Here is a 144,179-nt window from a genome sequence, read left to right on the forward strand (position 1 = left end):
TCATTATAGATCAAGCGAAGACCCTCCGTAACATCGGGACTATCTCCCCTCCTCCGGCGACTCCTGTAGCAGGCCCTTCTCGCCTCGCTACATTCGCCCCGAAGATTTCCAATATGCGACGTCCACCAGTAGACAGCTCTTCTCCCCTTCGGCGGTCTCCATTTGGGCATCGCCGCATTCGACACCCTTCGGAGACTTTGACTCAGTCTACCGACCCCTTCGTCTACATCCCCAGTACCAGCAGGTGCACACCACCCCTCCACAATGGCCACCTCCTCCGCAACCTGGCGGTCAAGTCGCCGAATCGCCCAACGGGGGAAGCTGTTCTGGGAAGTCTGCCCCCGCACTGCCCACCTCATCGAGGTAGAGACCCACATCCGGATATATCGATGATCCGATAGGGTCTCCACTTCGTCCAGCACGCTCCACGCCGTCGTCGCACGGGCCGCTGCCGCCGAAGCTAGGGTCACGTCCACCCTTGAACTGCCCTGCGGACGGACACAGGTGGGCTCGGTTCCCTCATTTAGGAAAACGAGGCCCAGCTCCGCCGCCCACTCCTCCAAAACCGGACCCCTCCGACACGACACCCTATCACCCCAAGTGGAAGACCGCGCATTAAGGTCTCCCATGAGGATAAGGGGGCGCGGAAGAGCCCTCTGCACGGCCAGCCCCATGGCGTCCAGGAAGTCCTCGAAGTGGCTCAGACGCTCATTGGGCGAAAAATACGCTCCAACAAGCGTCCATTCCCCCCAATCAGCCAGGACAAAACCGGAACCCCTCTCTCTTAGAGAGAGAGGAGGTCCATGAGGCCGAGCAATGACAGCCGCATCACCTCGAAGGTCCCCCACCCACGAATTCTGCCGCGACACGTAATAGGGCTCTGTGACAACGGCCGCCATCACACCCCACTCCGCCATCGACTGCAGGAACAAGTCCTGAGCCGCAGCGGAGCGCCTTAGGTTCCCCTGGAGGAGGCTAGTGAGGTTGTCAGACATTTTATTTGTTTGACACCTCCACACCAACCTCCATGGGAACGTTCTCCACCACGGTGCCGGACGCTTTAGGGGCATGCGGGGCCCTCCCTTGCCTTGGAGGGTTGCAGGCCCTTCCCGCCATCTTGTGGTTCGCTGCCTTCCCGGCCGCCGCACAGACCAAACAATGCAGCTCTTTCGAGCTGCATTCATTAGCCTTATGGCCCGCAACCCCACATCGGTGGCAAGCCTCCGCCAGGTCCACCGCTGAGTCGCATGTTGCGCGCACATGACCCAGCTGTTGACACTTAAAGCACCTCAAAGGGCGGTGCTCCTGGATTTCCACTCGACAAGAACTCCACCCAATGAGGAGCCTCCCACTCTTGATCTTATTGGCGGAGGCAACCGGACATAGGAGGAACATCTCTCCCAAACCCCGGCCCCCATGCCTCATTATTTTCCCTGGTTTAATTGCCGCCACTGGGCACTCCCCCATGGCAGCCACCGCCTCCACAACATTCCCCTCGGTGATGCTGTCATCAAGGTCCCGGATGCGGAGGTCCGCGCACTTGACGGGCCTCCCCACCGAGGCCTCTTCCGACAGAACCACCCTCAGTTTTTCAGCTAGGCGGTTAGCCTTCTCCTCTCTACCTTCTCCGGGCACCTCCAGCATCCGAGCTCCGGTAGCCGTTACTCGGATGCTTATACGCTCGATCCCCAAGTCAGGCAGACTGATGGCCTGCCTTGCCTTGGACAGAGCAGAAGCGTAGGTAACCCCCCGCTCCACCGCTCCCTGCAGCAGTGTTAAAACCACTGCAGCAGTTGTCGGCGGAGCAAGGGAAGACCGCACCCCAACAGGCTTCTCCATAGCCGCCGGCTGCCTTGCCGGGAGACCTACCCCACCCTTGGTAGGAGGAGCCGGAGCAGCTGGAAGACTGTCCGACTTCTTCTTGCCCTTACTCTTCTTCTTCTTCTTGCCGGTCACTGTCGCCCAGCTGGGACCCGCTGGAGGCATCTCTGAAGAGACCCCTCCATTTCCCGGGACATTTCCTTCTGAGCTCTGGACCCCAACTCCTGCGGGACCACTGTGGGCTCTCTTGCCCTGTGGCCCCGGACAATTTGAGGCCACCTGGGCCTCACCCCCTAAGGAGCCCTTGGAGGCCCCATGGGGGCCTCGGGCTAATGCCATCAGCGGGGGGCGTAACACAGGCTCAGGGAGCAGCCTGTCCCCAATCCCCGCCAACTTCGCATCAAGCATGCCCCCCACAGCCCTCATCAACTCCCCCATCAGGCTCTCCTTGATCCCGTCTAAGAGACCCTCCATCATTTGACGGAGAGCATCCGGCGTGATGGGACTATCCACCGAGACGGGATCCCTGTTGTCCCCCTTTGATTGTGCAAATAGCGCAGTGCGCTCGTTGAACTCGCGTCTGAGGGCGGCAAGCTCCAGGCCCAGCTCCTTGACCTGGGCCCTCAGACGATTATTGTCTCTTTGAAGACGTCTGCCCTCTTCCCCCCCCAGACACCTATCAGCTAGATCCTCCACAATCTCTCCAATTTCCTTGGCCGCGACCTTCAGGTCGCGGACGTACGTCCCTTTTAGGTTTCCCGATTTCGCCGCAATCTCTAGGATTTTGCGGACTCGGGAAACCGACCTCTCCTTTATTTCAGGCACCCCCAGGAGGACCACATCGTCCTCGTAGTCCTCCCATGATGACGGGGGCCCGTCCGGGGCCCGACCTGCACTTGTCGAGGCCCCGTCTGGCTGGTGGCCTCCAGCACCACTATCTTCACCTCCATGAAGAGAGCGAGCCTCGAGAGCACGCAACTCTTCCTCCGCCTCCTTAATTCCTTCCTTATGGGCAGCCGCTTTCTTTGGCGGCTTACCTTTAGGAGGAGGAGACACATCCTCGTCCCCATCCCTAGTAGGGTTCTTAAAGAAGGACCGCTTCCTCCGCTCTTTTGAGCCAGCCCTGGACATTTCTTCTTCCTCGCTGTCCGAGGCCTGCGGCTTAACCCGCCTCTTTCGCATTTTGCGAAATATACAAAAAGTACTCCCACAAAATATATAAATAAATAATAAATATATTTATGAACAGAGATAATACTATAGTACAGTCTTAATTCTAACTTAAATCTAAACTTAAATTAAATTATATACAAAAATTAAAACTAAGAACAATATTGTCTCTATCCACTTCGGAAAACTTGAAACGCCCGCTCGATAAATCGTATGACGTCAGACCGCCGCCAGACGACCGGCGCCACACAATGCCGACCTTTGCACCTTACTTGTCAAACAAGATGGCGTCTTATGATATTATGTAGCTATAAATGATGCTTACATCAATAATTCCTTCCTCTTTCTCCAAATCTCAACTATGAGGTGTGAAATCGAACCGCCTGATCACGGCGGAGACGATGGTACTCCTCAATTTGTGATTAAACCTCCCGCCAAAATGTTGTGGTTAAAAAACCGCCTCCACTTTTTGAAAAATATTTCCGGCCAACTCTGTGAGCCGATTTTTAAATAAAAAGTACTCACATATGCAGAACAATCCACACAACACAAACACAATGAAAAATTAATATGTCGTCGCGACAAAAACAACATAAAAACACAAAAAACACCGGGTCAATTTCCCACACTTCTTTTCTATTATATATTAAAAAGTATTTAATATATAAATATCACATATATGTCAAAACACGCAGCACACTTGTGCGGTTGTTTTGATGCACCTCACAGTATTCTCCGACACCGGAAAGACCCTCAAAAGATTTTCAGGACGCGGAGCGCAAACAGTCACTGTTGTCGCTATGAAGGCTCAACGCGTACTAAAAAGAATGTTGAATTACTTGACCACTTGTAATTACCACTCTCGGCCTAGAACGTATTGCTACGTTCTAAACCTACACAGTTTCCTTTCCATAGTTGCCCACTGCATACTATAGAAATTCAACCGTGCCCACCATGTACGGTTTAAGCACTCGCCCGGTACCGTACAACCCTACCAAAGGCCGAGGATAAATTGAAAACTTATCCTCGAACCGGGAATCGAACCCAGTACCCCTCACCACAGCGGCCACATACAAAGACCGCTAGGCTATGAGGCCCTTAACCTAACCTAACCTAACCTAACCTAACCTAACCTAACCTAACCTAACCTAACCTAACCTAACCTAACCTAACCAGTCGCAGTCGAACCGCCGCTCAAAACGGTCACGGAACATATCGCTCCGTAGTTAAAAAATCTTAAAAATAGGTTTTTTGTCGCGGATCGGGCAGTGCCGTATATCATTGTACGCGTCTCGCGACGACGAATCCGAATATATAAACATTGTTGTATAAAAAGTGAGAAAAAGTGACAAAAAAGTGAAAAAACACAAAAAGTGCAAAAAATTTAGTGTAAAAGTGCGTGCGCCGCGCGATTTAGATCGATAACTGCAATATATTTTGGAACCACTAAATGCGCCTCATTAAGCCGCATTTAATAAGGTTAGTCCCAGATTTTTAACCCTACAAACAAGGGAGATATAAGGGAAAAACAAAAAAGGGGCGTGACAACTGGTGACCGAAATTGAGCTTTCCCCCATAAGTGCGATACACCAAAAAACGCAGCTTAAAAAGACGAAGAGATTGGTGTATCGTTCTAAAAAATTGGACTTGGGGAAAAATTTTAAAAGGGAAAAAACTAAAATAACCTATTTAAAAATCAATTAAGAGCATATTACACAAAAACTAAAGCGACGACCCCCAAATTAAAAATCATATATAGATAAAACTCAAGAAGACGAATCTTTTGAGGGGTCGATCGGATTTTTCCGGCTAAAAATAAAAAAGTTAAAGAGAAAAAACACCAAAACCACGTGTAACGTGGTTTGGGATCCCGAGGGATATTGAGGACGTGCTATACATCGTTGAGAAGCTCTCGTCGAGTGCAGCTAGCAGCCGTTTAAATCGTCGAGATCGAGTCAGCGGCTGCGGAGAAAAACCGACGGGAAGAACCACAACATAAAATAGGGAATAACTCGGGAACGGTAGGAGATAGGGCAATTTTAACGTCACCCCGGTATATGGATATACTATCCATATACCGGCTTTGACTGCACAGCCTCGACTCATATAAAGACATTTTTTAAATTTTAAAATTCGAAATTTGAAAAAATCCCGAAAATTTTACAAAATTTGTGAAAATCGGAAAAATTAAAAGGCCCGTATCTCAGGAACGGTGGATTTTTCGGGATTTTTAACAGCGGTCTTGTATACGAAGTATACAAGCCTTTTTCGGCGTAGAAAATTTTATATATATAAATAAAAAAAAAAAAAAAAAAAAAAAAAAAAAAAAAAAAAAAATTAAATTTGGATTCCCCCCTAACTCCCCCCTCTCCCTCCGCTCTCGAGTTTTCACTCAAAAAACGCTTTTTATTTTTAGAAATTTATAAATTATATCCCCGCAACGAAATTGTAGAGACGGCTCTACATAGAGTCGGAAAAAATTTTGTTTTTTAAAAAACCGACTGCGACTCTAGGATAAGTGACAGGGGTTCTCCTTTTGGAAACCCCTTTTAGATATAAGTGTTCTGACACGGCTACCACCCTTTTGGGGGTAGACCTTAGAATAAGTTAGGATATAAAAATTGACGGCTGCCACCCTTTTGGGACAGCCATTACAATAAGTTTAGGAATTTATAATAATTTAATTGACAATAATTCATAAAAAATTAATAATTAAGAATATTCATTGTTTGTAAATTATTTGTAAATTATTTATTGACTTGCCTACTACCCTATTGGGAGTAGGCCTTAGATTAAGTATAGATATAAGACAATTTATTGTAAATAAAAATATTATTAAAATTGACACGGCTACTACCCTATTGGGAGTAGCCTTAGAGTAAGTATAGTTTTAAGATTAATTATATTTTAAAACAAAATATTATTAAAATTGACACGGCTACTACCCTATTGGGAGTAGACCTTAGGCTAAGTCTTTTAACTTATTAAATTCATCTGACAATCCTAATAGGCAAAATGTTGGGTATACGCACTCCACCAAAAACGGCACCTGCCATCAGGCGCAGTATAGATAAGTGGGAGGAGGCCTCCAGCCAGGCCCCTAGGGCAGCACAAGAAGAACCTCTGGCAGGGGGAAGGGGAGCGGGTAAGTCTCCTGCTCCCGCTCAAGCCAGGGAAAAAGAGGCAAAAAATTGTTACCTAAAGGCAATGGCGCACTTGGCGGAGTCCCGAAACATAAAAACCGAAATAAAAACAGGGGTACAGTCAGCTGTAAAGCGGCTGTACCAAATGGTAAAAGAAGCCGAGGAGGAGTTGGCGGGAGGCCCAGCAAGAACAACAACTAAAACAAGAAACGAAAAAGACATGGAAGAAAATATATATGATAAGCTAAACAGACAAATTGAAAGATTGGAAGCAGAAAATAGTAGGCTGGAGAAATGTAGGAAAGGAATAGAGGATCTGGCAAAAAAGAAAGATGAATGGGTCCTGACCGAGATAAGGAAAGAGTTTGAGGAGAAGGAAAAGAAGGATATGGAGAGGCAGAACAACTGGGCTGCAAGTATGAAATCGTACGCCGAAGCGACGAAAGTAAATCTCGGTCAGGGCAAAAACGACATAGAAGGCCCGGGGCAAAAACCTGCACTGCACTCTGTCGTGGTGGCGCCGAAGAACGCGACCGACACGGCAGAGGAAACGGTGCAGAACATCCGGCACTTGCTAAACGCGAAGGAGGAAGGTTGGCAAGTGCAAAAAATAAGAAAAGCAAGAGATGGGAAGGTTGTGGTGGGTTGCAGGACAGAGGAAGAGAGAAGAAAACTTAAAGAAAAACTGGGCACAGAAATGGAGGTCAAGGAGACCTCCAACAAAAACCCTCTCGTAAAAATAAAAAATTTACTGACCTGCAACACCACCGAGGATATTGCCCGGGCCCTAAAGAACCAGAACAAACACGTGACTGCGCACCTAGAGGAAAGAGAGCTGACAATAGTAGAAAAGTATAGAAGGAAGGCAAGAAACCCTCTGGAGAGCCACGTGGTCCTGCAGGTCACGCCTAAACTCTGGCAAGCCCTGACATCGGCTGGCAGGATACACGTGGACCTGCAGAGGGTTTGGGTAGAGGACCAATCCCCTCTGGTCCAATGCACAATGTGTCTGGGGTATGGACATACCCGCAGGAACTGTAAAAAAGATACAGAGGTGTGCAGTCACTGTGGAGGAGCCCACATGAGGGCCGATTGCCAGATCCTCGGGGAAGGAAAGCCTCCCAGCTGCGTTAACTGTAAAGCAATGAAAGGAAGAGACGCAGAGCACGGAGCCTTCAGCCAGAGCTGCCCAACCCGGCAGGGATGGGACAGGGCAGCGAGGCTGAGTTACGCGTACTGTTAAAAAAGCCGAGGGCTCCAACATAAACACCGGCTTTCTCCTGGCACAGGCGAACCTTGGAAGAAAGAGAATCGCGAACCAGGAGTTTATAAAGGAAGCGGGGGGTAGGAAGGTAAAGATAGCACTACTCCAGGAACCGTACACAGGGGCCAATAAACAGATGGCAGAAAGCCCTATGTACAGAGTAGTGCAGTGCGTTCCCACAGGGAAGAAACCGGTGAAGGCGGCGGTACTTGTTTTCGATGAACACATCGAGGTCTCACAAGACAAATCACTCACCACCGAGAACATAGTGGCCGCCGTCCTGAGAACGGACAAGTGGGAACTAGGGGTAATATCAGTGTACTTCGAAGGCGATGAACCCATCGAACCATACCTCGTACAGTTAAGAGGCTTCACGAGAAAGTTAAAAACCAAGATGGTACTGATTGGAGGGGACGTGAACGCATGGAGTGAGTGGTGGGGGAGCCGGAACGAAGACACAAGAGGAAAGGAACTACGAGGGTTCCTTGATGAAGAGGGGCTGAGCATCTTAAATTGTGGAAACACACCCACCTTCGACACCGTTAGAGGGGGCCGTAGATACACGAGTACAGTCGACATCACAGTATGTACAACGGCTCTCCTCAGCAAGGTAACGAAATGGTGGGTTGACACATCAATTACCAGTTCGGATCACAACACAATATTTATGACTACAGCCCTTCAAAAACCCCAAACGCACACCCTACCGAAGACGACCCGCAAATACAAAACAAAAAACGCAGACTGGGAGGATTTTAAAGAGAAAATAAAAACGGAATTGACACAACAAGGATTAGACAAAGGGACGATAAAAGAACTGGACACCAAGGCCAGGGTCAACAACGCAGTAACGGAATACACAAATATAATAATAAAAGCCGCCGAGAAGCATATCCCCAAACTGAAACAAAGAAAGAAAAGCTTCGAACCACCCTGGTGGAACAAGGAAATAGAGGCCCTTAAGAAGGACATGGTAAGGAAAAAGAAAAGGATCTCATACGCAGCTCCAAGGAGGAGAGAGTGCGTAGTAACTGCCTACCTGGAGGCAAAAAAGATGTACGAAGAAGAGATCGAAAGGGCTCAAAAGGAAGGGTGGAAGAAATTGTGCACGAAGCAAGAAGGGGAGAGCTTATGGGACAGAATGTATAAAGTAATAAGAAAGGCGGAAGGGATCAGGGAAGACACCACGCTAATAGAGAAGGGCATTTCGTTGAACTCCGAAGAATCGGTGCAGCTGCTGGCACAGAAATTCTTCCCGCCTGACAATTGTGAGATGGATGATGACATCCACCAAAGAATAAGGAAAACGGTTGAGGAAATGACTAGCAGCCTACGGGGAAGCAGCGCTGATGAAGTGCCAATCACAATGGCGGAGCTCATCAGCACTGCTCGAAGCTTCAACCCGAGGAAGGCCCCGGGTGCCGACGGACTCACTGCGGATATCTGCTGCGCAGCTATCACGGCGAATCCGGAGGTTCCCCTGGCCATCTTTAATAAATGCCTCGAAGTGGGATGCTTCCCTGATCTATGGAAGGAATGCACGATAGTGGTACTGAGGAAGCCAGGGAAGGAGGACTATACGGCCGCCAAATCCTACCGTCCAATAGGCCTATTGCCAGTCATGGGGAAGATACTAGAGAAGGTAATGATCAACAGAATTAGACACAGCCTACTCCCCAAGATGAGCAGGAGACAGTATGGATTTATGCCAGGAAAGAGCACGGAGGATGCCCTTTACGATATCCTGACGAAAGCGAGAAGCCATATAGAAAACAAAGAGATAGTGTTGATGGTGTCGCTAGATATCGAGGGGGCTTTCGACAACGCATGGTGGCCAGCTATCAAGTACCAACTATCAAAAAAAGACTGTCCCAAGAAATTGAGACTAGTAGTGGAGGACTATTTTAAAGGCAGGAAGGTGGTGGTACGCTACGCAAACAGAGAGCATGTGAGGCGACCTGAAAAGGGATGCATTCAGGGCTCGATTAGCGGCCCCACCTTCTGGAACATCCTGCTCGACCCACTACTGGTCGAACTGGAAGAGGACGGGACTTATGCACAGGCATTCGCAGACGACGTGGTGCTGCTGTTCAGTGGAACAGACACGCACTCGATCGCGCAACGAGCAAACGTAGCCCTCGAGTACGTGAGAAAGTGGGGTATCGAGAACAAGCTCAACTTCGCGCCACAAAAAACCAAGGCAATGGTCCTGACGCGAAGATTGAAGTTCGATACCCCAATAATAAGGATGAACGGACAAGACATAGCCATAGAGAAAGAAATAAAACTGCTGGGACTGACAATAGACGGAGGGCTCACGTTCAACAAGCATGTGCATAATGTCACCAGAAAAGCGGCAGACATATATAAAAAAGTATCGAGAATGGCGAAGCTGGAATGGGGAATGACGGGAGACATGGTACTCCAGGTGTACCAAGCCGTCATTGAGCCGACGGTAACATACGCGTCGGCAGCCTGGGCACCGACAGTAAAGAAAATGTGCACAAAGAAAAAACTGGAGACGGTGCAACGGGCCTTCGGACAGAAGATCGCAAAAACATACAGGACGGCATCGCTAAATTCCGCGACGCTACTGGCGGGGATACTGCCCCTCGACCTCAGGGTGGAAGAAGCCGCCGCGATGTTTGAGGCCAGAAGGGGGTCATCCCCGTTTATACGCGAAGGAGACCGGATTGAGCGTGCCGTACCTGCGATAGAACAACCCCATCCTGCGGAAAGACCAGATATAAGCTTCGCCATCACAATTGACCCTGGCCAAATACAAAACGAAAACATAGCGGCCATATACACAGACGGGAGCAAGACAGAGAAGGGAGTCGGAGCGGCTTGGACGAAATGGGAGGGAGGTAGAGAACGAAAATGGAAGAAGATAAAGATGGCCCCTTACTGCACCGTGTATCAAGCAGAGCTAGCGGCTCTCGTCGGTGCAGTTAGGGAGGCGACGGCAGCGGGTACTGACGTGAACATCTGCAGCGACTCGAGGTCCTCGCTCGAGGCCATCGCGGGCGGACGCTCTCGGAACCCCCGAGTAGTCGAGATCCGCAGCCACCTGGTGGAGAGCCGAAAAAAGGGCCAAAACATAAGACTCCACTGGGTGAAAGCGCACGTCGGCACGGAGGGGAACGAGAGGGCGGACGAACTCGCGAGGGCCGCTGCGGAGACCTCTAAGGTCAAAGCAGTCCACGTAGAGTACCCGCTGTCGTACATAAGGAAAGAAGTAAGACGGAAAACAATAGAAGAATGGGACAAACGATACAGAGAAGGGACTACGGGCGGAATAACAAAGATTTTTCTAAAAGATGTTGCGAGCGCTCATAAGCAACTGAGAGTAGCGAGATTCAGTCCTGAGATGGCACAGATACTCACAGGCCACGGGCCTTTTGCCGAGTACCTGTGCCGTTTCAAATTAAAAGAGACAGCTGAATGCGAGTGTGACAGCGGGGTGCAACAAACCATCCCGCATCTACTTATAGAGTGCCCCATTTTTGCCTCCTCCAGATGCGACCTGGAACAGATGACAGGCATGGTGGTCAGTCTTGAAGGACTGCCCGGCATGCTAGCCTGTTACAGATCGCAACTGGAGGAATTTTGCTTAAAAATAATAAAAAGAACCGCCAAATTTAATGGAAGTAAGGGAGGGGCGGGGACCGCGAGGCGGCCGGCGCCCACTTGCTAATGGGTATCATAAGGATACTCACGGATAAGTGAAAGCTGCCCGCCTCGCGGGCCACGTCTCAGGATAGATATGGAAAGAAAATTAGATAAGTTGGAATATTGTAAAGTAATATTTTAAGAAAGTTGAAATTGAAATTATTTGTACAAAACCTAATAAAAATTAAAGCTGTGTTTTCAATTATTTAGAGGATGAATGTGAGAAAGGACGGATGGGTAGCTTAGACAACGCCCCCGGCGATAAAGTAGCCGGGGAAGGTAGGCCTATTAGGTGAAAAAAAAAAAAAAAAAAAAAAAAAAAAAAAAAAAAAAAAACCTAACCTAACCTAACCTAACCTAACCTAACCTAACCTAACCTAACCTAACCTAACCTAACCTAACCTAACCTAACCTAACCTAACCTAACCTAACCTTTTTTTTTTTTTTTTTTATAATGGAGGTTGAAATGCACAGATGCAGGCCCGCGCGCGTATGCAGTCGCTAACGCGGGGACTGTGGGGATGGTTAACTCTTATCCCTCTGCTAGTCAGAGGGGAGAAACCCGACCCACTAAAAACTCCTCCAGAACCCTCCATATCGCCTGCAGTGCCAGCCCCATCCATTCTGAATGAATGACGTCTGGCACCACATTAAATTCCCCGGGGGTCGCACTAGGCATTCAACCCAGGGAATTTAGGCAAATATGTCTGCATACGGGCTCAGCGACGACGCAGCGGGACGCTGTTGGGCAGACGGCTTCCGCGTCTAGCCCCCGCGCCCCCGCCCCGCCGCCGCCGAGCACAACCCCTCCGGCCATCGCCACGCACCTCCCGCTGACGCTCGGCAGCCTCCTTCTGCAGCAGAACGCGCTCGCAGAAGAAAGCCACCGCACGCCATGCCTCTTGGCTACCTAGCATCGCTGCAACAACGCTCGGTAGCGAGAGGTCCGTCCCGATGACCGACACCAGGTCGTGGCGTTGCCTCGACCAGGTGGCACATTCAGCCAGGGTGTGCTCCGCCGTGTCCTCTGGGGCGCCACAGTGGTGGCAGATAGGATAGATTTCCCGCCCTGCCACCCTGTGCAGAAACCGCCCAAAGCATCCATGCCCGGACAGAATCTGCGCCATCCGAAAGGACACAGCTCCACTCGGGCGATTCACCCATTCCCGTAAGCATGGGCGAATCGCCTCCACAGTGCGTACTCCCGCCCTCGGCGTGGCCAGATCATGGGCCCACCTATCAAGGATGACCTCCCTGGCCTGCCTCCTCGCCGGTCCGACCAGTTCGGCCCATCGGCCATCCGCCCTCGTCTCGCACTTGAGGCGATACAGGGACCCCAGGGCCACCGCCTCTAACTCCCAGGGAGGAGTCGCCGCCAACAGGCATGCCGCCTCGAACGAGACGGTCCGGTAGCAACGAGCCACCCGAACCGCCATCACTCGCTGCGGCCTCCTGAGAAGGGTGCGGTTCCTCGACCCCAACCGATTATCCCATATTGGGGCCCCATACAAGGCCATACTGCGTATAATTCCGCAGTAGAGCCTGCGCACACTCTGCTTTGGGCCCCCAATGTTCGGCAGGAGTTTTGCAAGCGCCCCCGCTGCCCCTACCAGCTTCCCCCCAAGAGCCTCAAAGTGGGCCTCAAAGTTCCAGCGCCCATCCAAGATGAGACCGAGATACTTCATCTTGGCCGCCACCGGTACCCTCACTCCTTCCACCATCAGGACCGCCCCAGGAGGTGGACCATTCCTAGGGCCATGGAACAATAGGGCGTCCGTCTTATCGAGAGACACCCTAAGGCCCAGGGCCCTTATCCGTCTCACAACAAGGGAGGTGCCGACCGTTGCGAGTCGAGACACCTCTCCAAAACTGGCCCCACTGGCCACCACGAGGGTGTCGTCTGCATAGCAGAAGACGCGCAATCCCGGAAGAAGTGCGCCCCGCAACACCCAATCGTAGGCCATGTCCCACAAAAGCGGCCCAAGTACTGAGCCCTGAGGAACTCCACACCGCACAGGGTGGTAGGAGACCGTGCCCTCCATATTGGAGTACACGATCCGTCTTTCCATAAAATAGTCCCCCACTATTTGGCGCAGATACAGAGGGACCTCGAAAAAAGCAAGGGCCTCTCTGATCACACCAAAGGGAAGACTATTGAAAGCATTTGCAATATCTAACGATACTGCCAATGCTCTCCCTCCCCCGTCTACCACTCCAGCGGTGTGAGACCTCAGGTCCCGAAGTGCGTCGAGCGTCGACCTTCCCGCTCGGAAGCCGTACTGTGCCTCGTTTAGATCCGGCCCCTCAACAGAGAGGTGCCGGCACAATCGAGAGGCCACTACCCACTCCAGCGCCTTGCCCGCTTCATCCAGGAGGACAATAGGGCGGTAAGCCGCCGAACTGTCCACCGGGCGCCCCTCCTTGCGCACGAGACACAGTCGTCCCGTCTTCCATGCCACCGGAAACCGTCCACCACGCAGACACGCAGTGTACAGCTCCCGGACGGAGACCTCCATATGAGGGAGGACCACTGCCAGTACACGTGCATGTACACCATCCGGGCCAGGAGCTTTCTTGCGGGCTTTGAGACGGGCTAGAATGGTCTCCATCTCTATATCAGAGACTTCCGGAGCCATCTCACCCTCCCCGTCAGCCACTTCTACCATAGACGCCGTCATACTTGGAGGGACAGTGTCGGGAGGCAAAGGAAACAGGTCCGCCACCACCCGCTCCAGGAAAGTCGGCTCCAGACTCTCCACGAGAGGCATCCCCGCACCCTTCAGTCTCTTACGAGCCGATCGATAGGGACGCCCCCATGGATCATCATCAAGCCCCCGAAGCACCTCCCGATGGGCCCTTTCCTTCGCCTCACAAATAGCCTGTCGGAGAGCCCTCTTGCGATCATTATAGATCAAGCGAAGACCCTCCGTAACATCGGGACTATCTCCCCTCCTCCGGCGACTCCTGTAGCAGGCCCTTCTCGCCTCGCTACATTCGCCCCGAAGATTTCCAATATGCGACGTCCACCAGTAGACAGCTCTTCTCCCCTTCGGCGGTCTCCATTTGGGCATCGCCGCATTCGACACCCTTCGGAGACTTTGACTCAGTCTACCGACCCCTTCGTCTACATCCCCAGCACCAGCAGGCGCACACCACCCCTCCACAATGGCCACCTCCTCCGCAACCTGACGGTCAAGTCGCCGAATCGCCCAACGGGGGAAGCTGTTCTGGGAAGTCTGCCCCCGCACAGCCCACCTCATCGAGGTAGAGACCCACATCCGGATATATCGATGATCCGATAGGGTCTCCACTTCGTCCAGCACGCTCCACGCCGTCGTCGCACGGGCCGCTGCCGCAGAAGCTAGGGTCACGTCCACCCTTGAACTGCCCTGCGGACGGACACAGGTGGGCTCGGTTCCCTCATTTAGGAAAACGAGGCCCAGCTCCGCCGCCCACTCCTCCAAAACCGGACCCCTCCGACACGACACCCTATCACCCCAAGTGGAAGACCGCGCATTAAGGTCTCCCATGAGGATAAGGGGGCGCGGAAGAGCCCTCTGCACGGCCAGCCCCATGGCGTCCAGGAAGTCCTCGAAGTGGCTCAGACGCTCATTGGGCGAAAAATACGCTCCAACAAGCGTCCATTCCCCCCAATCAGCCAGGACAAAACCGGAACCCCTCTCTCTTAGAGAGAGAGGAGGTCCATGAGGCCGAGCAATGACAGCCGCATCACCTCGAAGGTCCCCCACCCACGAATTCTGCCGCGACACGTAATAGGGCTCTGTGACAACGGCCGCCATCACACCCCACTCCGCCATCGACTGCAGGAACAAGTCCTGAGCCGCAGCGGAGCGCCTTAGGTTCCCCTGGAGGAGGCTAGTGAGGTTGTCAGACATTTTATTTGTTTGACACCTCCACACCAACCTCCATGGGAACGTTCTCCACCACGGTGCCGGACGCTTTAGGGGCATGCGGGGCCCTCCCTTGCCTTGGAGGGTTGCAGGCCCTTCCCGCCATCTTGTGGTTCGCTGCCTTCCCGGCCGCCGCACAGACCAAACAATGCAGCTCTTTCGAGCTGCATTCATTAGCCTTATGGCCCGCAACCCCACATCGGTGGCAAGCCTCCGCCAGGTCCACCGCTGAGTCGCATGTTGCGCGCACATGACCCAGCTGTTGACACTTAAAGCACCTCAAAGGGCGGTGCTCCTGGATTTCCACTCGACAAGAACTCCACCCAATGAGGAGCCTCCCACTCTTGATCTTATTGGCGGAGGCAACCGGACATAGGAGGAACATCTCTCCCAAACCCCGGCCCCCATGCCTCATTATTTTCCCTGGTTTAATTGCCGCCACTGGGCACTCCCCCATGGCAGCCACCGCCTCCACAACATTCCCCTCGGTGATGCTGTCATCAAGGTCCCGGATGCGGAGGTCCGCGCACTTGACGGGCCTCCCCACCGAGGCCTCTTCCGACAGAACCACCCTCAGTTTTTCAGCTAGGCGGTTAGCCTTCTCCTCTCTACCTTCTCCGGGCACCTCCAGCATCCGAGCTCCGGTAGCCGTTACTCGGATGCTTATACGCTCGATCCCCAAGTCAGGCAGACTGATGGCCTGCCTTGCCTTGGACAGAGCAGAAGCGTAGGTAACCCCCCGCTCCACCGCTCCCTGCAGCAGTGTTAAAACCACTGCAGCAGTTGTCGGCGGAGCAAGGGAAGACCGCACCCCAACAGGCTTCTCCATAGCCGCCGGCTGCCTTGCCGGGAGACCTGCCCCACCCTTGGTAGGAGGAGCCGGAGCAGCTGGAAGACTGTCCGACTTCTTCTTGCCCTTACTCTTCTTCTTCTTCTTGCCGGTCACTGTCGCCCAGCTGGGACCCGCTGGAGGCATCTCTGAAGAGACCCCTCCATTTCCCGGGACATTTCCTTCTGAGCTCTGGACCCCAACTCCTGCGGGACCACTGTGGGCTCTCTTGCCCTGTGGCCCCGGACAATTTGAGGCCACCTGGGCCTCACCCCCTAAGGAGCCCTTGGAGGCCCCATGGGGGCCTCGGTCTAATGCCATCAGCGGGGGGCGTAACACAGGCTCAGGGAGCAGCCTGGCCCCAATCCCCGCCAACTTCGCATCAAGCATGCCCCCCACAGCCCTCATCAACTCCCCCATCAGGCTCTCCTTGATCCCGTCTAAGAGACCCTCCATCATTTGACGGAGAGCATCCGGCGTGATGGGACTATCCACCGAGACGGGATCCCTGTTGTCCCCCTTTGATTGTGCAAATAGCGCAGTGCGCTCGTTGAACTCGCGCCTGAGGGCGGCAAGCTCCAGGCCCAGCTCCTTGACCTGGGCCCTCAGACGATTATTGTCTCTTTGAAGACGTCTGCCCTCTTCCCCCCCCAGACACCTATCAGCTAGATCCTCCACAATCTCTCCAATTTCCTTGGCCGCGACCTTCAGGTCGCGGACGTACGTCCCTTTTAGGTTTCCCGATTTCGCCGCAATCTCTAGGATTTTGCGGACTCGGGAAACCGACCTCTCCTTTATTTCAGGCACCCCCAGGAGGACCACATCGTCCTCGTAGTCCTCCCATGATGACGGGGGCCCGTCCGGGGCCCGACCTGTACTTGTCGAGGCCCCGTCTGGCTGGTGGCCTCCAGCACCACTATCTTCACCTCCATGAAGAGAGCGAGCCTCGAGAGCACGCAACTCTTCCTCCGCCTCCTTAATTCCTTCCTTATGGGCAGCCGCTTTCTTTGGCGGCTTACCTTTAGGAGGAGGAGACACATCCTCGTCCCCATCCCTAGTAGGGTTCTTAAAGAAGGACCGCTTCCTCCGCTCTTTTGAGCCAGCCCTGGACATTTCTTCTTCCTCGCTGTCCGAGGCCTGCGGCTTAACCCGCCTCTTTCGCATTTTGCGAAATATACAAAAAGTACTCCCACAAAATATATAAATAAATAATAAATATATTTATGAACAGAGATAATACTATAGTACAGTCTTAATTCTAACTTAAATCTAAACTTAAATTAAATTATATACAAAAATTAAAACTAAGAACAATATTGTCTCTATCCACTTCGGAAAACTTGAAACGCCCGCTCGATAAATCGTATGACGTCAGACCGCCGCCAGACGACCGGCGCCACACAATGCCGCCCTTTGCACATATGCAGGACAATCCACGCAACACAAACACAATGAAAAATTAATATGTCGTCGCGACAAAAACAACATAAAAACACAAAAAACACCGGGTCAATTTCCCACACTTCTTTTCTATTATATATTAAAAAGTATTTAATATATAAATATCACATATATGTCAAAACACGCAGCACACTTGTGCGGTTGTTTTGATGCACCTCACAGTATTCTCCGACACCGGAAAGACCCTCAAAAGATTTTCAGGACGCGGAGCGCAAACAGTCACTGTTGTCGCTATGAAGGCTCAACGCGTACTATAAAAGAATGTTGAATTACTTGACCACTTGTAATTACCACTCTCGGCCTAGAACGTATTGCTACGTTCTAAACCTACACAGTTTCCTTTCCATAGTTGCCCACTGCATACTATAGAAATTCAACCGTGCCCACCATGTACGGTTTAAGCACTCGCCCGGTACCGTACAACCCTACCAAAGGCCGAGGATAAATTGAAAACTTATCCTCGAACCGGGAATCGAACCCAGTACCCCTCACCACAGCGGCCACATACAAAGACCGCTAGGCTATGAGGCCCTTTAAAAGAATGTTGAATTACTTGACCACTTGTAATTACCACTCTCGGCCTAGAACGTATTGCTACGTTCTAAACCTACACAGTTTCCTTTCCATAGTTGCCCACTGCATACTAGAGAAATTCAACCGTGCCCACCATGTACGGTTTAAGCACTCGCCCGGTACCGTACAACCCTACCAAAGGCCGAGGATAAATTGAAAACTTATCCTCGAACCGGGAATCGAACCCAGTACCCCTCACCACAGCAGCCACATACAAAGACCGCTAGGCTATGAGGCCCTTAAAAAGGAATGTTGAATTACTGACCACTGTAATTACCATCCTCGGCCTAGAACGTATTGCTACTTTCTAAACCTACACAGTATCCTTTCTATAGTTCCATGCCCTCTGCATACTATAGAAATTCAACCGTGCCCACCATGTACGGTTTAAGCACTCGCCCGGTACCGTACAACCCTACCAAAGGCCGAGGATAAATTGAAAACTTATCCTCGAACCGGGAATCGAACCCAGTACCCCTCACCACAGCGGCCACATACAAAGACCGCTAGGCTATGAGGCCCCTAACCTAACCTAACCTAACCTAACCTAACCTAACCTAACCTAACCTAACCTAACCTAACCTAACCTAACCTAACCTAACCTAACCTAACCTAACCTAACCTAACCTAACCTAACCTAACCTAACCTAACCTAACCTAACCTAACCTAACCTAACCTAACCTAACCTAACCTAACCTAACCTAACCTAACCTAACCTAACCTAACCTAACCTAACCTAACCTAACCTTTTTTTTTTTTTTTTTTTTTTTATAATGGAGGTTGAAATGCACAGATGCAGGCCCGCGCGCGTATGCAGTCGCTAACGCGGGGACTGTGGGGATGGTTAACTCTTATCCCTCTGCTAGTCAGAGGGGAGAAACCCGACCCACTAAAAACTCCTCCAGAACCCTCCATATCGCCTGCAGTGCCAGCCTCATCCATTCTGAATGAATGACGTCTGGCACCACATTAAATTCCCCGGGGGTCGCACTAGGCATTCAACCCAGGGAATTTAGGCAAATATGTCTGCATACGGGCTCAGCGACGACGCAGCGGGACGCTGTTGGGCAGACGGCTTCCGCGTCTAGCCCCCGCGCCCCCGCCCCGCCGCCGCCGAGCACAACCCCTCCGGCCATCGCCACGCACCTCCCGCTGACGCTCGGCAGCCTAACCTAACCTAACCTAACCTAACCTAACCTAACCTAACCTAACCTAACCTAACCTAACCTAACCTAACCTAACCTAACCTAACCTAACCTAACCTAACCTAACCTAACCTAACCTAACCTAACCTAACCTAACCTAACCTAACCTAACCTAACCTAACCTAACCTTTTTTTTTTTTTTTTTTTTTTTTTTTACCTGGGGAAACCCGATTACGGGCGCCCGCGCCTGGGCAAGTTGTTAAGTGGCGCGGGGAGTGTGGGGGTCAAGGCCGTAAAATACGATGACCCCATACCCACTAAAACCACCAGGGCCCACTGTTCGCTATTAGACGAGGGCGGGTAACAGCTAGGCCTTTTCACCGCGCCCCGTCTAGCGACTGCCGCTTTCGCGACTCTCTGTTACTCTCTCGACACCACACTAGTAATAAGCCCTTTTTTTTTTTTTTTTTTTTTTTTTTTTTTTTTTTTTTTTTTTTTTTTTTTTTTTTTTTTATTATTACTTTTTTTTTTTTTTTTTTTTATTGATTTTTTTTTTTTTTTTTTTTTTTTTTTTTTTTAACATTCTCGGGCTCTCTCCGCTTCCTCCTTCAGCCGCATCACCACGCCACAGAATCTTGTTAGGACGGTCCACTTGTCAAGGTCGTCCACCGCCTTCTTAATAACTTCAGGCAAGCCCAGGTCCGTCCCGAAGGCCGCAACCAGGTGGCGCCTCTCCTCCGCCCACGCCGGACAAGCCGCTAGAGTGTGCGCGGCATCATCGTTATCCCCTTGGCAGTGGTGGCACGCAGGGGTCGGTTCCCGTCTGATGCGGTGGAGGTATTTGCCAAAACAGCCATGGCCTGTTATGACCTGCACCAGACGAAAGGATAACGGGCCGCGCTTCTTCTCCAGCCACTTGGTTAGGACGGGCAATATGGCACTTATTGTATATCCGCCCATCTCTGCCCTGTCTAAGTTGGTTCTCCAGTCTTGTATCACGCGCTGGCAGGCATCCAGGCGCCAGGAGCGTATGGTCTCTGTGTCCGGTTCTCTCCCTGCTTCACGCGTATCAGCCCTGCGCCAATAGACGTCTGCCAGAGCGGTAGCCTCGAGGTGCCAGGGCGCGGAACCTGCGATCAAACACACGGCATCGTATGACACCGTGCGGTACGCTCGCGCAACCTTAATCGTCATTAGTTTTTGATAACGCCTCAGAAGCTGCTTGTTCTTGCGGGACAGCTTATCAGCCCATATTGGGCACCCGTACATAGCTTGCGACTTGACGACGCCGGAGTAGAGTCGACGACACCCCTCGCTCGGCCCGCCTAGATTTGGCATAATCCGGCTAAGAGCCATTGCAGTGGCGGTGAGCTTCGGGGCAAGTGCCGCAAAATGTGCTCTAAACGTCCACCGGGAATCTAGTACTAGGCCCAGATATTTCAGGGATTTTCCTACCTCGATGGACACTCCCGCAACGACGATGTGCGCACCCGCTGGAGGCGCTCGCCCCGGGCCGTGAAAACAGATCGCTTCGGACTTCTCCAGCGCGACACGCAGCCCGAGGTGTCTTATCTGCGCTACGACTTGAGCTACCCCAGCAGTTACGCGACGGCTCGCCTCGACGTAGGAACTGCCAGATGCCACAACCAAGGTATCGTCGGCGTAACAAATGACCCTAACACCTATAGACAGAGATGTCTTAATGATGCAATTGTAGCCTATATTCCAAAGCAGGGGCCCCAGAACGGACCCTTGAGGTACACCACATGTGACTCGGTAGCTTCTCCAAGAATCCCTACCCGGGAACACAATTTTACGATCGCACAAGTACGATTCTACTAGCCTCTGGAGATATAACGGTATCCCATGATGTACTAAGCCTCGCAGAACAGCCTCGTGAGGAATGGTGTTGAAGGCGTTGGCGATGTCCAGGGACACCGCCAGTACAACTCCACCCTGCTCCGTGGTCTCCTCGCTGATTTCTCGCACCTCTGCGATTGCGTCCACAGTAGACCGCGACCGCCGGAAGCCAAACTGAGCACTGTGCAGATCTGGTCCGATGGTTTCTAGATGTCTATTTATTCTTTTAGCCATGATCCGCTCCAAAATTTTGCCACCCTCATCCAACAATACGATTGGGCGGTAAGCAGAAGGGGATGTTTCGATTTTTCCGGGCTTCTTTAGCAGCACTAATTTCCCAGTCTTCCAGGCGGAGGGAAACTCTCCCTTCTGCATGATTTGCGTCAACAAACTGCAGAACCTCCACGCCAATTCTTCGTCCTTAAGGGCGAGAGCCCACACCTTGCCATGAATGCCATCAGGGCCTGGAGCTGTGTTTTTAGCGGCGACCTTTGCCAATGCTGCTTCTAATTCTTCAGGCGTCACGCGTATTGACTCTTCGCTTGGAATCGAGTACGGATGCGCTGGGGTAGGTGTACGCCCATTCCCACGTGGAAACAGGGTGGATACCACCGAGTCAAGAAGCGAAGGTTGCATGGTGGACGTCAGTGGCGGCGCCCGGGGTCGCAATTTGCTCATTACAAGTCGAAAGGGGCGACCCCAGGGATCTTGTTGCAACGTGTTAAGAAACTCATTCCAAGCATTTTCTTTGGACCTTGCTATTGCTACCCTTAGATCCTTTTTTGCAGCTTGATAGTCTACGTATAGCCGTTCCTCTTCATCTTGACTGCGACGTGCTAGCGGTCGGCGCCTGTACCGCGTAAACATCCTCCGCGATCTCACACAGATTGATCGAAGACCAGCTAGTTCGTCAGACCACCAGTAAACTTTATCCCTCGGCCTCAAAATTCGTACGCGTCTCATTGACGCCTCTGATAGGTCTGCTAACGCTTTTGCATGCCACCGAACTTCACTTTCTATATCAGCATTAGTGCGGCTGGAACACCAGGACTTAACTATTGTCGCCTCTTCGAACACGACTCTATCCAACGACCTCAGCGACCATTTAGGGCCGATTTCAGACGGAATGAGACTCTGCTCAGCCGATCTAGCAGACGACAATGGAGGGATACGGAATTGGATGTATCTATGGTCCGACAGTGTTTCTACCTTTGTCATAACCTCCCAATCTTCAACGCGACGAGCAAGACAGGAACTCGCAAAAGTGACATCAACGATAGAGCCTCCCGCTCTGCGTACGCACGTGTGCTCGGAGCCTTTATTTAATACTGTCAAATTGTACATTGCGGCCCATCGTAACAAGGCCTGTCCTCGTCCACGGTCATCCAGCGTCCCCCACGCAGTCGACTTTGCGTTGAAGTCACCGGCGACAATTACCTCGTGGGGTCGGGCCCAATCTACCAGTGAGCCTATCTCGACTAAAAACCGCTCGAACTCGGCGAGTGTCTTGTTGGGTGAAAAGTAGGCGCTTATTACTACCAGATTCTCCGAGACTCGGACGGCGACACACCCGCGACCCTTTAGGTGCGGTCCCGCAAGTGCCATCTGGTCCCCGTCGAGTATAACGGCTGCGAGGCCTTCCGTATCCACAATCCAATTTGAAGCGGTCCTCAGCTCTGAGATATATGGTTCTGACACCATTGCAACATTAATGGACCACTGTGCCATGCTTTGTGTCAGAAGATCCTGGGCATTGGCACAGTGGTTGAGGTTACATTGGAGGAACCGTACCGTGCTAGGCATTTACGATTTTATCTGTAAGCATTGCTGCCCCGTCCGGTGGGGCGGACCCGGTCGGAACCATGTTGTGCCGCGGCGTCTCTCTTCTAGCAACTTTGGCGCTAGGGGCCGGACATTTAGCGCTCCCTAGCCGATGGTCTGCCTTTCGGCCCGCTTCCGTGCAAAGGACGCACACGGGTTTGCCCTCGCAAGTCGCGGCCCGGTGGCCTGGTTGTGCGCAGCGGTAGCAGAGATTGCTACGATCAGCGCCAAACGTGCACCGGCTGGCTACGTGCCCACTTTGAAGGCACCGGTAGCACCTAATTTCCTTGCGTTCCAGTAAGGTTACCCTTGCTGCGACCCAGCCTATGAGTAGTCGTCCCTCGGTGATTTTCTTGGCCGCAAGAATTGGACACCGAACCCAGGCTCCAAACAATCCAGTTCTGTCTGGCCGAACCTCACTCACTATTACTTGTTCGCGGTTGCAGCCCCCAATCTCCGCTATCGCCTTTTTGATATCGTCCGACGTTACAGAGTCATCGAGGCCGGCCACTCGTACCTCGGCATACTTCTCCGGCCTCGACACGCTCACCCCGCTAGCATAGATTTCTTTCAGTTTACTAGCAAGGGCATCGGCCTTGTCTCCACTGCGTGATCCGGGTAGCTCTAGTATCACCGCTCCCGTCGCCGCCCGCTTAAATTTGACGGCTTCTATGCCCAAATCACTTAGTTTAATTTTTTCCTTTGCCTCCCGTAATACAGAGGCGTAGGTCTGTTCTTTTTCGGTGATTGTAAGCACAACGGCCGTGGATCTCGGGGCTCTCAGCTTTGCTCGTGGCCGTTGAGTAGTCGTAGCCGCGGGCTTTACGATGGCAGCGGTTGGGGTATTCTTGGCCTGTTTACGCTTACTTTGCACTGTTATCCACTCTTGCTCGCAGTTTGCCTCTGGGTTGCTCTGGGTTGGTGGGATCTGCGCACTTACTGCATCGGGTGCATTGTTAGCATCAGGTGCCCGCAGCTTCTTTCCTTTCCTAGATTTTCTCTTCTCCCCTATCGAGTGTTCTTCTATGCTCTTTGTCGTAGAGTCCTCAATTGGAATCGGATCCGCGGCTAATGGTGGCCGAATTTTCGGTTCCGCATTTAATCGAGGCTCCAGGTTTGCGAGTCTCGCGCTAAGACATTCGCCCATTTGCCTCATTAAACGACCTTCCAGCTCGGCTAAGAGTTGTGGTAGCTGCGAAGATGGTGAAGAAGTCCGTAATGGCTCTTTATGCACCGGTTTCCTTGAGCACTCTTGTATCAGGGTTCTCAACTCAGCCATTTCTTTTTGAAGTGCTTCCACCTGTCCACGAAGTCTCTCATTTTCGTTCCGGAGCGCCCTCGTTTCCTCGCTGACTGTACGGTCAGCTAGCTCTTCGGCGTCTCTACGGATCGAGGTTACCGCCTGTTTTAGCGCTGAGACAAAAGTGCCCTTCAGGTTACTCGAGTGTCGGGCGACTTTTTCCACTGCAGCGAGACTGGCCTCAATCCTCACCTTTGGATCAGCGTGACGTTCGGTTTGCGCTGTGCTTCCAGTTTTTGTTGGGGGACTGGGGGTCGCCTCTAGTAGTTCTGCTTCAACCCTCTTCTCCCGTTCTACTCGTTGGAGTTTACTTAATGTAGCCCGCGACTTTCTCGTCGAGTGAGGGGTTCCAGCGTCGCTAGAGCTGCATTCTTCCTTCCTTCTTTTCCGACGAAAAAATCGCGCCGGTCGCCCTTGTACATGTGGTGAGTTGATGGAGGTAAACGATACGTCAGCGCTGAGCATCTCACAGCTCGTCTCCAGGCTGGCCTCCATCACTTGTCGTCCGACATTTTTTCCTATGGCAGTAATGGCCTCAACTTCCCGGTCTCCTGTGCTGTTATTTGGACTCAATATGGGTAGTGGAGTTCGCACCAGCATAACTCTACAATCTTTGAGTGGGACGGGCGTACTCCGGTTAGACATCTCGCCTCCGTCCCTTGTATTCTCCTTCACATCACCACATCCTACCACTCTTCTCTCCTCATCCTTCTCTTCCTCATGAGTTTTGCCCCCCCCCAGAGTACGGTGGGGCTGAGCCATGGCATCGCCATGGGTGGGATTTAACCCACCTGGGGTAGTTAAACGTGTATTCGAACTCATGCTTGCTTTTATTTGACCAGGGGCCGCTCCCCTGTGGCCCTCTTTAAGACCCATGTACCGCAGCCGAGTGCCCGAGCTGTAGCGAGTCCTCGCCGTCACTCCGGAGGGAACCGGGGACGCGTTTTTTTTTTTTTTTTTTTGTTTTTTGGCGCTAGGCATTGACCTGCCCGTCAACGACCTCAATTCCTCATAGAGGGGATTAGGTGTCCGACGCCACGCTCATCAGCGCCGAACGTTAGGGGATTTTTGTATCAAGGTTTCCTTCCTCTTGTTGCCCAATAAGGCCTCTCCTTCAATTGAACACAGAACAATCACAAGCTGAAGAGTATTCGAGCGTTCGCCGCTATACGCTGACTATATCGCCAAAAGGTATATCCAATAATTGCCGGTTCCGCTGGCTATCCATCGTTCCACTGCACTTTGGCCCAAGAAGACAACAACAACACCAGATTTAATATTGGTTCTCCCGAGATTATTGTTTGCACCCCGCAAGTTCGCGTGGCATGTAGCTACACCGCATCTAGCACGTTTCTTAGAAAAGAAAGAGTCGAGAGCAGATGAGGCCCAGAGTCAAGTACGCAGTAGCGCTATGAAGCAGACCCCCTCCCTGGCCGCCTCCGGCACACTCCAAAGAACACCAATCGGGAACGTCGAATAAGTAAAAGTCCCTCAGTTTCACCTTTGAGATCAAATGATCTCTCCAGCTTGCTAAGGGCTCACGGAAATCTTTTCCGCTGGGCGCTGATGCCCTCTCCAGAGACTAGCCTTCGAAGTGAAGGCCAGCCTATACCTCCTTATTTGCTTCCCCTTTACGACGGCATTGCTGCAATCGTTCCAGGTACTAAGCCCCCCCGGCACGACAAGCCTAGGAGCCGCGGGTAAATTCGTCCGCGGAGGGGGGGAACCTAACCTAACCTAACCTAACCTAACCTAACCTAACCTAACCTAACCTAACCTAACCTAACCTAACCTAACCTAACCTAACCTAACCTAACCTAACCTAACCTAACCTAACCTAACCTAACCTAACCTAACCTAACCTAACCTAACCTAACCTAACCTAACCTAACCTAACCTAACCTAACCTAACCTAACCTAACCTAACCTAACCTAACCTAACCTAACCTAACCTAACCTAACCTAACCTAACCTAACCTAACCTAACCTAACCTAACCTAACCTAACCTAACCTAACCTAACCTAACCTAACCTAACCTAACCAACAGTCGCAGTCGAACCGCCGCCCTGATCGGTCAGAAAGCGTGCCGCTCCGCCTTTGAAAAATCGTAAAAATAGGTTTTTCGAAGTGAATTAAGCAGTGAAATACGTCATCTGACGCGTCTCGCGACGGTGAATTTAGTGATATATTACACGTGTTTCAAAAATTTCAAAACAGTGCCAAAAAGTGCAAAAAACATTAAAAATAATAAAATTTCTACACAAAAGTGCGTGCGGCAAGAAATTTAAAGCGACGACCTACCGTTATTTTTACACGGTCAGAAAGAGGCTGTCAAGCCGCTTCTTTTGACATATCACTCAGATTTTTGCGTTTTAAAAATCTCGAGAAATCTTGAAAAGAAGAAAATACCACGTGGCACGTGGTCACAGAAAGAAGCAAAAATTGAAGAAACAAAAACCACCATCGGAAGCGCCGCAAAAATCTGCATAAGGCGGAGGCTTTGGTCTTCCACTTTCTCAAGGGGAAAATTTTTTATTGACGTTTAACCACACTTTGCAAAGGTTATACACCTTTGAGGAAGAATATCTCAAGATCAAGATCGAGGACCCCAGCCGTTCTGCACATCATCAGAAGCGCCGCGCGGAGCTCTATTTAAAGGTACCAATCTCAGATTTTTCCCTCAAAAACTGAGGCCCCTGGAAAATTTTTTCTCCGGACCACGTGGCACGTGGTCGGAGATCCCGCCAATATTTTGCACCGCGGATAAGCTCATCGGATAGATCTCGACGAGCCTGTCATTTTGATATATTCGTATAAAAAATTTGATCAATATTGGCGGCTCCAGAGGCCCGGGAATAAAAAGGGGGAAAAGTGCGGGATAACTCGGGAACGGTGCATTTTAGCGCGTTTTTAAGGTCAGATCCAGTATACATAGTATACTGGGTTTTGACCGCCGGTTCGAACTCTACCGGAAACTATATTCAAAAAATTTTTAAAATAATTTTTCAAAATTTAATTAATAAAATATTTAATAAATTACAGTAGTATCAAATTTAGATAAAACGGTGCACGCTAGGTTAAAAATAATATCATTTTCGGCCTAATTAGGGTAAAAAAGGGTTATAGGGACGTATCGCGTGCACTGTACCTTGGACCCCCCCCCTCGCCCTACTACCTCACCCCCTGGGGTTGAAAAATTGCAACCTCACGGAACATACACGTGTGACGGCTCTTTCGACTCCCCGCAAAAAGCAGAGTCGACTGAGTACGTTTACAGCGCACTCAATCACACGTACACACAGTTATCACACACAAACACACTAAGACACAATTCACACATAAATACACAAGTGTGACGGCTCGTTCAACTCCTCGTGACTCGGGGAGAAGATTGCCGCTGTCCATTTCTACATTCGAGTAAACACACACACACACCGGCATACACACATACAAATACACGTTCAGGAACTCAAGTGTAGCACCTTATTCGACTCCGCTGATTGCAGCGGATCCTCCGAACAGGTGCACACGTGCTACGGCTCCCAAACACACACACACACACATACACACACATACAAACAAGGCAAGGTCAGGCGGTCCTTTCGCGCGTTTTTATTAGAACAAGTGATACACCGCTCCCGAAGGTACCAGGACTGTGATATTAGGTTAAGTGACAGGGGTTCTCCTTTTGGAAACCCCTCTTAGATATAAGTGTTTTGACACGGCTACCACCCTTTTGGGGGTAGACCTTAGAATAAGTTTAGGATATAAAAATTGACGGCTGCCACCCTTTTGGGACAGCCACTAGAATAAGTTTTAAAAAATTATAATAATTAATTTGACAATAATCTATAAAAAATTAATAATTAAGAATATTCCATTGTTTGTAAATTATTTATTGACCTGTCTACTACCCTATTGGGAGTAGGCCTTAGGTTAAGTACAGATATAAGACAATTATTGTAAATAAAAATATTATTATAATTGACACGGTTACTACCCTATTGGGAGTAGCCTTAGATTAAGTATAGTTTAAGATAATTATAGTTTAAAAGAATATTACTAAAATTGACACGGCTACTACCCTATTGGGAGTAGACCTTAGGTTAAATTATTTAATTTCACGTGACAATCCTAATAGGCGAAATGTTGGGCATTCGCACTCCACCCAAATGCAAACAAACGGCACCTGCTATCAGGCGCAGTATTGATAAGTGGGAGGCGGCCTCCAGCCGGGCCCCTGAGGCAGCAAAAGAAGATCCTCTGGCTGGGGCGGGAGGAGCAGGTAAGTCTCCTGCTCCCGCTCAAGCCAGGGAAAGAGAAGCAAAAAATTGCTACCTCAAGGCAATGGCCCACTTGGCGGAGTCCCGCAATATCAAAACAGAAATAAAGATAGGGGTACAGTCAGCTGTGAAGCGGCTGTACCAACTCATAAAGGAAGCCGAAGTGGAGCTGGCGGGAGGCCCAACAAAAACTTCAACAAAAACTTCAACAAAAACGACAGAAGGAAAAGACAAAGAAACCGAAATATACAACAGATTAGAAACGCAAATTGAAAGACTGGAGGCAGAAAATAGTAAGTTGGAGAAATGTAGGAAAGACATAGAGGATCTGGCAAAAAAGAAAGATGAAGGTATCCTGACTGAGATTAGAAAAGAGTTCGAGGAGAAAGAGATGAAAGAAAAAGAAAGGCAAAACATATGGGAAATGCAAATGAAGTCATACGCAGAAGCGACAAAAGAAAATCTCAGTCAGGGAAAAAACAGCACAGAGGGCCCGGGTCACAAACCTGCACTGCACTCTGTCGTGGTGGCGCCGAAAAACGCGACCGACACGGCAGAGGAAACGGTGCAGAACATCCGGCACTTGCTCAACGCGAAGGAGGAAGGTTGGCAAGTGCAAAAAATAAGAAAAGCGAGAGATGGAAAGGTAGTGGTGGGTTGCAGGACAGAGGAAGAGAGAAGAAAACTTAAAGAAAAACTGAGTAGAGAGATGGAGGTAAAAGACACATCAAACAAAAACCCTCTCGTGAAAATAACAAATTTACTGACCTGCAACACCACCGAGGATATTGCCCGGGCCCTAAAGAACCAGAACAAACACGTGACTGCGCACCTCGAGGAACGAGAACTAAATATAGTGGAAAAGTACAGAAGGAAGGCAAGAAACCCTCTGGAGAGCCACGTGGTCCTGCAGGTCACGCCTAAACTCTGGCAAGCTCTGACATCGGCTGGCAGAATACACGTGGACCTGCAGAGGGTTTGGGTAGAGGACCAATCCCCTCTGGTCCAATGTACGATGTGCCTGGGGTATGGGCATACCCGCAGACTCTGTAAAAAAGAGACAGAGGTGTGCAGTCACTGTGGAGGAGCCCACATGAGGGCCGATTGCCAGATCCTCGGGGAAGGGAAGCCTCCCAGCTGCGTTAACTGCAAAGATATCAAGGGAAGAGACGCAGAGCACGGAGCCTTCAGCCAGAGCTGCCCAACCCGACAGGGGTGGGACAAAGCGGCGAGGCTGAGCTACGCGTATTGTTAAAAAGCCGAGGGCGCAAACAATATCAGAGACGACAAAGCGACCCGCAAAACAAAAAACGCAGACTGGGAGGAATCCACGCGTACAGAAAAGGGCAGTGCATGGAACTTCAAAGAACCGGTGCAGCTGCTGACACAGAAATTCCTCCCGCCTAAAAATCTTGAGTTCGATGATGACATCAACCAAATATTAAGGAGAGCGGAAGAGGAAAAGACTTGCAGCTCACGGGGTAAAAGCCCTGATGAAGTGCCAATAACAAGGGCGGAGCTCATCAGTGCCGCTGGAAGATCCAAACCGAGGAAGGTCCCGGGTGCCGAAGGACTCGCCGTGAATACCTGCTGCGTAGCTATTACGGCGAACCCAGAGGTTGCCCTGGCCATCTATACACACCTAATTAGAGAATGCCTCATCTTTGCCTCCTCCAGGTGCGACCTGGAGCGGATTACAGGCGTGGCAATCAATCTTGGGGGACTGCCCGACACGCTGACTTGCAACGGATCGCAGCTGGAGGACTGTAGTTCAAAAATTACAGAAAGGAAATTAATGAAAGAAAGGCCGGGGCGGGGACCGCGAGGCGGCCGGCGCCCACTTGCTAATGGGTATTATGATGATACTTACGGAGAAGTAAAGGCCGCCCGCCTCGCGGGCCACGTCTCAGGATAGAAATGAGAAGAAAATTAGATAAGTTGAAATATTGTAAAGAAATAAAGTTGTAATTGAATCTTGATCTGTGCAAAACCTAATAAAAATTACTACTGTGTTGTAAATTATTAAGAGGACGGATGCGAGAAAGGAAGGAAGTTTAGCTTAGCCAACGGCCCCGGCGATAAATTAGCCGGGGGAGGTAGGCCTATTAGGTGCATTTAAAAAAAAAAAAAAAAAAAAAAAAAAAAAAAAAAAAAAAAAAAAAAACCTAACCTAACCTAACCTAACCTAACCGTCGAAGACGTAATAGATAATCAACGACGTCTTATGTCGTTTGTTCCATGTAACAATATCGCGTTTGGACACAATTTACTTCTCAGCTGGCGCCATCTATTATCAAGACTCTTAAATATTAGAACAATATCAAATTTTGTTATATTAGTTAGTTTTTTTTTTTTTTTTTTTTTTTTTTTCAGTAATACAAGCAAACCTACAGTGGGCCACAATTGCCACCGAAGAGCTGATAATGGAAGCCCGGAAGCGCCAAACAGCAGGCTCTTATTCAAGAACCATACGTCGGATCAAAAGGCAAAATGAAGGAATAAAAGGGTGCCGATGTGTACCAGAATGCAGACACGGTGGGAGCCCCCAATAACGCGGCAATTGTAGTGTTCGATGATTCCATCGAGGTACTGCAATATTCAGAAGTCACAACAAGAAACGTGGTGCCCATCGGTCTAAAAACAGCCAGAGGCGTGGTGCACCTGTTATCCTTTTACATCGAACCCAAACCGAAACCGATAAGACCGGTCCTGGAAGAAATAGAAAAAGAGGTTAAGACACTCCAAGATAAAGGAGTAATAGAAGGGGATGTAAATGCGAGCAGCCCATGGTGGGGCAGCAATGCCACCAACGACAGAGGTGAGGAAGTCGAGGCGAGTCTCGATGGTATGAGTGTGGAAGTCGTGAACCAGGGCGGAGAATACACATTCGACACTATCAGAGGAAACACTAGGTATACCAGTTGTGTTGACATCACCGCCGTCACTCATGACCTTCTCGCACATATTGAGGAGTGGAGAGTGGATCATGATGTGACGGGCTCTGATCACTACGCCATTACATTCACTATAAAAATAGATCTCACATATAAAGCACGCGTTGCCAGCACAACAAGGGTATGCAACGTGAGGAAGGCGAACTGGACCCATTTTCGTGAGAAAATCAGCCAGTTGCTTTCCGAACGCAATCTCTCTTTTTTAATATTTTTTTTTTCCAAAATAAAAATATAAAATATAAAGGAAGCGCTTCTCGTTAAATTAAGTAATTACTGTTGACCAACTAAATCATGTTTATTAACTTACAGTTGAACATATTTTATCCGTCAATTATTATAAGCTAACATTCATAATGAATTGTATGAAAGAACGAAGGATCAATTACAACGTACTTATTAGATACGTACAGGTGTTTGTTTCACAAATTTTTCGTTTAACTACATTCAGTCTGTGGAAAGGTGCAATATATAAGGTATATAAATATATGTAATCGCAATGGATGAAAAAAATATTTTATTATTATTTATTACTTAAGGTGTCATGTGGAACATGGTGTAATGGTTGCAGCTCCTTACAAACGTTGCGTAAAATAAAAAAACTTGGCGATTAAAAAGAGTGGCGGAAAGTTTATTGCCAGTTTTCTACTCTTCCGTTCTACCCCCTTGATTTGAGAACTGGCAGTAAATGTAAAATTAGTATTCAATGTATATTTCTTTTTTGAAGTTCATAAGTGTATGTCGACGCGAAGCGCCTGTAAATAACGAATCCAGATTAATTAAAGCTGTCATTAAATTATTGAAGATAATGACGTCAGTTATACTGGTGTCATAGATTAGTTTGTTGGCATCTGCCATTTAATTTCGACATTAGAGTCTACACTTTAAAGGCTTCTGCTTGGTTCGACCGCTCAATCGAACTGAGGCTCGCACCAATCAGTTCCTGTATTTATAACAACCAGAATTTGTAATAAACAAGCTTCGTAACATTTCGGGTACTCGTTCCACGACCGAACCCGAATAGACCACAGAGTCAAACAGAGTCATAAGAACGAGTGTCAAAGATTACTTTAATATTTATTGTTATCTAGTCTCCAATATTTAAAATTATGATAAATAACTTTCCATAATAATAATTATGACTATGGAGTCAGAATTATTATCGATCATTGAATAGTGATTAATTATAAGATCTAGCAACATTGACAAGTTAAATGAACTAGTCATATTAACGGTTTTAAAGAGATTTGACTTCGATGTCATTAAATGATAATGACAGTGGCAGCTGACACTAACACGCCATTGCTGTAACATAAATAATAAAGAATATAAAATTACTACAGACTATCATAAAATATGAATCCCAAACATTATTAATATTTTTCGTAACAATATATAAATTTGCGCCGATATGTACATTGTGTTACCAACATGAATAAATAATTTTTGACTTTTGACTTTTAAAATTATTGGTTATCTTAAATGGTGCCGGGGATTTGAAAATTTATATATACATATTATTCATTATAACAAAATATTTAATTTACTTTGGTTAAGTTTTCATTTTAAGCGTTTTAAATAAAACACTCTTTTATGGTAAATATATTTTTTATAGCTGGTAAATCTCCAATCCACTTTTATATGGACTCACTTGGATGTGTTTATCCACATGATAAACACATCCAAGAGAGAGTGTTGCGATATATTTATCGAATTTATTCAGAGATATAAACAAAATTATATCTGTACAAGTTGCTCAAGTAAGTGTTGTCTACGTTAATGAGGTTTTTTGATTCTATATTATGCAATATTTAAAAAATAATAAAAAAATAATACCTACTTGCGTTCAGATCCTGGATCCACCAATTTTCCCATATATCTACGCATTCATGGAGTAGTGTTACCCTAGTGGATTCAACGTAAGACTCTCATCCCTGGGGACGTAGGTTTGATCCACGGTTGAGGACCAATAGACTTTGTGTCTATGTGTCGGGCATTTAACATTCACTCGGAATGTTAAGGAAATATTAACTTAATAAAAAGGAATTCGGAAAAATAAATATTCACTTGTTTATCAAAAACATGTCTTTTTGTTAATAATTTAAAGTCTAATCTGCCCACTGAATTATTTTAAAGGGATGCAGTATATTGACTGTACAAGGGTAGCATAGTCTTTTAATTGAAGACTTGTATGAATGATTTGATGAATTATAAACTGTCTCTTTATTAAAAATAGAATTTAATTTTTTAGTCAAAAAGCTAAAATAAATTTAAAAGATGAGAAAACCCTATAGAGTTTTATATTCAAAATAATATTAATTTTATATAGAATTTTTATTTAATATTTTTTTGTATATTTTGTTGGGGTGATAGAAAAACTTAAGGCTTGAACAGTATTCAAATCGGTCAACTAGCCCTAGTTTAAATTAAATTGTTGGAAGAACTGTCGCTCATATGCATTTGAAAAAAATATATATTGTGGTTTGAAGCCTACTGTATCGATTGATTCGAGCGCTGCACACGCGCAAACGCCGACCAGGCTGTAGCTGATGGAGTATTGATGTATGTCGTGGCTCGATAGCTCAGGCATTTCATCTATGTTGCTCTTCATGCTTATTATTTGGGATTCTAAGCCCTCTATAGAGCTGTTCAGTATATCGATATATTGATAATGTTATATTGATAATGTGGTTGATGTCTGTAACCTCTGGTGTAAGGATGTTCGGTGCCGTTTGTATAGTATTGAATTGTTGCCCGCTTGCCAGTAATGTGAAATCCTTGCCTTTAATTTCGCACTTATCTTGCAGAGTTATTACTCCAGATGTCTTTATATCGCGACTGTGTACAGCATTGTCACATATGATCCGCAAATTGTATGTATCGCAACAGAAGTACAGATACTGGAGAGGATTGTTTAGTTTTATCCTGGTTGCGGCGGGTTGTGGTAGCTACTTTGCAACTGTTATTGATGTGATTAAAAACACAAAACTTCTCGTCAGTGCTTAGATGATAAATTGTGCTCTTCAATTCACACAAGTAATGTCCCTCGTGTAATATGCATCCTTGTAACTCGTCGATTGATAATATGATATATGCGTCCTTGTTCAGATTTAATTACACGTATTGTGATAAGGCGACTATTTCAGTCATTAATTTGCCCAATTGATGATAAAGTTAGTTCATGTGCTTCTGCTATCAGTAAGATCGTGAGACGCCCTTCGTGGGGTATGATTGCTGGATGCTTCATCTCAGGATCTATGTTTGCCTTTGATAATCTTCCGCCAACTCTCAGGATTCCTGTCTTGTCCAGGTGCGGTATCAAAGTAATAATTTGCTTTTACTTTGCACACGTTTATTTTCGCGGTAATGCTCTATGTCGCTTGCGAATGCGGATCTTTGTTCATTGATAATGATCAATCGACTTGCATTTTGAAGCTCGTGCGGCGTTAAATAACTCGGTAGTTTCTTTGCTTTTAAAGACAAAATAATTTTAGTTGCCCGTAATATCCAAGCTAACACCCGTCTGGCCTTTGTTATAGAGCTGTGTTTTGCTAGTAAATCTGTTATGATGTTTTGTTTATTTGTGCTTTTTTGCTCGTTGTCGGCCTGTATGACGTTGGTGTGCATTTTATTACGTAACTCCTCTTCCGTAGTATATGTTTTGATTTCAGATTCTTCATCTTCATTAATTGGCGGTCCGTTCCACCATAATTTATGTTTAATGAGCTGAGTCGTGTAGATACCTCTGCTGGCTGCGTCAGCAGGGTTTTGATCGGTCTTGATGTATCTCCAACATTCGGCCGGTATGTTCTTTGTGATTGATTTAACTCGGTTTGATACGAATATTTTCCATTTTCCGGGGTCTCCGTGAAACCACCCAAGTACGATCATAGAGTCGCTGTATGCTGATATTTTTATTGAGTGACCTACTAAGCTCTCTAAATTTTTTTTAATAACTTCGAGAGTAGGTCAGCTGCGCTAAGTTCCAGTCGTGGTAACGTGATAGTCTTATCAGTGGGTACCAACTTTGTCTTGGCTGCTACTAGTATTCTTTGCGATTCATCGCTTGTTCGTGCATATACTACACATGCTAATGCCTTTTCAGATGAGTCACAGTACCCAATGAGCTCGATGACGCCTTCCTCACCGCTTCCGATCCACCTAGGGACTGTGCATTGGTTGATATTTTCCAGGTCTGTTCTGATTCTTATCCACTCTGTTACACATTCGGCTGATACTTCGTCTTCCCATTCTTTGACTTCCATCCAAACTTTTTGGAAAAGTAGCTTAAGCTTAGTAACGACTGGCGCTAGCCAGCCCAACGGATCAAACACCTTTTATATTTCTGATAGTAACTTCCGCTTTGTTAATTTTAATGTTGTTTCCTTGGACAGTCTGCACTCGAAAGTAAATGCATCGTTAGCTGGAGACCACCCTAGTCCGAGGGTTTTGATTGTGTTTTCTGATTTGAAATTGAATATTTGCTCTGTCTGCTCTGTGTTCAGATTTTCTAGAATGTCTGCTGCATTAGATGTCCACTTTCTCAGCAAGAATCCGCCTGATTTTAATAACTGATCCAGCTGTGTTACAGTCTGTTTTGCTTCTTCTATAGAATGTGCTCCGCTTACCAGGTCATCCATATAGAATTGATTTTCCAGAATTTTCGCTGCTTTAGGAAAACCTTCGCGTTCATCGGCTGCTAACTGCTTAAGGGTCATCATAGCTAGAAACGGGGCTGCCCCAGTCCCGTAACTGACGGTCGTAAGGTGATCGGATCTGATAGGTTCCTCTAGTGAATTCCTCCATACAATTTTTGGAAGATTTTGTTCGGTTTTATCTACCAAAATTTTCCGAAACATTTTTTCTATGTCGGCGATGAAGCCGACTTTATATTGTCTCCACGATAAAATTAGTGATTGCAAGTCTTTTTGTAAATTCGGACCTTTGTACATTTAATCATTAAGACTGAACCCAGACGATGTCTTTGCTGACCCACTGTAAACAACGCGTAGGAATTTGCCCGCATCGGCACGCTTCACGCCGTGGTGCGGGAGATAACATTCCGGGGAAGCCCTTTCGTTATCTATACAGAGTGTCATATGACCTAAGTCTAAATATTCCTGCATGAATTGTTTGTAACTTGTTGCCAAATTAGGATCCTTAGCTAGATTCTTTTCGATGTTTCGATATTGTGCTATTGCTATGTGTTTAGACTCTCCTAATTTCTCTTCAAAATTATCTGTCATTGGTAATGTAGGTGACCAAATTAGCTGTTTACGTTATGTCGTTTGATACGTGAATAAATTGTTCTGAAAAGAACAGTTTATACGTTCACGTTATGTCGTTTGATACGCGAATAAGTTGTTCTGAAAAGAACAGTTGTACGTTTGCGTAAGATACAAGTGTGTTCTGAAAAGAACAGTTTTATCAGTGTTGTCGCATAGGCTGTAGGCATATCGAAGTGATCTCAAGAGAGCACATCCGAACGCTTCAGCCGCTGCGCGCAGAAAAGGGTCAAATTTTTGCCGCGCCTCGCTTTTGTTGAAACACGAGTCAGGTAGCGAAAGATCCCTTTCGACCACACCCTGCGCGTATTGGCTGAACGTTTTAAGTCAACATGTCATTACTACTTTTAAGGATAGTCTAAGTTTTTTATACAAATGTATCTATTTTTGTAAAATATTATTCATTCCATATTCAAGATTCAATATACACGCTTATATACTCAGTTCCATTTTCAACCTCTTCTCGGCAAGTTATTAGGGAGTTTTATTTTATCTACAACCAATTATTCCTAAAGTGTGAACATTCCTAAAGCGGAACACTTCCTAAAGTAACCTGACTTGGTACCGTCCGTCTTCGAGTCTTTTTGATGTTTGCTTGTAAAAGTCAATACAATATTGATCATCTGTGGACATTGAAGACTCCTCCGTTGTACCCTCGATCTCCCAAAATTGTTTCAGGTCTTCGAAGTTGCTGAGTACAACGTTGCAGTGAAATGATTGGGGCATGTTTCCGCAGAGAATCCAGCCAAGGCGCGTCTGTTGTGCTATAGGTTGTGATTGATTTTCGCCCTTGACTATTCCGCTTAAGATTATAGATGCGTAGACATCCGCTCCGAATAGTAGATCGATTGGTCTGTTTATATTATAATTAGGGTCCGCTAATTTTATGTTATCTAAATATGGTAGAAACGGTGTATCGAAGCTGTCGCGGTGATTGTTGATGACACACTGATGTATAAAGAAAAGCGTCGCGCGCAGGCGGCGAACTATATGTACTTATGCTAATTACAAAGTGTTCGGTTACTTTCCGAACAGAGAGCATGTGAGGCGACCTGAAAAGGGATGCATTCAAGGCTCGATTAGCGGCCCCACCTTCTGGAACATCCTGCTCGACCCACTACTGGTCGAACTGGAAGAGGACGGGACTTATGCACAGGCATTCGCAGACGATGTGGTGCTGCTGTTCAGTGGAACAGACACGCACTCGATCGCAAAACGAGCAAACGTAGCCCTCGAGTACGTGAGAAAGTGGGGTATCGAGAACAAGCTCAACTTCGCGCCACAAAAAACCAAGGCAATGGTCCTGACGCGAAGATTGAAGTTCGATACCCCAATAATAAGGATGAACGGACAAGACATAGTTATAGAGAAAGAAATAAAACTGCTGGGATTGACAATAGACGGAGGGCTCACGTTCAACAAGCATGTGCATAATGTCACCAGGAAAGCGGCAGACATATATAAAAAAGTATCGAGAATGGCGAAGCTGGAATGGGGAATGACGGGAGACATGGTATTCCAGGTATACCAAGCCGTCATAGAGCCGACAGTAACATACGCGTCGGCAGCCTGGGCACCGACAGTAAAGAAAATATGCACAAAGAAAAAACTGGAGACGGTGCAACGGGCCTTCGGACAGAAGATTGCAAAAACGTACAAGACGGCATCGCTAAATTCCGCGACGCTATTGGCGGGGATACTGCCCCTCGACCTCAGGGTGGACGAAGCCGCCGCGTTGTTTGAGGCCAGAAGAGGGTCATCCCCGTTTATACGCGAAGGAGACCGGATTGAGCGTGCCGTACCTGCTATAGAACAACCCCATCCTGCGGAAAGACCAGATATAAGCTTCGCCATATCAACTGACCCTGGCCAAATAAAAAACGAAAACATAGCGGCCATATACACGGACGGGAGCAAGACAGAGAAGGGAGTCGGACCGGCTTCGACTAAATGGGAGGGAGGTAGAGAACGAAAATGGAAGAAGATAAAGATGGCCCCTTACTGCACCGTGTATCAAGCAGAGCTTGCGGCCTCGTTGGTGCAGTAAGGGAGGCGACGGTAGCGGGCGGTGCGGAGACCTCTAAGGTCAAAGCAGTCCACGTAGAGTACCCGCTATCGTTCATAAGGAAAGAAGTAAGACGGAAAACGATCGAAGAATGGGACAAACGATATAGAGAAGGGACTACGGGCGGAATAACAAAGATTTTTCTAAAAAATGTTGCAAGCGCTTATAAACAACTGAGAGAAGCGAGATTTAGCCCTGAAATGGCACAGGTCCTCACAGGCCACGGGCCTTTTGCCGGGTACCTGTGCCGTTTCAAACTAAAAGAAATACCTGAATGCGAGTGCGACAGCGGGGTGGAACAAACCATCCCGCACTTACTTACAGAGTGCCCCATTTTTGCCTCCTCCAGATGCGACCTGGAACAGATGACAGGCATGGTGGTCAGTCTTGAAGGACTGCCCGACATGCTAGCCTGTTACAGATCGCAACTGGAGGAATTTTGCACAAAAATAATTAAGAGAACCGCCAAGTTCAATGGAAGTAAGGGCGGGTCGGGGACCGCGAGGCGGCCGGCGCCTACTTGCTAATGGGTATCATAAGGATACTCACGGATAAGTGAAGGCTGCCCGCCTCGCGGGCCAAGTCTCAGGATAGAAATGAAAAGAAAATTAGATAAGTTGGAATATTGTAAAGAAATACTTTTAAAAGTTGTAATTGAAACTGTGATCTGTACAAAACCTAATAAAATTTACTATTGTGTTGTCAATTATTAAGAGGACGGATGCGAGAAAAGAAGGAAGTTTAGCTTAGCCAACGGCCCCGGCGATAAAGTAGCCGGGGGAGGTAGGCCTATTAGGTGCAAAAAAAAAAACAAGGAACTTTAGGATTCGTAAAATAAATAGCCATAAACGATCTAGGAAAAATTTGACGTTCATAAATGTACCTGTTAACCTATATGAACTTTTTATTCTTTATGTTAATCTTTAAAATATCTCAAGAGGGAAAAGGAAGAATTCTTCACTGAAAAGAAAAGAAAAGAAAAAGCTCCGACTTCAAAAGTGATATAAATTTATTTCTCTTATTAACAATATAACAATACAAATGCACGTAAAACAAAGATCACAGAGTCGAAAGTCTAGTCCTCGGCCGAGCCGAGCGAGCGGCAGGCGGCGTCCAGCTCCGGGCCCAGCGACAGAGTGCGGCCCTCGGCGGCCCAGCGCCGCTCGCTGACGCGCCGCACGCGCCGCCCCGACGCCCCCAGGCGAGACTGCAGCGTCACGCGCAGCGTCTGCGGAGCGGCCGGCACGCGCACGCGCACGCAGAGAGCCACCCCGTCGTAGAAGTCCAGGTCGGCGGCGATGCGCAGCCGCGGCTCGAGCTCGAGCTCGGCGACGGCGTCGAGCTCGCCCCACGCCGCCTCCGCCCTCAGCGAGGCGAGCGCCGCCACCCCTCCGCGGGCCTCCACGCCGCCGCGCGCGCTGCGCGACCACACCGACACCTGGGCGTGCGCGTCGAGAGCGACCGCCGAGAGCGCCTCCAGGCGGCCACGGAGGGCGACGCCGTCGAGGAGGCGCAGCGCTCGCGTCTGCGAAGCCAGCGGCAAAATCGCGCGGAGGGCCGGCGTCGGGGCGCTCGCCGTGCCCGCCCACACGTGCGCCGCCAGCTCGGCGCGGCCGTCGAACAGCGAGACGGGCGGCAGACGCGCGCCGCCCGCCGACAGAGCCAGCGACGCCGCCGTCGGCTCGTCGTCGCCGCCGCCGCCCGCGAGCTCCTCGAGGCCGGTCGCGACGAGGTCGACGACGAGCGCGTCGCCGTCGGGGCCCCGCAGCCGGACGACGCCTCGCCGCAGCGCGCCGCCGCGGGCGATCTGCAGCGAGTCCAGACCGACCGCCGCGGCGGGCGCGGCGGTCGGCGGCGACAGACGCCGCCGCAGGGCGACGGACGTGGCGGGAGCGAAGAGCGCGCGCGTTCTCAGAGTGGGGGGCAGCGCCGCGCGGAAGAGAGCGGTGCTCTCGCCGAGCGCCACCAGCCGCTGCCACAGCACGCGCACCAGCTCACCCTCCGCCTGAAACCGAGAAACGTCGCTGGTGGATAAAACGCGAAAGGGATCGTCTCTCTCAAGTGGAACCCCCGAGGTGGAAGAGTCTGATTGCGATTCCTAAATTTAAAACTACTGTTAACATCCTAATTCTTATTTCTCTTTACTCAATCATAGCTGCAGGCAAATGTGTCGTTGTCCGGATTTATAAAATTCTCTGATGAGTTTATTTTATGTTTAATTTGTAACTTATTTATGTATTTCTGTTTTGTGTGAACAATGGTGTATCGTTAATGACAATGTGACATGTGTGTTGTATGCTGTCAAAGCGAGTCCCGAGGCGAAAACGTTCAGTGACCTGGTGCGTGAGCGTGGTGACGAGCGACAGCAGAGTGAAAGGCGCATCGGCGGCGGCCCGCAGCACCACGTCCAGCGCGGAGGCCCTCACCACCAGGGGCCTCCCCGACACGATCAGCGCCTGCAGGCGGCGCGACGTACGAACCGAGAGCGGGCCGTCGGCGCTCAACGCGTCCAAGGCGTCGAGCGCCGCCAGCGCCTCGGCGTCGGAGCCCCGCTCCGCCCGCGACAGGAGCGCGTCGGAGGCGCCGCCGGGCGCGCAGTTGGCCAGGGCGCGCAGATAGGCGACGCGGCATCGCTCGTCTCGGCACTCGGCGAGGGCGGAGATGAGGCTCGCCGCGACGGCGGCCGCGAGTCGCGACTCGGGTTCGCGCCGCCGGAGCGTCCGAGAGACCGCGCCGAGAGCGGCGAGCGCGGCGGCGGCCACGTCGGCGTCGCGGGCCTCGGCCTCCTCACGAGGCCAAGAACTCGAGGCGAGGAGACTCTCGACGACGCTCTCCTGCGAGACGGACGATCCATTATACCTTTACTCAAAATACGAATAAACAAGAAAACAGAGTAGACAGAAATGATGAAAGGGTCGAGAGAACTGACGTGAGGGTTCGGGGCGAGCGCCAGGGCGGCGAAGTAGTGCGGCGCCAGCGAGGCGAGCGGCGACGAAGGCTCGCGGAGCCGCAGCAGGTCGGCCGCGACGGCGTGCGTCGCCTTCGAACCGCACGAGCCGAGCACCCGCAGAGCGGCCGGTAGACGCCCCCGCTCCACGCGCTCCAGCAGAGCGCCGAGGCGGGCCCGCGTCTCGCCGCAGAGCGCCTCTCGGGCGCGCATCGCCCGCCACGCCTGCCCCGCGTCTCCGCCTCGCTCGGCCTCGTCCGGCTCCCAATCCGTCGACTGCGAATCCTCCGACTGCTGCAGAGAGACATTATTCTAATTATTATTCGAAAAATTGTTTGTCGCGGCGTCCATGCGTCGGGTTGTCTCTCTCCCTAAAATATGGCGAGGGGGCCGATGGCTGGCCATGCGCCATACTCGAGAACGGGTGCTACTTGTGGTGACTGGTCGTACTTGAATTCGTGTATGCGGTGATATTAGTTGTTTATACTACGTATTTGCGTGTTGTTCCCACGAGTATTTTTTTTTATATAGAACAGGGGGCAAACGGGCAGGAGGCTCACCTGATGTTAAGTGATACCGCCGCCCATGGACACTCTCAATGCCAGAGGGCTCGCGAATGCGTTGCCGGCCTTTTAAGAATTGGTACGCTCTTTTCTTGAAGGACCCTAAGTCGAATTGGTATGGAAGTGCGTGCTCCTATTTTACCATGCCTCCTGCTGATAGAGAACAAATATTTGTTTTTAATTATTTTTTATGTTCGGAAAGTAACCGAACACTGTAATTAGCATAAGTACATATAGTTCGCCGCCTGCGAGCGACGCTTTTCTTTATACATCAGTGTGTCATCAACCATCACCGCGATCACTCATTAATTCAATCTTTTATTTAATTATCATTAAAGTGTTCGGCAGCAGCCCGAACATTTTTGGTCCTTCGAGCTTACGTACAGGCGGGACCTGAAACGCGAGTTTTCGTGAAAGTTTCGTGTGTACGAAGTGCTAGCACCATTGCATTAAATCATCAAGTGCGGTGAGCTGTACCAGCTCCCACACAGCATATATCACAGCATACATCAGTTGCATAGCATAGCAGCATCAGCATTCGTGAGGTGGCCAGGCAGGCTACTCATACAACAGCATCACTTTCTGTGGGCGAGCCAGGCAGGCTTGCTACGCAGCAGCGTACAGCATCGACAGCACCGCGCGGGTTCGAGCAACAGCACTACAGTAGCAGCATATCAAGTGAGATCTTTCCATATTACTTTTTAATTCAGCATGGATCTCGATAATCTTATTCAAAATCAAAAAACAACATACGAGGCTCTCGATACGGACGAGAAACTTCGGGAGCTTCTCAGAAAGCAGATCTCGAATTTTAAGGCATTTGAGAGGACAATAAGTAACATAGATTTAAGTTGCATGTCCGAAAAGTGGGAGTTTGAATACACCCTAAAATCATTACAGCAGCGCTGGTCAGCTATCGACTCTCTTCACTGGGAGATCGACATGTACCAAGAAGGTGAAGATGAGGTATATCAAAACGTATTTTCTAAGAATGAACGAATATACAACGAGCACATCAAATCAATCAACAGCAAATTATGGTCCGTTGCACATCGCGAGTATTCTACGCCCAAAATGGATATTCCCGTTTTTACGGGTAACTATCAGCACTGGACCTCATTCAAGGACCTTTTCCTAGAAGCAATCGACCGCAACCCGTCCTTATCTAACGCACAAAAAATGCAGTTTTTGAAAAGCAAGGTACAAGGTGAAGCCGAAAATTTAATTCGTCACCTACAAATCAGTTCCGAAAATTACACTATATGTTGGGAAATCCTAAATAACAGGTATAATAATCAAAGATTAATATTCACATCACACATGAATATCCTGTTCAGTCTCCCAACCATGCAGCAGCAGTCATTGATTCAGATCAAAAGGATGCACGACACAGTAGTCGAGGTACTTAATGCTATAAAGAACCTAGGTGTCAACATAAGCACATGGGACCCCGTCATAGTTCATATTTTATCACAAAAACTCGACACAGAGACCCATGCAGATTACATAGAATCAGTCAAAAGTCCCCGTGAATTACCTATTTTACGAGAGTTTACCAACTTCTTAGAATTGAAATTCACTACCCTAGAATCGTCTCGCAGAAAACAAGACTTTTCGACTCAAAAAACAAATCAAGGGGCCCAACAAACTTATTATCAAAATCGAAAACAGCATTTTGAACATCAGTCAAGAAACAAAGTTTTCCCACCGCGTCCCATCATGAAAGCGCTTCACGTATCTACAGGTATCAAATGTCCATTATGTTCCCAGGAACACGGAATATTCCAATGCAATAATTTCTTGCAACTGCCATGCGAATTGAAACTAAAAACCGTGCAAAAGTTGCAACTTTGCGCAAACTGTTTGTATTCTCATAAAAATAATAAATGTTATTCAATAAAACGATGTCGTACTTGTAATGAAAATCATAACAGCCTGTTACATGACGCCTTTAGCAAGCAAAAATCAACCATATCAACCGCAAGTACTTCGAAGTCTCACGCTCAACAAAATAGCAACGCGGCAACTAAGCCCCATTCACCCGTGGGAAAGGCAACCGAAGTACTCTTAGCAACCGCAGAAGTCAAAATCACGGCAATCGATGGTTCACAGCAAACAATGAGGGTCTTGATTGACCAAGGATCCCAGATATCATTAATTTCAGAAAAGGCGGCTCAATCATTAGGTTTACAACGGCAAAAATGCAACGGCTCTATCTTTGGAGTCGGTCAAAAGCAAAACAATTGCAAAGGCATGCTCACTATTAAGTGCACGTCTGTAGACGATGATTACTCATTCGAAACCGAAGTTTTAATTATCAACAACTTAATCAAAAGCTTGCCGACTCACAGCTTCGATAGACCGTTTCTACCATATTAAGATAACATAAAATTAGCGGACCCTAATTATAATATAAGCAGACCAATCGATCTACTATTCGGAGCGGATGTCTACGCATCTATAATCTTAAGCGGAATAGTCAAGGGCGAAAATCAATCACAACCTATAGCACAACAGACGCGCCTTGGCTGGATTCTCTGCGGAAACATGCCCCAATCATTTCACTGCAACGTTGTACTCAGCAACTTCGAAGACCTGAAACAATTTTGGGAGATCGAGGGTATAACGGAGGAGTCTTCAATGTCCACAGATGATCAATATTGTATTGACTTTTACAAGCAAACAACAAAAAGACTCGAAGACGGACGGTACCAGGTCAGGTTACCAATGACAGATAATTTTGAAGAGAAATTAGGAGAGTCTAAACATATAGCAATAGCACAATATCGAAACATCGAAAAGAAACTAGCTAAGGATCCTAATTTGGCAACAAGTTACAAACAATTCATGCAGGAGTATTTAGACTTAGGTCATATGACACTCTGTATAGATAATGAAAGGGCTTCCCCGGAATGTTATCTCCCGCACCACGGCGTGCAGCGTGCCGATGCGGGCAAATTCCTACGCGTTGTTTACAGTGGGTCAGCAAAGACATCGTCTGGGTTCAGTCTTAATGATTTAATGTACAAAGGTCCGAATTTACAAAAAGACTTGCAATCACTAATTTTATCATGGAGGCAATATAAAGTCGGCTTCATCGCCGACATAGAAAAAATGTTTCGGAAAATTTTGGTAGATAAAACCGATCAAAATCTTCAAAAAATTGTATGGAGGAATTCACTAGAGGAACCTATCAGATCTTATCACCTTACGACCGTAAGTTACGGGACCAGGGCAGCCCCGTTTCTAGCTATGATGACCCTTAAGCAGTTAGCAGCCGATGAACGCGAAGGTTTTCCTAAAGCAGCGAAAATTCTGGAAAATCAATTCTATATGGATGACCTGGTAAGCGGAGCACATTCTATAGAAGAAGCAAAACAGATTGTAATACAGCTGGATCAGTTATTAAAATCAGGCGGATTCTTGCTGAGAAAGTGGACATCTAATGCAGCAGACATTCTAGAAAATCTGAACACAGAGCAGACAAAGCAAATATTCAATTTCAAATCAGAAAACACAATCAAAACCCTTGGACTAGGGTGGTCTCCGGCTAACGATGCATTTACTTTCGAGTGCAGACTGTCCAAGGAAACAACATCAAAATTAACAAAGCGGAAGTTACTATCAGAAATATCAAAGGTGTTTGATCCGTTGGGCTGGCTAGCGCCAGTCGTTACTAAGCTTAAGCTACTTTTCCAAAAAGTTTGGATGGAAGTCAAAGAATGGGAAGACGAAGTATCAGCCGAATGTGTAACAGAGTGGATAAGAATCAGAACAGACCTGGAAAATATCAACCAATGCACAGTTCCTAGGTGGATCGGAAGCGGTGAGAAAGGCGTCATCGAGCTCATTGGGTACTGTGACTCATCTGAAAAAGCATCAAGCAAGCAAACGAATGAATCATGTAAAGGTCAATCATTAGCCGGAAAGAAGACACGACCAAGCAGTCAAGTTAAGAAGAAATTCGACTTTATATCAATGGCGATAGGGCTTCTTTCATTCATGAGCATTATGCCTACTTCTAGATCGGAGTATAATATTACAGAGATGAGCGCCAGCCAATCGTTGTATTTCGACCCCATAACAAAGATGAAACTTATTAGAGACAAATGGACCTTAGTTGTGTACCACGACATGGCCCCGTACTGGCAAGATGAACAAGCATACAAAAAATTATCAAATCACTTGGACAAACTATGTACTAACATAGAGCATAATCAACAATGCCATATGATTTTACTACAAATGAATCACGACTACTCAGAGTTACAATACAACAATCAACTTTTATTAACACAGCATTTTACCGAGCACTCCAGACAGCGTCGCGGTCTTATCAACGGTGTAGGTTACCTTGCGAACACATTGTTTGGTGTGCTAGATCAGCATTTTGCAGATAAATACTCTGAGGACATTGAACTAATTAGAAATAATCAACAACACTTGGTAAATCTATGGCGTAATCAAACTTCTATAGTAGAGTCAGAATTTAACTTGCTAAAAAGAACAGAAGCATCGATGGAAAGGCAGTATAACATTATAAGTAGTAGGTTAAACTCTCTCGTTAAGGCAACAATTTGATACTATACAAACGGCACCGAACATCCTTACACCAGATGTTACAGACATCAACCACATTATCAATATAACAATGCCTTACTTCAAAGAAGACGATACAGATATCGATAAACTGAACAGCTCTATAGAGGGCTTAGAATCCCAAATAATAAGCATGAAGAGCAACATAGATGAAATGCCTGAGCTATCGAGCCACGACATACATCAATACTCCATCAGCTACAGCCTGGTCGGCGTTTGCGCGTGTGCAGCGCTCGTCGTCGCCTGGAGGAGGTGCCGGCGTCAGCGGCGTCTGGTGCTCTCACCGGGCGTGCAACGCAGTGATAACAGTGAAATAAAATCAGTGGTTCACAGTGAAAGTGAAAGTGTTAGTGCGCGAAAGGCATTCGATAATCGAAGATAGTGTTATGTAGCATAAGCATTAATTTTTTTCTTTATCAGTAATTTTTTTTTCTCTCATATGTATGATTTTTAGCATTTTGTGTTTTTTTCTCTCCCGCCCGGGAGCATGTTCGGAAAGTAACCGAACACTGTAATTAGCATAAGTACATATAGTTCGCCGCCTGCGAGCGACGCTTTTCTTTATACATCAGTGTGTCATCAACCATCACCGCGATCACTCATTAATTCAATCTTTTATTTAATTATCATTAAAGTGTTCGGCAGCAGCCCGAACATTTTATTATTCTTGATTACTCAAGATGTCATATGGAACAAGGTGTAATGGATGCAGCTCCTTACAAACGTTGCGTAAAAAAAACTTGGCGATTAAAAAGAGAGTTTATTGCCAGTTCTTCTCTTCCGTCCTACGCCCTTGATTTGAGAACTGGCAGTAACTGTAAAATTAGAATCATTTACAGTGTACATTATGTTATGAATAAATGATTTTTGATTTCATTGTAAACGTCTGTCATATAAATAAATAAATCTTCCGTAAAACGAGACAAAGAACGATAACGCGGCGCAGTTCTTATCTGTCGACATGCGACCTTTCGACCTCGGCGTATCGCGACGTGGCGTATCCTGTCACTCACCGAGGAAGCGACCGAGTCTTCGGGGACGAGCGCGGGGGCCCGCAGGGGGGCGGGGGCGAGGCGCGAGGGCACGGCCGCGAGTGCCTCGGCTCGATCGACGGCGAGTGGCGCGGCCTCCGCGGTGGCCCGATGCGAGAGCCGCAGCCAAGCGCGCGCCTTGAGCCCTCCTCCGGCCGCCAGCCGCGCCTCGTGTACCTCCTCTGCATGCACGCCTACGAGTCGCCCATTCTTCAGGGTGTAGCGAGCTACACGCCTCGACTCGCCCCACTCGCCTTCACACTCGCTCTGCAAAAATAAATCCGATCAGCGCCCGCTCGGCACCCTCCCTGTATGCAATAGGAGAGGAGCTTCTCTCACCTTTATCTTTCGAACGGTATTCTCATCCAGAGTCTCGTAGGTCACTCGACAGACTCCTGACGCATCCGTCTCTATGCCTGCGCCCGTGGAGGTCTGAAGCTGTAGAAGACATTATTTGTGAGCCCCCTTGTATAGCCAGTTAGCTCGCATAGTAACTTGGCCCAGGAAAATTTAGCTGGTATATAAGCTATCTAAGATAAAGTCATCAGGATTCTGAATAGAACACTAAATGAGACAGAGTAATCTTAAAAAGGTCTAACTGAAAGCCAAAATTATTGCTCATTTGGAAGAAGGTTACCGCTAAGGAAAGATTATTACTTCAGATTTTTTATATTGAACCAGTTGCGTTAAGAGAACATCCTAATCTAATAAAAATGAATTAAGAAAATTCTTTAATGAAAAATTATTAGTAATAATGGAACAGAAAAAAAGTATAAAAGTATCTAAAACGAAGCTTCGGTATATAGGTTTTACCTGACCATCAAACACTGAATATAATATATAGGGCATTCGTTTGAATTCCATTGTTTATAAAACTTCTTAGAAAAATTTACCAGAAAGTATATGATATTATGTTATCAGAAGAAATGTTGTTTACCTGAAATTGGCTAATAAGGGAACGCTTGTAGTTGAGGACATCAAACAGTTCGTTGGCATCCAGGTAAACATTCAGCACTAATCCACCTTTAAAATGCGCATAAAACTCGGTGTGAGGATAGGAGTCCCAGACAGAACCGTGTGGCAGAAAGTCTTCACGGGCATTCGCACCGCGAATTAGCAGTCGTGGCTCCGCCAACTCGAAGCGCAACAGCCGCTCGTCATCTGCGTGCCATGTTTCTTCTACGCTCAAAACCGCCTTCACCTTGTAACCCACTTCACGCTCGCGTTGTGTCACTTCCTGCAGCTGAACAGTTGTCTCTACTTCGTAGATCTCGCGCCCGGCAAAGTTCAGCGGCTTCAATCCCGAGACGCCGCATACTACAATCGCAAACACTATATACGTTGTTGGCCTAACCATTTTAACATCAATGCAGCGCCCTCAATACTAATGCATACTGACAAGAAGCTGAAAGAAATTATACGTTTCGATTAAGTTATAACTCATTTCTCAAAACAAATCATGCGCCGATACCGGCTACAGGACAGAGTACAGACGGTTTAGTTAGTGATGCCAACTCCTAAATAATTTTCCCCCATAAACCAACTGTTAATACTTGATTAAAATTCCCTAAAGGTTGTAGTTGTACACTCGGTTTGAGAGGTAAATTTAGATTACACATGATAGAGACTAGAGTCTGGCTAGTGAAAGAAGATAATTGATTATTGAATAATTTAAAAACTTTCGGATGGAACACAAAATGTCACTGTCAATTTCTCAATGTGGCTGTTGTTAAACATTCTTTTTGATTATTTTGTTTTTTTTTTATTCATTTACGTGTTTAAATAAGAGTAAAACTATTAAAAGTGAAGTTTGAGAGATATTGTTCTGCATGATATCCAAATTTCAATAAAAAGAAACTGAATTCCACCAAAAACATTTTTTTTTACGTGTGGTATTGAATTTCTTATGTTAGTATGATTTATTGTCTTGATACTTCATACAATTACTCATTTTTATTTACATTATATATTTTCAATACTCTTCAATTAAATTTGAAAAAAAAAAAATTTGGTCATTGTTTTTTCCAGGTGTAAGTGTAATTTCAATACACAATAAAAAAGTAAGGGGCAAGAAATCAAGGTTTCTGGAGAACACCCGGAAAAAACGACCTCATAAACCAACAGTGTCTCATTTGGACAATTCTGACATGGATGCTATTCGCAACATTAATTTTATATTGTTAGAAAACAAGTCCCAACATTCAGAACACTTTAGCTGGAATAAAGAAAAAGCATAGGATTTACTGGATGTGGGGAAACTCTTCGCCGAATATTATTGGCTAATGGCTATGAAGAGTACCATACGAAAGCAGAACTGCTATGTGTAGTAAAACGGTATAAACCAGATTAAACATATGAAGCCGATGAAATTTTAAAGCACAATGGTCATGAGGTATTGAGACTGCCCCATACCATTGCGATCTAAATGCCATTGATGATTGAGCTAGTATGGAGTCTGGCAAAATGCAGAGTAGCAAATAAAAATTTTAAATTGACCACAGAGCAGTTAAAACAAGTGATTAAAGAGTCATTTGAAAATGTTTGATCATGTTGGACATGTAAAAAATAAATATTATGAAACGGACAGTACTACAGAGGACATTTAGAAAGTTTCATAATCAATGTGAGATACAGTGATAACAGCAATGACTCTGATAAATCTATGCGTATTGATTTTTTGGATTCTGGTTTTGATTATTTCGAATAATTAAGTTGTGTTTTATAATAAATATAGTTTTAGTTTTCCATGCATTGCTAGTCATTTTAAGTATTAATAGTAAAAGATTAAATACGTATAGTATTTAATTTAATAGAAATACAGCTACTATCAATGTAAAAAATAATAAAATAATTTTAAGTATCAAGTAAGTTTCATCCACAAAATATATCAAACTTTTAGGGATACCATACTAAAAAAATTTCGTTATCTTCTTTCATTAGCCTGATTCTATCAAGTATTTTAAACTACTTGCATGCCGTTTTGTCATTGATCGTTTTGTACAAAAATTTAGATCTTGGAGTTTTATAGCTTTTTGATAGCTTACTTATTATGCTACGTTTAGAGTTTATATTTGGCTTAGTTTTTTGGATGGGTTTTAATCATAAATCAATATAAGTCTTCCTAAATAAAATTGCCCGCTAATCATCTCCCACGACATCTTGATTGTCCTTAAATTTGTGGGAAAAGTTGCCAACATTGGGTGTAGTCGGTTCAAAGTTAATTTTCTCTGACAACGGGCACTGTGGCTTTTCTGCACGTTGGCAATTGGAATTACTACCACAGAGCAATCATTGTATATATATATAACTTTTTAACATATATTTAAAATTTAATAAGGTTAACAGTCACAACAACGACTAAGCCAATAGAATTGATGCGGCCAAATACGACATGGATTTGGTTTTCTAGTTGGTAGCCTGTAGTGGGAATGATTTTGGTCGTATAGATATGGATTTGAAAGATTTATAGATAGTATGAACCATATTAAAATTTTCGTACTAATAAACAAAATCTTATATACCTACTACTTTTTAAACCGAGCGTAACACATATTTTGTCACCTGTTGGGGCGCAGATACTGATATACATAAACATTCAAATTGCAGTTTTAATTCTAGTTTACAATTGATAATAATTATTATTCATACATTTCTTTTGAATATAAGATAATTTTCAATTATAAATCTTAAGAAGGTTTTTAACAACAACAATTCATAAATTTGTTTAATTTATAAAATATAACATGAAAATAAAAATGGAAATTTTAAGCTCTCGTCACTCAACATACAGTATATCGCAGTAAGTCCTTTCCATTTGTTTTGAGCACTATAATTATGAGAATTATCTCATTTATTTCAAGCATAATTTTACTGCGAATGATCAATGAGCATTTCAACAAACAATGGATAATTTATTCCAAGCTTCAAAAATCGAAGAAACATGTAGTTTTATCTAGATTTTAGACTTCGCCCTTGTCCGAAAATATCCGGAAGTTGTGAAACGGATACAGATATATATTTATTTCGGATATCCGATTGTTTCGGTTAAGGAGCTCCATAACATCCCTGATTTGCAATTAGCACTAGCATCCGACATAGATGTAAGAAACAATATCATGCAATCAATACAAGCTTTCGCATGGATTAGAAAAGATTGCACGCAAATTTTATGTTTTGCCTATCAATAAAGGCAAGATATATAAGCAACGAGCTTTCGTGAAAAAGCAGAAATTTCGAAGAAAAAAAGGAGTTACGGAATTTACAGGAAGTTCAAAAAGAAATGTCAGAATGAAAGGCGATATCTTTCGTAAAAAGGGAAGATTGCGCAACGTTATCGTTCCGCACTATAACAGAATATCGTAAAAGTAATATACCACAAACTTATTCGGTTATGCAATCCTATGAGTCGAATATGAGTAATCAGAGGAAAAGAAAGAAAAGCATCATATATAAAATTATACTTAAAATTCCTTTAAGGATACAAAGCCGAGACTTTCGTATGTTCAGTTCCATTTATGAATAACATACATTGACGAAACATTACATTTAATATTGAGTGAAAGTTATTATTAAACATATTAATATACATAAATCATTTTATAAAGTGAAAAAACGATACTAATATCGTAAACAATAACAATCCACTTATTGTTCACGTATTTGCCAGTTCAGCAAAATATCATATTATGTTAGATAGTTAATTGACCTACTGAGAAAGACGTTACCTACTTACAAAGAATATGATATACATGTCAAATTACCAAGATATGGTTGGACTTTATAATAATTATATTTAACCTAGGTCATGGTTGCATTTACCAAAAAAGTATTATACTTTTTATGCTCATGATAGTTCTCAGTTTGTGCTCAAGACAATTAGTGATTAGGATATTATAATCATATAAAGATTATAATATCCTAATAAAAGAGCAGGTGTAACATCGGCAGAATCAGCAACCGGTTTCGCAGTGGCCTCAGGAGAAGCCACCCGGGACCGGACTCCAGTTTATCTTAGTGCTAGTGATAGTGCCGTGGAATTGTCAGAAGTGTTAGTATAATTTTAGATACTTTACGCATTTCCTAGAGACTGTTAAGCATATAATGGGTTCATTTTGTAAAGCACTACATATTCATCTTGCACTTTTTGCCCGGGGGAGTATGTACATTCTGCTCACTGAGGCTTTCTTAGTTTTATAGCCGGACATTTTGATCACTTATAAGCATGACGATTTCCTAAATCGTCGTAGTCACGCCCCGAGAGTATAGCCGGACGCAGGCACTCTCTTCGACTGTTAAATTGTATAGCAATTAACACTCTTATTTATTCGCTTACAGTCTATTGTTATATGCATTAAATCTTCTATTATTTAAAGCACCCAATGATCCAGGTTTTTATTGTTTACTTTTGATGTTTCTTTTTTTTCCCTACCCTTTTTACTTAATAATGTTAAAACTGTTGCTCAGAAAACGTTAAGATGTCACAGCTCGCAGAGATTTGAATGTTTGTGGCCATAATATATATACATACATACATTATATATGAGCAAAGATTGAAGCCAAATTCTGCCCTTTCGGAATCAGATCGGTTCAAAAACCCACAATTAACCTAACACTTATGACAATAATAATATTGCAGTTTCGAGACATTATCTTCTGCAACTGGAACATCAAATAAACTAAATCACTCTTTAACAAATTATAAAAAATATATTTCACTAGACTAATAGTTTCCAGCTTTTTGACTTCGTTCAAGGTGGAAATAAAAAGTTTCATTCGAGTGATTCGGGAGGTTGCGTCGGCTGCAGCGAAGGGAATGACTTTTTGGAGAATCGGCGCTGAGTCCTCGTCCCGTGACGAGGAGACGAATACGCGGGAGCTAGTCGCCATCGACGTCGCCGTCGTCCTCGGAGAGCGGAGCGGGGCAGGCGCGGCGCAGCAGCAGCAGGCATGGCGGCACGTCGATAGTGGAGCACGAGGCCGACAGGCGCCGAAGGGGCAGAGGCACGCAGACGCCGCGCACGCAGCGCCCGTGGAACTCGAGCGTCTGCGAGCCGCGCGCGTGCGGGCAGCGGGGCCGGGGCGCGAGCGGCGGGGCCGCGTGTCAGGGGCCGCGCTCCACCACGGCCACGCCCGCGTACGACCGCCCCAGAGTCATCGCGCTGCCCAACATCGTCCACTGCTCGGTGGCCGGATCGAACACCTAAACAGATCGTCCGGATCGAGTCGGTCCGACCTCCTTCCGGAATCGTCCGAAACGAGGAAGGAGATCCGCACCTCGACCGTGTTGAGGTTGGCCGCGCCGTCGTCGCCGCCGACGACGTAGAGGCGGCCGCGATGCTCCGCCACGGCGGCGTTGCGGCGAGCGTGCGCCATCGGCGGCGCCGGGCTCCAGCCCTCGGCGGGCCGGTACCGCTCCACGGAGCGCCGCACGGCGGGGCCGTCGTGGCCGCCGACCGCGTACAGGGCGCCGCCCGCCACGCCGACGCCCGCCCCCGACCGCCTCGCACTCATCTCCTCCGCCGGCTCCCACGCGTCAGTCGCCGGGTCGTAGCGCTCCACCGAGCTGAGGCAGAGGCGCGAGGCTCCGTCGTAGCCGCCCACCGCGTACAGCTTGCCCTCGAGCACGGCCACGCCCACCGACGAGCGACGCGTGCTCATGCCGGCGATGGGCCGCCACGCTCCCTCGCGCGGGTCCAGCGCCTCGGCCGAGCTGAGGCCGGCGGCTCCGTCGAACCCGCCCACGGCGTAGATCACCTGCCCGATCGCCGCCACGCCGAGCGTCGAGCGCCTCGCCGTCAGAGGCGGACCCGCACTCCAAGAGTCGGTCGCAACGTCGTAGACGTCGACGCTGCGCACGCGCAGCGTGCCGTTGAACCCGCCGACGGCGTAGAGCCGCCCGCCGACGACCGCCAATCCGGCGCGGCAGCGGCGCGTCGGAAGCTGCGCGGCGGCGCCCCAGCGGCCCGTGTCCAGCTCGAGCGCCTCCACTTCGCGCACCGCCTTCGGCGCTTGGCCGCCGACCACGAGTAGCGCGCGCGGCGACCGCGGCGGCCGTCGCGGCCGGGCCCGCGCACACTCCGCGGCGGCGGCGGCGCGGCGCTCCGGCCGCGACAGGTGAAAGGAGAGCGCCTCGATGAGCAGGTCTTTGACGCGCAGCGGCGCGCTCGCGAGCGGCTCGGCGGCGGCGCGCGCGACGAGCACGTCTCGCGGCAGCAGCGGCAGGCGCACGTGCTCGAGCATGTCGGCGAGGCGCTCGCGGCGCGCGGCGGGATCGTGTCGCAGCCACCGCAGCAGCGCGTCGAGGAGCGGCTCCTCGCCGGGAACGCTGAGGTGATCGGAGGAGAGGAGGCGCGCCAGCGACGCCGGCTCGAGCGCGAGGAACTCCTCGGTCTGCAGCACGTCGAGCGTGTGCTTGTGCACGAAGTCGTCGGCGGCGGCGGCGAGCGCCGCGCAGGCGTGCAGCTCGGCGAAGGCGCGAATGCCGAGCGCGTTGTCGGGCGAGAGCGCGGCGGCCAGAAAGGCGCAGCAGGCCGTGCGCACTCCGCCCACCTGCACCAGCGACGCGCCCGACAGCAGCGCCTGCACGTTGTCTTCCGTGATCGTGAGCGACTCGGGCTCGTACACGTACTCGATGATGGCCTGCAACGCCTCGGGCTCGACGTTCTGAAAGTGCGGTTAACGTGTAAGACGAGTGCGGCGACAAATCTGACCGAGTTTCCGGCTGCCTGCAACCTGTATGGTGACGGTGGGGCGCGTTCGCTCGGTGAACTGCGTGAACATGGCGCGGAAGTACGGCGAGCTGGCGGCCAACACCGCGCGATGAGCCCACGTTCCCTCGCCGGGTTCCGTGGCACCCTCGGCCTGCGCCTGCGGACACGCGGGGGGCGGTGAGACTCCGGCGGTAGACGACAGTAGGACGGCCGTCGGGCGCAAGTTACCTGCAGGCGCACGTCGCACAGCATCGCGTCCTGACGAAGCGCCGCGAGTGCGCTGAGCAATTGCGCCGCGTGTTGCGAGCCCGCCTCTCGGTCGCCGGCTTCGCGCCGCTGCGACGACTCGTCCAGCGACGACTGCGACGGGCACCGCTCCATCATGCTGCGCCAACGCAAAACGCAAACCATTTCCTCACCGTCTTCAACTCAAATATACAGTAATATTTAACTTAAGTAAATAAAAATTATATATATATATATGTAATAAAGTTATTATATAACACTCCTTCTCGAAATAAAAACTCAGTTGGGTTTCTGCAATAAAAACAGATTCATTTATTAATCTTCCGTTCACAAGATAAAATTACAAAAGACAGCTAGGAATAGTCTCACCTGCAATAAAAACAGAAAACAACATTAAAAGTTTTTACTCCAGGTGATTTACTTATTATTTTCTATTAAAATCAATAACCTTCAAACCAATAATTCAAAACTTCAATCTTCGATACTTTTAGGTTAGAATCCCGACCAACGAGTATTCATGTTGTTATGTCATATAATATGTCATGTCCATCGATAACCCGAGTCTGTGCGAAACGCGGCAAATTCAAACATAAAGATGACCACGTCTCACACAAATGGGAGTCGTTATTTTCTTTATATCTCCCCCCCCCCCGAAGGAGAACAAACACATAACACATATGTGATTGTTCGTCAAGTCGTATCGTCAGCCACCGGAATTATTTTTGTTATATGAAAAAGGTTTGATTCTGTTTTCTTGTGTCCGGTATCAACCTCATAGATTGAATTTGAGATTCTCTTTAGTATTTTGTATGGTCCGATTCTTATTTCGTCCAGCTTTTTCCTATTGAGGCGGTTTCCATTTTCCACATATACCAAGTCCCCAGCATTCAATGTAATTTCTTTCCTGTGTTTGTTGTATCGTTCTGCATTTTGATTGTGGGACTTTTTGGTGTTTTCATATGCCAATTGTCGATCTCTTCCTAGATCTTCCTTCGTACAATTTGTCTTCAATTCGTGGGGCAAAATATTGACACTTTCACCTTCCATTCTGATTCTATAGAGTATTTTAAAATCATGCATGTGTACCAGTCAGCACTACCTTTTTCAAGAAAAAACTTCAAAATCTCAATTTTTTTCCTATCTTCTGCCACTACACAGCGAACACATTCTTTTTCAAATTGTTCAATCCATTGGCTGGCATTGGACGTTTTTTCATCAAATTTTTCAATCATGAAATCTTTAGCAATTTTGTTTAAGTTTTTAACTTCAGAAGTTTGTTCTTTGGATTCTAGAACTTTTTCTAGCAACTTCTTTATTGTGTCCTCTGACGTGCTTGTGGTAGATATTTCAGCTATCTTGTCTGGAATCTCCTCTAAATAAAAATTTTCAAATAATAAGTTACCTTCCTCATCTAAGTAAGCTTTTTTCATATTTTCAGTTAAAGTTATCCAAACTTTCCTGAATTGGTTTCTTTTTCCCAACGTGTTTTTCACTCTGCCATACACTTGTGACGTTATTAATTCTTTGTGTAAACTTGTTGGCTGGTATTCATCCGGTACTGTAAAAGAACGACCATCCGGCGTGCCGATTGAGGTTAGGCACAATATTGTAGTTTTCCCATCTGACGCTCCTCGCATTTTAAAGTCGAACCTCAGTTTCTCCATTTTCACGAAGTATTCACAATAATGTTGTTTTGTAATAAAGTTATTATATAACACTCCTTCTCGAAATAAAAACTCAGTTGGGTTTCTGCAATAAAAACAGATTCATTTATTAATCTTCCGTTCACAAGATAAAATTACAAAAGACAGCTAGGAATAGTCTCACCTGCAATAAAAACAGAAAACAACATTAAAAGTTTTTACTCCAGGTGATTTACTTATTATTTTCTATTAAAATCAATAACCTTCAAACCAATAATTCAAAACTTCAATCTTCGATACTTTTAGGTTAGAATCCCGACCAACGAGTATTCATGTTGTTATGTCATATAATATGTCATGTCCATCGATAACCCGAGTCTGTGCGAAACGCGGCAAATTCAAACATAAAGATGACCACGTCTCACACAAATGGGAGTCGTTATTTTCTTTATATATATATAATTCCGCAGTTCCCAGTAATAAAATTACGAAAATTTTTAATATAAATATACAATTTTAAAATTAGGAATCAAAATCTAAATTAACATAAATACGAAAAAATTAAAAGCGGTGTCGTCCCTAAAACATGTGGACACGACCAGCGAGTGTTAATACAAAATCAACCAAAAGAATAAAAACTATAAATAATTAAACTATTTGAACCAAGAAAAGAAATTATCGGTATTGTGTTCTAATTCTACTCTTAGCCGAGGCCAGCGAACCATGAAAAATGTCAAAACTCTTTTTTATTATTGAATTTTTAAGCTTCTTCCAGTGAATTGAATGTATTTTGAAGGTTTACACAGCTGAATTACTTAAAAAGGTTTCCATTGAACTGAAGAACCAGAAAGATTACTAAAACTGACAGCAAGTGAGGACAGTAAATTGTTGTGATAGGGAAAAGTACAAACATCTACATATGGGTTTCTATACGGACATGGTTGCAGGAATCTATATAGCTACTGCAATGTATAGATATAGTAAAGTGGGGACAAAACAGTACATGAAGTGGTGAACTACTAATAATTATAAAGATTTATGCAGTTTATAAAACTTATATATGCTTTATTCTTAAAAGCATGTTCTTTTTTTTTTACTTTCAATAGCACACCTAAATTTTTTTTAACAACCTATGATGTTCAAAGAATGTAAGTAGTCGGATTTAATGTGTGACTTATTTTTATATGTAGTACTAAACCATGGATTCTACAGTTAAATCAAAGACTATAAATACTTTGCCTACAAGCAAATAAAATCAGAAAAATGCAATTTATATTTCACAATTATGATTAAATTTATTAGTACTTTTCAACATTTTAAATAAATCTCATCTTATTTTAAATATGACAAAAATGGTCACCTATATCCCCAGTGATCTCCATCACCTTCTGCAGCACTGTTCTCTACACTTCCTCTGTCAATAGAAAACATTTGCTATTTAGAATAATCATTACAATACAATAAAAAAAACTTTCTCAACAACTCAACAAAGGTAAATATATTATCTTAATGCTCGCGCAGCACTGCAGGCTCTTGCTGACAGCGTTTGGTAAAACCACTAGTATATATAAAATTCCCCTTTTTTCCATTATATGTGTATAAATAAACTACATTCATTTTTACTTTATACATATACGTTTTCAGCTTTTGTTTGCACTAGTTGCATAAGTGAAAATATGTTGATAAATTATTAAAGACAATAATATATTCATAATGAATTGAGTTTAAAAGTTTACTGCAATATTTCAAATACTGTTTGCCTTTGTCTTGCCCAATATTAAATGCTTGTGTTAATGAAATAATAGTATGAGAAGATTGCTTACACTAATTCAGCCACAGCATTAGCACCCTCCATCACAACTTACAACACAACTTATTTCATTTCATTCAAATTGTGATAATGAGTACCAATATTTATTTATTAAATTGTATTTAATAGTGAATGTCCTAATTCACTTCGGTAAGAATTGTCAACACTGTCAAGTGTCAAGTGAAATCTGTATGTATATTATATTTTTTTAAATTTATGACCTTGTAAAATAGACTTTAAGTCATAACTTATTTGGAAGACATTCAATACTTTGGGGTCACAAAACTTCACTTCACTAATTTTCGTCATTTAAATTGTTTGAATTGTAGGTTTCTATAATTATAGATAGGTTTAAAGGATATTAGATCTTTTAGTAAAACGTTGAGGGGCGGCGGGAGGGAGAAAGAAGTACACTTATATGCATTAGTATATAACACTAGTTCACTAGCCAACATAAGTCTTTGAATGAGGAAACTTTGGCAATCGAAAATAATGTTTTGGATTCCTTCTGCTTGATAGTGATTACATTGATTGTTTGAAACAATCCCAAGTCTTTCAAGATGTGACGCTTCGTGCCTTCTCCATCTACACGACACTGGCGAAGTACCATGTGCCCAGTTGGCACAAATTAAAGCCATTTAAAAAAAAAAGATGTGACGGCGCAGTATTATGAGTTATGACCAAATCTCAATTGGTTTATTATTGTAATGAAATCTCGACTTTCACTAGTTTTCAATTTGTCATACCATGGTTTAACAGGTAGGTTATCTTGGTTACTTCCATACCACTCTTTCTTGTTTTTCTGGTCTTTCTTCCACATTTCCGTCTAGTACCGAGTGTAAATGTTTTTCTAAATAGACTCGGTAGTCTGAAACGTCAATACTGTTAATAGCCTCACTGCACATGCAGCTTTGTCAGCTTTTTCAGCTTTTTCATTGCTTTTATAATATACAAGATGTAGTTGGTTTTATAATTTACAAAAACATCACTTCGTTATTATTAAAAAGTGTTTAGTATAAATTAAACAGCATAGGCCTCTGCAATAAAAATGGAACAGTGTCTATTCAAAACAAAGCTTTGAGATAACTTGGTCTTTGAATCGTAAAATGCATGCTGCTGCATGAACATGGTTATTGCCTTTGCTGCCATCAGTATATATAGTGTAATATTTAATATTTTGTGAGAAGAACTGTATCATATCAGAATTATTAATGATTGTACATGGAATAATATTTACTGGATGTAAAATGGAGTGATAGCTGTTAAAGTAACATGGCCAAAGGGACTGTTTACTGGTCTTTTTATATTTATTATTAATTTCCAGATATCTTATGGACAAAGGTGTATATTTGTTAAGAAGGGTTAATCCAGTTAATAATTAAGGAGATATGGTGAAAATTTTTAAACTATTTGTATATAATTAAAAGATAGTAATTTGAGACAGTGTCTGTGTGCAAGTAAGAGTCATCTCAATATTAATGGTATAACTATTGGCTCAACTTCCATGGTCCTTATGGGAGTTGAGCACATTGCACCAGATATTATTCTCAAAGCTTGGTTCTGTAAAATATCAAGTTTATTTACATGAGGGCTATTCAAATATGCTAGGAAGCTATAATCAAAATGACTTCTGATTTGTATATTAAAAACAGTATTTTGGGGTCTGCACCCCTTGAAACTCCAGCAACACATTAATGTTAAATATAAAATGTGTTTAATATGTGATTCAAAATTTTATTTCTGATCTATTACTATTCCTAGAAATTTCTTACTGGTAACCTTGTTTATAATTTCATCATTATAAATAACACTATAGATTGGTGTATTCTTGCTGAATATCATAACATTGCTCTTGGATTTTGGTTAATTTTTAAATGTAAAAAGTCAATATGATAATAAAATAATTGGGATAAAGCTACATTAATTCTGTCTATTGCTACTTGTAAATTATAGTTACTACTGTACAAAACAATGTCATCAGCAAATTGTAAAATATTTACATTGTCTGTCTGTCACTGTCTGTCCTTACATGCAAGAAGTTATATATCCATTTGCAGAGTTGTCCCGGTATTCCTAGCCCTGATGTAACTTTCACAAATATACCAGGATCTATATATCAAGCCCCTTGTACATCAAGGTACATACAGACAGTATGTAAATTATTTTCCTTCCCATGTTTCAGATCAGATATTAAAGCGATGAAACTATCAGCACAGCTTCTCCCTAAAGCCATACTGGACATTGAATATGATGTGATTAGCTTCAACATACCAGTCAAGACGGACTTTTATCATTCTTTCAAAAATTTTGCCAAGACATGAAGATAAGGAAATTGGTATAAATGAGGTAGCCAGTTCTGGTGCTGTGTCTGGTTTGAGTATTGGATGACACTCTGAGTTTTCTATGCCTGTGGAATGTAGTTGTTAAGTCAAAGTAGATTGAGGATATCTAAAAATAATTATGGAGCCAATTCATCCAAACATTAAAAAAATTAATACATTATTAAAATTATAACATTAAACATAAGGATAGTCATCCATGCTAGGTGTTGTATTACTTGTACATTGGTATGTGGACTCTGTTTCTGCACTTGTCTGGTCTGTTGTAGGTGGTTATGTCTAGATTGTAAACTTATTGTAAATTCTGACCATGTAAAGGGTTTAAGTAAAACTTTAGAATTTTGATTGTTATTGTTTAAATTTAAATTAATATTCAGGTTACTAGTGTCAACTAAATAACTATTATCTGTTAAGTTATCGAAGAAGGTGGGAATGAATTTGTCTCTACATGAACATTTTAAATAAATTCTAAATGGGTGTTGTTCTACTGAAAGTATTTGTTATATTTCAACCATTTTTTTTCTGCTCTGCTATTGTTCTTTTTGTGTATCCTTTTTATTAGTTAATATAATTCTCTATGGATAGTTCATTTCAATATAATTTAAAGCATTATAAGTTGAAATTACATTTCATTCACAAATATCATTCCACCAGGGTGTTGGCTGCTTTTGAAACTATTTGATTTTGTAAATTTAGGTATTGTCATAGATTTTAATGCTTCCAAACAATAGCAGAAAGCACTATAAGTTAATATAGGATGATCAGAATTTATAATAAAATTATTGAAAACTGTTCTGGAAATCAATCTGGAATCAGCCTAATATAAATAATATATATAGCCTATAAAAATCTGTCTACTGGTGAACCAATGTGTTATTCATCAATAGTTAAGGATATTTCTGTTATTGTAGGGTAATGATATCTTCCCATGGCATTGTCATGTACAGACCATTCACACATAGATGCAATACTAGCACTGATGAAGCGAACAACAATGGCAGAAGGATTTCCTTTGGGATGGTTGACAGCTGTAAATCTACCATTATTCAAAATGTATAAATCTAAATCATCAATAATATTAAATAAACTGTGCCCTCGACTCTTACTAGATTAACAACTAAATGCTGTATGGCGAGCATTAAAGTCACCACTTACAAATATTTGTTTTGCAAGATTATTAATTATACTTTATCTAGTATTTGACGCTTTTTAACAGCTAATAATGACATCTATGTTCGCATAAAGGTTAGAGCACACATATCAAAGGGATCGCTTTGACCGTTAACTCTTTGTTGTTAATGTTGAAGTGAGAGTATTGCTACACTGTTTTGTAAGGCGTTATTTTAGTCTTTTCTTCAGTGAAGATATTGCCTTATGTTTGTTAGTAGGCAAGGACTTTAGGGAATCGAGATACAGAAGGCTGATACAACAGACTACTACTAGTTTTAAAAAAAATATCAACAAAACTGGAAGAAAAGAATTGTGCGTTATCTTTATTTCTCGTACACCTCTCCGTCCTTGTCGTACGGCATTCTAGAATGTTCAGTCTGGGTTCGTGAAGGAGTTCCGATCAAACAATTGTTTTTTTTTTTACTATATAATTATATTTATAAGGTATAAGAAAGCACTCATAACCGCTTTCAAAGTTTGGTAGTTCGCAAAAGAAAATGCGGAGTTTTCAAGAAATCCAGCCGTCGACGTACAGATGAATAGTATGCGTTCGGTGATAAAATGAAGCATCATTTAGTCAAAATTTTAAAATATTTGGGGGCTGGGCTGGCCTAACACACATTTGAACATGAGCTCTACGTGCAGCATGTTTGCGTTGTACCTCACTGAAATATAGTTTAGACCTACCCGAACTTAGGCATTTTGTTCCAGACGACTGCGGAATTCCTTCGATATGCATTAAACTCAGTTTATAAATACAATATACATATATGCAAGGATCCAAATAACGTATTTATATAGTACTAGCAGACTCGGCCAAGCGTTGCTGTGGCTAAGGTTTTTGTTATATTACATAGTAGTAAATTAATCAAGGGAAACCGTAGGAGAACTTATGTGAAACGTTGGTACCACGACACGGACCTAAACTAAACTACCTTTAACTCAGCGCCAACTGTTAGAATTGTATCAAATAATAAACAAATGTTAATGTTATCGTAATTTTAGTAAGGATGCCTATTTTTTTTGAAAATTAAATATAGCCTATGTCACTCAGGAATGATGTAGCTTTCCAACAGTGAAAGAATTTTTCAAATCTGCAAAGTAGTTTCGGAGCCTATTCAATTCATACAAACAAACAAAAAATCAAACCTTTCCTCTTTATAATATTAGTATAGATAATAATAATTATTAATTATAGATTTTATAGAAAAAATATGAGTATACCAAAATCATATTATTTTGTGTTTTTTAATAATACATGAGTAATTTGATTATATTGTTGTTGTTCATGATTTCTGCTTTCCTGCACTGCTAGGACACGAGGACCTGCCGACCAGGGTGGTGTTGTAGGTTCAGTGTAAAACAAGACCATTAAAAAAAGTGATCTTTTTATATTACAATCACTTATTTGGTACGTAATTGGAATGAGGCAGACATATTATATGTCAGGTAATAAAAAAAACTAGTAGGTAGAGTACGTTAGAAACAACTTTTATTAGTAAAAGTCACCGCAAGAAATCCTATGGATTTACTTGGAGGATAATGAGAGTGACCAGAAAGCATTTATTTGTTACATATTACGTATAAACCTACTGAAGTTCAGATGTCAGGGAATTATAAGTATCTTTGACAACGACACTACAACATAATACACCAATTGAACCGGGACTTGGCCGAATATAACAAAATTCCAGTCCAGTGCCTAATTTGCTTCAACCCGCAACAGGTATGTTTTTTTGGAGAGTATTGTGAAGGAGAACTTAGTGTAGCTTAGGCGTTGCCTCCTCCGAGCGTACAAAACGTGCGGGCTGTGGGGGCGGGCCGTGCTGTGCGGCGGGCGGCGGGCGGCGCGCGCTCAGTTCTCGCCGGGAGCCCGCCGCCGGCCGCCGCACAGCTCGCGTCATTCGGCTATGGACATGGAGCATTTCATCGAGGCCGTGCGCCGCTACCCCTGCCTCTGGGACACAGCCGCGCCGGAGTACCGCGATCAGGAGTTGAAGGACGCCGCCTGGGCAGACCTCGTCAAGGAGACCGACCTCTCTTCTGGTATGCTACGCCCCTCCCCCCCACACCTCACGCACTTCCAGCCGTGTAGAGGACGCGTGCTGGTCTTCAATTTTAAACTAGATTTGTAGATCTTCATTTTGAGGTTAAAATTCATATCATTTATCTGTCAAATATAATACATATGTATTTTTTATGGAAGTTAAGTTTTACCATGAAATTTTAACTCCATAAAATACTTTATTAAAAAAATCTTATTCTCGGCCCTTTCGCCGCTAAAATACAGTAAATTCGGATATTGCATATGAAAAAAATGATTGCTAGAAACGAAATAAACAATTTTTCCAGTAAAAGAAGTAAAGCTGAAGTGGAAGAAGCTGCGCGACAGCTACCGCGATGCGCTGAAGCGTCAGAGCGAAGTGGCGGCGGGCGGCAAGCGTGGCAGCGCCTGGAAGTACACTCACCTAATGCACTTCCTACAGCCGCACATGAACGCCCGAAAGAAGCCGCCGTTCCCGCAGGCGGCGCCGCGCGAGCCCAGCGCAGAGGTCGGCGAGGGAGAGCGCGTCAACGGGCACGAAGGGAGCGAAGACAGCTGCTCGTCGCGGTCGTCGACGCCGAGGCGGCGGCGCACCCGCCCCGCGCCCCTCAAGCGGCCTCTGTCGCCGCGACACCAAGAGCTGCCCGACCCGCTCGACATCTTTTTCAACAGCATGTGTCAGTCCACAAAACGGCTTCCGTACCCGGCGCAAATAAGAATAAAAAAAGCGTTATTCGCAGCCGTGATAGAAGCGGAGGAGGGGCTGTTGGCGGAACAGCAGAACTATGCGGCCTTGTGGGCGCGCGAGGCCGCTTCCACCTCGGGCAGTGAGCCTGCCGGGCAGCAAGAGGACGTCAAGCCTTACCCGTGAACGTCTCGATTGGGTCGTCGGCGATTAACGAACAATATAACTGACATTTTTAAATTTTAAACCGTTATTCGGTCGATCATAACAAAATGTTTCGGGACAGCTTTTATATTGAAATCGATTTCATATTATTTTTTAAGCTTTTGTTAATGCAAACTCAAGACGCAACTAATATGTCTGCTGACCTTTTTGATATAGCAAACTATTTGTTATAAAAGTATCCGATATGTTTCAAATTATGCAAATACTTTCCAGCTAACCTAAGTAATAAATTAATGTCATCTAGGAAATATTTTGATGATATTCTTTTACGTTTGGTTGACCTAACATGTTTGATTTCACCTTTATACATTTTGGCGTCGCGTTCTGGTCGTTGTTTAAAAAAGTCGTTTTTGTTTGTAAAAGTGACTGCTTCCTGACACCTGATCGCAAATATAGGACGAATCAAGCAGCTGTTTTGTGTTGTGGTCAGTTGAAAAGAAACAAAAGTTATTATGAAGTTATTCGCCATACAAAGCTTTTTCATAATTTTGTTAAGATTTAAGACTATACCGTTTAAACATAGGTACTTTACAATCTAAGGTACCGGAGTGGACTTGATAACATGCAAAAGACACCTTTGCGCTTAACACATTACCATATTACCGAATCCCTGCAGCCGAACCTTCAATGAGCGGGTGACTGACTGACTCACTCAAACAGCTTTGGCTAGGATGCGTACATACTACATACGCACCCAGGCCATACACATTGCATTGTGTAGTCCGCTCCAAAGCGCTTGACATAACCTGGAAGTGATGGTTGCAACCCAAATTATTTCTAGAAGAACCTACCCTTTCTTTTTCCAACATACTTTCAACGAGGTGTTACTCGGCTTGCCTGTCGAAAATTTCTCAAATGCTATAGCAGAGCTTATAGCTCAATTTGGCAAAACTTTGATGCTTATTTCATAATTGTTATAAAATATTGAGGATATCCGATTAATAATTATAATGTTGATGTCGCTCTGATAACCAAATCTCTTGTCAAAATAGTTAAATGTAAATTTATATTTAGAGATTATACGAAACTGTGCTTTTAAACAAATATAACAGTGTATTATAAAATAAAATAAAAGTTTTAATTTTAGTTAATAAGAATTTTTATTTCAATTTAATTATTATTTGTTAAACATATATAAAATATACATAATAAGTAATAAACACAGACGTTTGTTCGATTTACCAGGAAATACTGTGATTCTTAAGGAACACTTAAAAGTATGTAATTATGGTTTAATGAAAATTTACAATTTTTGTCGATGAGGTCCCGAACTATCTAGCCAACATACACATAATACAAGCGGGCGGAATCTTTGTCAGAGACTAACACCGAATACCGCGAACTTAATGATTCCAATTTTAGTCTAACAATATTTTTTCTCATTTAAATGTACCTGCCCGTATCTTTGGACACCGTAATTTTAAGTACATACATGCACTAAATTGTTAACTTTAAAATATTCGATGATTACATTCATCATACTTTTAGAATCATGTCGTAGTCATCAATCGTATAATTACATCTTTACTGATATTTTATATGCGAGGCAGAAATTTTAATTAATCATCATCAAGGATCACTTGAAATATACAGGATTTCAGCAGTCCACGATAGATAATTTAACTAATAAAGTAATGTTTAATTGTCCCGGCAACGGCGCCTATCGGCCATGGAAGGACGTGTGAACGGTACAAATACAGTAAAAACGGACGGTCCGCGGCGCGAATCGATAGCCGTCCGACCGGGTGGATCGTGAAAGAGCGCGGCCTGCAGGGGGAGGTCGGCGGGCGGCGAGCGTCTGCGCTCTTGCTTGCTCACGTGTTCGTCGCCCATCTCGCTTCCACGCGCTCGACCGTCTACCGCGCGAGCGAGACGGCAGTGGAGCTTCCAGTGCCTGCGTGCCGACGTGTGTGTCGGTTTGTTCGACGTCGCGCATTGCCACGGCGTGACGTCCAGGCGAACGGCCATGGCTCGGCGGGTGCGCGTGCGGAAAGACCTGTCCAAGAAGCAGAAAGACGTGGGGCGCCTGGTGGACACGGGACAGGCAGACGACAGACGCCTCATTCGGCTGGTGCAGGCGCGCCCCGTTCTGTACGCGCGCAACAACATGCCCGTCGCCAGCTACTACACCAGTGTCAAGCGACAGTGGCAAGAAGTGGCGCAAGAGATGGACTGGACAGGTGCGTGCCGTATAATTTGTGACTTTTCAAGTCATTGCGGTAATGCTAAACTTTAGTGTTCGCCCTAGTCACCCATACATCAGTAGCATACACACATAACATTGCTCCTAATTCACTTACGCATTTTACATGTTTTGAATACTGATCTAAATTAATTTGTAGTTCCAAACACACACACTCACAGTTCATAACAGTCTAATTATTCTGAATAGATTTAAAATGAAAACAAATATACACAAGTCACATAACGTATAAATTAAACATTGAGTTTTCATACTTTGCCACAATACTGAAAGTCTTGTCGACGCTCCATTTCATTCGTCTTTAGATTTAGGATTGCTCAAAACTTCTATGTTTTTACCTTATCTCTGGTTTTAAAGCAGGTAACTTCAGAATAAATGGACTGAATAGTGAACGAAACTTGTTGTTGTAGTTTTAGCTATAGTATGGTATGTAATAAATAGACCAATCACATCGCAAGCTGTTGCCAAATCTGATTGATGTGCGGAGTTAGCGGATAAATGGACATCGGCGGGAGGCGACATTTATTAATACATATATGTATAAGTTTGATTATGTTATCATTTACTGTTTACCAAAAATAAAAGAATCCATTATTTTGGAGGAAGCCTATAAACATTGTAAACCTGTGCAGTGGCGGAAGTGCGTCGCAAGTGGTCGCACATCCGCAACTCGTACTCGCGCCACCTCCGCAACGAGATGCACGGGGCGTGCACGAGTCGCGGCCGCATGGTGTCTAAGTGGTACCTCGCCGACGACCTGGAATTCCTACGTGACCACATGGCCACCGATGCGCGATCCGTGCCCTATCCCAGCTTCGCGCCCACGCTGCTCGACCTCGACTCCGCTGATGACGCGCACGACGTGAAGCCGCTGTTGTCTCCCGCGTGGTTCATGACTCCGCCGCTCGCGCCCCGCGCTTCCAGCGACGACGGATGCGGCTCGGCCTTCGGTTCCGAGGAGAGCTCCTCGTACTTCCAGTTCTTCCGAGGCTTGCACGCCGACTATCAGATGCTGTGTGGTTCCCGCCAGCGCGCCTTCCAGCGGCGCTGTCTGGCCGTGTTGCACGAGCTGCTCGACGAACGCGACAGTGGGCGGCCGCCGCCCGTCAGCGACGACGAAACCGATGCCAAGGCGCCCGAGGTCGAGCCGACGGATTCCAGATCTACAACCTACGACGACGCCAGGTGAAGGTCTCACTCCATATTCACCGAGTCACAGCCATCTTTCTCATTCCAGTATAAATAATAGGCGAATATTGCACATGTACAAAAGAACTTTAATGAAATAATATGTAATCTTTCTTTAGCTTATTTAAAGCTGTAAACAAACAAAAATGAATTTGTTAGTATATATAGAAGATCTGTATGTTACATCGTAAATACCGGGAAAGTTTAAATGAATAGAGGTGGCAGGCCTGTTTCTTTTATTTCTATTTTCAGCATAGATTAACAAAAGAACATCTCACGAGTATATATGCGATAAACGTGGGTACCATTTGTTAATAGATATACTTTTATGATGCTAAAAGTTCTTGTTGTTAAGGCATAATTTTAGAATTGTATTATGATAAATGGTTGTTAATAATATCTCTGTTAGTACTTACTACACATGGCTCGGCCTTTTGTTAGGACTTTGAACAATGTTCATACATAATGTAACGCTCAAATGAAATAAAAATGTGGTCTAATATATTGCTGAAGTGTTTAATAATTTCTGTAACCCTCTCCAGGAACATGCAATTCTTAAGATATAGATATATCAGCCATTCCTTTATTCTTGCAGTGAAACAGAAGAAGCGTATCCCCTCGGAAGTTCGGAACACGTCGCATTAATTAAACAATTTGTAACAGACCGCCTCTAACAATGTTCTCTAAATTAATTCGGAGGACATCCTCTCTCTATGTTCTGGAGTTCTACGTCTAGTCGATCAACTGCACAATATAATTCTTCGATAAATCGGCAAATTTTGATCGTAATACCTATGTCTAATGAATAATCAATTAAAGTTCAGACCGACTCTTTAATAAGTATTTCACGCGAGAAGTGGTGATACTTAAATATAGAAACAAATAAACGCTGTTATAAGTACAAGACGGTAAGAGCGTTTTGAGCCAAAACAGACACTTAAATTAATCGAGTCTAATTAAATGCAATAATAACCTGAGTGGCATCAACTAAGAGCTGCCACGGGTCGCGACCACCACTGTCCACATTATATATTAATTATAAGACATATATTTTGTTAAACCTACATTATTAACTATAATGGTCGAAAAGCTGATGTAGAAGTTTTGTGGCCTCTTTTTCGAGGAACGATCTGGTTGATCAAGGTGAGACTGATAGTTTTTGGGATATTTACTAAAATGACTCACAAAAATCCAAAACTCACGCCCAGCCTCGTGATTTTCTTTTTCTTTTTAATGGAAGGTTTAAGATGAAGGCGCGTCTCTTGATAATATATAAATAGAGTAAACAGAAACGTTATACTTCCAGTGATATACAGAATTATTCTCATTGAATTCATAATTTATAAACTTACTAGCGACCCGCCCCGGCTTCGCACGGGTGCAATGCTGATACTAAATACACTACAGAAAATCTGTGAACGTTGTATATAAAAATGTGGGTTATCCATAAGAGATAGACATATACCACCACGGACTTTTCTGTAGACCTTTTCAATGTGTACCATACTTAGTTCATTATTTTGATAAAACTCGTAGGGTTCAGCCTGCGTTTGCAATGTAAGCGGAAAAAATGTAATTATTTACGACATCACATTAGAAACCTCAAAAATAACAGTACTTCTCCACTATTTAATGGATGTTACATAAAAACGTTCCTCTTGAATCATTCTATCTATTAAAGTTTAAAAATAAATAAATAAAATTCTGTTGCGTAGTTTAAAAGATTTAAGCATACAAAGGGACATAGGGACAGAGAAAGCGACTTTATTTTATACTATGTAGTGATTTGTGTTCCAAAGTGCCATTTTAGGTGGTCTAATTGGAATAAATGACTTGATTTGCTCATGATATAGGGCGGAATCGCATACACGCATGGCATACGCGAAATTGAGTATCGCCAAATACAGGTCGATAATTTACGCCCCACGGCTCATGGCCCACACCGCTTTCCGAGTTCACACAACATTAGACAGAAAGATGAAGTTTATTTATAGTTTCCGTTTAGGACGAACAGAAGCAATAAATATAGCGCATTAATATTTCGGCTCGTTGCACCTCCCTGCCTTCCCCCTTTCCGCCCCATTTGGGACTTCACATCGACGTCATAATATTCTTGTAATTCCATTTGTGAAATCAATTGAAATTGTAATAGAACCTCTCAATGCTCCTTCCTGTGAAGGAGGCTTCACACAAACCAAGTCTGGCACCTGGAAGATAACATCGCCTAATCCGGGATTACTGCTACAAAGGCTCGAGTATTTTCTTGTACCACGCTTTTATCTCTCCGCAAACAGTTTTCCTGTTCTTGAGTTGAGAAGGGTACATATTATATCTGGTTATGATAGGGATTGCTTAAAGCTAAATGTTAATAAAAAAAATAACATTTTATTGAGACGTCACAGGTCTAGCTGAATGTTAGTCGCGCTTTTTATGAAGCAATTAGCAAGCCGTCATTGGCGCTTTATATAGCTTATAATTAGCTGTATTTGACCAATTACTTTATAGTATTATATTAACCTTAATCAAGTATCAAGTGATACTCAGGAACAATATTTGAAACTACAGGAGCTATAATTAGGTTAAATCTAAATTTGCAGCTCGATCGGAGGGAGTTAAGGGGAGTGGGAAGGTTTAGGGTTGAAATAACTTTGAATTTGAAAGGAATGTTACTTGGAGCAGAATAAATTAAACTTCAGAGTTAATAATGATGGATTGGATTGCTACCCGGCTACAGAGCTATACATGTTTACAGCAGTTACAATAACGTTTAGTAGGTATAATGGATTATATGATCGAGAAATATATTATTTTCAAATCCGTCGAATAAGTATTGTTTAAAAGATGTGCTCACCATGGGTCTTACGCTCGCTTTCTCCTGTCCGCCCGCTTAAAATTATTAACCGGCAGAAATTATTTTTTTAATTAGAGAAAACCTGGCGAATTGTGCTTCTACCTGTATATCATGGCAAGAATCACTTTGCACACACATGGGCAACATCTCTGCAAAACGAATTAATCAAAACGCAGTTTTCTTATTTGGCATGTCGGGGAAAATTATGCAAATTGCAATCTAAATTGTACGAGCTCGTCGCTCAGAGATGATTGAATTGGAACAAAGAGATTAGACGTCATCCTCTTAAAGCCTCGAACTTACTTAATATAAGTACATATTAAGGCAACCACCTCATTCATCGATGCTTACACCTAGAGTTATATTAGTATCGTCAAAGAATATAATACACATGGTGTAATTATGCTTTAGATATGGAAGTTAACGAGTTGGCAGCGGTTCTAGCACTAATTATATCTACGATTCTAAGAATCAGAAGTGACGTGAACACCTTGACAGTGACATTAGTCGGTAGTTGACAGGTTCAGGGTTGCAGCAGCTGGCTTGACCAAAGTAAAAACCTAAGAAAATAAGACTTTTCTTTGGTGTATGTTATTGTAACAAAGATAACTTATTTAATTTAATTCCATCAAACCTTTTTCGCGTATTTTATTAGCGTAGTTATGAGATATAAATATCTAATTTTCGTTATTTAATGACTAGACTAGACTTTTAAAGTAAAGTCTGCGTGAGTAAGGTCCACGCAGACTTTAAATAAACTTTATACACAGTAACAATTAACAAATTTTTACTTAACCCTATGATTTAGCCGCTCTTTCTAATGTTCATGTGCATGTTATTAATCTGTTTATATCAAAATACACTCGTTGAATATTGCTCTTTGTCGTGGCGAAGCCTAAAACGACTCGTCCTGCAAATAGACTCCTTGGGCGATTATGAATTATTAACAAACAAACAAATCTAAATTCTATTTGTGAGTCATAAGGCCCATTTCAGGGTGTTAAGTGAGCAGGTCGATACGAGACTTGCGCAAAGGAAATGCGTCGGTCCCTTGATCGGTCGCAAGACCGACTGAGGTTTTGGCAGGTAGTCACATCGGTCGGCCTACAAATCGGTGGATATCGTCCTAGCAACCATCAGCTGATCGCGCCCCTTTCATTGAGATATTTTTACTTTCTATGAATACTTAAGTAACGCTTAATGAATACAAGATAGATCTATGTCGACTTGTACTCCTGTACTTTGAATTTAGATTTCAGGAACAAAGTTATAGTAACAACAACATAAGTTTTTAATTCCAGAAATATATCCTATTACATAATTCGTATGAATATGTGAATATTTCTGGAGTGCTTTGCGGAGAACTTCAAAAGAGCAATAATTTTATATGAAATCGCACAAGACTTGTACATTAACGTTAATCTCAACCTTGAAAACATAACCGTACAGTTGAATTGTAACGCGATCAGTCGACGCACTTGTCCTTCAACTAGCTGCATTACAAACTCTGCAGTGTATGTGTGTATAACTATATTTTATCATTTGAATATAAAAGTAATATGTTCTTCGATTTGTCCATTGTCTGTTTCTTTATGAGCAATGTAACACAAATTATTTTCTCAACAGGGCGTCCGCCAGATATAACAGAATAATAACTATTGCGCGATATATCATATAATACTTCAACGACCAAAATACCTTTTTGTAAAGATTTGTTATAGCTTTGTGACATATAGTTTCTGGGAAGGAATAAAATTGGCTGGACACCAGGTAAAGTACGTCAGCGAAACAAATTGGCACAAGATAAATTTTAAGATATGTTTTCCAAATGAATATTATATTTTCATGCAAATGTAATTTAAGGATAATGTTTATAAAAATCCCAATTTATTTCATGCATGGAGTAGAAATTAAAAAATAAATACGGTGGGTGGAAGTGGAGGAGATGGTCACCCCAGTATCGACCGCGTTTAACCTTGGCAGTGAGCGAGGACAGCTATTTGTGTAGCGGGTGGCGAAGGTTGGAGCCGGGGAGGGGGAAGCACGCACCCGCCCTGCAGAGGGTAGACACGGGAGTTATGTCGGATTCAAAAATGTAATACTTGGAATTCATTTCGGTCGCAACAATCTTTCTGTTTGATGTATTACGTTATTCGACGAGTGAGACATGGCAGGGCTCCAGGCCAACGAGCCAAGTTGTCTCGAGAGCTCACCGGTCCGTCCCAACTGTCTCTGACCGACGTCACGATGATTCTGTATGAAACTGCATTTATAAGTCAGTAATCAGTTCACTACCTACCCACCCGCCGCCCAAATATATTTTCATCTAACACTAAAAAGAAAATACTTTCATTATTTCAACATTTCTCGCAATTGTTTTTTCTATTTGAAAAAAAAAAACATATGTGCAATTCACACATGGTAGAAGTGAAACCTTCAAAAACATTTTTTTTATTATTAATCATATATAAATTAATCATTTTCCATTATCTAAATGTGTGTGTTCTTTTAAAACAGTATATTTTAATGATAAATTTTAATTTATAAGTTTAATATAAATTTTTAATTTGGGAAAAACTAAAACATCGAAAGTTTGAAATTCGATCAAATGAAAAAGCGGCAGTAAAGAGAGGCTGTATAATGCCTGCTATCTCATTTTCTCCCACGTTAAATCATATGATGAATTGATGTTTCTGTCTCTCTTTACCGCTGCATCCGGTTTGAAATCACGACGATTCGAAAGAAGTTTATCTATCTCATTTTCTCCCACGTTAAATCATATGAATTAATGTTTCTGTCTCTTTTTACTGTCGCTTTTTCGTTGCATCCGGTTTGAAATCACAACGATTCTAAAGAAGTTTCACTTCAAAAAGAAATATGAACAGATAATACAATCAATTACATCTATTAATTAGATGACGAGATTATGGAGACGATAACGTCCTCTCAGAAAATGATCAACATCTAATGTAATCTACAACCGTTCCAGAGTCCTTGACACAATTCGATTCTCTCTATGGTTTATAAAGAAGTGCAAAGATAATTGCTGAATCTAATGCACTAATATTATTAAGAGGTAAAATGTGAGGTCGTAGGAGGTAATCTCTAGATCTACTAAACCGATTTTGAACATTCCATTATTCGAAAGATTCGTTATTTATATCCTCTGTGCTTAATTTTGTAGTTGGACTTGATTTATCAATGTTTACGGTTCACCGGTTCTCGGGGCGGGTCGTAAGTTTACTATAATAAATATATAGAAAAAAATGAAACGACAACAGAATCAAAAAAGATGCATTAATAGGTAATCTAGTACAAGTGCACTTGCACACAATGGAAATTGAAAAGAACCCGCGCCTTTGCCCTCCGATCTCCCGTTCCACCTCCACACGAAACCTCCATCGCTCTCCGCCCCACTCCAGGTGGCATCGATCGCAGTGCGCTTGGCAACAACTATTCGGTGTATCCGTTAGTTATCATTGCAACGGCAACTCTAATTCTATAACTTAAGCTTAAACAACTTTACCAATCGAACTAACCATTTTGTTTACGGCTAATTGTTCTTCGTGTACTTTGTTCTCATATAACTAAGAGTTACTGCATACAATATAAACTGTGGGCGCCTTTGTGTCATAGACACGGTTGAGGGAGCATAACCAACGGGGTAGCAACAACGCCTTCGGCTGCACTCTTGTCTCTTACACATTTATAATCTAAATATGTATTTCTTTAAAATAAATGTATCTTTCCGTTTTGAACATTTCAATTTCGAAAATTATCCTCAGTAAATTAATTAGTAATAAAAACTGTGAAAAGCAATAACATTTTATTACTCCTTAAAAACCTTCGAAGAGGCTGATTCGCTCAAAATGCATCTACTTTTTATAGGTACAAGTATAAAGACTAGACTTAACACGTATACATTTGCTCTGAAAATAAATAAAGTTAAATATTGTATTTAAACCAACAAAAGCAGCGTCGGTGATGCCTCTGGTGGTGGGTGTGGCGGAGGATCCACCCGTGCAGCGTCAGATAGATGCCATCCGGGTCTTTCGCAACGTCTCCGACGACTTGCTGGTTGTGGACCTAGAGACGTTCGTTACCGAGCACCGGCGTGTGATGGAGAAACCCCATTACTTCGACCCCAGTGTTAAGGAGACCAAAATAAAAACCCTCGACCTCATGAAACAGGCCATCTATGGAACTCAGGTTAAATAAGATTCTGAATATTTAAAAAATGGCAGCTTAAATATCCTCGGTCGTCTAAAATGGTGTTTCGTGATGCAGATGCGGCTGCGTGACCTCGACGGCGTGATGGAGCGATACAAAGATAACCAAGCGTTCCAGATGGCATTCCTTTTCTACCGGCTGGACCAGCTCATCGTAGACATGCGCCGTATCTACACTTTGGCACTCAACAAGCGGTTGCTCAAGCCCATGTACCAGCACATCATCTGGTACGAGCACCTCGCCAGAAAGCACGTTGACGTGCTGTATCTAGTGCAGTTCGTGATCGACACGCACGGGCGAGTGATGAAGAAGAGCAACTTCGCCGTTCAGCCTATGGCGAATCAATGATCTTGAACATTCTATACGAAATGTATTAAAACGAATATATATCATTCTTGTATAAAAAACGCTAGAAAATTCGACCCACAACTTCTTATGCAATCCATAATTTTATTCCAGTATTCATCTCCAAATGAGTTTTCAAAAATTTCGTTTGCGCTTTCAATTTAATATCAAAGTATTAATCCACGCGAAAGTTGTTCTTATTTCAGAAAGAGTTGTATGCTCAAATGTATTTATTGAATAGAATGGGAACGCATATGTTTTTTAAGATGACAGGTTCTGTGCTCGCGAATTGCAGCGCAGTATAGTTTTACAGTAAACCGAGTTAAACGTTCACCTAAATAATACACAAATATGAAATAGGTATGTCATAAAGATACTTTTTCGCTCAAGAAATGATATAACTGAAGTAAGATTAAGCCAGAGCGCTCACCGCGCGCGGAGCGATGCGGTCGTAGGCGCGGCAACGTCGCTCGACGCTCGATCGCTCGCTCAGTATAGCGCGAGGCTCGCATCGGGAGGCCGCGCCGCCCGAGCCATGAACAACGACAAGATGAACACGCGCGAATACCGCGAGCGCCTAATCGACGAAGTGAAGAAGAATCCGGTGCTTTACGACACGCGCCACGAGAACCATCGCGACATCGACGTGCGGGACCGTTGCTGGCTCGAGATCTCCGAGCGCCTTGGGGCCAACTGTGAGTGCGGAGCCTTAGCTCGTAGTCATTCTTCACGGCGAAATGCACTTTAAAGTGCTCTGTACTACAGTACATTTCACGGTAACATTACGTTTGAATGCGAGCGTCGACATAATAATATTGTCGTTATAATAATATGAAATTGTAGCGTCAGCAGTAGCGCCTATTCCTTAAATGCAAATAACAAAAGTAATTTAGTATTTCAGGACAGCTGAGGAGAGGCCAAATATCAGTGTAAAGTTAGAGTACTATAATTAAATAATAACATTAAAATAAAAGGATTACACAGCATCATTTTTCATTTTAAGACATCAAATCTTATTTCATGATTGAGAGTAATAAATAAAGATCCCAAGAATCAAAATCAATATTGACTATCCTTACTTAAATCACAATGAGTCTATGGAACTCATCATCTACAAGCAGACAGTGCAGATTAGCTTGGATTGGCTGTAAGGATAAGAGAAAATTAACAATCGGTACTTCTGGAAATCATTTCTTGTTTAAATTTAGGTGAGGTGTTAAAACGTGAATGGAAGATCCTGCGCGATTCCCTCCGACAGTCGCTCAAAAAGAGCAATCGAGGCGGCACCACCAAGGCGGGTGCGCCTTGCAAGAAGTGGCGCTTTCAGTCTCGGATGGCTTTTGTGCTGCCTTACATGACTATAAGAAGGTAGCTTCACAAATGATTCCCACTGAGATTTACATTTTTTCTTGCTTTCCCTTTTACTAACACTGACCGTTATAATTACAGGAACCGACGTGTCATCAAAGACGACATCAAGATGGACGAGTCCGAATTGCCGTCGGATCAGGATCTGGAGACGGAGACGTGGGGAGCGTCGGAAGCACCGGAAGAGGGTGGTGAGCACGAGGCCTTGGAGCTGTTCTTCGCGTCAGTATGTCAGAGCAGCAAGCGGCTTCCGCGGCGGCTACAAGCTACACTTAAAAGGCAGGTCCTGGACGCTCTGCTGCGTGCCGAAGAACAGTGCGACGATAAGCTTTCCCCCAATAAATGGGACTCAGTCGCGTCGTAGGGCAACCGAATTCTACTGAAACCTGTAACTTACTCAGATCGAGCTAAGAAAGCGTCGCATTTAGAACAATTAAATTAAGTAGGTTTGTATGTAAGTGCGTTTTAGCAATCTCTCAATCTTTATGACGATTTTTGAGGTGACGAGTTCTTGCAGAAGCAGAAAACACGATGACGTGATTTAGAGCCTTCCTCACTATTATATTTAATAAGACTGCTTTAACTTATTTAAACAGGTGTTATTTATATTAAATTTTATTTTTTAACTGGTGTGATTTTTAAAATGTAAAAAGATATATATTTCTCTGTATTGTCTTCTTATTGCGACATGAAGGTTTGCTATGTTAATTTTTTCTCGCGTATAAATGGAATATGCCTTAGGGGCTCCTTAATATTCTTGAAAATTGCTAAACTAAAATGTTGATAGTTGAACACTCAACAGGAAAAATATTTAAAAGTAGATTTGAAGGCTTCCAATATCAATATTGTCGCCGGTGCGAGGTAATTTCCGACGAGCCTCAACACCCGCCCCCGACAAAAACGCCGCTTCAAATATTTAGAAGAAAGTATTTGCAGACTGGCCTTACCGATGAATTCATTTTCTCAATATTTTTACGAATCGATTACAAGGGACATCCATTTTGTACAATATTCTTAAGTTAATTAATTTGGGGGAGAGTTCACGAATGGTTACTTCTGCAAACGATTTTTTATCAACCTGCCATTGTATGAATAAACGCCACTAAATATCTCATAGGAACGGTTCATTTACGATTTAGATTCATCATTAGATTCGGCGCTTCAGAAGACAACGATTGCCTCAGAAACAAGGAGCTTTTCATCTCGGGCATCATATTCCTAACAAACAACACATATTTTAGTTTACAAGTTTTATACAGTAGTTAGACGAATAAAATATCAGTGAATGTGTAATAAAAATAATTATATACAATTTTAATTAATTAATTATCCTTTTAATATTGTATCACAAATGTTTGACCCTATAAATAATTGGCTACACATTTCAATCAATCAAAATATCTTTATTCATTTAGGTAAACATGTACACTTATGAACGTAAAGAAAAACCAATTAAATTAATCGTAAATTTACATTTACCACCAGTTCGCAAGTCAAGGGCGTAGAGCGGGTAAGAAGAACTGGCAAGAAACTTTCCGCCATTCTTTTCAATCGCCAAGTTAGCAATTTATCTCAGTATCTCGGTTTGATCTGAATTAGCCATATTAGATGTTTTGGATACTTACAGCAAATAATGAATACATCATGGACAATATAAATATTCATGATCACGTTTATGCTACCTTAGCAACTATTGAGTTGTCAGGGTCAAATCTAAGTAAAAAAACGTTTAATTGCGCTCAATTCAAATCAGCGTCGTAGTACCAGAAGTGACTTTAGCATCGTAAAAACGGTAAATACAATCGAAACCTTGAAAATTATAAAAAAACGAGGCAGTAGTCACGTTTGTAGTGGCGCTGCGGGGAGCAGTCTATGTCAGAATTAGAGTAAAGCAATACAAAATATCTTTATACATTAAAAAATCTTTATATTTATATATGACAATATTGGAAGAATTAGAATAAAAAAATTTCGTGGGCCTCGTAAGTAAGAATTCAATCCAAATCTTACTTATTCTATTATCTATCTATCTATCTAAGATATTATTATCTATTATCTATCTTTCCTTTAGGTATATAAATTATAGTCTCCATAAGAGATAACGTAAATATATCTAACATACAGTATATATAATATGTATGTATGTATAATTTACGATGCGTTCCGCGTTATGCGAACTAAACATCCACAGAGATACAATACAAGAATAGGACTTCCTTAGTTCCAACAGAAAGAAGACCATTCTCAAAGCAGTTTACGCTGTAATTGAAACGTGATATCAAATAATATAATATGGTTGTAAGATAGAGAGAAATGTAAAGTGCGGTGGCAGCTTTCAAGGATAGCGTGACGAGATCCCGAAGGCGAGAAATCGATAGAAACGTGTCGGAAAAAGCCGAGCTCGCAACAACACTACTTTTTTCCAAAAAATGTGACAGATTTTATTTAAAAAAAAAACAAACATTTATACCTAAGCTGAACGTTTAATTCGTGAGCAATGATTTGCGATTTATGTAATCGTGTGAAGTTGTCCGCTCTTCAATTGTACACGCTCGCGAGGGTTTAACTGCCAGGTTCCAGTTACACTAACTATTTCGTGTTTTATCGAGACAATAACATTAGAAAGTGTAAAAGTCTTTCTTTAAAAATATCTTTTTAGACTTGAGTAACACCACGGACTTGTGAAATTTAAGTATAAATCACCGAAGCCATTGTCATAATGAACTGTTAACAATTATTAATGTTTTGCAATATATTTTTTAATGTAGCGGTCTTAATTTAAGTAAATTAATATGATAGCAAATCTCGATCGCCTTTACCGTATGAAAATTATTATTAAAATCTCACTGGAACTTCCGAGAAATTATCATCCATTAAAAGAAGTCACGGTTAGTTACTGCGAACAAAGTATTGCCGTCCTAAATATCTCGTTTTGCCCGAATTTAAATAGTCTGTTGTTTTTTGTTTAGCTGCTTAAAATTTTCATCACCTTACAGTAAAACTCAATCGTAGTGAGTATCTTGTGTGTAACTAGACACCATTTTTTATACATAAATTAAGTTTTATACCTCTGAAATATTATTGATTCTATAATTTACACATGTATTTGAATTTTGTTTATAACGTGTGTATTATGAGATTTATTATCAAATCGTGTTTTGTTTTGATAGTTATTCTGTAAAAATTGTCAGTTGGCAGCATTGTGTCGGCGACAGACTGTCTACTGTTACTGAGAGAGATGTCATTACTAAACCACCTACGAAAGACAAGGACAAAGCTCACGTGACGTGTCGAAAGAGGGTCTTCTATCTTCCTTTAACCTTCGCGTTAGAAGGAGACAGTGAAGGTCATGGCGTCCTTCAGAGCGTCCATTTTAAAATAATATGCGTATGAATTGTAATAATTTGTTAGTATTGCGATCATAAAGTGAGATCATAGTCTTGGAGATATTATTAATCATTTTTAATAAGTAAATGTTAGTTGTTTAAGTCTTAAAGAACTACAGATTACATACTACGTAATTCAATTCTTCATGATAGAACTGCGTTTCTTATCGAATCTTGTCTAATCTTGTCCGTGATTTCAAGTTAACAACTCAGATGTGAGATGATATGCGATTTTCAGTTTGCTTTGTTAAGTTGAATCACTTGTTCACTTAAACCATATTATAATATAAACGCTTGAAACTTTAAAACAACTTGTGTGTTCGAATTATCCCATAGTTAGGGGGCTTTTCATTTTCATGTAAATATTTCCTAAAAATACATACAACTAGATAAGAATAATAAATTCCGTCACGATATCTCAAATCGAGGAATGTAAAGATGTATGTATGTAGAGTTGAATTTCTCGAAATTGTCAGGTGGCATAAAATGAATGGGGTCACCTTTCCCTCACACTTCGGCGTCCTTCACCCACTTAGCCTGGAGTTAAAAAGTCATGCAGATAGGAAGCATTTTGGAATTTAATAATGTAGGTAGCTATCGTGTTATTAGCGGGCAGCAGTCTGGCGGCGTGACGGGATGACGTCGCTCACAATTAATTCCCTCAAGCCGATCGTTAGTCGTTACATAGCGATTATTTCTCAGGTGCCTGACATGACCTCCGTTCCTTAATTTACTTCGCTTTCATGCCTCTGCATCAACAGATGCCTCTTACATGCCTGCTTACAATGTCACAGAACAATAAATATTGAGGCGCCTACAAATGACATAAATCTTTGTGCAATACGTGATTGCAGAAAATTTTAGAATAAAATTTGTACGCAATTTCGATAACTGATACATGTGCGGTGTTAGCGATGCATCGGGTGGGTGGTGTCTCCCGGACGGCGCTCAGTCGGCCGGGCGTCGCCACTGACGTGACTCGCATTATCGTAATGTATGGGACCTAACTACGTGACACATATGTATCTGGCCCGCTAGCACGCGCTGTAACCGTTGCGTTGCGTGCCGTTACTTAACGTGGCGGTGAAGTTACAGACGAAACAAAGGCGAAAGTCGCTCGGCAAAAGGCAACAAGTGGCCGAAATGGTTAACACGAACTGCGCAGTTTTCCGGTGCACCTCGTCCTCCCACAAACACAAGGGACTCCGGTTCCATCAGTTTCCACGTGACGAAAGGTTGGATATCTTTCAATGTAGTTTATCACCAACATTGAATATTAAACATGACGAGTACATAAATTGTTTCTCTCAGATGCCACTTGTGGGTGAAGGCGTGCAATCGTGCCGATCTGCAGGGCAAGGACGTCGACCAGCTAAAGAATATGCACATTTGCAGTCTTCACTTTGAACATCGCATGTACGGGAAGCTCCTTCTCAAGAAATCGGCAGTGCCCACTTTGAACTTACCGGCCATCGCGACGAGGACCGTGTTCACACAGACTGACAACCCCGATGCCCATATGGCGCTTCACATTCTCACCAGCCAGGGAGTGCAGACGGAGGGCAGATACGAGAGGTCGACCGTGAATCTCGACCAATTCTTAAAGGCCTGCGACGAGTTCCTACCTCGAAGCCTGGGCTCGTTCGTCAAGGCTCACATTTATCTGGCCGACCAGACCCGCTGACATGTAGTTATAGTGTTGTTTATTACTTAGTTCGTCAGCTTCGAGTAATCTAGTCTCGAGCGAGGCCCACGGTGTTGCGCTTCTTAGACGAAGAAGTTTTCTTCATCTATTCAAGAGCTAATGTTAAGCAGATAATGTAGGCTTCACTTTTTATTAAGATATTGTTTGTTTTGAGAGATCTACGGATGTTAACTTTCGAAGACTTTATGTCGATCAAAATTTAGCCCACTGTTATTTAAGTGTATTGATTCAAGGGCTATATCTTACTGATTATTTATGTATACGTATTTCTATTATAAGAACAATATATTATGTGTTAACTGGAGGAACTTAAACGTATTACGCAAACGCACAACTATTGAACGCATGTAAAACATTTTTAACTTTCAACAATTATCATTTAAGTGTTTTATATTTTCAGTGACTACGATTTCGTTGAATAATAAAAAAATCGTACCTCAGTTTCATTACAAGTACAAAGAAGTAAAACATTCACCCGCCAAACTGACTCGCTCAGAGGAAGAACAACCTTCCTTTGTTTCTAAAACTTTGCAGCTACAGATTAATATAAGACGGAGGTTAAATGTCCTCGTGAGCTAGTGAGACGGCCACAACGTTCACTTTATTGCAATATGTTCAGGTTGCTACGAGGAATTATTTTATTTTGCCTCAATAACAAAGTACCGTGACATTGGCATGTTCAGTATATTTAACAGAATAACAGTTAAGTTTTTAATTATGTCTAAAAATAGCAACGGAGAGAATTCACGTCGAACAAGGCTGAATTAGTATAAAGTTGTCGTGGAGTATGATGACTGAGGAGGTATTCTTAGCAGCACCGAATGCATGTTTCAAATAAAGACAAGTATCGCCTAATGACGTGAGAGACCGTATTAAACATAAACAAAATACTAATTCTTATTCGAGTCGCGCCAAGGCTAATGTCTAAATAATAGTTAAGTGACTATGTGTATGAGAACGATTGTTATCCGTTTTCGATTTTTAGTATATTTTACTTTCTAAAATATTTTATACACATATATGTATATGTACGATTGAATTATAAACCTATAATATATATATATATATACATAAATAATATATATGACGTGATCTCTATCTCATTATGTTTTTTTTTTCTCTCATAATATTAGTGTGAACTGAATAAAAACCCATCCAGCAATTTTTTATCCGCCCGGAGCACACAGCCATAGAACAATAACAAACAATTCAAGTTCAAGGTTTCAAACTAATCGTGGAACTTTTTCGCAATTAAAAGCTCCTCTCCGGTTTAGGCAATTTGAACGGTCGGTCGACTTCGTAGAGTTCAAAACACACTGTTATCATATCGTCTTATTAATAATCTCACCGGAGTCCGTGACATAATGGCGCAAAAAACTTGACAAGTCAAGGTTTACATCGATACGATGTGTAAAAAGCGCATGGCAACACTGTCCAACGTACAGTAAAGTCGTTGGTGTGTGTTATGTATATCTGTTCACAGCTGCAAATTTGATACAATTAGGATTTTCTTTTCTAATACATATATTCAATATCAAGCACTTTTTATATGTAATAGGAGTTTTTTGAACGGTATATTTATATAATTTTTGAACTTAAACAAAGCATGTGTAATTTCCTGCTAAAGTAAATGAATAATTGAATAGATGGAAAAGTCGCTGGTGCTGTGGCTGGCACGCGGCAGAGGCACGGGTCCCGCCGCGTGACTGCTGATGCTTAAGGCTTGCAGGCCGAGTGGCGACAGACTACAGAGCTTGCCGAACCGTAGGTTGGACGATTTGTTCGCGGACAACGGCCACATCCGGGTGGGGTCAGGTGGGGTCAGGCGGGTCAGCATACACCAACAACTATTGCTGCTAAGTACATAGTACATACGTCTAACCTAAAGAGAAACGAAGCGGTCTACCGGAGTTAATCACTGCCAGGGAAGGCTTCGCAATTAGTTATTAGGTATATAAAATGCTATTTTTGAAGGTCTCTTAAAAACTAACAATCCTCTTTGCTATTAAAACATTGAAGAGCCAACAAGCAGGGATATGAAAACATTTTTTTTACAAAATAAAGCTATCCTCTCATCGTTGTCGTCGTTGTTTTAGAAGAGAGAGTTAAAAATATAATAAAATGTTTTTAGAAGAATTGATTGTGATCAGGGTTATAAACGTCTTTCTACCCAGGTTATTGTTTATTATATTTTGTAGCTTTGCATTTGTTGCGTTTTACCATCATATACCGTATAATTTGAACTTGCAGTTGATGCAACATTAATAAGGAACCGGCTGCAGTTAATGTTAATCTGTATGTGCTTAAATGTCTTGTTAAAACATTTTATATCTCTCTCTCTAATTACGACGCATGAAAGGGACACTATATTAAAACTGACTCGTTATACAGTAGCTCAATAATTGTTATTGGCGTCTTGCTGGGAGAAAATGGTCTCTAAGAGCGGGCAATAGATTTTAAATTCCATCAGAACAATGATGAACAGTGTCGAGCAATAAAACATAACTGCCGCACTCCATGTTACATCGCTGTGCCCAAAAGTAAACGAGCACACTATAGATAACGACTCTGTGTAGAACGACTCAAGTGACATTAACGTACGAGCCATTCAAGATCTTACAGTGAACGTAAAAGATGTGAGATTGGTTTGTGTCGGGTCGGAAGTTGCGCACAGAAAGGGTCGTGGCCAGGCAACGAGATGTTAGATTAGAGCGTAAACAAGTTTGGTATCTACACGTGTACAGACCGAGTCGAGGCGAGAGCTCCACACAAAAGGTACAGAAAGGTTTTCTTCGTTTTAATATCACGTTGTTCTGTAAAAGACATATACAGTTGGAAAAAATAATTACTATGTATTTGAATAAACAAAACGAATAGTACTGAAATAATACAACAAAGCTTTACTCGAAGATAGGATGTGTTTAAAGACATAAACGCTTCCCAAAATTATCTTAATTGGAGTAAATTCAATTACGTACTTCTCACTCGCGGTTCGCGCGCTGACATCATACTTAATTACATGTCTCAAAGTAATACACTGATTAATTATTATAGTTATGTATTAACTGGTTCTTTATATTAATCTTAATAATCTCATAAAAATAATGCATTGCCGAAAACTTACTTATAAGCTGAATTTTATTTTTACTCATAAGTATTTCAAAAAGTTAAGTTGTAAATTTTAATTCCCTTGGATACTTCTTTATGATTTTAGTACTTAGTTATTGTTTTGATAATTTTGATCCAGAGATGCGACCTCCTTAGATTTTTGATTAAAAGTGGTGGTGTTGGAGAGGGGGTCAAGTGACCGGTAGTTGTTTCAGCAAATGCTTCCACTTTGTTGGCTGTTTGTTCCGAATCCAGTCTATTTCTGAAGACAATCATGAGTTGCCCGCGAAGTGAATTGCTTGTCTTGCAATTAACGCGTGTGCTATCATTTTGTTAGCACATTGCAGCTTTAGCTTTCCACGTGTCATGACAAATTCAAAACTTATTTACTTACGCTGGTTGACAATTAGCGTCGATTACTTTACATTGTTTTATACTTTGTTACTTGTGTTATACTGTTTACGACGAAAACGTATAAGTACCTACATATATTGAAAAAATAAAGGATATAAGTTTTCTTTAATGTGATTAAAACGTAACTATTTAAAAAGATCAAGGCAATGCAGTTTTATACATAAGAGTGAATTTTTTACATATTATGATAAGCTTATATTGTGCATGACGCTTTGAGTCATTTACATGAATAAAAACAATTCATATCAAGGTCAATCTGGCAAATATGGCAAATTGAACTGTATCACAGGGCGATAAAGATCGTACAAGCGAATCTGCACAGCCTAGGTTTAAACGAACACAGCTGCAGTGGATATTAGCTCGTGGAACTTGTATTGTAATACCGTAACTAGGTATATGTAACTAAGCGCACACAACCGACAAACGTGACTCGGTAACTAACGAGCGTACGGGCAATTTCAGTTCGCTTTGCGTGGCAATAATGCTCATTTAAGCATAAGCGGGCAGTAACTCGGTCGGCAATACTTGGTGTGCCTCGGTTTTCGAATATATAAATGATTTGTGCGACTTTAGCGCTTGTTCCGAGGAGGTTCTGACTATATTTATGTGAGGGAATTAATATTTACAAACTATGATACGAGGTAAGCGGCGTGAGTCAGAGTGAGCAAACAGACTGAGCGACGCCGGTGTTGCCATGTAGTGCTAAGTGAGGCTTAAGTGTTCATTAAACACTTACTTTGTAACGAGGATTATACTTCAGGCCGTTTTACGATGTCACTTTATATTTTGTGGGCTTTTATGACTGTACGTGGACAATTAATATTCTTACGACGAATGAGCCGTAGAGGTCAGATCGGTTCCGACGCGTTTCATACGGCGCGGGCGCTCATTGTTGAAGACAACGCCTTGACACGACACGACACTGCTTAAGTGCTTAAAGATCGAACAAATCACGATTCATTTACGGAGTCAGTTAATTATTAGGTTGCGGTGATGTTCATTACACACGATGTACATACTTATCTAATACAATGAAGACGAAAGCGCCTTGGCCAACAAATATTATTTTAGTAATTAGAGATTCTTCCATAGCTTCTGGAAATGGGCAGAACTACACAAACTCACCATTTCGAATAAAACTATGAGCCATCTTCACCTGATAATTCACCTTTTAATTTCTTTATTGCTTATAATCCAATAATGGTTTTAGTAGCCAGTCAATGATCAAGTTGTTTACTCCTTAAAAATCTATATGGCTGCTGATGCTACCGTACAAACTTAACCTTTAGGTAATATCTCATTACTTTGGGGCAGATTCGTTTGAAAAATCTACGAATAATTTAGCCGCGAACATTTTGTGATGCTTAGTACAAATTCTATAATATAACTTAGTAAAAAGCTCGGGTAATTAAACAGTGACGAGTTTTTAATAATCGACTTAATGACAATAGCCTATATATTATATAATTGAATAAAGATGAATTAAACAGAATTATAATCCACCCGAGTCAATGTTATAAAGTAGATTCGTGCAAACTTAAAATTCGTGCATAGGAGGAATAACGATATTATCATAATGTCCGCCGTAATTAAGGAGGCTTCCTTTAATGAGGGATCAAAAGAAAAATAAGCATTTAGGAGAAGATATCCGGAAAGAAATAAAACCTTCAAAGAAAGGTCTAATTATCATCCGGAGCGAGGCGGCTAATGACGGCTTAGTGGTGGATGTACTTCTACACCATCAACCGACGCGGTTAAATCTATGCAGTTATTCTTTACATTGTGCACAGTTGTTTGTGGGTACTAAATATGAAATGACATAATATCTAAAGCCCGCTACTTAAGTTAAGTGGTGGAGTATTTTAACTGACGTCCACAAAAAGGCTGGAGCTATAATTTCAAGTTTCAATGCATATCAAAACTGGCCATGACAACTTCGCCGAGCGAGACGGATATATTGGAAATGAGTGAATTAAAACGGAACACATACATGTTTTGAAACATTCGAAAAGTATGAAGTTAAATAAAATGCAACGGAGAGTCTTCCGTATCCAAATGTAGTAGGGTTCAATTTTTACTAGTGCAATGCTATTTTATAAGGAAACTGGTCGTGTCGGAGGCTCGTCCGCTCAGAAAGCTGCCAACAGGCAACAGCTAGCGAAGACATAAACGAACAAGACACGGAGCGTCGTTTATCTGATACGGGATGCAAAATTATTCTGTAAATAACGAAGAATCAGCTATTTTTAATTAAAAAAACTAGATAAGTCTTCTAACGGTAGGTTGCGTACTATAAATGACAACGCGACCTCGCGAATCCTAAGCGTAAATTCTCAGTTACAAAAGTATTGAAGAACTTCTTTAAAACTGCTCCAAATTTAACTAAGTTGTATGAATGTGAACGCTGAAACTCGGTGAAGCATTTAAAAGAGTATATATGTATTAATAAATTGCAAAAGCCGACAGCATTTGTGTTATTCAATTTTGTTATACACCTTCGAACAATATACATTTTAAATAAGACAGACTGTATTTTAATACAGGGTATTGTTAATTAGTTCCGTGTAGAGACGAGCAAGCGGCGGGGTTTGTGGAGGCGTTTAAAGTTAAAATATGGTATTAATTTATCATTAGTCTTGTATATATTAAATATCGATTTAATTTTAAAAATACTATCTATCTCGTTGAATTACTAAGCTCAGTTCAAGTTTCTTTTAAATAATCCTAATAACTTGAAGATGATTAAAATACTGCGACTTCGTTCTCTTTAATTTAAACGTCTCAGAGACGTTTGTGACAACCCTATATAGCTGCTACTGGCTTACGCGCTATACATCCCACATCACAAAGTAATAAACGCCAAGGAATTTTGTATCTTCTCAGTATCGGAATACGTATCAAAATTAATTAACAGCCCAATGCGTGGGCCCGTTTTTTACGTAACTGCCCTAGGGCTACTGAGATTTTAAAACACAACAGTTCAGTGACCTTCAAATTGTTCGACGGCTCTAGATACCAATACGCACCTATTGCCGAGCGAGAGAGACTTTCATTAATTCTACGATATAATAATAAATTCTACGAGTAGTTTCAATTGAAAATCAATGGCGGCTTACTGCATACTTTTAGTGGTTTATTATGTCGTCATTGTTAACACTAAATGTAATTCAAATCAACTTAGACATACTGGGGTCTTTAAAAACGGCGTAGAGCGAGGCCCTGAGTAGTCTCCAGAGGTCGTATAACTGTAAAGTTCTCATCTAAGTTCCCGTAACTTAAACTAGTTAAGTTACGAGAGTGCCCTGGGGTTGAGCCGACTACAGGTTTTTGCTGAGAGACCTTTTCCTGTATTGACGTTTTCGAAACCTATCGAATACGATCGTACTTATCTGATATATCAATTTAATAGTAGAACTAGGTTAGTTCCTGGAACCTGTACGTAAATAAATGTAGTTATATATAAGCAAAGCTATTTTTTCGACAAAACAAGTTACATAATATATTATGACGATTCCTTGGATCTTTGTAAACCTGTCTGTCGTCCTGCCAGCATTAGAGCGAGTGAAACAACTGACAGACCGGTTCACCCACTCGGTTAAATATTTTTTAGTTTGTAATTTAGTATTATGGCTGTCGATAGTGTTCATCGGTTTTTTTACTGCGTCTCCACGAACTCTCAAACTATTTTAACTTTAAAAGGGGACAGCACAGAGATTTAAATGTAGCTTGTACAATGTTTTCACCGATAACATTTTATTAATTTCGACTGCATTTCCATCATTTCCTTTATTAGAGGCTTCCGTTTGACTCCCGAAGAGATTGGAGGTCAAATACTATGGTTAGTCCCTAATTTGTGTTTCTTGTATTATGTTATTATATAAAATATGATATTACTGTAAGTATGTAAAGTTAAAACCAACTTTCGAGGACCAAATGTTGTGATGTTTACTCAAATTTTTAAGTTAACAGATAACGGTGCGCCTTACTGACTTGCGCTTCACAGATAACGAACATTAATTATTTATACGTATATTTCACCTTAAAACACTTCGGAATAAGATAAAAGTTAGATGATAAATCGCCTGAGAGGGCAATATAAGATCGACACTTGATCGACTCGGCGACAACGGAATGCTTTGAGATAGGTTGTGTGTGTGTCGAAGGGTTGATAATAATGGCGGTTGTCGAGTGAGCACTAAACAAAAGTGGAGGCTGAAGAGTCGCCCGCATCACCCGTACAGTGCTCGGCTCTCGGCCAGCTCTTGTGTGTGCCCTCCGGCGTCAAGCGGAAGACTATGACTTACAACTCTTATCTTTTATGAACGACTTTCGCCTTTCAGTTCATGTACAAAACTGGTATACTTACGTATATAAAATGAGTTTTTTTTTGTTGATGTATAGTCGCAGGAGTTTACCATGCTATTCGATCAAAAGTCAAAAGTCAAAATTTATTTATTCATATATGTAACATAATGTACACTTATGAACGTCAAAAAAAAGAAATATTAAATGAATTAAATTTTACATTTACTGCCAGTTCTCAAATCAAGGGCGTAGAACGGAAGAGAAGAACTGGCAATAAACTCCGCCACTCTTTTTCATCGCCAAGTTATTTTACACAATGTTTGTAAGGAGCTGCAACCACTACACCATGTTCCATATGTTATATTGACCGTCACAACCAATAACTGATATCAGCACACAAAATGACAAATTATTAGCATACACAATTCTAGCTACACAATTTTTATTACATTTTAAAGTTGTATTGTAGCACACAAATTGTATTGTATTTCGAATAACGGTTTTATAATGGTAGTGCTTATTGAGAATCGGTGCAATGATAATTCTTACCAACACAAGCCAATATGTAAGTCGGTGCATACTTCACAAATAGCATTTTTATCCAATTGTCTTATTTGATTTTTATTTCTGAAAGCCAGTCAAAGGGTTAGGTTGGGGCACGTACGGGACGGCTGCGGTCGATTCCGTCCCGCGATAAGAGGCTCCGGAACGATCACGTCTCGCTCGCGTTGCGCACACGGCGAAGGCTTCGAGGGACTTTGTCGTGCCTCGAGTTACTGCCGCCTGAAGACACACATCAACCACATTAAATAGTCTTTACAAGATTAATGCGGACTTACTATCGATTACACGACGTTCAGCTCTCCGTGCGATGACGTGATGTGAATTCGACTAAAATGTTTTTTTTATAAATATTGCGTTAGTGTTGTCACCCTACAGCGTTAAAGAGATATTCTTTGTTCGAAGTAATTTATATAAGAGAATGTAGACGGTCAAAAATTAAGGTCAAATATGATCATGATACGGCCGTGCTGTAGTGCTGAGTCAGCGACTACCGTAATACGCCACGGACCACCCAAGGAAGAAAACTATTCTACTTAATACTAGAAATATCAAACTTATCTTCTTTTTAACATGACCTGGTCCGTCGGTGGGTTGGACTAAAATATAGCCCGTTAATTTAATAAAAAATACAACGTTTTTACTTTGAAACCGTTTTATGGCTGGACGGCGTATCTTCCCCGGTGAAGCAATAACCTGAGATTCTATTCGTTTAATGGTGAGTGCCATTAATTTTCTAGAATGTGATTGTAGTCCCCTCTTAATAAAAGCGTGATTGTGTCATTAGCGGCACAAGATAACACTCGGCTGAGCTCCAAAATGGATACCCTTTCAAACATTGTTCTCGTGAGGATTTGTCTTACAATAAATACGTGTATTATTTTAAGACAAACTCTCGTTCCTTTTGTATCTGGTACATCTGGTACACGTTTAGCAACATAGTTGCATTACTATACGGATTCCAAATTCAGCCTTTTCGCTCTAAACTTAGAGTTCCCTTCGGCCTAAACGCAATGGCCACGTGAAATGATGTTAGTTATCTTTCATTGTCGGATGTGATTAGGGTTACCAAAATTGTACTTATTATTTTATTGTTGTTGTACTAATTCATTAATTGATAAGAAATCTCAAAAATTTAACCCCTATCGCCCCTGAGACAGCAGCAGACCAGAACAGAGAAACCGTTGCGGTCACTTGTCGCGTGTGACCTAATTGTTTATAATTAGAAAAATTAAAAAATACGTTTATTACGGAACATAAGATATAGAGATATCCCTTATTCCACGTCATTAAATTTGAACCTGTAGGCTACTCAGGCTACTACTAACCTGTACTCATTGGCAAAGAAGACAGAGGGTGTAGGCCGAGAGAAAAAGCCGGTGTAAAAAACTCTCGGTACTGTTTAAAAAAAGCAAATCATCAAACAACACATATTTTAAAACAAATAGATTCAACATCAGCAGCATGACCCCATAATAATAAGCCATAAATCATTAAGCAGTGAAAGTAATTAAAATAAACAAGTCTAGCTGTATCGACATCAGTCAGTGCGCGAAATCTTTTAACCGCGTAAGCTGCAAAACTAGGTCTCTTCGGCAATCTGTTGATATGAGAGGACCACTGAAGTTTTGAATCCATGGTGATTCCAAGAAATACTACCAATAATATAGTTGTATCATCCAGATTCAATTCCTCATTATTTATAATTGGTCTAGTATCCATAATCCTTGCATTTTTTCACAAAATTTAATGCATTTCCTTTTTTTTGCAATAAGCAGAAGGTTATTCATACTAAACCAATGGACAATCGAAGAGATAACGTTGTTCACATCATCAAAATTTGTTATAAGAAAGAGGAAAGGGCCAAGAATTGGAAGTGGAACCCCAAATTCTTCTGCCCACCCATTCCTCCTACCATTCACTTCAACCTTCTGAGTTCTACCGTGTAAGTCAGAAGTCGCTGTACTTCATCAACTCATTGTTTTCAAGTGGAAGTTTATATGAAATGCCAAATTTATTTAAAATCACTTAATCTCTTTACGATAATGAGATATATGGTTTTAATATCTCGTAAAAAATATTTTACTCAAATTTGAATGTGATAAAAATATGTTATACTATTTATAGAGCGTTGCGCAGGCGTCGATAAAATAAAGTTGTAACAACTCGTCTCCGCTCCGACTGCCGCTGCCACTTAATATATACATAATATTGTCCAATTTCCTATAATATAAAGCTAATTAACAAGAAAAAGTCGTAGATCAGGTAAAATTTAATTTAAAAAAAACATTAAGTTAGGTACTGAAGTACCAATTTTAATGATCTTTCATGATAGAGTTCTGTAAGACACGATAAAAAGTATTCGTCGTACAGATAAAATATAAACATCCCATTTGAATATTTGAATAACCTCGCGCAGCAAAAAAGAACATAATATTTCAATTGGTGTTGAAGGACGAATGATAACCGAGGTAAACATGTTTGCTAACTGGGTTATCTGCGCGCGCGCATTACATAAGCGCCTATTTAATTACGGAAATGTGTGAATTTTGATTATGTTGTGGTCGAATAATTGAATATATAAAGATAACACTAATTCGAGACATGTGGTATAGAACTTTTTTAACTCGTTCTGGTGAAGTTTCAGAAACCATTCAATGCATCGTCAATGAAACGCACGTAGACACGAGCAAAAGACAGAAGCTTATGCAAATATATTTAAATGTATGTGCATCGCAGCGTGTACTGTCAGCGAAACGTTGCAATGATAAATACGGTTATGGAAAACTTGAAATATCGACAGACACGTATTTACCTCCGATAAGATAACAACAACATTTGATACATTAGCAGTTAGCACATATCGTACAATAATATTATTAGCGAACACTTGGGCGTTCCTTTCCGTTAACGTTATCATGCTTTGATAACGTTTCAAGGACACGGCTGACGGCGTTTTCCATAACTCTAAACGAATTCATATAATTTCTATTTCATTTTTTAAATCTCCAATCCGATCTCCTCACAGTCAAGGAAAAACCAAATTCTAAATGGATTATGTTACTCTGGTATTAGTTAAATCGGTGTTATGTCGCTGATGTTACAACACGAAAACATTGGCGTACTGTGACCGGTGAACGGTATTCCTGTAGTACAGATCGCATTAACTGAACAAACATTTCTCCGCCAATGTGATCCCGACTCCAAACACAAACATCGACGGACGTCTGAGCAGAAGCTGCTAGAAATAAGTCAGTTTGCCAAAACATCACAATTCGTATACACAACGCTGTTTTAGCTGTGGAGCGGATTATTACATCGCACCACATTATATTTGTAGAATTAATAACATCCGTAATCTCGGGGTTGCAGCTGTTCATGGGCACTAAATTGAGCACTTTATTCTAACCATACGATTAAGAAGAAGATGACAGACTGAAGTGCTCTGCCCGTTCCCTTGCTCGTCTCCCGTCCTTATAATCCCCTCGTCGCATGTGATAAGCTAAACAAGTAATGTTAAATGTTTTCAGGATTAATCGTTATCGCTGGGACTATGTCTTTATTTTTACGCCAGACCCGACCACGCAAACCGCGCGTGTCGCCTCCGCGCGCTTCTGATGCCGTCATTTACAACGTAAAAATAAAATTGTATCGTTTGGTATTTCATGTAATTTTTTAGTTGTTTTCTAGGTTTATACCTGAATATTTTTGACTGACTCAAATAGAAGCTCAGGCGAACGGGGAGCGGTTTGAAGTACCTATATCAATACAGACTTTTCGTTTTAACGGAATAATAACTGACTTCAGTGAGTTGACAGTTGACTTTGTCACTATTGTTTATATTTATTATCATTTAGTGGGACCAAATCACGGGTCAACGACCAACAGCAGCTAATCTGAGTGGTTGGCTTAGGTGAGCATGTGATTTTCTGAAAACAACGCTTGTTTATCTTATTGTGTACACTGTAAACAAGCTGTGATGTATATATTATGTACATCGCGGGTACTAGGCACGAAAATATTTACATTGCAATAACATGTGGTAGACGTATAAAATAGATAGATACTTTTAAAATGTTTCTTTAACAAAACTAAATTAAATTTTAACTAGGTATGAGTCGAAAGTCGTTTTGGACTATTTGATTTTCAAAATACTAAACTTTTCTAAATAATGTAGATGTACCAGTTTACAAAACGATGAAAGAAAGAATTTCATCAAACATTGATAAAATCGAAAAAACGTGGGTTGCATATTAAACAGAGGGTAAAATAACAATTCCAAGTTCGTCCCGAGGCCTCTGCTGTTCGCGAGGGACGGCCTCCTTGCTCACTTGAGTACATTTACATGTACATAAATAATGTAAAAACTTGTCGAATTCAATTTAAAAGATTGTTTGGATCAATGTAATGATGAGTTGGAAAGTTTTTGTCTTATTTTTTTCGTCACCCTTTCGGCGAAATCCCATCGAACGCGGCGTCGTCGGCGTTATGATCCTGTTTGTATGTGTCATCTTTTTCTCAAATGTTTTTTACGAATATAGCGGCAAATCCGAACCTACATAATGTTTTCGATCACACCGCAACAGAATGAATTTTTATTGATTAATTTAAAATCAAATTCACTGTCTTTCATCAATCATCTTTCTTCTTCGACTTGACATTAAATCTCAAGAGCTCATGTGATCTAAAGCCTAGACGTAAAGAAAGTACAATTAAACATTTATAATTATAAATTATATATATATATATATAATTTCATATAAGTTATAATTGGTCATTCAATTTGGCATATTATTATACAATTATATATATAATGCCAATTTAAAACTTATCACGCGGCAAACGGAATACAAATATTTGCCTAATAAGATTGAGATTTTTTAATTGAATAAAAAAAAATCATTACAAGACACATAATTTACTTATCTACTTTAGTGTAAGTATATAGGTTCACGTTCGATGTCATAATACTTCGGATGGTTTTCTTAGAGAAAACGGTCGTGACACTCCAGGAGCCCATACTTTCCCCGCCCCCTTTCATTTTTCCTAGCCCATCCTTTCCCTTTTTTATCTCGCCCCTTTCTACCATTCCCTCTCTCTGCATAGAATATAATTGGTATCACCACCCTTACTATCTACGGACTATTGCAATATTAGGGGGTTAAGACCTGGAGGGCATGAGGGGTTCGGGGCGTTCAAGAAAAGAGAGTACTAGCCACTACGTTAAAAGTGTGCGAAAGCTGCAGGTGCAGCAGGTGCAGCAGGTGTCCATGGGCCATATATACCACGTGCCCTTGTCTCCTGTGCCATAAAAAATAATGGTGCCAATAGAATAATCTGTACAGTTCTTTCGGAAAGACATGATCAAACGACTCTTACGACGACAATCGCTGAGTCACGTTGTCGGTAGGTACACACGTTACTATGCATTAAAATTAATTTTTTGTTGGGTAGTTATTATCTTAAAAACATATTGAAAATACATGTGGCCGAGCGACAACATTGAATAAATTGCAATTTCGTCAAAATGAACCGCACTATAATAGTCTATTACAGTAAGAAAGTAAGGAGTTGTTTTGAGGAGCAGTCGAGCGGAAATTATTCCTGTGTCGACGAGATAGCGCCTTACTCTTAACTATAGACTTATGCCGAGATCTATAGAGCGCGCTTTGACTTAGCTCAAACTTTACTAACGAAAAACTTAGCTTAGTGTACACTTAGCATAAACTATGATTTGGTATTTATAGACATTTTAACGGTAAGATTAAGCTAAGCACAAGCTAAGACAGAAAATGACAAAATACAAAGTGATGTTTCATTTCACGGAATACCTTCTTTATTATTCTTTAAAAAAGTATAACAATAACAAATATTTAAACGTCTAAAACGGTACACATTTATTGATATCTATTTATTTTATTATTGCAATAACTAGAATTTTACAAGTTTACCTTTAGAAAAATTATTTAAAAGTTAAATGACATAATTACAGAGATGACAATAATTTTTTGTTATGTAGAACGGATCGCATTGTTATGACAACTTGTATTTACAATTAAAAATTTTCAATCGCTTTTTCACTTTTGCTGTTTCTGTTTGTGTGAGCTGTTACAAATGTTTAATTATACTTTAAAACAACGACTGGCTTTGACTTGGACCTGGACCTAGCTTTATCGAAAGTGACATAATGGAGAATATAGAAAGAGAGTTCTATCTTTAATAGAAAACATTGAAAGGGTAGGAACTGCAGCCGATATGAATCCCCGAATACCAAAAGCATATGTTCGGAACGAACACAACCAAAATGAAGCTAGGACTACGGTCAAAATTGACAAATACCAGTAATATAAATATTGCTTATGCTGTACTGCATAATATAGGTATAGAGACGATGGCGATCTTGCTGATCAGACACCAGAAGTTGAAGAACACAAAAACAATGAAATATATCCTACCGGTCTAGCATTCCGGCAATCCGTGATTGCCCAATTTAACTACGTTTTTGGTAATAAAGAAAATCAAACAAAACTTATTGTATTTTAATCATTTATTTTCCGATTCTTTTTTTAACTGTAAAGCTTCTAATGATAATTTATTTTTTTGTTGAAGAATCTATTTCTAACTGATTTTTTAATTTTAAATGTCCCATTTCTATCTCATATTTTCTTTTGTTGTTGTCCAACTCTTGCCACAGCAATTTTTAAGGTCCTCAAATGAAGGTTTATTTTTTCTGCTTGCTGATTGACTTTTAGTGGTGACTTCAACACTGGTTTCCGTCAACCCAGCTTCTTCAGTCCAGTTGTGGCTTGTTCCCGGCTGATTTACATATTTAAATGTGGCATCTATAGTGGACGCTCTTGCCCTCTTTGGTCTCCAGCTTTCATTATTATTGTCATGATCAGTACCAGCTAAAAAAGTAAACAGTCTAATAAGTAAACATTTAGGAATGTCTTTTATTGGCTAAGATAACCATTAAATTTTTGCCGCGGGCTTATACCTAATTAGTGAATGAAGTGTATGAAGATCTTTGTATTTATCTTACAGCATATTGATATTTATAGATAGTGTAGATACTTACAGTATGTGACACGGTAGAGAAGATTAAATATCTAAGATATTAATATTTTTAGGCAAACGAAAATAACAGATTTGAAGCGAGAGTTGAAGTTAGTTTGAATTTTGTTGTCAACATATGTCACTGCTATAGGGCAGATACGACAAAATAAAAAGTCAAGTAAAAGATATGATGGCAAAGTAAATTTTGGGCCATTATTTTTGTTAGGCTTATAGTCAAAGTTTTTGGTAAGTCGTCGATTTCGTGGACTTGAGATTAAGCTAAGCCAACACTCCGAGAGATTCGTAGTTTGCTCTATAAATACCAAATATGACTTAACTCGAAAGTTTAGTCTGAGCAAAGTGTAAGTGCGCTCTATAGATCTCGGCATTAGAGTCACCAATCAAGCCATTTACTTTCCATATATTTAATTATTTTTAACTTTCGGTTAAACACCTCGATAAACTGTCCACTGACAATTTCTCTTAACCCACAGTGTCAAAGAAATATTATGTTTCTTAGCACCTAGTGATAACTCTTACACGAGATCAACGAGATATTGATCATATTAGTACAATCGATGATCGGTGAAACTTGTACAGATTGCGATAGAAACATACTTTTAAAATTGCGAATTTGCGAGTAACATCTCTCGTGCTACATCGCCAGGTTGTGGGTCGGGGTAAAGTACGGATATTTGCATTTTTACGTCTTAATTAAGCCAAGGGTGCCGAACGCTGAAGTGCTGAGGTCAGAAGATACCCTCGAGCCCCGCTAAACTGGCATTTTTCAAACCAATTCGTTGGCACAATGAACTCCGCTAGTTTATAACACACGTTAAAATGATTTAGATTATTTTAACACACGTTTTATGAGATGTAAGCACTATAGCTCCATGATCTCATAAATAACAACTAAAACTATTAAATGCCACTACACATTATGTTTAAGATGCCATAAAGCTCGTTTCGTGGAAGAATCCACACAAGCTACATACGTAAGATTTGGTCCCCTACACATTTTTAAAAACTCGTGGGTTGTTTGAGAGCTAATTTCGAGCACATATTTGTAACCGATACACACACAAATGCTGTGTTGCCTTGGAAAATAATAATAATTAACATTATGATGTGTGACTACATTTTATTGTTTTGGAGAACCCTAAATCTGTGAAGCAATTAAACATTAGCAGATGTGTTAAAGTGATAACTAAATAAAATAAAATGTTAATCAGAAAGTAGTCGTCGCAAGAAGGAAATTCTCAAAATGAGCTCTTACAACATTGATACCACTTTAGGGACGAACGAGTAGAAAAAGAACTATAAAATCTCAAATGCTTCGTTATATACTTTACTACGACTGCTTCGACCGAATCCCCGGCCTGAAACCCGACACGAGAAATGCGACACTCCTCTCGTAAAGGAAAATTATTTAAATTGCCAATAAGATTTTATTTACTGGCGCTGGATTTGGGTTTTAAACCGGTTCTCTCTGTACATTTGTTGTGTTTTGTTTACGCAGTGTTTGTGGCGGAATTAATAATAGACTCGTTTCGAGGTGTAGCTTTAGAATATTTAAAAGTTCTTACGCCTAGAAATTCAAGTTCGCCATACAATATTCATTATTTGGCATAACAATGTTTTTATCTATAATAGGACTATAATACAAAACGTTTTAATAGTCAGTCCGAACAAAGAAAACAGTTAAAAAGCGTATTCTATTTTAATCTCAATTGCCGTAATGTCGGCCACATGTGCTGAAATCCATCTTGTCATCGCGTGATCAACGCACTTCGGACCCCCGTCTTCTCGACCGACACACCACGAAACAAAATAGTCCCTACCATCAATAGCATAGAGTACCTTTTTCATTTGATTTTGTTTCTATTTGTGGAGAAGAGTGCTAGTGCTGAAGCTAATAAGTGGTTAATTAACTGAAACAGATCGTTTAACCTAAATTGAAATTAATTGTTTTCATAATAGAGTTTATTTCTTGATGAACACAATTTAGATTTCTGATAGCAGGTTCTTTATAAATTTTGTAGCACCATGTCAATATAGTTCATGTGTGATAGTTCAAATGGTCTCCTGCTCAACAAACTATGTTAGACGAAAGTTTTCTTTTTCCAATTCTTGACTTCTGAATTATTCTGAATAATGTTGTCTTGTTCAAATTAAGTTCAAATAAGTCGCCTCAACGACATGTAAGTTTATTTTTTTGATATTTAAATAATAAATCTAGGTCTATTTTACTTTCGCCCTTCTTGCACCATTCCCATGGTAATTATTTTTCTTAGTAAAGTGGCTTGAAGAACGTCGCTTGTAAGCATTGAGGCCACCCGAAGCCTTCCTGATAATAATTAATGTTACGTCATCGTATAATACGCCTAATACTACAGTGTTGCTATTTTATAATCAAAAAGCGATTTGCCAACGACACCGTAAACAATTATAAATATGCATTTCTCGGAATTAACATATTGTAAAGGAAAGTGAAAACGAACAAACGACATGTTATAAATCAGTTTTAAAGTCATAATTTAAGATTTTGAAAGTTGGAACTCGTTGTAACAATATTACATAAATAATCACCAGCATTTGACCGAACCATACAATTATTTTGTTTTGTGTTTTTTAATATCAAACTCAAACGCTCCAAAACTAGTATACATATTACATACAAGTAAGAGATTTTACATAAAACCAGGTTATTTAAAGATATCGCTGACTGTATAACTAGAGAGTTCCCTAATCGCGAAATCGTCCCATATAAAAGTTATTATAACTAGTTTAATTATAGTAAGACTTTATTAAATTAGTTTTAGTAGTAGTATTACTATTAATACTATAGTTCAAATCAGAAATAAAAATGGATAAAGTAAAAATGAAAAATAGATAAACGATGAACAAAGTGTAGTTTATGTATGCACTATACATATATATTTCCCAGTTTCTAAAAATCAAATTTAAGTTTTAATTAACCGTTTTATTATATTGTTCCAACGCGTTGAGTCCTCGCATGAAATAAACTCCATTATCAGAGTACACGTCCCAGTATAATAGGCAAAGCCGAACGGGAAGCAATAACTAAAGGTAAAAACGTTGCAAAACGTTATATTTAGACGAGAAAAAAATTAACGACCTGTCAGCTGTATTTTTTCTAACTCCATATGTTTTTTGTTTTCTCTCTCTGACTACACTTCATAGAGCGAGAAGGCGATAATCCCTTGCGCGTTCTGGTTTTATCTAACACAAGGTTCGGTGGTTAGTGAGTTTCTTTGTTTAGACGACACAAATGTTGATAAGCTTTGTACTTCGTGGACAGCTAAAAGACCAAACATCCAAAAACTACGATTAAGTGTTGTCTCGTCCACCATCTTCTCGTAGAAAGAAATCGATCAGTTCATCTCAACAAATCAATCAGTTCTAGAAGTAAAGTTCCATATTAATTAAACAGCGGGGTTGAACTGGTCATATGCTGGCTTTAGTTTCTGCTGGCTTCAGACTGCTATGGTTACATTAATACAAACCACAGCGGGTTTATTATGTAACATACTGTGATGTATTCTATAATTTTGTAAAATATAAAAAAAGCTGAACAAAAAGAAAAAAATAGAACGGTTCGATTTCTGCTTTAGAGAGAAAAAGAAATAAATATTCTAATGCATTCTGTTTCTATTTATAGATCATTAGCTAAAATAGAAGCAGAATGCATATGTATAGAAAATAATAGCTAATGAGCTGCCGTGGCAGTTTTGGAAGTCTTCGTTTGTTTTAATTATTATTAATTATTATAAATCAATAGATAATGCATAATATGATGCTTATTTTATTAAAAACCATATTAGAAGACGGGCTGACACATTTCAGCAGCTCTTTCACTTTTTTTATAGAACAGGGGGCAAACGGGCAGGAGGCTCACCTGATGTAAAGTGATACCGCCGCCCACGAACACTCTCAATGCAAGAGGGCTCGCGAGTGCGTTGCCGGCCTCTCTTCTTTCATGGGTAATGTATGCACACCACCAGCCTGGCCTGAGCCTGATACACTTGATATATTTTTGAGTCTGAGGCGTGTCCGTTTCCTCATATATATATACCTCATACATAGATACTTAACCAATCGAAAGAATAATTAATCAAAAGAATCCAGTAGAGTGAAACGAGAGGCCCACTGGCCCACGGTCCTTAGGATCGATGATAACGGTTGACCTTGACATACCTACATATGCAAATTAAATATTTCGACAAGGAAACCATAATATTTAAACGAACAAAAAAGCCTTATATTAATTAGCAAACAAGAGACGTGGTCTTATTTACATAACGAGTGGCTCGTTGTGCGGTTTTTATATCTAATAAATTAATGTTTATGTGTAATTAAATTACATCGGCGAGAAATCAAACTGTATCGGCTTATCCTTTTGAAAGTCATCGCTATACAACACTCGGAAAGCTTTTTACTTTTGTATAACAAAAGAAATACATATTATAATAATACCACTTTTAAAAGGCGTGTAGGTATCCCTTGGAAACACGATGTCTAGTCTTCGTAATCCGGGACAGGTGAACTTTCAATCCTAAACTCCAAATCTTAAATCTTCAACATAACAAGTAATCGTACTACATACTCATACTATGTAATGTGTGGTGTTTTGGTGTGTTAGAGTAACAAAAAACTTATCTCTCAATCACAGGAGGAACACAAAAAATAACCGGTTTCGTTTCAAGGGCGTATATTACAATAAAAATGTATATATAAAATATATATTGCTATAGCATAGCAAGCTTTGTATGGTTGTTCGTTTCGTTTTAATCCCAGAGTTATGACGCTAAAAGGATTACACATGTATATCTGAATATATGTAGCTACATTGATTTCGGTGAAGGAGTTTCGGGAAGGTATTTCTTTAAATATTGATTTTCGTCGCAGCATAATAATGGTATATGGAGATAATTTGAATTAAATAAGATATTATTATTATACAACCCATTTACAAAACCGTATCTATTTTATATTTTGGTTCCTTGTCTTAAGAGGCTGGACAACGGACAGACGAGTAAGTTTTAGGCAATGAAACAAATTTGTATTAAAAAAGTAAACAGTAAAACAACGTTAACTCTACTGACCTCATTTAGTATTTTTTCAACAGCTCCATGTCGGCTAACGGCCCCAATGCCCCAGCACATAGGAATTGCTAATTTTATTGCTTTATTTCGACGTTACTGTTCCTAACCGGTTCGTAATAGTACACAGGTTTCCGAGGGCCGCACTCAGCGGAGCGAACATAATTACATCTAATATTATATGTTATTAACGCTACTACAAGTTTGCTAATACTATTTTCCATAAAAGTGCTCATAAAACAGGCCGTGAAATTCGAGAATTACGTTAGTTGACGCTGCCTTTCTAGATTCGTGGCGAGAAATCAATGTACATACATATAGATTGTAGGCATTTTAGAACATGTTGTATGTCACTAGTTTATTTTATGTTCAGCACTTTTGGCGTAACTCAGTAACATACATGTCTAAATTATCGATTACTACTTGTCATTTAGTCGAATAGTTGCTGTTTCCTGGAAACTCGTTTAATTTATTAACAACTTATAAATAACATTTGTTGGTTGCATATTAGCTGACTAAAACGTAAGGTTTGACTTAGCATTCAAACTAAAGTAGGATAAAAATGCAAAAATATCGCAAGCAATTTGCGCGACGTAACCATAAAAAACGCTCGTAGGAGGCGTTTATGAAATCTTAATAAAACACATAAATTTACACGAAATACACGAATGTACTTCATACCTTCTCATGCAGGCTTTGGAAACTTCATGATTTCACCGACAGCTGTCCCGCTCTGTACCTCTCTTTCACACTCAATCTCCATTATGACGATAAAATGACATTGAGCGTAAGATTGCGTGGCGAAGACTACGCTGCCACAAAAGTCTTTTTAAACACTGCGAGGCAAAAGAACCTCTAAAGCCTTCACTTAGGGCCCTCGGGAAAGCCTCCGACAGCAAGTCGCTTTGGCGAAGAGTGTTTTGAGAGCATCTTCCGAGGGTTGCCATCAGCAGTGCGGGTCTTATCGTCTTATTATCGTTATCAATGTAAATTCTGTGCGCTGCCAACACTTCCTGAATATTCTGAATTCACGAACATTGGTAATTAAACCACGGCACGAAGAGTTCACTACTTTGGGCTTTTCTCGTTTTCTTTCCTTTGTTTTGGAGAGATATGAAAGGATACTGCATATTCTCTAAGACCAACTTAGTGACGACTATCATCTAAATAAACCATTTTGTAATCGCGACGTATTTGACGAGGTTTAGTGAAATGCCGGTCGTAAAACGGTCCCCTTGCGTCATAGAGCTTCATCTCCCGTCAGATGGCAACATATTTGAGTGTCAAATGTCCCGTGAAGTTGAAGCAATCGCTGCGGATCAGGGACGCGGATTGATTGTAGTTAGATTGCCAATTTCGACGTTTATGATGCAATACATGTGTATATTATTTTTACATATCTGGGGAGCTGCGCTCGTTTGATAAGAGATTATGTTAATTTTGCACCTTCTGTGTCGATCAGAAATTTCTTTAATATTTAAAACTCCGTCTTTTAAAACGGCTATAAATCGACCAAAATACATGAACATAAAATCAAACCAAGTCAAATTTGCCTAGCACAAGCCCTAACAATAATTTTTGATTGAGTGTACTTCGAAAAACTCCTATTTTTCCGATACAAAAATATAGATAGCTTAGAGATTCATTCTCATATCTTTTATCTGCAATAAAACGAAAACGTAAACAAGATTCAATCAAAGAGAGCCGTTAAACAATCTGGGCGAGCCCCGTCGATGAGCGGGTCCTTAAAGTTCGTCGGGCAGCGGCTATAAAACTGCGCCCAGTGAAGCTCCTTGCATCGGACCCTGAGCACGCAAAGCCCTGATTTACGCAGACAAATTGGAAAATAAAAGGAGACACGATCGTTTTATTACATTCATGCGGTTTACTGTTTACTTTCCCTGACGACGAAGTGTTGCTTTTATTTTTACTACTATCACGGTACTATCGTATAAGAAACTAATATTCTTCACTAATAAATATAATTTAATATAATAACTGCGAACAAATAGTATTCATTGAACGAAGAACATTTGAGGAGACAGGAGAGAAGACCTGATAGGAGATATGATAATAGAGATTGCCTTGACGTTTTCAGTAAGAGTTCATCCCTCGTTATGTATTATTTTCCCTCGGCAATAATTATGATCCCTTTTGAATTGCCATTTCCACGTTATTAATTCCTAAATACAAAGTCAATTATAGAACTAAGTTAACCGTTGTGAACCTTTGACATGTGTGTATTATGTAAATATGTGTCACGAGGGTGGAGAACCAAACAGCTGATCTCACTTGGCAACTTGGCAGATGGCCATACAGAAGCGTTTCACATATAAGGGAGTCGCGTTAAAAATAGAAAAGTTACGTACTACATCGTTATATAGTATTTTTCTCCATTATGCAATTGTCGGAAAATATTGACTAGTATTAGAGCAGTAGAATGAGAATATCTCTATTTCGTCACTTTGTACGTGCAAAGCAATCCCAATCCAAAAGTACACATGTTTACTATAAATAGTTGAATGTATTCATAGTTTCGTCATAATAGTGATGTCTACGTGTGGGGAATCGAACGAGAGCTCCCGGGACAAAAACTACGCGTGACTGACTTACAAGACCTATTCAATACATTTAGGGTCCTGCACGAATGATAAAAGACGAAACGATATTCCTTTGAATGGAAAATATAATATAATAGAAATTATCCAACTCACTTTGATTGGATCACCGACAATCTCAATATTCGTTCCTATATCCGTACATTTCATATAGATAAACAAATTATTTTAACGCTGACTAACACATTTCGTTAACAATAAGTACATACGTACGGAACCTGGTTAGGCGGCGGCGTCCCTACAAACCTGTCACCCTCGGTCTCCTCAAATAGGTTATTATCAAAAGGGGATCGAAATATTCGAGATTTTTTATTCAATAATAACTATTGAGTTTTTTGAATTGATTTGTGTATTCAATTATGGATTGTAATAAGGCAAATTTATATACGTGAAATGATTGAACAGTATAAGCGTTACTTAAACCTCGAGTTTCGTTCTTACCTCGTCACAGTTCAACACCTAATTTGATATAATCGTCAATAAAATGTTGGTTTACAAAGCCCATCCAATTTTTTATCTCAAACTTGGCCACAGCGTAGTGTTCTGACGCTCGGGTAACAGGGCTCTCATCTGGGTGGTATAAAATCGCTTTGGAAAGCATTGGTGATCTATAAGGCTTTTAAGAAAAGCAATCATATAAAAACGCGTGTCTGCCCAATGCCTTTTGTTTCTTCACCCTCGTTTGTTTTTTTCGGTCTGTACACCCAAAACTGAGTCATCGGAGATCCGTAATTATTGTTATGATCAAACTAAGTCATCAATTGATACTCAGTTCAGTTCACCATTACGTTACAAAAGACCTCGCCGAACCTAACTGGTCCGTTAATTGCATCAAAATCCGGTAGGTCTCGTGCCTCGAAGGAGGAAAGTTCGAGAAACTCCTTGTTTAGCCTGGCCTGTTGCCTAACAGACCTGACTTCTTCCAAAACTGAATCTAAAGCCATAACACACTGTGTATTTGTACAGGTTAGTAAAAACTGCTCGATCAATAGCAAACGAGCTTCTACTTAAATTGAACCTTAATACCTTAGGTTAAGGTTGTAATTCGTACAGTTTTTATGTTGCCAAGCGGTTACAGGTATCATCAACCTTTTTCTGGGTCGCTCTGCTCGTAGCCTTTTTGTTCTAGGCTAGCGTTCACGAACGATAGTCAAGGTAATTATGATATTTAGCGTTGACAGTTCGTATTTAACATCGTTATTTAAAATTTTAATCAATAATAATTTTGATGCAAGTCTTTTTTAGACACAAAACTAATGGGTCCAGAATAGGATCAAGTAAAAATCTTTTTAATTTAGTAATTAATACATAATATATAATTACTATATTTATAAACCTCTTGTGTACAAACAAATACGATTTGCTCGTAATTAAAACGGGTTTATATAATTCAAATATTTGAACTACAAGCCTTGCTTTGTGTTCTTCATTGTTTTTTCATTACCTACACCTACACTTAAAGTAGAAATAAAATGGTTTTGAAAACCATTAATTTAAGTGACTCTATACTATCATAAAATTTTCTCTTTATCTTGACACTCTCGTAATCGTCATTATTGCCACAGAAAAAGTAACTGAAATTTGAATAAACAAACAATTTCTAAGCCAATTAGAAAAAACGTCACAAATCGTCTCATCAACGTTCTCTATAAAAAAATAATTAATGCAAAAAGGTTGGCAACGGGAGACCGATGCCATAAATGCACTTCACTGAACCGACGCAGGGACGAAACGAACTAAACACCTTTTGTAATTAAATGTTGAAACATATTCTATGCGTTGGCAATAAGGGCGACGGATGTGGGATTTTCTTTGTGAAGGTCGACGCCGGTTACGTCGTTTCGACCCGCGGTAGAAGTTAACCACCGTTGCTCTTGTGTTAGTGCAGCGTCCATGAACGGATGGCAAAATTGTGCTAGTGTGCGTTAGCCGGTCACGTAGGCTCTGGCACTGCACACGACTTTTACAGACACTTTCTGATTCCAGATACAATCATAGCTTTCAAAATGGAACACAATGTAATCATTACATTTACGAGGGATTGTAATAATACAAGTTATCGTTAATGACTTGTATTTAAAATATACTCAACGTTGGCACTAAAAGATCTCTTGCAATCGGTACCAAATAATTTTTATAACTAGCTTTTAGATAAAAATCCACGGAAAAAATGTGTTATTATTAGTAGTGTTAACAGCTACTAATAATTGCTAGGAAATGGAGATCTCTTTATGCAGCGGCTTTCACTTATGTTATGTCCGCTTAGCTCGTGTGTAAATGCACATAGCAACAATTGCCGTCAGCTGCGAGCTGCGCTGAGCCGAATCGAGCCGAGCGAGTCGCCGAGAGTTCCCGAACTCGTCGGCTTTTGTTCTCATTTGCTACTGGAGTTAAATCTACGCAGCAGCCAAGCCCGTCGACAACTTTTAGGTACACTCTAAGTGAGGCTCTCCAGTCTCCACGTACATACACACGCCCACTGTGTTGTACGCAGTAGTATCTGTTCAATTATTCTGACGAAGAGTGGCTAGGAGTGAAGAAATAATGAAATGCAAGAGCAAGTTTCAGGTTCCTTCTTTTGTTGAGCAAAAGGATTTCAGATACACGAGAAATAATCAATTACATGCCAAAGTATCAATCAATTATTATTTTCAATCGTATTTTAGGTAGCGGGGGTTTGATATGAAGACATGAAGACAGGTAAATAGCTGATTTTCCGTAACACTTCTTTGTTACCTCAGATGTTGTTGATTTTAACCAGAGAACAAAGAGGGACCTAAACTACTTTCGACATAATAAACCCTTTTCCTGTGTTTAATATGAGACTGTATGACCATTTTATAAATTAAAAAGGAAAAGTTTTCTTAGCGGCCTGTGAGGATGCGTCTTTTCTTTTCATATCCAGGACAAGATAACGGGTTGACTAAATCTGGGTGAAAGGAGCGATTGCTATGCGCAGTATATATATATCATTATATGATTCTGATGGAGAGACTTAAAGAAATAACAGGTAGATACGGTCATTTTGTGCTTCCGCATTAGAAATGGAAGCAGCACACTTGAGCTGACAAACAAACTGAATCGAATGTATTCAATTATAAGCATGTAAGCTACCTGTTCTAATTGTGAGGCAGAGATCACAATAAAACCACGAAGCTCACAAAAACTCGTACAATCGGAAAGAAACGCCCACCGACCTGAGAAACGTGAGCCCGTACCATAGTGCAGCCGCACAGAGTACGTTATTGAACCTGCGTAGGCGCATCGAAAACATATCGTGGTAACATCTCTTCTATTTTCTCAAATATGGTACCGCTGATTTTGTAGGCTCGACCGACTTCAATAGAAGTCGGTAATAACCGACTGTAATTATTCAGAAAGCTTACTTCCAAATACACTTATTTAATCCTTCATTCCAAATACACTTAATAATTTAGATAATAAATATCGGTTTTATATTTAAGGTAGGTAATGGTCTTCTTACGGTGAGGTAATGGTCTTCTTTTGTTAGTAAATTTCCTTTTCTGTGTTTTTCAAGTTTCCGCTTTTCTCATAGAACGAAATTTGCGCCTGGATATGAGCAATAAGCTTCATCCAGCCGCCATTCTGTCCGAAGGTGTAAGATATCTAAAGGGCCACAATGAACGCGCACGACTAGGCCGGATAAATATTAGTAATGTTCAGAAAGGGTTCAACTCCCACAGATAATGCCCGTTTCGCCTAAAGTGATCACCCCAATTTGATAAACACAACTTAATGATGGGGTAGAAACGGGAATAGTAAATGAAGATGAAGATTCTTGTCTAACTTCAGTTGCGAGTTAAATGTTGATCAGAAAGGAATTTATCAAGAGGTTCTATTCAATGTCAAAGTGACCGATTTGATTGATTGATGTTAGACAGAGTTGTTTGTTATCGAATCAAAAATTCGATGCTCTATTGTTGGTCGGTTCCAACTAAACAGTATCTTGGATCAAAATCTCTTTGCCAAGTTATAGCAGGTTACGTTCTCTACCTTTAAAACTTTAATTATTTTTCAACATTTTTTAACAACATATATACGTTCATACATATTTTTTTACTTAAATGAAACTTTGTAAAGGAATAAACCATAGGGATAAAACAATGTGTTATTATACAAATTTATATGATACAATCCAAGACATTTGCGTACGTTTCAGCATTTTCAAAGATCCGAATTTTATGATAAATATAAAACCGACACGAAAATTGTTGAAAATGATTCCAAAAGAGCGGATGGGTCTGCAGCAAGACGTGCCACTCTTTTCTCGGTTAACATAAATAAAAATAACGTTTCTCGCAACGTAAATAGAACTTATGGAACTAGATTTATTTTCTCAATTTGACATTTTCAATAAAACAAAACCGTCCTAAATAAATAATATATATTTAGTATATACAAACACCGATAGACACATCAATATTTATAAGTATTAGTACTAGTATATTTCTACTACTATAATTAAAGTTAATAAAGTGGTTTTATTTCAAAATATGTTGTACTCATGCAAGTACCAGTTGTAATCCAAACACAAAGTAACAGATTTATTCAAACTCGTTTTAATATCACTGAGAAATGTAAAATTCACATTTAATGTTGTTTCGAAAAGTAATAAAGGTTAAGATAAAAAAAGCACCTGACTGTAATAAAGTCGACATCATCAATACAAATAGGTATGATCTAATTAATATAATTTCCTACATTGGAACTGCTGAATCGTAAAAAGGCAGGTTCTGATATTGCAATAAATGTATTATCTGGTCATCCAAATGAATTGCATCGAGATTCTGACGGCATCGCTATTTATAGACATTAATTGTTTAACTTACATTTGAATACACAATTCATGAACGTAAATGTTGCTTGGTGCCTACTTTGAATAGAGTAACACTATTTTATTACTACAATTTAATAAAATAAATTTTGCAGTCGTTTTAATAATTTATCCAAATCACAAAAAGTATACGCGCAGCTTTTTGGCTATAATCACTAGTGATTTCATCATCCATCATTCATATTTAGTTGTTCGAAATTCACCTTTACGACTTCAGACATAGGGTACGTGTAAAAATTGATTTCCTGAGCAAGGGTGTTCATGTATTACGTCATTATTTAGCCCCTTGCGAAAGGGATTTGAAAGGAAGCCCAGGCCTCGGGACTAAAATATCATTCGTAGCGTTTGTTACCGTGAATTTTTTTTATATGAAAGCATTGAATTTTCACCTGATGATATACCTTATCAATTTGCGTATACATATCATAATATATCCGATGAAATGGAAGTTTTGGTATTCGACTTGTCATTTCGAGTGTGTGCAATCAAGTATGGGATGGACTACTTACATTCATACAGACATACATCACACTATCTACGATAGGCTGATAAGATCAGGCGTCGCCTGTGAAATAGTAAAAGCTTGCAAGTCTTACGCAATTCACTTTAGCTTTATTCGCCATTAAACTTTTACGACATTCAATTTTCCTAACTATGTCTAACTGAGTTTAGATTTTGCAATGTGCCGTTACCTAAGGCGAGTAGCACCTGTCGTAGCAAAGTAAGTAGAACTTCTTTCCAGAAGTTTAGTATCTGATTCACTAATTGAATTAAGCGTTAAAAAAGTATCTTATTTATTGAATAAATGCCACGCAAGACGAGTTTTATATAACAAAGGATTCACATTAGATATTAAAAGGTTTTAAAATACCTGAAAGAGTAGAGAACATAATTGTGTAAAAAACTACGTAATATATATTGTGCATTCTGTAATATATAAATAGATTATTATTTAATAGAAGAGCAACTGGGAAGGCCCTGTAACCTACTGTATATCAGTTCGCGTGAAAATTATTCAAAACTATGATGTTAGACCATATCTATAAACTTTGTTTCTTTGTCAAAGATATTTCTTATCAGACTGACCAGATACCATCGATCTATCTAGAAAGTAAAATAAACAATTTTTAATTCCAAATAGGCCTCTTCGGGAGATATACATGTGATCGCCGGAACATGTCAATAACCACGACATATCGATATCTATATATTGTATGACTTTGTATATTGAAAAATGACTATTGGTATTTTAAAATGTTTGAAGAAGAATTCGTTTGTCAGCACCAGAACGTAAATTTTCCCCACCCAATAATCCAAATCGTGTTTCGCATTAAATTAAACGTTTTTCTAAAAGTTTAATATTAAATCTAAGAACATACATCTAGCATATGCGTAGGCTTTCTCGACATGGTTGCTTCTATGCTCATTCTAAACAAGCCCATTACACGTGTTAAGGCAAAATGAAAACAACTACAAACACTTAACCCATTTTTTGTCAAGTCGACAAAAACACGCATAAATTTTACTTTCAGCCCTCGTACCTGGGAGATGCACTCGATGTCACGTCTTTTGAAATTGTATCTTAACTGTGCGTGGTAAGGTCCATTTTCTATATTGATGGATGACTTAAATTGGTTTCCTAAATTGCATATCGCAATGCTGCATATGAGAATAAACTGTAATATAATTAAATAAGGTAGAATCTCGAATATCTTTTAATATTTTTCAACTGACAGAATAGTAGGCCTTATCACAAGAGACATAAATGTGGCTTTCGGGTAAATTGTACTGAAGGACACCTCGTCGAGGGTGGAGCGGTTGCTAGGCAAATCTTCCGATCGGAGTGCGTAACTGGGATATTCCCGGGGGAAGATTTCATCCCTAAAATACTGCGTAATTAATATTCGTATATGATCGGAGATTTATATGTAATGTTTAAGTGGTTATGAAATAATTGAAGGATCCACGGATCACATTAGAAAAGGGAAAGAAACATTTTACATTTGGCTTTTATGTTCGTTATTCGTTGTGAAAACGGATATAAGAGGTTTTATCATATATTCCGGAAACGAGATTTACAACAAGAAATTTACAGGATACAAGATGGAATCTGCAACATTCAAGATGTGTCCCATGTGACAATATTATCGTAATTTTAAGATCCCAGTAGGCAAGGTATAAAGGCTGCAAATGTGAACGTTACAGTGTTATAAATATCTTAATTTTGTTGATAAAGGAGGCAGCCATCAGAGGAAATGAGCGTATTAACATGTACGGCCCCAGGAATCGCTGGTTATTAGCGGGAGGAAGCTATATATGGGAGCTGCCAAGGCAAAAACTAAGGGCGGGACTGAGATTCGCGAACTCTAATTATAAGTCATAATACTCATACGTCATAATACTTGCACAGTCCTGTGGGAGTTGTATTAGGTACATGATATATTCCATTACTACGAGTATACATTTTCCAATGATTCTTCTAAACTATGTACCTATATTTACTCAATGGGTATTGGTAAGCTGAGTAAGCTTACTTTGGTGTTCAATAAATTATTCTTGGAAATGGAGAAAAATACGGCAAAAATAACACACAAGATTAACACATAGGTTATAATAATATTAAAAATGCAACCAATTTTCAGTTCAATCAGCTTACTCATTTGTTTGCACTGTGTGAGTGTCGCTTGTTCTTAAAAAAATGTTTTGCTTTGACGGAAACAGATCGAGTTAGCCCTTTATTTGGTCACGAAAAATGAATTCAGATACACTAAATAATTACATATTAAGATAAAGATATTTCAATTCGCAATTCAGGCGAAAGGCGCAAAATGTCCTTTTTACTCGTAAATGTGGTCGCGGTTGGTTTTCGTTAAATTATGCAAATCTTGTTGAGAGCTATTTAATTTAAAGAAGCTTTTTAAAACTTTGCCCCGAGCTTAATTACCCGAGTTTAAAGGCAGTTTTCCCAATTTATACCTAAGGCCGTTTATATTCCTTTGTTTTTAATATTAAGTAATGGCGGAGTTGCCTATTTCGGAATCTTAAAAAGTGGCCGTACACAAACAAAATAATGCGCCGCTATTAAAATTAACGAGGTGATAAATTTTAATTCGAAGTCCATCTCGACGGCTCGAGCTTCAGAAAGAGTATCTTTTGAATATATTTGTAGATAAGTGGACGAAACGTGATGCGTTCCAGATGCATTTGCATCTCGACAGGGCAAAGTGCATCTGATGCTGTTACACTCAAATTACTTTTTATATACTTAAAATGTAGATAGACAGGAAAGCGTGTGCACCAGGTAAGGCCCGAATCGAAGAATGTCGCGAGCACAATAACAACATAACATAGGGGAAATATTTCTATCGCAATATCGTAAATATGTTGCAGAAGCGGTGGTAAAATTAAATAAACGCAATAACACAAGTGAACATATTTATCGAGTAAGTGTCCCCCGAACCGTCCCCTGTCCCACGCCCCAAACCCTACATTCACTGAAACCGCAGTTTTACGACGGCCGAAAAGAATGTTACGGCCAGAATGAGTTACGTATGTTAATACGGGGCTCGGGTCGAAGGGACCCGGATTAAACTGTGTTAACTATAGCTTTCATTTTATTACTTCACGAAGAATGGCCGTTTTCAGCGGGCTCTTTTGTGCTCCTCGATACCTCAAAAGGTATCATTTTTATGACGTCACATTCATTTGTTTATTGTGTGAATGTTTTGTTGCCAACTTGCTTTGTTCCTTCTGAGTTAATGCTCGTGAACTATACAATTATTTTTATGTGAGGATTTAAAATATGAATGTATTAAAAGCAGCCGGAATTATACAACTTCTCAGCATGACAGATTTTTTTAGATATTGAGCACCTAGATTTACAAGTAATATTAAAGAATTGAAAGAGATCCTAAAGTGTAGATTGCATATAATCGGTTTTCGGTATCAGAATGATGTGACGAATGTGAGAGCTATTAAAATAACTGTAATAACATGCAATTCCTTCACAATTTACACATAATATATGAGTTGACAGAAACAAAGGCCCGGCCCCACTTCTCATCTCAAATATTAGCGCTGGTCCCAAAGAGCGCGATCCTCGCGCGGGTAGCGAGAGTTTAAACCCCCCGGTCGCTGACTCTCTATGCAGTGTTCAAACTGGATTTTAATCACAAATAAAAGGGGATGTTATCGAGTTTTACACTATAAAAAGACTAAAGTTGGAATGATTCGAAGTTTAACTACAAATGGTCACACACAGGGCCGGTTATCATGTGCATTAATTTCAATATGGAAAGGAGTTCAATTGTTAGAAAGGATTAGTTCAACTAACTGTAAGAGTGAAATTCTGTATGGGACAATCTGCATAGTTTGACGACGAAAGCTCTGAGGCAACGTCACGGCCATAGTCAGACAAGCAACAATAGCAAAGCAAAGAGTTATAATTATAATTGTTATTGCAATATCGGAACAATGGGTCGTCAGCTAAGCCGCCGTGACGAGCACTCCTAACCCCGCATAGCTCTGTTACACGTGTCACTCGCCACAAAGAAAATACTCTATTTCTATGTAACTTTCTTTTAATATTGCTCATTTTCCCCTTTTGAACAATACTGGAATATAATATTACATGATCCCGTAAAGTATAGCTAGTTAATGGGCAGAAATGAGCCCCGTTCATAACAAAAGATGCCACCGACCTCTTGTCTTTAGCAAGATTTTCTCGTCCCGAAGTAACGTAATTGTTTTCGCAGTGGACTAAGTGTTCTGGCGACACCTCGTCGCTACCATTATAACTATGAACTAGTCATTGCCTGCGGCTCTACATGTACGACCATTTTTGGATGGATCCTCGATAAAAAAGTCATGTTGTGATGAAAGTATGAAAAATTTAGCTCTCGAGTGAGGTTTCTTATTTTGATTTTTGAAACACATGGGCCGAAAGTTAGGCGTAGGGGAGTAGTACTAGTCGCTACAAAATGTTGCGGAACCCACGCCACCTTAATAACTGATATTAAAAAACGCTCGGAAAAGTGAAAAGTCAATTTGAGGAGATGATTACAGGCGTGCTCATTACATAATTATAGCTCGCTAGATCTTGATACGGGAACAAAAACTCAAACAACTTGAAAACTACTTCACATTGTGTGCCAATCGTTATATTGCCACATTGTGACCACATTCATTCATGGCATTCTCAAGGGACCGTGAAATTTAATAAATCGGCCCTATAAGAATCAAAACGTATATAACTTTTATATAATTAATACTACTCATAATTTTCGAGTTCATAGTGGTTATAAATAAAGCTAAATTTTTGCTGTTAAAGTTAAAATCGATATTTTGGGAAAAAAGAAGCGAGTTCACGTAGCGTTTGATATTTCCTCTTATTTATTTATTTATTTATTTAGTACTCCTGCAGCTAACATAAATTATATATAATAGCAAACAAATACACTGAGAATATAGCCAAAGATGGAATACATGATACATTTAACAATAAAAAGATTTATAAAAGGGAACAAACAAACAAAGTATTTAATACTATTAACTAACTGTGATTAAATTTAATTAATTAAGCCTAAATTGGTTGTGTTGTGTAATGGTGTAAAAGTGTGGGTGTGTACGTGATGGTGTGTATGTGTGGCGTGCTTATGATGTAGATGATTTCGCGCTATGTATATTCTTAATACATTTTTTAACCACATTCCGCGATAACCTAAACAAGTCATTGCCTAAATAGTGGTCATTGTATGTCCGGGCAGCGCGATACAAAACTGAGTTTTAGCGTAATAAGTATTCATGTGAGGAACATGAAACAATGTACGTATAGAAGAAGTGCCATGAGCAAGTCCAAATGAGGCGAGTTTCGGCCGCAGCGGGACACCCACTAATAATCTCAAAACAAATCTCGTAACTCAAGGTTGAAAGAGTAGTCGAAAGTTTATCCGCGTCGCTAAGCCGGCGTGTCCTCCCCAGCGCCGTGGTCCCCAATAATAGAGTACGCATCGCGTTATAAAATACTGTAGTCGAGGTACGCCCCGCGGTGCGGACCGCGTTATTCCCCGACCTAAGTTATAAAACTTTTCGACCTGACGTTTATTAGGCTCGACCGGTGAAAGGAAACGACGAGCTGCCGGGTCTGTGCTCTTCTAAAAGTATCTACGAATTTACTAGTCTAGGTCCGCGTGGAATTCACATCCTTATATAACATACTATATATGCTTGTACACGAAATTAAGGTGTTTAATACATGTAGAAGATTCTCTTTATTTCAGCTTCGTGTTGATCCGTGGTTTGTTTATACGTCTTCAATTGGCAGGAAGGTCATTGGCGAACCAGTTCAAGGTGCTCCTCGGTGGAGGAAGCTATCATTCTATTTATGTCTGTGTCAATATGAACTACGCTGATTAGCTTAGAATGTAGGTCACACAGTTTACAATATAATATGTTTTATAACATGTTATGGTTTTGCGAGAAAAGACAATAGTGATGTCTTTAAGGTCTTTAAGTTCGTCGTTGGACCTAACACAAATGCAGGTGCAAACTATATTAGGAGACGCGCAAAAGGAAATAAATGTATAAAAGTTACGCGTCCATAATGCTATGTAAGACGCATTAGGGCGGCGGCTTAGAAGGGACTTCGGTTCTTATAAAGAAGAACTTTTTATCTTTAAGGTCGAGTGACATTTTTCAGTTAGTCATTGCATTACGTATGCGATATGGATACTAATACTTAGTTTAAATCATATTTCTATTCATACACTATATTATCACCCTAATCTTAATAAAAATGTATGAAAAATCAGAGTTAGATATTCGAGAACAATCGACAAAGACTTTACCGTTAAAATACGTTTCATCAGTGGTTGGACTCGAAGGTTTCGTTTTGCTTTCCCAAGAAATTAAAAATCATTTAATTTAATGTTCACCAAGAAAAAGTTTAGTTATAAAAATGTTACCGTAACATTTCCCCAGTTAGCCAACATATTATTTCTTACCGAAATTGAGTGGGCGTGCCTTTCTCACTGAAACTGACTGTTCAATAATTTAGCTCGTAATAACGTTCAGATATAAATGAATATCTTTATTTATTGAAAAGTAGGTCAGTCGTGACGTCAAAGGGAAATTTCTTTGGTATTACGAAAGTGTTTTCTTTTTGGTATTTGGGATAAAAATATAATTAACTGCCAAATGTTAGAAAACGACCCTACCAGTGAGTGTACTCTGTGTCAGCGGTCAAGAGAACCGCCTTTTGCTTGTATCTCCATAAATTCCCATCTTCATATCGTCCGTTATGGAAATTACACCTTGCGTTAACTCCCTTTTACGGGAATATATTCTCTCTGCGTTTCTAATAAAGTCGTGTTTTCTTTTAGACCTTCAGATGGAGCAATGCTACGTTCGTAGTTTGTTGTTTCTAAGCTTAAAGCGATAATCGAAGAAATTTTTGATGTTATCTAAAACGTGTTTGAATATTAAGGAATAAATATTAGAAAGAATCGACTAATTGCAATTCTTTGAATGAAATAGATATTTTATTTACGGATGTATTGTGTGAAAGGCAAGCGTTGCCAGTGACCGGTAGTCGCTGTATTGACTTATTCTGCACTTCCTATCTTCATTTCCTACCTCACTTGCATTCCCCGTCAAATATATGATATTAATACCTACTAGTATAAATCCTTTAACATAATAACTGCAATGGGTAAATCAGGCAAATTTAAACTGTTCACAAATGATGCAGTTTATCTGTCTGCAATCCAACAGGGCAGGGCAGGACAGGGCCACTTTAACTGTCCTTTAGTAAAATGCATCGTATGCACTCAAATAGATAGCAGATATTGAAAAAAAGACAAGTGGTGTCTTGCATCTATCTATGTCTTTGCTCATAGACAGTTAGATGGATTGATCAGAACGCGCATAATATTGCATCAGCTATCGACCCATTCATAGCACACGCTTCGCAAACTTGCATCATACTCCTACGTGCCATTACGTTATCAGGAAATGGCAGTTAGATCGTCACTTGTACCTATTATTTATTGAATTCAAAGTAATATTAGAGTAATTGAAAGTCCTGACCTATTTTCGATTAAAACTCAATGTTTTTGAATGATTTTGCGAAACTCGGTCTAACGAAAAGGAAACTTCGTTAACTAAGGAATGATTCGGAACTTACGATATTAATACGCATAGTTTATCAATGTAACAGAGGCTAACGAAATTGTTTTTAACTTTTTAATACCACAATTTTATCGCCACGTTTCTATAACATTTTACAAACACATCCACACAAATTACAACTGATATTTCATTTATTTTTGAGCTTATAGGAAGATATATTTTATATAGAGCTTAAAAGTTTGCACAGCTTTAAAACAACTTAAATAACTTTTCCACTTTACTCGCTAAGGAATCATTTAGTTATATAAATGTATGAATACTAATATTTTTTGTAAATAATAAAAAATACAGAAACTAATTGGGGATACTATATACGTGACAAGAGATGGACGAAAACGGTAACCATTTGGGCGGGTCCACAGGGAAAAAGAAAGAGAGGTAGACCTGTGGCTAGCTGGGAAGACGAGATAAAGAAAGCAGCTGGTCTCAACTGGATCCAAGTGGCCCAGTGGAGAGAGGACTGGCTGTCCTTGGAGGAGGCCTTTACCCACAGAGGAGTTCTTACTGAAAAATAATAGTCTAAAAATAGGAAAAAACTAACACAACTAAATTTAGGATAGAAATTTAATTACTAACAAAACTAACACTAGTATGTAAGTAAACTTAATTAATGTAACTTGTTCTGCTGTAGGAATAAAAAGGCTTTTTTATTTTTATTTTTATTTATATTATATACGGTATACGGTATAATCAATATACATTGAGAGGTGCGATATTGAAGGAAGCATTGGTGCGGATTTGTGTTTAGCAAACGGATGTACTCGTAGATGTTTGTAAACTTGTTCGTGATCACACAACAAACCGACGGACGTTTTAACATTTTTGTAAGATAAATCGTCTGTTAATTCTAACAAGCAGGCAATGGATATCAATAATTACTAAAATAGCATTATATTTTTGTTATTCCGAATACTTGATGGAAATAATTGCACCATATGCCCACAATTCTTCTTAGGTTTTTTTGTAATTTAAAGAGCAGTCAAGTTGTCAACTCAAGTCGAAAGTCTATTTTATGAAGAAAATTAAATATAAAGAGTAATATAAAGTTGACAAGGATATTTTACCTTAACATTTATATCATGTTCGTTGTTTTGAGGTGCTGCAATAAACCAAGGATGGAACGAATTGTTAATGAATTCTTCTCCTAAATGGCATGAACTTTACTATATTATAGTGAATTGTCAGAAGCCTTAAAGCAGAGTGCAAAACGCAGGAAGCCAATGGGTTACACCCAGACGGGCTTAACATAATTGGATCAACGTTGGCACAGCCAGGCAGTCTGAGGTGCTCGTCTACCATACACTTACACTTTACATAGCTTCAAAATTTATTTAATTCTTAGCAGAAGCAGTTTTTCTCAATTTGAATATCATCATTCTAGAAATTAGGTGGTTACAGAAAACATTAATTTATTTATTATTGTTTTCTTATTTCCTATTATTAACATCATCCGTTATCCGTTTTTAAATCATTCACTAACACTTAATGCGCCGTTTTCTTGCTAAGCTTAATGCAAATCTCATCTCTAAACAAAAGATTGGACAGGTAAAAGAACAAAGAGTGTCTGATCTCTACAAAAAATTTGATTGGTAAATTGATGATGAAAGTATTAAATATTATTATTAATAATTGTTCGATGCATTGTTAGTTATGGGGCTATTTGTAAAATATAAGCGCCTTTTGTTTCTTTGATACAAATTTGAGATATTTAACTTAAATACAAGTTCGGTGGAAAAAGTAACATTCCAGTTTTTCGAGAACGGGTGATTTTTTGCGGTTAACCATATGTCCGTAAAGGAAGCGGAACAAAAACGGGACAAACGATGGGAAAGTGAATCGGCGATATCCGGGAGACGCCCGGTAAGACATATTTCTTGATAAATAGTGATATTGTCCATACCATAAGTGATAAATACACTGTTCGATGTTATAGCATCGTTTACATAGTAAACGATATATAGTACATGGAACACTTTGGCCCGACCCACAGCCGTGCTTTGTGTAATATCTCAGCGGGTGTAGACATAAAAGCTCGGATTATAAATTTTTATTAAGTTTATTGCGCATTTCCTTACACACAATTTCCATATCAGTAAAGCGTCGTGACGCCGTTACTCGTTACGGGCGGATGCTATAAAAGCTTCCACATGGCGCTACTAAAATATTATAAACAATTAAATTATGGGGAATTTATCTCCGGATTTTGCATATATACTTTACAGTGAAGAGGCGACCTTTTTATTAAACGCTAAAGAGAAATGATAAAAAAAACTGCATATGATGTAAGAGATTTACCGATATTCGTTCCGAAACTATTGACAATATAAAAATATTGCAGTTACGCTTAATTATATGTATAATGTATAAGTATGCGCTACATATACATATAACCAACATGATATTGACCTCATGTGCCCAAAATATGCTCAATTTGCCCAACAAAAGAATACTGAACAATTCCTTTACGTATTCCGTGGACGCTTGGCACCAGGGCCGCCCGGCCCGCCCTCCGAAAGCAGCCAGCTATTTGGCAGTCGTAAAAGTGCCTCGTAAATTCAGCGACACAAATGCGTCCCTTTGTGAATCTCCAACCCCATAGCCGGTAATCATCTGCGATAAGCTGCCGCCGAACCGTTTGATGATCGAAGGGATGAGCTCACCGATTGTACGGAATAGGGACGCGGCCTATTCTCTTAATTTTATGTTAAATTGCTTTTTCGTCAGGTATAAAACGTATTTACAAACAATAATGTGTATAGTTTATTTTTTTAATTCTATCTATAAACGTTTTCGGAGGAGAATTTCTTACACATTGTATTATAAGGTGGCATCTAACATGCTATATAATGTAATCCAAAACGATGAAAGTAACACGAACGAGGAAAACGAAGGTCGCTTATCGAACGAACACCGAACACGTCCGAGCCGCACCGATCAACGGAGTACGGACGCCAGTTCACGCTCGACGCGAGCTTAAACGAACGTCTCGAGTATCACGTAACGTACAAAATACAACTTTCGTTCGCGAAGTCATTAGAATATTTGTTCGATAACGCCTCGACGAGGTGTACGATAGAATAAAACATTCGTCTATTTAGGTTCGATTGACGATGCCACTTCAGGACGAACTGATCTTGTCGAACGAGCAAGTGCTGCGAATGGTGAACGAGTTTAAGGCTCGCCCGATGCTATGGGACCCCGAACATGACCTGTACAGGATACACACCGCCAAATACGAGGCGTGGTCAGAGATCGCAGCGATATTCGACTGCGACATAGTGGATTTGAGGAGGAAATTCAACTCGATTTTCGCGTCACATCGACGTGAGAAGGGAAAAGTGCGCCACGGAAATAAATCCAAGTGGTTCCTCTATGACATATTGAGTTTTTTGCCGAGCCATGTCCAGAATCTGTCCAGTCCTAAGAGAAAGGCGTCTGCGAAAACCGTCGAGTCTCATGTAATGTATACATTGATCCTTATAAAAAGCAGGGTTCGATTTTGACATTTTACAAGAATGATCTGATGAAATGTGTTTCTCTAAACTTGAAATATATTAAACGGAAACACATAAAGAAATTCTTGTGAATTGCTTGTTTTTCACAAAAGGAAATCGGAATCGGGTATTTCTGTCTGTGTTTAACCAGCACCGTTTTTATCTCAAAAATGATTCTTACCTCTCAGCCCTCCGCAAAATAGCTGCAAGAGAAACTTTGCATTACATTGTTTCAATACCAACAAAGTTTTCTGATCAATTAACATAGCAAATATTATTGTAAAGTTCATTATTATTAAAGGGTTTGTTAATAAGTTATACCTAGACATGTCGAGAAGTTGTTGAATGTTGAAAAACCACTTATATTTTATTATGGAAATGTGGATAGACAAAAAAAAATCATTAAAACTATTTTTTAAGTTTTAAAAATAGAAAATATTATGAAATAAACGGCCGTGCGTCTATGACAGTTTTCATATAATCTTCCTGGTGCTATGATCGGGTGTCCTAGAAACTGCACTCGCTCGATATTTTCATAAAAAATAGACATTTGATAATTGTTTTAAGGTTATAAAAACAGTTTTTAGGTCAAAAACTTGGTGATATCTTCGTGTTGTTGAACATGCTATAATTTGTACAATATTTTCCATCAGAATATGACTTACTAAATGTAGTGTGTCGACTGAGGCCGGATTTCCTGTTCATTTTACGAAATGTCGTAATTTGTGTGCTTTCAGATTAAATAATGTATATCTAGTGCTATTTGCAAAACCTGCTAGTGTACCTGATATAAACATCTCTAAACTTCGAAACAAAAAGTTTTTTTTCAAACGGATGAATCATTTTATTAGCTATGTAATAATAAATATTTAGTCATCATAAAAATAAAATGTTTTCATTAAACTCATTATTGATAAAGTCAATTCACTTTAAAAATTATAAAATATTTGAATATGGCAGAAACAAAATAACTAATAACCTAACTAATAACTAAAATTGGCGGATTAAAAATAATCGTTAACTTTTCTTAATTAACGTGGCACTATATCCAAATACATAATAATATATATAATCAGTATCATGTGCACTATGAATGTCAAAGTATACTACGGCTTTTAGTAATTAGAGGTGTATGCCTTGAAAACATAAATTAGACAAATGTTGGGGATAGAATTTAATTTAGAGACGAGACGAGGGCCTCAGACAATGGAATCTATTCAGACTCGGTCAGTGTTGAATGTTGATCAAATTGTTGCAATAAACGTCTTAGATGTCGTCAACTTGTTACGACCTACGGGGCTCTTTCTTAATTAATTGTTCACTACTGTATACACTATACTAAATAATAAATAATTTAATATGTATTTTATTTTCCTATCGTATCATAAATCGGTAAGGAATAAAAACTGCTGTTGTAAACATAATTATTAGCTTCTTGTTTTATTATTTTAAGGTTAGAGCGAACATAGAGCGAACAAGAGCGTTTATGTAAATCATATATATATACTAGACTATAATACCGTGCCTATGCCATACATACACCAACTCCCACAATCAAGCCGTTATTTTATTTTTCGTAAAATCGCAACCGCCACAGAATTAAACTTATCGCAAAATTATTTCGTTTTTTAATGCAGAAGCTCGAATGTACCCCAAATGACGGCAAATGAAATTGAGAATAAAGCCTCATAGCATTGCACCCTACCGAAGAAAGCAGAGTCGTCCCCTTATCGAACGAACGCTGAGCGCAGGCGAGCCTGGCCGAGAACTCTCCGCGCGCCAGTCCCCGCTCGCCGCGCGCCGAAGCGAACGTATCTTGTATCGTGTAACCGCATGCGCAATATGACATTTGCTCGCTAATAAATTCCCCCCGTAAACGAACTAAAAGCAGTTATTGGGTTTTAACGTGGGCCGTAACGTGAAGTCAAATAAGTACAAAGAACCATGTCCCTTACACAGGAACATATACTATGCAACGAACAAATCATTCGAGTGGTGAAGGAATTTAAGGCCCGCCCGGTGTTGTGGGACCCTAATCATGACTTGTACCGGGTACAGACCTCGAGGTACGAGGCGTGGGGAGAAATCGCGGCAAAGATTAACTACAACGTAATGGATTTGAAGAGGAAATTTAAGTCAATCTTCGCGTCACACCGCCGCGAGAGGTCCAGGGTTCTGCGCGGGATTAAGACCCATTGGTTCCTCTATGACCTTCTGAGCTTTTTGCCAACTCACGTTAAGAACCTAAAGGCGAGCAAGAAGCGAAACTCGTCTGCGCAGAAAACCCTTAATACTTATGTAATTACACATACACATGCACAGTTGACTCTCGATCATTTCAAATTCAAAGGACCAGCGATAAATTACCAAGAGTTCAACATAATAAGGTTTAAATAACCGGAGGACTGGGGGACTCAAGTATACATATAAGATGTTATTTGGCTATCATTGTCGTGATGTCATCAAACTTAATATTACTGTTTACATTTCAAAAAAGACTGGAATGCGAACTTTCATACATGATAAACATGATAAACAATTTCAAATTTTATCGCATATTGTCGACTTCATCTTAAAATTACCCAGTTTATTCTATTTATCGAATATTTTTCACGAGACCTAAAACAAATTTCAAATTATCGAGAGTCCATTGTATATCTCTAACACTAATTGAAAATTCTATTCGGAAGCCACTTTATATATTTACTTTATGAAAATGAAAGAAATTGAAAAGGAAAACCTCTTATTTAACCTCGTATTCGAATGCCATTTTTGAAGTTATGTTCTGTCATGCAATCAGTGATCATTTTTCACTTCCTGAAAATATTTGTAGAATATTTGTTTCATTTGTTTTACCTTGCAGCTGGTAAAGTTTAAAACTATGTTGTTGTCGTTCTTATTTAATTGTCGATGGGATGTAAAACAAATTAGTTCTTTAGGTATCAAACCGATTTCGTCTGTCGCTTCCCGGACATTCGGCATAAACGTCAAGTACGATAACAATGTTACGCAAACTCTTCATAATTAGTTATTTTTTTTATTTCAGAAACAAGTCGATGAAAACGTTGACGGAATTGACGATCAAGATAACGATGACAACACGGATCATTCGGATGAGGAGACTGAGTTCATTCAGAAGGAAATAATTGTCAAAAATGAACCAGAAGACGAGCCACCGCCAAAAAGAGTTTTGCACTATAGAAAGCCGAGAGCGGTTCGATCTACGCGACCCTCTTTTAAAAGGCACTTTCTTACGCGCGAGAGGGACAGAAGCTTGACAGAACCGTATGTCAAACCTTTACCGACCAAAGGGAAAGATGAATGTGATAGTTTTGGAGAATATATCGCGGTGTCACTGCGTAAGCATGATGAGCGGACGCGGTCTATGATCAAGCAAGCCATCAATAACATATTGTTCGAACAAGAAATGAAGAAATACAATAGTACCTCGTTCGTAGTTGAGAAGAATCCTTTGATCATTGGTGATAGTGACGACTGTGAAAAGTGATTATTACAGGTTTTAAATATTGAAAAGGGGTGAAGGCAGTTTACCCGATGGACTGTAAGGTTCGATGTGAATATTTTATAGAATTAAATTTTGAAATTCTTGCTTTTTCCTTTTATAATAACAAAGTTTTCCACTATGAGATTGGTGTTTCCGCATGAAAATACTGGGAAACGTAGAGGATCCGATTAATAAAAAAATCAGATCGCCAGATGTAATAAGATGGTAACACGCGATGTTAACACAGTTTTCCTCAACTTTTTACATCAATCATGCATCTAGAACTGCCTACGCGCCAACAAGCACGGGGCGTCATCACTCGATATTAGCGTTAACAGAAATTACAGCTAATTTTGTTTCCATCGTGTTTTTGAAGTGTACACTTATGTCTCAATACTATTGAAATCAGCAATGTACAAATGCAGTGATTTTATTTATAACTGATTTGCATTATAACCAATGTGATAATTCGATATTCATGTCCACTTTTAATTCGGTATAACACGTAAAGCGATTGCTAAAGCGGTAATGAATTATGGTTTACTAGTTGAGTCATGTATAACACTGATTTTAGTAAAAGCATCTCGCCATTTGACGTCAGAAGCGCGATGCACTCGAGTCTCGCAGGTACCGACTTACTTACTCTGTATCAGCGAGCTCTGGTTCGTGAATAAGCCGCAAGTTGTTACTAACAGATTATATTTCTGCCATGAAGGTTAAAAAACAACTTTATCATTGTAATCAAGATTGCGATATTATTTAGATTTTAATAACTTAAAAAAACATTAAAGTTGATTTTATGTGTGTGTGTGTACAGAAACAATAGCAATGCATATCATTAGTATATCGCTCACGTTGCTTCCGATCAGTCCTCGATAACTTCAGAAATTATATTATTATCTAGACCTATTCTATTACGTCACTGATGTGTTAATTCATTAAACACGATAAACATCCTATAAATAATAATAATAATCTGAATTAATTAGATGTTTTCTTTTTGAGATTTCATCAATTCAGTATTCACTGGTTTTTGCTGATGAAAATGATATAAAACTGTGTGAATTCCTTTGTTTTGAACAGTGTTATATGCATTAGTGGGCCGATCTTTCTAGATTATGCGATACCACGATTTCTTATTCTCTCTTTATTATTTTTGTTGGTGTATTTTGATGCCTAATTCAATTCTGTTTCGTCATTAGTAGTATACAGATACACTACATATATTGTATTATATTTGAGCTTTGAACAAAACAAGGGTTTTGGGTATGCTATTTCTAAATCTGTCGCCGCGAAATGACGCTCAGGAAACTGTAAGTACAGTCTACACGTTTCTAAGAACTCCAGATGTCCCAAAACAAAATATATTATTAAAGAATACGTGGAAACACGCAAAGTAAAATCACACCGTAATCAAATGACCTACCTGTATCGTATTATCAATCGTTGCCAATATCGAAAACATCAGACACCTCGTCGCCAGCTCTTAATATAGGTCTTACGACATTTTCACTTGTGTTTTAATTACATCCCCATACGGGCTATTTTCCTTCAACACGGTGTGACCTAGGTATTACCTTGGCAAATATTATATCTCCTGTTAAGAATACCTTATGTTTTTACTTTAAGCTCTACATTTCTTTACTTAGTATAAATAATAAATTTGTTTTCTTATCGACCAGTTTCCAATTATATTTATGCAGTCACCTAGGCCTTATCACGACGATATAAGGTTGTTGTTTTCATAACCGGCGTGTTGATGACAAAGAGCGTACGTCAGTAGTTGCCTATCGACAAACACACATTTGAGTATTATCTCTGTATCAATACTAATCTTGTTTACTAGTTGGCTTATCTTGAGAGCGGTCTTAACTGAGCAAATTTAGGTCTTAAGGGCCATCGTCGGGAATAGAATGGGGAACAGCGTACAAAATAACACGTTACGTCATATAGTAATTATATTTACGTAAGATTAGACATTATGAGATAAACTGTGAATTATTGGGGGTTTCAAATGAAGTAAGAAAACTGATTGCTTTATAATTAGAGCCATCTTATCCATGACTCATCTATATGCATTTATAACAATATTTTTTCTTGGTGATTATCACTTTTTATGCAGTGCGTCAGCAACTTTGTGATTATAAAAATATATTGAGAATTATTTTATGTCGAATGAATAAATGATAGAACTTCTAGAACAACAACATTTCATTCAAGATGTTTTTGTTTAAAAAAGAATTACTATAATGTGTGTGGGCACATTGCTGCGATATAGAGAGCATTGACATTCCGAGAGCTCAAAATAACTGCACAAGATAATGTTCAATCGCGTGCGCAGCGTGTAGTGTTGCACGTACGCAGCTCTTTCAGGGCTAGTTGCGTGCGTAAAAGTGCCAAATTCTTGGAAAGAACATTTTTTTACAATCTTTTACCTCCACCTGGCTTTTATGATTCGGTCAATGGGAAAGGTTCAGCAGAGTTCATGTGACGTTTGTATTGTTCGTGCAGGAAAAGATTATTTGGCAAAGCATACAAGATACAGGTCCTTTTACCTCGTATGCATAAGTGACTTTGATTTGTTTTGATTTGATACGCTAATGATTAACATACGATTGAACCCCAAAATGTCTGCAGTCAGTACGTGCGAGAGAGACGAGGCTCTCCAAATTACTGATACTTCTAGATTTATATTATTCATAAGAATCTCCAGTTTTTTTATTATTCAGTTTTTTTTAATTTGATAAATCTCTTAGTGGCCGAATGAAGACAGCTTATGTCCGACTTAATTGGATATGAAATAATTACTTCTACTACGAATAAAACACCAGATGGTTAAAATCTTAAAGACGATAGTAAAATCGATGAAAAATCTAATAATCGTCGGACGAATGTTGAATTTTAGGTAATCGCTGACCGCTACGCCACCGCTACGCCACCGCTATCAAACGAAACGGCTATGAGGCCGTGGCTATAAAACTTATCAAAATGTTATCAAATTATTTACGTAATGCAAAGGAGCATTGTGTAAACCAGCAGGTGAGGTCCTTCACCCTGCTGCCGTCTCGCTCGCACGCTCGCAAAAGTCGCCGGTCCTCTCTTTCACACTTTTATTATGCTCATGAAAGTCACGTATGCTTTTGTATGACTATAGTTCTACAACGATTTCAAGAAAGAAGCCTTTTTATGAAATAAATAAGTTTTCAAATTATTAAATTCAAATTCATTTAGGTAACCTAATGTACACTTATGAACGTCAAAGAAATATACATTAAATGCTTCTAATTTTACACTTACTGCCAGTTCTCAAATCAAGGGCGTAGGTAATATATCTGGTAAGTAATCTTTTTTTAGTTATACTAAGAAAACACATATACTTGTATTTAAGAAGCAATTTAAGAAATTTTACTTTAGAGTAAAGCTAGTTGGTGGAAAGTTTCTTGCCAGTTCTTCTTGCCCGCTCTATGCCCTTATCTTACGAACAGGTAGTAAATGTAAATTTACAATTAATTTAATTTTTTGACGTTCATAAGTCTACTAATAGGTATTTACCTATATGAATAAAGATATTTTGAGTTTGAGTTTAGTCCTAAATAGCCGACGAAACACTCGCGACCCTTCTAGCAAAGTGAGTGCCCACGGGTGGCGGCGGGACAATTTGGCCCCGGTTTTAATAAAAAAAAACACGTTAGCGTCGTATTAAAAAATATTTTGGAATCTGATGACCCATGCTGGGTTATCAACGTTGGATTGGTTTTGGCAAAAACTAAACCTTACCACAGATTCAGAATGATACGAAATCCATCAATATCAGTCCATCCGACTTTCGCACTTGATGAGGTCAATACGACCTCGTGCCGAGAATAAATTACCTAATTTAAAATGTTTGAACAGCACAACGTGTGGATGTAAATGGAGAATAATATAATTGTTTTTATGAGTCACACTTATTATTGCTCACGCAGTCGGTAATTATCATACATTTGCATTTATCCTTTTTTCATTTAAAGTTAAAATAAAGGCGTCGCTACAACAGAGATTACAAATCACTGAAATAAATTAATGGAGTTCCGCGCTACTTTTATAATATTTTTGAGAGAGCTACTAGAAGTAGTAATAAACTAGTTTTTAAATATTTAGAAGCCATTACATTGAACTTGACAATTAATGATAATGACCCGATCTAATTGCTGTTTATTGCTAAAACAATGCAATTTGCGTCACAATGGCTAAATCTGTATCAAAATACGATTGACGTCAAGCGTTACTTTATTCAGACAATTAACTAATAATATAATATTATCATTAGTTTCAAATCGTACAAGGTACCATAGAGTAAAGAGAAAAGTCTTTTCGTGCCGGTGGCTGCGATGGAAAACTGACAATTTCCATGCATATATGTATTTGAGATTTCGATAGCCTGATTACAATCGGTGGCGGAGAGTTCTCCAGCACTTATTTCTTAATATATATTGATGTGTGTAGGTATCAATATATATTATTATAATAAACTATATCAAAGGTAAATTTATTCATTAAAACGTCATTGGTACATTGGTTACTATTCCCCTTATTCTGTCTGAACGCAGATATAGTCACGGACATCAAGTAATGAACTGCGTTTTGTACATTTAACTTTGAAATAAAGCAAACTCGCAGAGCAAGCAGTACATAACATGAAGATAAAGATAAGATAAACACACACACACGTGCAATGCACGTCCCATGGACGTGACAGTTATCTGTTAATAAATCTTATTACAAAAGTATTGTCGCTATTTTAAACTCGAACAAAATCTAGAAATATTCTTTTGTTACTGTTAAGAGTATGGCACAATCGTTGCTTAATACAATATTTTTGGTCTAACAGATGTCAATTGTCATGTCAAAGTCTGTAGTGCTATAGGGTCTGACACAGAACTTTTAGAACTTGAGTAAGGTGAGAGGGTGTATGTGTGTGTATGGGAGAGTTTGTTAAATACTATATTACCAAAAATAATACAATAAAATTATACCTGTACATAAATGATATAATTAATGCCTTTCAATTTTTATATATTAATCATGTCGAATAGTTATTTGTACTAGTAGCTATTTCTATACTATATATATTATAAACAAGAGGTTTATGGTATAATTGTATCTGTTTTGTTTCCAAATAAATAAATAAATCTTACTTGACGAATCACAAAACTAAACCAAATCTCAAAAATTACGAAAACAATTCTGTTTTTGGCCTGTTTCCTTAATCAGAAAGAAAGTCGGATTCAAGACTATTAGTTTCCGAGAAATTTGTTAATAAATGGAATGGAAATATGCTTAAGGCTAAATAGATCATCATAGTGAAACATTATCCAAAACCAACCGATCATATTGATAATTGCTTTTTTAAAGTCGATTAAAATACTGAGCTAAGGGTAACCACGTACCTAGTAGTAGAAATTAAACTAAATTGCAACCTAATTAAACGCATACAAATGCTTAAGGCTGTGTGCATAAGCCGTCACCTCAGACATGTCGGCACCGCAACTCGACACTCGACACTCGACACTCGCCACTCGCCACTGTCTTTGACACCCGACGCCTCGCATAATGCGATTTGAGCTTGTTGCAATTTGTTTGTGTCATAAGCACATTTTAAATATGCAAAGTTACCAAAAATAAAGTAATGTTAATAAGGTATCGATAACTCAGAAGACTTTGAATTTGAGTTTTGTTCTAAAATAGTCGAAATCAAAATCAATTAAATCAATAAATCCGTATTAACAAGAGAATAGAGAAGCAACTCTTCGGATGATTCTAGAAGGTGAGTTTAATCAAATATAATATAAGCATTTATCGATTGTCTCTTGATAAATAATTCAATAGTTAAAACAAAAGAAGGTGTACCCTCATTTACTGACCTATTTATAATGCATGAATCACATGAACACAATCACTTTGTGTCACGCCATTCGCGACCTTCGTCTAGTGAAATTGCTGACGTACATACATACATGATTCACTTTTTTTCAGTTACATCTATGACTCACTTCGATATAAAAATTTAATGTGAAATGCATTCATGAAAACCTATAAATTTTTTAAGTGCTACTAGAATGAGGTAATTTTAGTATTACTGACATTTAAATGTTTAAATCAATCTTTATAAAATACCCTTATACACGTCGCTCGCAGCAAATATGATTGCCAACTTCTGACTTGGCACCTAAATTATCACTGAATGGTAAAATGTACGAAATGTGAGCAAATGAGTGCAGTAAAGAGCATCATGTACTCAGAGGATTAAAGTGATACGCATAACGCAGCATAAGGCAGCGCACGAACACTTTCTATTCAATGGTCGCCTGTTGCTAACCGATGCTCAGCTCAAAAACACGACTAAACCGCTTTCACTCGAAACGCGGCTTTACTGAATTAGTTTTAAATCAGTCTTTATATTAATTATTACGTCGCTGAGCTGAGCTTAATGAAGCATCAGCGAATTATGTGAAAACACTTTTAAAAAATAGCTTACAATTATTTTCCATTGCTTTTGAAATTGTTGATTAATTTGAAGTTCTAAAAATTATGCTTAGGTTCAATCTTATTATTTCAATGTGTCGCAGTATGCTATGCTATAGTAAATAAGAACCCTATTAAAGATTATATTTTTGGAAAAACTAGAGTTAGATAGAGAGAGAGAGAGAGAGAGAGAGTGATATAATAAAAAAAAACAATTTATGTTCGCCAAAGAACGGTTCAGCGAACTGGTGATACATTTGTTTTATCAATAATTACTAAGCGAAATTCAACAAAACAACAGGAAGGATCATTCCTGCCGGCTAGGTATTTTTTAGTATATCTCATATTGATGATACATAAGTTAAAGAAAATACCGGTTTCAGCAAGTTTTTCAAATAATGAAAATGTTAAATTTAAAATGATGTTGAAACAAGGATATGATAAACATTTGTGGGTCAATGCTAAACTCCAGAAGCCAGACACGTGCATAATTTGGAGGCACAATCTACAATGCAGATTTCCTGAACTGTGAACCCGTTGACTGACAATAACATGTAGTCGCTCTGTACTTAGTTACTTATTTCTTGTAAAGTGTCATTTTAGAATTACTTCTAAGAAGGTACCACCGTAATATATAAACTTTATACGCCTTTAGTTAATTTCTCCAATGAATGTACAAACTAGTATCTGTTACAGAGTATTCTACCCACTTTATATCGCTTCATTAAAAAAACACATTATGCTCTGCGGCCTTGGTGACGACGCTATCTATTTTAAAAATGTAAATGTGTAAATAATAAGTGTCTATTTCAAAAGATGTCTTTACACTAAAAATAAAGTTTAATTATTACTTTTACGGATGGTGTTTTATGCCCACCACCCACCACCGTACATCCAAGATGTGAATAGGATTTATACATGGATGTAGTTTTATTGAATATCCTCTAAGATTCCTTTTTCTATGACATTAACACTTTGCACATTATTAAAAGCCTAGGTATAATCTACGAATGGAATGACAAATAATACATAAGACATAACATAATAGCCTATAAAACATTTCAGAACGACTTTTAAAACCGGTAAATAATATATATGTAATTGCAATTTGTCATCGGGTTGAGATAATTAGGTCGATATTATCTCGAGAACTGGTGGATTCCGCGATTCTGAGAAGCGGCCTGTTTCATAGCACGTAACGTTTTCTTGGTAGTTCGCTGAAACTACGGACTGTTACTAAGCGTTAACGAATTTGACTGAAAAACAATAGAATCTTCCTTCCTATGCTTAGGAAGCAAGTGACGTAGACAGCGACCTTTTTCGCTTGTTTATTGATAAGCATATTAAACAAAATTTGAATAAGGTTAGAGTATGTATTCGTAACAAAAAAATACAATAAAAAAATAACACAAATACTTTAATAAATAAAATATTCGTTTGTTTGTTTTTCGTTCGTAAGACGCGCACAGCGCAAGACGTTCTCCTCTCTTCCCGTTTATGAGGTTAGACCCGCGAGGAGCAGGAACATAGCTACATCTCTTTTAGTAATCCTAGTTTACGAGTATATTGTTTCGATGGAAAATGAATCCTTTAGGTAATACGTAATGTTTGCTACTAACTACTTCACTTCCTGTAGAAGAATGCATCCACGTATTTATTAGAATTAAATGTAGCAATGATGCAATAGTATGTAAGTAGAGAAATGAAGCAAAGAAGTGACTTCCTTTGGCATTAAGTCAGAATTAATACGGAAAGTCATAAATTTACCCGAAAGGTATCGTTTAAATTTTCCTTATGACATGATGCAATCCTATAGAACATTAAATAATGAAGAAATAAGGTTACCAAGAAATAAAATTAAATATTGGTATTTTGGATTTTATTATTAAATGTTGGTAATTAGTAAAATTGAAGTAGTTTTATTACAACAACTATTATAACTGGTGATGTAACAGAAAATCCGGTCTATAAAACAGATATTAAATGAAATAAAAAATCGTAACAAAAAACGATGAGATAATTCGTATCGAGGAGATATATTATATATATATCCTTGTCTTTTTCACTGAAATAATAATTCTTGCGAGTTGTGACTCATTCGTTGTAATTATAAACATGTGCAAAAAAATCTCTTCAATGCGTATTTTTCCTCTTTTCTAAAGTTTCCGTTGAGCCATTTTTTGACCTAGCAACCACCAACACACCTACATTTATTGTATTTTTAACTCTATCGGCATGGCTTAAGGTAGATAATTGTTAAGCCGCCCAGTCTATGACGTAACAATGTAAAGAAGGATAAAATTTCATCATCCGAATCACTTGATTTCACCATTCATCTCGAGGGTTAAGAGTTGTCATTTCTGTAAAACGGATATTAAATTAATAATAACCAAAAAATGGTATTATGAAAGTCTTATTGAATTATAAATAATGATATGGAATCGTAAAAATCGTTTCCTAAGAGAAATCCTTACAAACCCCACTAAAAATTCGGAATTCTTACTACTACTACTTACTACCGTTCTTATTTCTCTTCTGTAGTTAGGTATTTGAAGAGTTACTAAATATAATTTGGCGAAAACATGTTAATGACCTAACTACAGCAACGATTAAAGTTAATGATTATTTAAATATCAGTTAATCGTCGGTGTGTACGTGACTGGCTGATTCTAGAACAACACCTAATTACAGCTTAACTCATTGTTAATATCATTCGGTATCGACTTTCGCCATGTCGTCCATAGTTCGACATTACTTAATAAAATATCGGCTTGACATAACTTCAAAAAATAGGATACATTTGTCATGAATGCGATTAGATATTTTGATGTGACTCTTTTGCCTGCGTATCGTTAGGAAAGCTATTCCTATATTCATACATTATTAACTTGTCTTGTTTTGTCTCGCAAGATACTGGATGGGATGTCATTGATCCCTTGGAAGATGAGGTGGGCTTTGGCATGGGATGCTACTTGTGGCCACATGTTAGCTCACTCTTCATCTCTCGGACAAGCGAAAAAGCTTTGTAGTGGAGACATTTGGGCGGTGGGGTTCAATAGCACAGGCGCCAATTAAAGATTTAAGTGGCGCCTAGTAGACAGTATCGGTGACCCCAGAGCTGAACGAGTTTAAGAAATTTTTTCGCTCAACGAGTAAGTATCGCAATATAGCGAGAAAATGCAGTTTTCATTTTCATTTTATTAATTTTTAATTATTTTTATTACAATGAAGGTTAAGAAAATTGTAAATACTGTAACTTTGATTGTTATGGTTATTAATAAATATTATAAACTGGTCTAAAGAAATGGAACTATGAATAACTGAATTAGGTGGTTTGTTTGGATAATGAAATGTAAAATTTACATTTATAAGTTTTAAGTCAATAAGCATTCTGAATTTTATTTATTTTACAACTCGCTAGGAAAGATAATTGATAAAAGTTTGCGTGTTAAGACCTGTAGTGTAGACATCAAAACCCGTCCTCGCATCAACGTGAAGTATAAATATGCGATGACAATTTCGTCAGACTATTTGTCAGTCATTTCACGATGACTCATGCCTGAATTACATACAAGTATCGACGATAGAATTTTTTTAAACCAGTGGACATACACAATGAGTCACATCATTTATAGTGTATGTTCTTACAATTCTTTTCAAAGAAGAAGTATAGGACTTCTTTACATCTGAAACAAGTGAAGATATTGACAAAAGCGGCAATGCAGTGTTGTTAACAAAGGATAGATTTTCTTGTAAAGTTGAGTCATTGCTACGAATACGTCAAGAAGCGGCGAGTGACGCTTGTCACGTCTGCATTTCGCGTTCACCTCCGCTTTGCATAGATAACTCTATCTGCCCTCAATACAGGCCCATATCGCCATTTGAGAGATACATTTTTAATTTATTCTATAAAATTATAAAAATTGTATTCAATTACTGAATCGTTCGAAAATCGATATTTAAATTTTGAAAAATAAGTTCCATGTTTATGTACGTGTGTGGTTAAAGGGTATATTCTAAGTCGATCGTGGCTATATGGCCGTGTACCAATGGTTTTTTTTACTTTCCATGTGCGCAATTAACGCTTGCACGGACAATGATGGAAAACCTCGTGTGTCACTCACAGATGGCAGATTATTGAAACGCATTTACATTTTAAACTATGCCCCATTTGGGGGTTACTAGATCTCATTGCTCTACAACTCACCTTGGCATAACACCAATGTCAGTAGGTACTGCACGCACGTATATAGATAGGTGTCAATCATGAATGCAACTTAATTGTACCGTAAGTAAAGTAAACAGAATTGCAATAGACAATGTTAATTATTAAGTGGGTACATACAGTCGCTATAAGCGTTTTGAAAACTTTGCATTAGGACCTCCATGGAGCACCTCATTATGGACATGTGTGGAAAGAGTAATATTGTGTCATATGATGCGCGTGCGCATGGCAACAGCGTTACGTCACAATAAGTGTGGCTATTTCGTGCTGACTGCTGTCCCACCGCTTACAAATCGTACATTCAAATTATGACGTGTTTCGAGGAAACTAAGGCACAAACAAGAGCATGACAATGTCAATCGGAAACAACAGGTCACATTACGATGTGATTTCAAATGAAAAGAGGGATTTGATTTGATTTTTGTGCGTTTGTTTTTTTTAAAGATAAACTAAAGTAACTGCCAAGCGATAATACTCAAATATATTTTTATCTATTTCATTATTTTACTATGTAATGAGGTTGACAATTGTACTCGTTTAATTATAAATAGTTTGACTGTTAACTCCGACATAGAAAATTATCTATATAGCCGCTTCATGCTTCCTACATAATTTATATTTTTTATTATCTTTATTTAATATTTTTATAAACAGATCTTTATTTTCAGTTACACGTGAAAGTAAGAAAACTATACACTACTAGGTTCTTAACGTACAAGATGAAAACGTAGCTTAGCAGGGAACAAAGCATTCGCGAACAATTTTTGCGTAAATTGTGTAATTCGTAGTAATTCCCTTAAGAAAGCATCGCCTACGAACTTATACCAATACATTGTTTCTTAAATATTGAATATTAGACCTTTTCGGCAAATCCAATTAAGTATATCGATAAGAGAGCGTTTGTTTGTCTGTGTACTTAGGTAATTTGACGGGTTCACGTACTGGATCTAATTATAATTTCACATGATTTGACATTTTCCCACATATTCGAAAATGTCGTCCAAGACTATTATTTGTGGCAGTGACAAATTTTAATAAATGTGATTATTATTCTCGTTATTAATACATATTGTCTCTACTTTTAGTAATAATTCATCTAAATTCAAGAGTAAATAAATGAAGTTAAAGCGGACCGTACAGTTCAGATGACACTTCATAGCAAAAAACAAAAAATATAGGGAAGGAACGATTTTAACGCGACGTAAAAATTACGAAAGACATCTTGCGAAATGAGGCCTAATTTTAATACCAATAAATAATAGTTAAAAACAAATTACTCCCGAAACCTAATAAACCACAGTTAACAACTCAGAAAGTTAATTTTCCATACATAAATAATTGCAGGCATTAAAAATAATCAAATTATGAGGTCATTTTGCGTTTTATGCACAGATCTATATTAAAACTTAGCAATGTTTTTGTTGGACTCTTAGTTAATTTAATATTTTTGAAAATATTGTTATAATTCAGATTGTTTCTTTTAATCGTTCTGTTTGTTAATGTTATTTAATTGATATAAACGACACGATAACCTTTTTATTTAGGGAAGGACATTATCATTTAATGAAATTTTTGTGGATAGAAGGGTTAGAAGTTGTGGTTGCGGAACGTACGGAAGTGGACCGGCATCCATCAACCAACCTCAACGAAATGGTGTATCACCAAAAGAAGAAGATTTAAATTATACTCACAAGAAACTCATTTCAATGGGTTTGATTTGGCTGAAGTAAATTGTTGTTTGAAAATTCATAATTCATGTCAAATTGTGTGTTTTTGTAAACATTCCGATATTCCCTAGAATTTAGGTTTGAGCACAAAATTCGCAATCCCATTTGAAAAGATTAAGTTTTTCCTTTCTACGTGATACCACGTTTGTGAAACTGAACAATTTTTTATTTTAATTAATTAATTATAGTATTTCGAATCTGGTGATATTTTAAAATAATTTCACCAGAATTTGTCTCGTTGATACATTTGAACATTCGAGCCATTCTGCCGCATCAGCTCTCATTTGTATTTAATTAATTATACACAAAACACAAATTGTCGCTATTAATGGCAGTTAAATCATTAAGTGGTAGTAAAAATAGTTTTAACAGATGTGACTGATAATTACGGCCTAATTAACTTAAAAATATAGAACATAGGAATGTTCAATTTATTGACTTGATTAATACATATATAGAAAGCCAGCGTTATGTACATTTCGGTGAGACTTATTAAAAGTCGTATGTCTGTCAAAACATTTCCCACATTTGGTGGAATAATACTAATAATATTCATCAGAAATGTAACCCCTTTGACCGAAGGGGTCACCTACAGCTTTCGTTGACAAAGCATTTTCTGATTAAAAATGGCGCAGAACGCTCGTAACAATTCAAGGCCACAGCCGCCTAGCAACAACAGGGGTGTCAATTGTCGGCAGCTGGGATTTCGGAAGGGTGCCTCGATGCAATCGATTTGATAAGTACATGCTAATGTTTGCAGTTGATAATGCGTAGCGGGTTGATCGAGTGTCATAGCGGGCAATGGCTAAATATAAAAAACTTTATATAAGACAAAGCTAATGCAGTGTAAAATAGCCGTAGACGTTAATTACAAATAATGCATAGTTGATTCAGATTCACAATTATATAAGTTCTAATATTCCAACAATAATGGTACCCCGTGCCCATAAAATTATCTTGGTAGAAGTCAAATAGTGTATCTTAGCCAAGAGAAGTCGGGAGTTTCTTTTGTATTAAAGCAAAGTCTTGTGAGACTTTGCTTGCCTTCGGGAATAAACTAGTATTGAAACATACATTAAAGTGCGTCTGCCATTTCCATAAATGGGACATGGGAATACTTTTTACTACTTTTCATTTAAATTTCAACACCAGGTGGATTCGCTATTATGCAGAGTCGTAATTATAACTTTTGTTACCATGCAGCATTAACCAAAACTTTGTTGTCAAATGTTTAAGTGAATAGCATCCTAATTGCCACGCCATAGAGATCAAATCGCATCCAAGCCACTGTAATAGCCGTATATTTTCGGTAGTATTGAACGCTGAACAAAGAATACCTTTGTTGATAACACAAATGCTTTAGTGGAGGGTGCAATTTTTATGAAATCGCCTTTCCAATCAGTCGTGGAGTTTTAAAATTAACTTTCAAATTGCCCATTAAAGATTTCTACCATAAAATTTCTTAAAACCTAAGATTTATTATAGAAATGAAATCGATTATATTATGAAAAAAAAACAAAAACTATTCCAACGTTAACTATACCCAAAGCAACGAATGATTAATAATTCAAGCGTAAAGCACTTAAAACCTGTTCGAGTAATTTATCATAATAAAGCGGCCGAAAGCGCTGTAACAATCACTGTACGATTAAATTTTAAGCGTTACTCGAATATACGGTAGCCATTTGCGTGCATAAATCAATTGAATAGCCGAAAATACCGGTGATTTCGACCCACGCACGCTAAATATGATTACCTGCTCACAGCATAGGGACTATAATGTGGATATTAGTTTAAGCTATTCTGGATTATTGGTAATCTCCTTAATGTATTTCAAATGAATAAAACTCGATGGAATGGGGCTTTAATGTGCACGTTTTATTTAAGATTTAATCACCGGTACACTTATCAGCAACGCCGACACTATGATGTGTCTATGATGATGATGATATGAACTCTGTGGTGAACGTATCCATCGCTATCTTGACCAGAATCCGAGCTCTTTTTATTTTCGTCTATATTTGATTGTTATGTTTAGGTTTTAATATATCACAGATACTGTTGTAAACTAAGTTCCTTATATCAAAGATATCTCAAAGTAGTAATACATATATAATATTTAAATACATTACAATCTGGAGAGTAATCAACTCGTGTAGAAAATAAGTATATTATTAACCAATTTAAAAAATAATTTCTTCCATTTAAGTAAATATGAAAACCCGGATTTTTAACTATTTCCATAAGAAGTTGAAAAAAATTATAGAGATAATATACCTATTTATATAGTATGAATTAACTCGTAATACGATTACCTAGGATTACTAAGTTCTTCATTATTGTAATGCAAATATAATCCGATACACATTTCAATATAATGAATTTCAAATGTAAAGAAACACATAATCCTATCAAATCCCAGATCAATTTACAGTTTCCACGAAGCTCTAAGTGTGAAAGCCTCACCGTTTTAACTAGAAGACAAAATGTTTTATAGGCGAATAAACTTACTGAAACAATAGTGAATAGAACTTAGGAAAAGGGGTACCAGTTTATATGGCCATGAATAAATAACATAGTTCTATTCTATGTATATTATCATAATGTTGTCTATATTAAGTATATTGCGTGTCAGTTAAAAACAGCATTTTGGGTCGTAACTTGTTTAATACACAAATAATATAGATTAATAATGAAAGTCTAGAATTGAAATCCTAATTTTATATCAGTTCCAATCGACTTACACTTCTTTGTTCCCATGACTAGTTTGTTGGCGAAAAGACCCAAAAGAATAAATCATTAAGCACAAAGGCGTGTAAAAAATTAAATACATATATCAGTAACTGTCAGATACTATTTCTTAAAATATAGTGTTTTGGAAAAGGTTATACTATTATAATAAAGGTAAAACATATCAAATAGATAAAACATCTTTTTTTGAGTATATATGAACCAGTAAATGATTTATGGAACAAACATTTGTGTGCAGAGTATTTCTTTCCTTTAAATTAAACTCATTATGCTTCATTCGCTACTTATTTCAAAATGTCTTTTAAAAAAATAATTAAAAGTAATACGTTTTAAAGTTGAAATATGCCAATAAGTCAGCTATGGGAAATTTAGATTAATTTGTATAAGTAATGAAAGTAGTAGTACTACATATAATTCTAAAATAGTTATTGTTTGTTGTAGAGTTCTATGTAAATAGGAGAAAAATAAAACCAACAATAGAGGTAATACGTTTTATTTGCATTAAATCACACGTTTACAAGCTAACAATATGACCATAAAACTAATAATTCCCCAACAAACGGTTCATACAGTGTCGTTCTAATCTAACAAGGTCACTTAAAGTTGGTCGGAATTAATACAAATATAAATACAACGAACACGTGTTGGATACATAAGCACGGCTCTAAAATCACACCTAAAATTGCTAATTAGTTTACACAAGTTCGTCGCAATCAACGTACCATACATATTGATCAAGACAAACATCGGCCGTATAACCAGGCAAAAAAATAAGTAACAACAGCTAGAAATCGAACGTGCACTAAGCTCGACTTTACAATGCACAGCATTATAGTTGCGTCTCACAAAATGAGGCAATGTTTATTTATGTGATGAAGGCAGTTAATTTAATACATTTTTTTTTTCAATGTATTAATTGGGAAGAATATTATACTAAAAATATGAAAATTGTAATGATTGCTTTTTTTAATGTGTAAGTAAATTTAAAATATTAATTAGCAATAAAAAAACTAACGTTTTTAAATAAACATTAATAAAATGAGCCAACTCGTTAAAATCAAATTGCATTGTAATGGTCCGAATGTGCAAACGTTTGCTGCATGTGCATATGAACATAAAATCTTTTTTCAGCCTTCACTTTCTGCGTCCGCCGTCCGGACAAAAGTGTACGTGACACGGACAATGTCTTTGACAAATAACCTTTGTTTTTTAATGCTACTACGTCTACGAACCTACTTTATAATAAATTTAATATATCTAGTTGATGTTAAAATCAGTTTTAGGTGAATATATAAATATAGTAAATTAGTATCACTTGGTGCGCAAAATTTTAAAAGATTGTAAATTATTTTGAGTGCTTGATATATTCCTTTTTAATCGTAAATAAGACTCGACAATAATATCAAGTAAACCCCAAACTGTAATTAAGTGCCGCTCCTCACAACCCCAGTGTTGCATCAGCCTAGAAAAAACCAGTTAAGAAATGAAAACAAGTAGCGAACAGGTTTGGACATGTTCCTTCGACGTGGACCCTCCTACACATACTCATTGTATCCCTTTTGGACAATGTTTAATATGATATGTTTAAAGAGCCTGCTACTTAAACCATTACATAAACCATTTGGGGGTACTTTTTATACATACAATATGTAAAATACCGATTTCACAATGCTGCATATCACATTTTAAAGAAGGTTTTTCAAGCTTCTGGAATACAGTTTCACTACATCAAGAGCTTGACATTCAAGTTATGGCAATAATGGTTTCCGCGACCTAAACTAAGTTTTTAATATATCTAATAAAAATATTTCAATATAAGCAAATGTATCGTACTTTATTGCAATTGAAAATAATAGTTTTTCGTGACTGTCGTGATGTAGAAATGATAAAGTTATGTACATTCCTTTCAGTTTTTGGCTGTTAAATTTTGTGTGATTTATTTAGGGTTTCAGAATAATTACATTATGTTTATGATATTTTTTTTTTGGAATTTGTACTGTAATTAGAAAAGTAATTCTCAAATTATTTAAACGTTTATTTAACAATACTTTCTAAATTTTAAACTGCTCTTTTCACAGAAAAAATTCTAACATTATTCTATTAAATTGACCAATGCATGATTGGTCTATAGCTATCGACCGATTCAGTTACGACTTTTTCGATAGGTTTCACCGATGATGAGTCTTGCCCGAGGCCGGTAAGCCGGCCGGCGCCGCCTAGCAACTAAATCTAACCATTTCTCTTTTTACGCCTTTGCTTTGGTTGTAGCTACGCTGATTTATATCGGGTATATATTGACTATTAGAAAATATAGTTTTTATAATTAATAAAAGAGCTTTATCGTTCTTAAATTTATCTTAATTATTACAATAACTTATACGATAAAATACGTTTTCTTAATAATAATTGTGCGAATATCAATGCCGTCTTGTACGTATCACACAACTACGATTGATGCAAGTTGTAAACATGGAACTTTCTGGTAAGATGATGCAACTTCCGATTTTGTTTCATTACAAGTAAGATTTATGGACTATTTTAAGTACAGTTGTTTCTGGTAAGCACTTGATTTGTATCAATAGACATTGTGATTATACATACTTTACGAAACTTATTTCTGTCAATAAAAATGTGCTTAAGTATTCATAAGTTATCTTTAATTAAATTATCAACATAACTTTACATAGGTACTTATTATTATGTACGGTTTTAAATAAACTAAAACAATATTAGTTCTAGACTAGATTTACTCATAAAGAAGGATAATAATCTGATTGTAACAAAAGGCCAGCCAAGTTGACGCCCGGTCTAGTCGACCGATAACAATTCTTATCTTTTGAGTATAACAGATACCTTATCCCTACATACATACACGAGCGCTTGTTTTAAAATATTATAACACA

At 40.4% G+C, this 144,179-nt stretch overlaps 6 protein-coding genes and 2 long non-coding RNA genes across 10 annotated transcripts; 5 read left to right on the plus strand and 3 right to left on the minus strand.

The window, feature by feature from the left end:
* Positions 1–39,547: 39,547 nt before the first annotated feature.
* Positions 39,548–49,405, minus strand: LOC110999132 (microsomal triglyceride transfer protein large subunit). The gene is made up of 6 exons (XM_022268052.2): positions 48,634–49,405; positions 48,036–48,134; positions 47,679–47,963; positions 41,486–41,797; positions 40,893–41,390; positions 39,548–40,561 (listed from the first exon to the last, which is right to left on the minus strand). Exons 1-6 carry the CDS (start codon positions 49,051–49,053, stop codon positions 39,632–39,634), a joined length of 2,544 nt encoding a protein of 847 aa, XP_022123744.2. The 5' UTR covers positions 49,054–49,405; the 3' UTR covers positions 39,548–39,631.
* Positions 49,406–52,852: 3,447 nt separating this feature from the next.
* LOC110999133 (ring canal kelch homolog) lies at positions 52,853–59,541 on the minus strand. Of its 2 annotated transcripts, XM_022268053.2 has the most exons (6): positions 59,118–59,541; positions 58,655–58,708; positions 55,634–55,790; positions 55,428–55,562; positions 53,970–55,358; positions 52,853–53,895 (listed from the first exon to the last, which is right to left on the minus strand). In XM_022268053.2, the coding sequence occupies exons 1-6, from the start codon at positions 59,147–59,149 to the stop codon at positions 53,797–53,799; spliced, it is 1,866 nt and encodes a 621-aa protein (XP_022123745.1). In that variant the 5' UTR covers positions 59,150–59,541; the 3' UTR covers positions 52,853–53,796. The 2 variants fall into 2 exon arrangements, with proteins under 2 accessions (XP_022123745.1, XP_045488831.1); XM_045632875.1 differs by lacking the exon at positions 59,118–59,541 and having other exon boundaries at positions 55,634–55,827.
* Positions 55,939–57,742, minus strand: LOC123690097. Its single transcript, XR_006750902.1, has 2 exons — positions 57,479–57,742; positions 55,939–57,400 (listed from the first exon to the last, which is right to left on the minus strand). It is a non-coding gene; the product is annotated as an uncharacterized LOC123690097 (long non-coding RNA).
* A 13-nt stretch (positions 59,542–59,554) lies between the features above and the next one.
* LOC110999134 lies at positions 59,555–61,788 on the plus strand. The gene is made up of 3 exons (XR_002600381.2): positions 59,555–59,863; positions 60,429–60,495; positions 61,287–61,788. It is a non-coding gene; the product is annotated as an uncharacterized LOC110999134 (long non-coding RNA).
* A 2,049-nt stretch (positions 61,789–63,837) lies between these two features.
* On the plus strand, positions 63,838–66,615 carry LOC110999139. The gene is made up of 2 exons (XM_022268060.2): positions 63,838–64,659; positions 64,966–66,615. Exons 1-2 carry the CDS (start codon positions 64,524–64,526, stop codon positions 65,526–65,528), a joined length of 699 nt encoding a protein of 232 aa, XP_022123752.1. The 5' UTR covers positions 63,838–64,523; the 3' UTR covers positions 65,529–66,615.
* Positions 66,616–67,278: 663 nt separating this feature from the next.
* On the plus strand, positions 67,279–69,462 carry LOC110999138. The gene is made up of 2 exons (XM_022268059.2): positions 67,279–67,747; positions 68,403–69,462. The coding sequence occupies exons 1-2, from the start codon at positions 67,534–67,536 to the stop codon at positions 68,957–68,959; spliced, it is 771 nt and encodes a 256-aa protein (XP_022123751.2). The 5' UTR covers positions 67,279–67,533; the 3' UTR covers positions 68,960–69,462.
* Positions 69,463–76,816: 7,354 nt separating this feature from the next.
* LOC110999120 lies at positions 76,817–79,030 on the plus strand. Its single transcript, XM_022268035.2, has 3 exons — positions 76,817–77,079; positions 77,593–77,752; positions 77,834–79,030. Exons 1-3 carry the CDS (start codon positions 76,920–76,922, stop codon positions 78,114–78,116), a joined length of 603 nt encoding a protein of 200 aa, XP_022123727.1. The 5' UTR covers positions 76,817–76,919; the 3' UTR covers positions 78,117–79,030.
* A 42,995-nt stretch (positions 79,031–122,025) lies between these two features.
* LOC110999135 lies at positions 122,026–126,174 on the plus strand. Of its 2 annotated transcripts, none has more exons than XM_022268055.2 (2): positions 122,026–122,528; positions 125,611–126,174. In XM_022268055.2, exons 1-2 carry the CDS (start codon positions 122,181–122,183, stop codon positions 126,070–126,072), a joined length of 810 nt encoding a protein of 269 aa, XP_022123747.1. In that variant the 5' UTR covers positions 122,026–122,180; the 3' UTR covers positions 126,073–126,174. The 2 variants fall into 2 exon arrangements, with proteins under 2 accessions (XP_022123747.1, XP_022123746.1); XM_022268054.2 differs by lacking the exon at positions 122,026–122,528 and adding an exon at positions 124,135–124,862.
* The last annotated feature ends 18,005 nt before the right edge of the window (positions 126,175–144,179 follow it).

The sequence above is a fragment of the Pieris rapae genome, chromosome 21, assembly GCF_905147795.1.
Source record: "Pieris rapae chromosome 21, ilPieRapa1.1, whole genome shotgun sequence".
In the NCBI taxonomy this organism is placed as follows: Eukaryota; Metazoa; Arthropoda; class Insecta; order Lepidoptera; family Pieridae; genus Pieris; species Pieris rapae.

Coding starts and splice junctions, on each gene's coding strand:
- LOC110999135 (XM_022268054.2), top strand. CDS start 124,509: ATGTCCCTTACACAGGAACATATACTATGCAACGAACAAATCATTCGA. Junction 124,863..125,610: donor AGAAAACCCTTAATACTTAT/GTAATTACACAT, acceptor TTTTTATTTCAG/AAACAAGTCGATGAAAACGT.
- LOC110999132 (XM_022268052.2), bottom strand. CDS start 49,053: ATGGTTAGGCCAACAACGTATATAGTGTTTGCGATTGTAGTATGCGGC. Junction 41,798..47,678: donor AAGACTCGGTCGCTTCCTCG/GTGAGTGACAGG, acceptor GTCTCTCTGCAG/CAGTCGGAGGATTCGCAGTC. Junction 40,562..40,892: donor TCACCACGCTCACGCACCAG/GTCACTGAACGT, acceptor TCTCGGTTTCAG/GCGGAGGGTGAGCTGGTGCG.
- LOC110999133 (XM_022268053.2), bottom strand. CDS start 59,149: ATGGAGGGTGCTAATGCTGTGGCTGAATTAGT. Junction 58,709..59,117: donor AATGCTGTGGCTGAATTAGT/GTAAGCAATCTT, acceptor TTCTATTGACAG/AGGAAGTGTAGAGAACAGTG. Junction 55,791..58,654: donor GGAGATCACTGGGGATATAG/GTGACCATTTTT, acceptor GCGTTGGCGCAG/CATGATGGAGCGGTGCCCGT.
- LOC110999138 (XM_022268059.2), top strand. CDS start 67,534: ATGGCTCGGCGGGTGCGCGTGCGGAAAGACCTGTCCAAGAAGCAGAAA. Junction 67,748..68,402: donor GCAAGAGATGGACTGGACAG/GTGCGTGCCGTA, acceptor AAACCTGTGCAG/TGGCGGAAGTGCGTCGCAAG.
- LOC110999139 (XM_022268060.2), top strand. CDS start 64,524: ATGGACATGGAGCATTTCATCGAGGCCGTGCGCCGCTACCCCTGCCTC. Junction 64,660..64,965: donor GGAGACCGACCTCTCTTCTG/GTATGCTACGCC, acceptor CAATTTTTCCAG/TAAAAGAAGTAAAGCTGAAG.
- LOC110999120 (XM_022268035.2), top strand. CDS start 76,920: ATGAACAACGACAAGATGAACACGCGCGAATACCGCGAGCGCCTAATC. Junction 77,080..77,592: donor CGAGCGCCTTGGGGCCAACT/GTGAGTGCGGAG, acceptor GTTTAAATTTAG/GTGAGGTGTTAAAACGTGAA. Junction 77,753..77,833: donor CCTTACATGACTATAAGAAG/GTAGCTTCACAA, acceptor TTATAATTACAG/GAACCGACGTGTCATCAAAG.